The sequence below is a fragment of the Hypomesus nipponensis genome, chromosome 15 (assembly GCF_054491055.1).
Source record: "Hypomesus nipponensis isolate SF chromosome 15, ASM5449105v1, whole genome shotgun sequence".
NCBI lineage: Eukaryota > Metazoa > Chordata > Actinopteri > Osmeriformes > Osmeridae > Hypomesus > Hypomesus nipponensis.
This window is the reverse complement of record NC_140375.1, coordinates 14,140,001-14,257,658: the sequence shown is the minus strand read 5'-3', so window position 1 is coordinate 14,257,658 and position 117,658 is coordinate 14,140,001. Positions and strand designations below refer to the sequence as shown.

Below are 117,658 nucleotides of genomic sequence, written 5' to 3'. Positions count from 1 at the left end.
ATTACTGTCTCAGATCCCAATTACAGAGGAGTACAAAATTGCTAATAAAAGACTGGGATAATTAGGGTCACTTTGCAAACACAAGTCTCTTGCCGTAGCTGTGAGCTGAATTATTCAATGTGCAGATTAATAATTGTAACGAGTCCAATAGTGAGGCCCTGTCATATCTCTCATTCTGATCCTAGACCAGTTCATTTGCATTGATCCGGTGCCCGCTTCATTGCTCTCCAGAGTGATTAGGTAGATAATGTCAAAATAAGTTTTAATGTTGGCCTAATTGATTGTGGGCTCCACTGAGCCAGTAATTGTCAATGTGTTGATTGACTAGGCAGACAGGGAGGCCAAGTTTCTTCAGGCCTGATAAGTTGTTATTTCTCTCTGTGTTATAAGTCAGTTATTGGGGCATATAATGATACATTAAGGCAGTGCGAGAGTTTGATGGTTATTTCAACACGTTTCATCACTTCTGTCTGATCTGCATGTTTCTCCAAACTTATTTAGAGGTGATCATTTTCAAGTCTGTAAACGCTTGGCATCGTTTCAGCAACCTTCTATACTTACAAAGAATTATGTAGTTTGACACTTGCTTTACAATGCAATCAGCAACTTGTTGAGTTGTGATGGAACAAACATGAGAATAAAACATTTCAAAGTTCTCCTCTGTGTAGGTACTGAGAGATTTGGAGAAATGGTAGATCTATTACCGTAAGAGTAAAATACTTTCAGACGACTTTGCAGTGATCTCAGAGAGAAAGTTAGAGACAGTGTGAGAGCAAGAGGGAGATAGTGTCAGTGAGAGAGAGAGTTAGAGATTCTGTGTGTGTGTGAGAGAGAGAGAGAGAGAGAGAGAGAGTTAGAGATTCTGTGTGTGAGAGAGAGAGAGAGAGAGAGAGAGAGAGAGAGAGAGAGAGAGAGAGAGAGAGAGAGAGAGAGTTAGAGATTCTGTGTGTGTGAGAGAGAGAGAGAGAGAGAGAGAGAGAGAGAGAGAGAGAGAGAGAGAGAGAGAGAGAGAGAGAGAGAGAGAGAGAGAAAGAAAGAGAGTGATGAATAATACATACAAGACCCAATTAAGTCTGGATAAAACCACACCACTTTTCACACCTGATGAAATCCTGTCTGCTTTCAAGAAGATTCGAAGAGCTTCCATTCACTTGTTAAGAATGGGACAATTTTTCTGACTGGAACAGAGAAATAATCCTCAATGCTAAAATTGCTGTTCAGTGAGCCGTGTCTTGTATAAAAGGCATTATGAGCTGGGGACTGACTAGCACCTGTATTGGCGATGGCTTAGACCCACCCTTTTAATTGTGGAGAAGGTTGACGAGTTATTATTCCTGTGATGTGGAGGTCCTAACCTAACATGTTGCCCTTCAACAACAAGGTTGTACTTTCTTGGGGGGTCTTAGCCTATGTGACACAGTGCCAGACTGAACAGTGATTGTGTTAGTTATCAGCACCGTAGTCCTGTCCAAACATTTTAATAATTTCACTAATTATTTCATGCAAATTTAGTGGTTAAACCCTGTAGAGGATAGTAAAGTCATTGGAAGCTTCATGATTTAGAGCTAATTCTCTCATGCAAATTCAGCCAATTATTAGATGCCCAGAAAACATTTGACCTTTCAATTTATCATACTTGGACATTTCAATGAACAATTTTACTAATAACTTTCTCCCTTTGGGTAAAGTTGGAATATCCGCACTTATTTCAATTAGGTTACCCTTTGAGCTCAAGCACCTCTGAGAGGATAACAAACTGAATCTAGTGACACGCACATTTATATACCTAGTCACCTGTTCAAATCTTGAGTGATGATGCACTTGTCAGGTTTGGGGACTGGACTCGGGCACAGAAACTTGAGTTTTTTAATAAACAAAAAAGCAGACCGAGCTAGCATATGAGAAAAACAAACAATCCAGCAGGGAGAGGAAGGTCGGGTTGGGTTTTGTAGGTGGTTGATGAGCTGATTGTTGACAGGTGCGCTGATGAGTGACTGGTGTCAGGTGTGGGGAGATAAGAGGAGGGTGTGTCCACAACTAAGGAAAGTGAGGGTGACAAACAAAGAAAGAAAAACAAAACAAGATCACACCCACCTAACGATAGGTGAGAGTGACACTATTTGCAAATTCCTAACATTAAACCTTAACTTGTTGATTATGAGAAAGGTTTGCTATTATGAAAAATTATTTCCTTGAGGAGGATTCTCACTGTATTCTCCTCTGTACAATACTACTGTTGGTCTCTGACAAACATCCATTATTCCTTCTTTCACAACAGTAGGAGAATTTTTCCATAGTAAACGGTTTGCCTGATCTGATTACAACGTCAGTTCATTCTATTTCTGTTAATTTGATTGATTTCCTACCACAACACCAAAAACGTCATTACAAATGAATTGCATTTCTAGTCTTAGGTTAAGGAGCGAGGGACAGTCTGCTCTTTCTTCACTCTTTTTTAAAATTATTTTTGCTCCAGTATTAAAAAACTGTCCTTTGACTGCTTGCTTTTAGCCTTTGTAGACACAATCAACTTCTGGGGAAAGGTCAGCTATCTTGTCTGGTCTGAGGCTGGGATAGACATGAATACACAAATGATTGTAAGCTAACAACAATGATTGTGAACTAAGAAACAGAGACAACTTATCTAAATCTATTCACAAACTGTATCTATTCTCCTAGAGAAACCACTGCCAAATGGTCACCAACATGCTACCTCCCTCTCTCACACAAACACGCCCACATATAGACAGAGAGAGAGAGCACAAAGACACACATATAGTGTGCACTTCACGCATGCATTGAAACGGAGTGTACTATACATGCACACACAAGCACACATACAGTACACACATTGACTGAGGTTGGTCATTACCACAGATGACCCACATGAAGCGCCTCAGTCATCTGATCCAGTAGCATCCATTATTCATCCTGCTGGATGGAAGACAGTCGGTTCCTCAGAGAGGCCCTGGGTCCCCGTCTGTCCTCACAAGTAGAGAGGAGCTACACAGCAGCTGAGTGACTGGCTGCAGCTGCAACCAAAGTGAAAGACCACCAGGGACAGCACAAGTTTTGGACTTTGGGAGGATAAATTGGTCTCCTCCTAAAAATAGACTTTAACTACTATGTAGCGACACAGATGCTGGTCATCGTTGGCCTATCAACCCATGGTGCTAATGCACTGAAAGCTCAATCTGATTCAACCACTACCTTACAGAGGTATGTGCCCTATTTCTTACTGCAGGTATTCATGTAATACAATTCATGGAAGCTGCCAATCATTTAACTAGCTGGGAAAAAAAACAAAGCTACTCAGAGAAAAACACCTACTGTAGTGTATGTCTCCACAGTCGTATGTGAGTGACAGGCCGAGCTGGTGGGCTGCCACAGATAAGGACATCACAAATGAATTTGATGTGGGGAAATTCAATCTGTAGTGATGGAAACGGCCTTAGAGTGAAGTTCTAAATGCTATCTGCTCATCAGTGGAATGAGGAGTGACACCAATTCTGGAGAAAAAGATTGTGCAATTAGCTTTCCTGCCGTGTTTTAACACAATAAAAAAAAGGAAATGAGATTCTACATTATACACCCTTCCTTGTGACACTCCTTTAGCCAGAGTGGACAAGATGGATGCAGGAATAATGCAGGACCAGTTATCGCACACAGACTGTCTTCGTGTGGGGGCTAAGGATCCAATTTACCCAGCTTCCCATGAAAATTACAATCTTTTCACCCTCTATTTTGATTAGTCTTATTACAGTAATAATGATTCGTCCAGAATTAAACAGGGGGCGCTCTATTATGTCTATGGTCACAACGGTGACGATCAAGAACGAACTTCAGAAATCACTGAATGTCTTTAAAACGATTGTACCTAAAACCGTAATAAAAGTGTAAACTCCAACATAATCCCATAATTGCTTCTATCAGTTTGGCTAAATTATTTAGAGGCTGCAGATGTATTGTGACACATTAAATTCAAGGAAAGACCATTAAAATACTGATTTCAATACTTCTTTTATGGAATGCACGCAGGCTGTAAAAACTAAATTTAGCTAAATCTTAAACAGAAGCTAGCTTGCCACGATAGATGGCAAATGTCACTGTCGGTTTCTCATTTGACAGCAGGCTCCCTGTTTGCTCCCTCCTTCCACTCTCATCCTATGGCCGTCTCTAGGTGATTTAGCACCGCCAGTCTCGAGCAGGTGTCCAACATGGCGATCACGGGGAACGGATCTCTCACTTTTTCTCTCTCTATATTCGTGATTTCAGCAGCGTTTCTTCTGAAAGGTATGTTTTCTTGCAATACGTTTTTACCTAAACATGTAATAAGAGATTTCAAAGTGGAAGGAAAACACTATTTAACTTGAGACGAGCTGGCACGGATGCGCATCATCTTACTGTAAATCTAAGCATCGTCACTTTTCTCCTTATTTCCTCACTCCAAATCTGTTCTGCTACTCAGTTTTTAAGAAATGTATTAGCCTATAAATACAGTACATTTCTGCCGATTTAAAATGGCTCGAATCGGCTACATTTGCACACTGTTTCTCAGTAGTGTATTGGAACATAAACTAAAAGTGCGTGTTACTGTTGCTTGGAGAAAGTCTAAACCCGACGTCCTAATTTTGCGCCGAAATACTGCCAAAACATAGATAATGAAAGGCTTTCTGTGAAACCGTGTCCACTAGCCTAACCAACCAAGCAATCCAACACCAGTCTTTAACTTCTTGCGTGACGACTCGACTTCGGAGTACAAATAAAACAGACCTAACTTTGAATCCAGTTTTTACCGGGGAAATAACCTAGTGTAATTATTTATTATAAATAAATGTGTTATGTGCGGAAACCGGTATGCGTTATGAAAAACACGCATTGCAGCGGTGCCATCGTGAGTCTGTCCTTTAGCCCGACGCGTGAACAGGTTAGGCGCATGACGTTTGGATAGACTACCCAGAATCTTGCCACTTTGCTGCGTTTCTGTCGTTTAAGAGTTCTGAATGGTTGGGATTGTGTTGGCAAACCATTCAACCTGTTCATTCCTTGTGGTAGTGTCAGACAGTTTAGTCCTTCAAGGGTCGTCAACAATGATGCGAGTTCAGAACCTGACGGACTTGTGTTTTTTCACCACACAGATGCACTGAAAGATCATTAACAAAATGTTCCCTCGTACACGAAACCCATTCCTGATCTTTTCACGACCCAAATACGTGTTTTACAATAACCCCCAAAATATAGTAAACGGCCATTCTCATTGTATGAACTAATTTAGGTCATACCATAACCGAATTGGCTGCATCCAGCTCCTTGACGTATTTTAACAATTGGAAACTACATTGTATTGGTAATATTGGTTTGATGGAGCCAAAAAGAGATTAACTTTGAAATAGATTCCGTGTTTCTTGGTTATCTGTTATCTTTATACAATAGCAACAGGTCTCAGGCTACTTCAAAAATGTTTGAATATTGCATGTCGAGATTATGCCTTTATATGCGCCCTGTGGGAAATGAGTCTTTCTCTTCTTCTCGTTCCCTCTTTCACTGTCTTTCTTTCATCCTCTCTCTCGCTCCCCCCCCCCTCTCTCTCTCTCTCTCTCTCTCTCTCTCTCTTTCTTTCTCTCTTTGGTCCCTGTATGGAATACCACTGTAGGTTGAAATTGAATTATATCTGTTGGTTTAAATTGATAAATGTTGAATTGCCTTTGAAATGCATCAGCTGTATTGTGGAGTGTATCTCCCTGTCTCTATTGATTGTTATCCACCTCAAAATTACGTATCAGAATGTCCCCACAAATGCACAATAGCTCATGCCTCAATACGCTAAGCATTGCAGCATTTAAAGATTAATGCAGTTTTTTTGTGAGCGAATAATGTTCCAAGCCAAGAAAGTCATGTGACTGCAGATCTTTTTCATTGATTTGATTGCCATTGCACCAACACATTGCCAGCAAGGAGAGGGTTGACCACTGAATTCAAAACACCTGTACAGCCAGTATGCTGTTTGACAACTCCTCTTGTTCAGGACTTTTGAATAGCTCAATATTTTGATGATGTAAGTACACTGGAGCTCTGAGTGGATGTGAAGATCTGGCCCGGCAGACCAAGGAGGGGTAGCTGTGACGTGATTGGTTGGTTTAGGTATGCTAAAGCGTAAAAGGACATTAGACGTAGAAAAGAAGTTGCTTAATTTTTCATAGTGGATGTGGAGGACTGTGCAAGTGATAGTGTAGGAAGAAGATGACTCATAACTAAAGCCGAGAGATACACTACCTTGGTTCGTCTGTTTTGCGATGAACTGCTTCGATAATACATGAAACGTAAACAATCTGAACACTGACAGCCTTTCTAATCTGTGTGTTTTTCTAGAGGCAATGTCTATTATGAGCCATATCAGCTGTGGCGTAATCATGCTGTTTCACTGGGTTGTGTAATTCCTCGTATTGTGATCCAGGGCTGATCTCATTCATCAGCAGTGAGTGACGCTGAAGTGGATCGATGCAACCTGTTGTAGAGCCTTAGGTGCTGCTGACAGACAGGGCTCCGGCACAAACACAGGAAACACATCGCCGTTACCACACGCTGTGCTGGTCGTACAGGTCGAAAACGTGGGATCCCGCCTTCTGATTGTGGATGACTGGGTTAGGGTTCATGGAGGGGTCGGTTTAGAAACAGCAAACTGGGGAGATGTTCTTTCTCTTGCTCCTGATGCTCCTTCCTTCTGCCATGGGAGGTTTGATGAACTGAAATGGGACCCACTGGGCTAGTTTTGAAAGATATCTGGCTTTACTTTGTTCACATGTCCTGCACGTCTTCTTTGTTTGTTCATCCTGTGCTTCTGAATGCTGGCTGGCACTATAGTATTGTATCATGTTGGAACTGCTGTTGGTGCACACCGCATATAGCAGTTCTCAAAAACCTCGCCATGAGAGACACTTATCCTTTTTCGAGTTAAATTTAACACCCCGGCTAATAGTCCTAATACGTGCCAGCTTGTGAAGTATTTCATGGCCTGCATTTTACGTTGGGTTCACTACATCATTTGTAACAATAATAAACTGTTCTATTTAAAGAAATTGAATTTATAGCTCATTAAAATTACATTACGCTGTGCTTAATATGCCTGTTCATAATTGCTAGATAATGTACGCCACTATTTTATGTTGTGGCAGCTGATGTTGCTTTTTCAGACAGAATAATCCACAGAACTGGCATCCCTTCTCTGAGCAGCTTGTGGAAGAGATTGTGTACTGTAGTAGCAATGACTTAGCGTATATAATAAAATCATTCAGTGTTGTGTTGCTATGATCACTGAGAGTTGACAGGAGATTGCAAAGCCTCGAGCAGTATTTTCTTCTTCTTGAGACTCTAATTCTGTGTCTCGTTCTCTTGTGTGTCTGGGTCGTGTGTGCATACAGCATGCATACTTATGTGTGTGTGTGTGTTTGTCCATTTGAGTGTGTGCCCTTGACGTGTGCGTTCACATTCCACTTTCCTTCGCTGTTGCTGTCTTTTCCTGTGTAGTTCTAACAGGAAGAAGCTCTCGCAGTTGTATCATTTTAGACTCAGAGTGAGTAGTGAGCTCCCTTCGTTGTATTTGTCTTCCCAAGCCAAACAGGTTGAAGGCAGTCACCGGGACGACCGTGTTTGTAGAGAGCCGTGCTAAACGGAGCCAGGAGAATGTCTCCCTGTCTTTGACCTTGTAGGCTTTTCTGCCTCTTGAAGACATAGTGACGCTCCCTCCAAGCAGGGAACACGCTTCAACCTTCCATGTCAGCACACAGATAGCCCCTGGCTTCAAGAGATACATGCCATGTCAGGCTCAAAGGTAATAGCTGTTGAAGTCCTTGTCCCTTTAAGCATTTGGTAGTATTTGTATAAAGAAAAATGTGATGAATAAACACTACAAACAAACTACCAAGTCTCATGGCTGGAATTTCCAGTGTAACCCGAGTTTGGGAATTTCGCTGAGGGCTGCATCAGAACAGTGGTTCTTGATCTGTAGTAAACAGTCAATTAGAAGTGAGAGACTGATGAGGGTTTCTTTCATGACTGTGAGGACAGAAGCCTCCATTCATGGTAGAGTTGTGGTAATGAGGAGAATTGATGTCTCAGTATGAATATGACATTGTTTTCCCCTGTCCTGGATTACAGGGAGCACTCTGCATTGTCCAGCCTGGCCCCTGTCAGAACATCACCGGGAGAAAATGGAATTGCTTTGTTTTTTGTTTTTGGAGGACATGGAGTGCACATTAGTTTGGTTGATGGAGCAAACACAAACACCATTAAGAAAGGATGAGTACCAGCTCAGCCTAGTTCTTCCTGCTGATGAAGATATAGGACACTTTGGCTGCTATGAAGTTTACAGAGAAATGTTTCCCAGAAACGCTAAGCCACTGGTAACTACCAGAATGTGGAATGCTTAAGGCACTATTTCAGGTCAAGAACTTGTCAAGCCATTTCATGTTAGTGTTGAGATACAACTGTAGTAGTATTACAGCTGTATTCATAACTTACGTCGTGGAATCAAAGGGAGATGCAGTACGAGGATGTCTAGAAGGTTAAATTCAAGAATGCTTCAGGGCGTCCTTCACGTCAATGACAACGCTCTCAGACGAGCTGTTGACCAGTATTGAAGGTTGAAGCTCTTCAACTTTATCATTTCTAATCCAAACACCTCGGCATGTAAGACTCAATCTGTTGTTCTTGGCAAGTGGGCACAGCATACATAGAATTGCACCATCACTTCAACACATTTGAAATACCTTCTCCTCTAGGACAGGGCCTTAGACAGTTACCTTCAAAACGGGCTCAGAGCAGTGTAAGAAACTTTCAGGGCAAAGCACATTCATTATTTGCTTTCTTTTCTGTGCTGCAGTCTCTGTAGACACGGCTCATCATGGTTAAGTGATGTTGTTATCTTAGCAGATGCCGTTATACAGAGCCATTGGAATGGCATACATATTATCCACTTACACAGCCGGATCTGACTGGACCTGGGCACGGCACCTCCACCCTCCACCTGTCAACACTGCCAGCTCGCTTCTGGAAAATTGGTATTTACCCTAAACTGCTGGAGAATTGAAAGGGGACGATATAGTTTCAGATATACTTGCAGACCCTCAAGACGTACTTCCCAAGACTTATTCTTTCATCACTCAACACAATCCCTTTCAGTCATTATCATATTCTTCAAGGTACAACAATCTACCATTTGTATTCCATTCATTCTTTTGTAAAGTCCAATAAAGCAGTTATAGGTTGTATTGCATAGGGAGTAATTGCCTTGGCAGTGGCACCATGTGTGCAAATGACAGTACGAAAAAATTTAAAAGGGGACTTCATAAAATAGTGCATACAACAGTATCAACAGTTGGCACAACTCAAACTTGATGTAATTTCTCAAGGTGAAATATAAGATAATTGAGCAGTGTTTACATGACAGAGGGCTGTGATGGAGCTGTGCAGTCTGCCTAGGGGCATTGAGTTTGTGAGTTATCAGCCTGACACTAGACCTATCTTAATTACTCTGAGACACACTACTCTAATCTGTCATTGTCAAACCCATCAGCAGCGTGCAACCCAAGCAATAATAATCAGTCCGCCTAAACCAGGAGCCTATTGATTACTTCTTAGACTTGAGCAACATTGTTGAGGGGTGACAGTAAGGCTATGCCATTAATGGGAGTGGGAAACCAAAATTCATCCTCCTAAGAGGACAGGTGGATAGTATTAAAGAGGAAAATACGGACTTTGTTCCTATAGCTGGGCTAATCCTGTTTAACCTGGAAAGCAAGTATTCTGCCAAACAACCAATCAGTGATCGTAGTGGTCCAGTACAAGCGTTGGATAACTACGTTGAACAGGATTGCTTTGAGCCGTGTAAACAGATATTTCATTGTCAGAACTCAGAAGTCATTTTGTCATAATTAATCTTTGTGGTATTTGACCCTGTCAGAGTCATTCAATTCAATTCATACAATTCATACTCCAGCTTTCCTGTGCACTTCTTCTGTTCATTTGTAGCACTGCAGCCCTGCAGAAGTCTATCCTTAACCGTCTGGTCTCAGGTAGGGAGCTCTTGTCTTCCTTGCCCCCCCTCATCTGCTCTGCTGGCATGTCCCTTAGTCATCCTGAACACTGAACCCTCTCCACAATGTTAATCTAATTCCACCGAGTCAGGCCCATTGATTTTCCTTCACTGGGATCTAAAACAGAATGAATGGGAAAGAGTTTTCACCAACAAAGCTATTTAAACTCATGTGTTGTTCCACTCATGGCAGTGTCTGTCATTTAACATTTGGAACATATGGGATTTTGCCCTCTACGACAGGGTATGGACTTAAGTATTCAGTCTGTGCGTGCACCTTCTCACTAGTGGAGCTTAACACAATTGTGGACTGTGGCTGTTTGTTTGGAATACATTTACATGGCTCTGAAAATTGTGTTCTTAGAAAAAAGACCGTCTTTGATTTGGCTTTGAATGCCTTTCCTCGGCACATAATGGTGGTGAATAAAGTTAGCATTGTTAAATAGGACTACTTTGTTATCAAACCTTTGTTTAACATGTTTAGTTTGGATACCAGTCATGAGCCAACAAAGATCCCAGAAATGTTATTAGTGGTTATTCTTTACAGTCCATCAACAAATCTATCCCAGATACCCCTCTTCCTGCCTCTCCTTCTTGGAGTCAACCTCGTCCTTCTCCAATGTGAAAATACTCTCGTCCTCTAAACCGATTGTTTGCAGATTCATGCCTCCAAGGGTAACTTTCCACTGTCTTAAACCAATATCAATAAAGCAAACAGTCCAAGCCTCAGGATGGCATTAAAAAGAATAGGATGTCTAGACCTAATAAAAACCAAACACACTGTTATTAGAAACCAGCAGGACTTATGGCCTGTGAGCAGTAAGATGACATCCATCAATTTAGAGTTTTATTGGAAAATGTAGATGGGGTGGTATGGGAGATGTAAATGATTGATTGAGCATGAAGTTGTGGTTGAGCAGGCAGGAGTATTGTGTCTTCTGTGAGAGCAAGGATGGGTCTTTGTGACAAAGGCCCTGCCAGAACTAAGGATGATTTCCCAAGCCTGAGAATACGGCCTGTCAGTAATTGGGTTGGGGCAAGGCAGTCGGATTATCTTGTTCACTTTATTAGACTTAAGACGGACTGTCAGTAACATGTTCTAGGAGTTTAGTAAAAAGGAAATCTTGTGAGATGAGAGAAGTCTAAACAAAAATGTTTTTCTGCAGATGCTGTCAGAACACATACTTGACTTTGAATATGACTTTAAATTGCAAGTTTAATTCAGATTTCCCTATAACCATACACAATTCTGGGCGTATTCATTTGGACCACTTCACATTCAAGATTTTCTGATTTGTCCTGTTTTTTGTTAGCAGTAAATGAAAGGTTTGGCGGCAAACAATGTGTGACTCAGTCTTATCACATTGTCAAATGTAGCAGGAAGTAAACACTCAGCAATCAGGACCCCTCCTCCATATTGCTAGATAATTCTAGGTCTTCGCTGATGCAGGGACTTTTATAATGTGACTTTGAAAGCAGCCTATAATGAGTATACTCAGTTACTGTAGCATAACAATAAAGGTTGTACAGTAGCATGGATCCTGAAGTACATTTTCTGGTGGATGCAATCAGAAAGTCTGTAATACCTTCGCACTGTACTTATACGTACGAAAAAATAATGTTTTCAGTTGCGAGGACAGTCAAACTGCTTAGCCAAAGTTCCACTTTGGCTTCATCAACATATACTGTATATACTTATAAAACTTACAGTATGTAGGATATCTAATCAACAATCAGCTAAATCTGGTGAGAAAATCCTTTCTATATTGAAAGATCAGTATTTTTTTTTCACATGGGTGTTTCAAGCAACAAATATACCGATTTAAAACTCAATATTTCCTTGTTAGAAAAACTAAACACAAATGTATCATAGAAAAAGTCTTTGAAGGGTCATTGTTGCTTAAATCTTAGAATTAAGAATTTGTTTTCTTACTGTGTGTCTGCCATGTGTCTGATGAAAATGATAATGTTCGAATGTGAACGAAAGGCCATGTATTTAGATTCTGATTTTGCGTGTGTGATGAAAATCAGACTGCTGATTTGACTTGACACCCTCTGGTTTAGTGTGATTGCTAGCCACATGCGGCGGCAGAGACTGCCGTTTAGCCTTTCATGTGCTCCAAATCTGACATGTTCCAGCTCACCCAGCAATGTGCTCGGTCAGATAATGAGAGTTTAAGACACAGAGTCATCCCCTGACTGGTAATTAAATCATGTCACAGTATAAGCAGTGGGCTGGGATGTTTTGCCATAGACAGGGGATGACTTTTGAAAGAGGCTTATGTTGGTCATAGATGGTAACCCAGATGCTGGCATACTCCTTTAAGCTGTACTATTGTCTTGATTCACCTACTCAGACATCTATCAACGTGTCTGATTGTTTTCATTGATCCGTGCTGGTTGTTTTACTCAACAACAACTTGATATCAATAAACAGACTTGATATCAATAAACAGACTTTCTCGCGCCAAATGTTATTAAAAAGGTAATCTCAAATGTTCTACATCTGTATATTAGGTTTTGGTTCTGCACTGCTTCGGGTTCACCGTCTTATCCTGCATGGAATGCAATTGCTAAGCAATTTTATTTGAAAACACACAGCCCTTTTACACAGCCCTTTATGGCTTTACATATGTAGGGGAAGAAGAATTGTGACAGTCCTGAGGAAAACATGACGTAGCAAAAGTGCGATCCGGCGAGCATTCAGATCTCCGCGGTGGAGCTGAAACCGAAGGGAGAGACGACCTAACAGCAAGGCTTCACGACTCAGGTGACAGCTGAGAGACGCATGCAGCAGACTGACCCGTCGGCTGTCGTCAAATTAATCAGAAGAGAAATGAAGAGCTGCTTTTTATTGTGCTTATATTAGGTGCAATGGAGCTTGCACACGTTTTAATGGGAGGCAGTTTACTCCACAACTGCTTGTTTAATGACAGCCAGCATCCCTTGAGGAAGGCACCTGCCAGTAAAACCCTTCACATTCCACTGACATTAATATGTAAATGTAGTCATGGAGTCTCATACTGTAAACTATGTAGAAATTAGAATGATGAATTATGAGTAAACAAACTATCAGGGTGATGGATGTCATGTTTCTGGTGCCAGGTATTCCTTGTACAGAGATTATACGTAATTGTGTGCAATGATTCCCCAGACTGAGCAGGACGTCAGACTGAGACGGGTGTTGTTTTTTTGTTTTTTCGCCTCCCGCCATCACTCTTTGTGTTGGTAGGTCACCTCCGAAGATTCATCACCTCTCATGTCAACAACACCGACGCAATCTACAGGAAAACACCGCCATCCTCGACCGCTAGCTATGCATTACCGGGCCCGGCCAGCCCAGCCAACTGACGTTTACAAAGGCATAATTATGGAGTATTAAGCCATCACAAAGACATATGAGTCAGAGAAGATATGCAAAAATGCATTGAAGGCCACTTGGTTTACTCTCAACACTGTCAGGATGGTATGGAAGGGGATAGGGGACAAGTGTGTGTCTGCAGATGTAATTAGAATTGGTATTTATGGGCCCAATCAAGCTTTCAGTCAGGAAGAGGCTCATTTGAAGGTGACACAAGGATGCATCACCCCATATTGCAGACGCTCTGACAGGAGCCTTTTAGATGCACCATCTCCACACACAGCCTTTTAAATCATCATCAATCCCGACATTTGCCTGCTAGTTCTCATGACATGCAGTCTTTATGGAGTGGGCTAATACAGCAGCACTCCCAAGCCCACCAACTGGAGTGACATTGAATGTGTCAGTGTGTCTGTGGTTTCAACGCTAAGGATGCCCGCGCCCACGTTTGTGCTGCTGCTCGTTCGCTGATAACCTGTCTGTGATGCGTTCGTTTGGCACTGTTCCGTGTGCCGCCTGTTAACATTCCTCTGCGCTTCCTCTTGTTCCTACGTCTGTGCTACTCCGTGTTAGCACACGGGCGATGATGTGGCTGCTTGAGTTAGTTGTCTGTGAGACCAGCCTGTCAGGCTTGTCTGGGAGAGGGAGAGGGAGCGTCTCGTTAGGCCTGGCGCTCGCTGCTGGAGCTGCTCCTCCTCCAGCTGTCAAACGCTTCCTGACACATCCTGGCTCCCATCCTGCCTCCCATCCTGCCTCCATACGGCCGTGCCCGCTGTCACAAGGGTTAGCGATGACGACGATGAGGTCGCTTTATTATTGGACGTTGATCTGATGAGCAGCGCCCTCCCCTCATCCTTCCCAATGCTCCCCTGGCCTACATACACCAGGGCCCCATAGTGCTGCCTGAGGCCGGGTGTGGGCCCAGACCCAGAAAGTCTTCTGATGCTCGGGGACAGATTGTCCTCAACCCCCCCCACACCACCCTCCCCCACCCCCTGACTGTCCTTCCCCTAGGCAGTGAGGTTACAAGACCCAATACTGCCAGGTATTCTTTAAGTCCATCCTACTAATGATAAATCCAGCTCAGTCAGATTTGGAGATGATCAAAGGCAAGGCATCAAAGCCCTTTACTGAGGTAATTAGTCTCTCATTAACCATATCTTTGACAAATATACCCTCCCTGGCATCGAAAGCACTCTATTAATCATAAACTTGGATCTGACAAACTAATATGATGCAATGATGAAACACACATGTCAGACAATCTGTGATGTTATATCAGTGATGGATGATGGTACTGGCTGTCAAGAAATAAGCACAATCTCCATGTGATGTATGGCTGCATGGGATATGTTTTGGGTCATCTTGCTGTGACACCATATTTCTTCCACAGAGCCTGTTATGGTCATCATTATCAATCTATAACCTGTTATGGGAATATTCTTTTCTCTGAAACTCCCTGGTGTCAACACCTCCAGCTTGTTACCACCTAAACATGATATCCTCCCCACATTAGGAAGACGTGAAGACACCCCCCCCCCCTGCTCTCTCCTCCTCCTCCTCCTCAAGCCCCAGTATTCCTGCTGGATCTCCCCAGGCAGGGAGGACAAGACAGGACAGAGGAGGATAAATTACACCCATGGAGCCCTGGCTCTCTCTCCAGCTTTCATTTGCACCAGCAATTAATCAGCCATCACTGGAGAGCTCCTACACGTCAGGCCTGGGATTTTATTAGGGATGTCCTTTATAGGCTTTAATGAGACTTATGTCTTCCTTGAGTATTTCATTTGCGGCACACAGACTGGCTGTGTTGTAACCTTGAGGTGGCAAAGGCCTCTCCACTCACAGGGTAGCTCTGCCTGGTTTGTGCTGCTCGCCTTTCAAGACTCCTCGCTAGATTCTCTCATTCCCTTCCTTGCTTTCCTCTAGCTGCTCTAATTAGTCAAAGCTTTGTGTCTCTGAGGTGTCTAATTATAGATGCAATTAGACCCCTATTAATTCTGTTTATTTTGTGCATTCTTCTTCGTTTAACTTAAAAGCAAAACTTTACCCCCCCCCCCTGCTTTTTTTTAACTTTAATTATTTTTGTATTAATGTTTTGTAGTTGAATGCCACTTATGTTTAATTTAGAAGTTAATTTTGAATGGATTCTTTCAAAGCTAACAGCCTAGACAGCTAGCCTGTCAGACCTGGAGCTCTGTGAGGTGCCCCTAGGCTCCAAATGGACCTAAATCAGAGCCTGTCCACTCAGTCGGGTCACAGGAGAGCAGGTAGTGCAGCACAACTTTTCTCTCCCGAGAATACTTGGTAGGACAGGATCAACTTCTGTAATTACTTTGACTTTCAAGATTAACATTACCTAACATAATGGTTACGTGTTAGTATGTTAATAGTATGTTAATGAAAATGGCATATTTTGGCTATTTTTCTTTGTTTATGAACTGCTGTATATGATAGTACAGTTCTGGAGTCAGGAGTGTATGGCATCCCTTTTTCCCTGTTTACTTCTGGACAGCAAAAGCAATAAAAATACATTTAAAGGGAGTGGTCCCTAACCAGTTAGCCTCAAAGACCAGGGTAGTGGTTTGTGGGTCTTCTGTTAGCATTTTTAGAGGGCCTGGTGCCTCAGTGTGCCCATGTGCTCTGCAGACTGGGTCATATTATGGTAACTGAGAAACTCTGGTCAAAGTGTAGTTAAAGAAAAGAAATACAGAGCGGTTCAACAGGTTGAAGTGATGCATTGTATGTTAACTCAAATAATGTGGAAGTCTAAAAACGTCTTACCATACCCATAATCTACCCCAGCAAGGTGCAAATTGGGGGTTAGTTTTCAGAAAATAATAAGGCTGTATTGTTAAAATACAGCTGTATTGTCCATCAGACTCAGGATCAGTAGGTAAGTAACAGTTATGAACACCACACAAGGGTTCATTCTCCTCATTCAAGACATCCGTATTCCATGTCCTTCTCCCAGAGTGAGGTATCTAATGGTGAGTTGATATGTGCATGCCCTCTGCTCCCATGGTCATCAGCCATGTGCTCCAGCACTGCTGGAGGAGATAGTACACTTCCTGTCGAACAGACTGGATGTAATTCCGTTCTAGAAATTCCGGGCTCTGTGGAGATCTTTTCATTCACAACCTTGAGAGTTCTGGTCAACAATTGTAGAAGCATTTTACAACAAAGAATTACCGAGACTTGCTTGTAAAATGTTGCCCTACCATCAGCGTACAAGATTTTAAGGGGGGGGGGGGGGTCAAATAAAGAAGTGTGCAGTTAGTAGAGCTGTACTCCTCCAGATGCTGGGCAGAAATAGCAGTGTGTCATTATGGTTGCGCTGGGGGGAAACACCCTGTGTTTAGTCTGCTGTGGGGGTTGTGTGGCGATCAGGGGGGGGAGTTCTGGCAGATATGCGTACGAAAAACAGTTTAAATTAGACCTTTATGATCCAGCCTTACTCTACCTCTGAATCACACAGCTTCAGGCTTTGAGATTTTTCGTCTTTTCAAGTGATAGGGTAAATTGAGGGGGGGAAAAGAAACTTGCGCGTAACACGGATGTCAGATTATGATGAAATTCTCAACAAAAAGACTCAGATTCTTGTAGGACTTTGTTAAATTGTGTCCAATGAATTTACAGTTGAGGTTTTTCCAAGGTGATGTATAAATTCATGAACAAGATCAATGGAGTTTGAGTCTTTGTTGTGTCTCGGTGAACGCTCGGCTGCAGGTTGGGCTGTAGTGGCCTTGGCAGCAGATGACTCAGGGTGCCCCTCATATGATGCAATGCAACCGCAATTCCATATTCCTTTGAACTTGGCCTTTCAAGTCAGTCTAGCAAATGTTCCTATTTCTGTTATTGTTTCTGTCTTTGTTGTCCTTTTGGTTCTTTGCTCGAGTGTCGTCATCGGCAGTTACAGAGATATATATCATTTGCTCGGATTTGTGTCAGTTCTCACTGGGTGAACCAAATCTCTATGGGATCGAGTGATGCGTCTGATGAGGGGTTACCGGTTTAGCAAAGAGTTGAGACAGTAGCTGTGTCCAGAGGGCTCTCTCATCTTAATGGTGCCGTGTATCACATACTGCAGAGGCCCGAGTTCTATTCCAGCCTGGGCCATTTCCTGCATGCTATCCCCTTTCTCTTTCCCTGCCTTTCTTGTCACTCTTTCACTGTCTCTACCAAATAATACAAGCCAAACAAAATTCATGTTAGAGGAGGATGGGGATGATGTTCATGAAGAACGATGGGTTCTAACAGAGGACAGCGAGGGCTAGTGCATGTGATAGGTTACGGTTCATCTTTGACAAAATGTCTTCAGTGTTGCTATGGAGTTCTTTCTCCTCAGTTTTAGGTCTTATTGCCCACCCCTCGTTTCAGACTCTTAGATTAAGGCACTCCTGGTAAGTGAGAATTTATTCTTCACAGAGGGATATTTGGCCGCCGTATTACCTGGCACAGAGCTGATGAATTTCTGGAATGAAAACACTCCCATTCCTCTGTGAGGGAGCCACTGTGAAATATTTTTTCAGTATGATGACAAAACATTTCAGATTCAGAATATACCATCCCTGCTCGTTTGGAGCTGTTGAGAGGCCCCACGTATGGAGTTGTTCTCTTAATAAGACTCCAAATGTCTCTCGAGTGCTCCTTCCTTGAGTGCCTTCAAAGATGTGCTCTGTCTGACAGTGACTCCATGAACCCTCAGTCAGACCTGAGTTGTGTGATTTACCCCTGATTCTACCTTGCATTCCACTTTAACAACCTGCCCTGGACCCTTAATAGCCTGTAGGGCCATTCTCAACAAGCCTTTCAATCTGACCGCTGTCCACCACGGTCTCATATCGACCCCCTCAGACGAGGAGGCCCCTTTCATCCATCTTTAGCTTTATGCTTAAACCAATACCAGTCCCTATGCTCAGCTGATTATATCTCTGGCTTTTCCTCTGTGTATACCTCATGCTAGTCCTAACACAGCTATTGCTGTCCTGAGCCGTCAAAGGCTGCTGGAGAACTGCGATGCTCACGTTGACATTCAGACGCGCTGTAATTTGATTAGCAGACTATTTGAAAGGGAGAGGTGTTGGTTGATGAGTGCTGGGAAGTGAGGTGAAGCAGGATTTTATAAACACCAGATGGTTTGTGAACAGTACTGTGCAGTCCACCTGGATACCACAGTGCTGCTCTGCAGCCTATTTTTCCATCCGACTTCAAGTCTGTTGAATGTGCTACTGTGCTGTGTTCTCGTCTTCAGTACCATTGTACAATTGTCTCTTCAAATATTGAATTTGTCTCACACTTGCCACCATCAAATCATTCATTTAGAATATTTTTGCCACCATCCAATGGTCACTTCTGGAGCCATGGCGATGTAAGCATGCGTAGGCAAAGCTGTAACATTTTAACCTTGGCCTTCCTCTCGTCATTCACCACAGTGGAGACCGTCAGGCACAGCTGAACGACCAAGGCTTCTGTCACTATACAAAGATGTGACAAATGTCAGTCCTCAGTCCATTCACTGCTCTTTGGCTGTATTACGACACAGGACAGAGCTATGAAGACTACAGCTCCCCAGTATTCCCTTAAAATTCTCTAATTCTGAGCCAACTAATCAGATATTCAGCCTACGCTTCTACTTTGGATTATAAATAAAATAATCATTTGCACAATGACATTTCTCTATCACTCCCCCTACCTATGATTACCGCGTTTAAAGTATATCATCTGGAAAATACACTCAGCTTTGAATTACAATGAGTCAATCTGATACGTGTGGCTGGGGCATAATTTTGTATACTTATAGTGCTTTTTTGTCTTTTGGAATGCAATTTCCAACTATGGGTACTAAACAGTTTGAAATGAGTTATCACTACATCTGTGAACATGACCTCAAAATGAATTATTGGCACACAGCACGACTGTACATGCCTCAAAAGTGTTCAATGTAAATACAATGTGATGAGATGGTACATTAGTGTCTGTTTGTGAGTACTGTATGTGTGTTGGTTTGGCAGCCTTCCTGATACATGCGTCGCTGCACCTCTGCATGCTTTCTGCGGGCTCTGAGGGACATGGCCAAGCGAGGGTCAGTCACCCCTCTCTTCAGCGCAAACAAAAACCTTTCGATAGCCATTATGTGTCTCGGGAGCTCTGTTTCCTAAAAGGCATCCAGCTACAGTATTATGTGTGTGTTTACGCCTGTGATATTTGACTATGTCACCATACAGTAGGTTTGAACCTAGCCCAGAGACAACACAGTTGGTCATGGTATTATCTTCACCCCCAACTAGCCGCAGACTCTTCCTTTCTCTTTCATGTGTACCTAGTCAAGGGAGGATGGTAAAGGTACTAGTAGTTAGCAGTGGACGTGTTCCACTAGCAGCAGTGTTGACTGATATCTTCTCTGACAGGGTAATTAGGCGATATTAATATGCAATTAAGATAACTTTGCAGTCTGAAGGCTGCTTCAGTGCTGCACAGATAAGTGTTACTGCCACAGTCTTCATCTAGGAGTTGTATAAATAATATATTCCATTTCTGTTCCTGGCTCTGCTGGCTCGATTCGCTAGAGCGAGTCACACAGATGGTTATCTCTCGGTTTTCAAAGTAAAGAGGAAAACTAACTCTCCCTTTTGCCAAACGCAGTTCTTTTGTCCCTGTGAATTGTGCCCACTGAAGGCAGTCCCTTGTTAATTTCCTTAATGAAAGCACACAACTAAAAGTCTGTGCTCAGGCTGCCAGGGTGCCATGAAGAACCATCCAGCTTTCTGCACTCGGCTGCTTCTGTCTTCAGACTGCTGGAGCCCAGAGTGTTGTGAAGTGGATGAATGAATGGGAGCTTTATGGAAATGTGGAAGTGTAATGGCACACTCTACTCAGCCTGGTTGCTGGAACTGTAGCTCTTTCTGTCTTTTATCAAGAGACATGAAAGGAAAACAATAAGCCTCTTCGCTATCAACAATATGGTGTCATCCGTAGAAGATTATCCCTCTGTTTAAGTGGGAAAAACAAAAGCCAAGGAGACAAAAGATGGAGAGCTGAGAGCCAAGGTCTCTTCTCCCTCAATGACTTCGCCCATGTTGCTTTATCCTTTTTCCAACTCTAATCTGCCAGAGTGGCCACTCATATCAGTCTGGGAGGATAACTGCGGTGATCATCTCAATACCTAATTAGAGTTATTTTAGAGGTTTCTCTGGAGTACCTGAATATCCAATGCTGTCTACCCACCCTCTTATGTATGGTAGTTAGTGTGTCCAATAACAGATGAAGCCCTGCTGACACACCGTACAGAAGGGTGAAGACGTCTCTTCCATAGCCAGACTGTGTGTTCCACTGGTTGAGCATTTAGTACAGAGTGTACTGATGCAGTCATCTTGTGTAAAATGTGGTTCCGTGGTACAGTGGACATATGTACCACATGGGGCCAACGTGACAGGGTGAGGAACGTTCTGGCTACTGACACAAAGGGATGCACTAAAGAGGACAATTGAACGGATCCCCCCCCCACATACACACACAAAAAGACCCATTGTATGAAAGAATGATGTGGCGTTTGTGGAGTGGTGCCAGTATTGATGATTGTCGTGGTAATTATCGATTGAGCGCTGTTGAAGTGTGTGTGTATGTGCGTGTGAGAAAAAGCGGGAAAGCGATGAGGGAAGGATAGCCTGAAAGAGAGATACACTATGAGGAAGACTGAGAGGACTGACGTCTGAGAGACAGAAAGAGAGAGAGAGAACCAATGGGATTGAGCCAGATGCTTCAGGTCTCCATAGTAACTCCCCCACACCTCTTCCCTATTTGCCTGTATTTCTTTATTTATTTTGTTGTCAGCGGTTCCAGAATAAGTTAATTAAAGCTGAGCCAGCCGTGCTGTGTGACATGACAGGAAGCCTGAGCTGATTTGAGATGGATTACCGCATTTTATCTTTTCTTTATTTACTTTGTTACAGCGCACTCGAGCTTGCTTTTATGCTTAAATGAATATTTGGCAAACATTGTTTTTTCAGTCGTGTACTAATGATCTTCGAGTTTCCTCCTTTTAAAACAAGCTTTTAACTTTAACATTTTTTTTTTTTTTTTACGGCAACCTGCTGCCGTTGTGGCTGGAAGTGGTCTCAGCCTTGTCAGTGGTAAAAGGCCCACCGCAGTGTCGTGCTGACAAGCTCAACTCTTAATTGGACTTCACGGAGCGAGGGAAAACACATTAGCGAAACATAAACTTGTTTTACTTCATATTTGATCCCTGGTCTCAAATCAGGGCATAAATACGAGGAACTTCTGGCTGGTGCTCTGGGGTACGCCTCTTTGGCCCGTTGTGATTTGGCACGTAAGCACAGGGTGAAAAGTATGCATCTTACAGCTTTGATTCTGTATTGCAGTGCGTTGTTGCCGAGCATCCAGCTTGTATTCTGAAGTATTTTGTGGCTAGGTGAGTAATGGATCATAGTGTGTATTGGATATGAACTGCCTACATCAAGCTGGAGACTCAGAGACTGAGTTGTGGCATCAGTATAACTAACAGGGATTGTAATGATGTGTTTTTTTAGCTGTCCTCGAAATGTAGTGCACTGCCCGTCCAGTGTTGAAGACAGTGAAGCCAGTGCATGGCTGTGTGGGTCTCTCTGCCTGTTAGTGGAACCCCGTCAGACCGGCTTGCTGTCTGGAAGGGCTCCACCTGAGGTCATGTGCCTCCATAAAGATTAGGACTGTTAAGAGAAGATGGATGGCCATCCCCAAATGCCTTAAATTGAATCCAAAGAACCTCGCGGGGGTTTGACATTACCGCAGTAATCACAGCCACATGGCGGTGCTTGGTTCAGTTCAAACATCATTAGTGAGGGATCATACTCTTGAAATATTTAAACCTCAGCTGTCGACTGACGGAGGTTTCATTTTGAGTCCTTCCTTTTTGGACAGGGACAGACGCAACAGGAGATAGTCTCACCTCGATTAAACATCGGGCTTGTGACTCAACGTTTCCATCAATAGTGTTCCACACTTGAGAAGTGAAGATTGGTGACCCGACTTTGGAGAATTGAGACAGCAATTGTTAAAGGAGTCCATATTTGGTTGAACTTTGTTTCTCAGCGTACCTTTCTTTTTTTTCTTTTTTTAAAAGGTCTATTTCCTGTGGCCTTTTAAAGCTGCTAGCTATGGATTCGTTCCCCTTGTTGACACAGTCAGACCCAGGAAGGTGAAGATCATGAGCTTTCTGCTCACTGTTGGAAGCCATTCATGAATGACAAGTCATTGTGCTTTGCTGAATAGCATGCTCGTTTCTCAGTTTCCATGTAGGCTTGAATCCTTTCTGCTCCAGCCATTCTCTAGGGTTTGTTTGTGCTTTTCATCAAGGCATATTGGCAGTGTATATGGCATTGACCCACTGGTTCTTGCTAATAGCAGCACATAATCATCACAGCATAAAAACAGCTCCCCAAGGACAACTCCATCACCATCATGTATTACCATTGCTACATTTACTCAAGAAATCCTTAAACCCTTTCCCTAGACAAATAGTAACAAACATTGCAGCACTGTTAGACTGTCACAACTCTTTTTGACGTTGGGATCAGGGCTAAGGTCGTAGAGTGGACTACTCCGGTCTAGTAGCTTTGACATCTGAGGCTAGTTAGGCTTCTGTCTGTCTCTCAGTCTATTATACATCAACTCCTTTTTGTGTTCTTTATTCAACCCAGGGGAGAGATCTTGTCAGTCACTCAGGCTGAGGTTTAAAGAGCGCTGCACTGCCATCTAGCAACTTCTATAACGTTCAGATCTAACATTCAGATCTAACATCAAGGATGCCGTGCTGTGTGTGCAATGCACGGTTAGTTTCTTCCTTCATGTTACACAACATTAATGTCATCTTTAAAGGTTGTCGTGGTTCCATCTCCTCCGGCTGTGTGACCCATAGCGTTTACTGTCTGGGTGGTGCTGGTGGCTCTGTATGTGACTGTTTGGTAACTGAAGCCCACCTGCCCAGTGACTCAAGTTAGGGGACTAGACTAGACCATGAGACATTCTGCCCTTTGACCTGTCGTCATGAGGGATGTGTGTAGCTGGCGCTGCGGGTGTCTGAAACAGCCGTCTTACACGATACCACAAAACACTGCATAAAGACGCATGTCTAATGATTTCTATCTCCATCTGGGCTGAACGCTTGCTATTTTTAGAATGCCTAATGCATCCTGATCATTTGCCGTCAGTGACTATCTAGGGACCAGAGATTATGGCTAGCCTGACAGGCTAACTACCTAGCGCACCTGTTTTCCCGGCCATAGGCAAGAAGCTAGGTTGCACCAGTGTAGGTGGGCTATGCCAGTGGGAGGTAACAGGCCAAGCCGTGTCAGAGGAGCAGATTGTTATTATCTCTGATAAAAATCCATGCGATCCTGACGGCTACAATTAGTGTCAGTTGGGGTATTGAGTCTTTAAAAAGGACTCCTGGCCTTTTGGCACCCAGCCTGTCTGGCTGTAGAAGTCTCTAATGAGTCATTAGCCGCATGGCCTGCCCTGTCGTGAGCCCACCCCTTAATGGCACACCTTTCATCTATTTTACAGAGAGCCTGTCGTCTGTCATTAGCCAAGCTCTGAAGTCCTATTACCTTAACGTCAATGATAAATGGATGGAATACGGTTGCCAAATGCACTGTCTTAATATCCTTTGGTCAGCCTTTTTTCATCCCTAACATTAAAGTGTAATTGGTAATTGATGTGCTTTTACTTCATTGTTTGATAGTTTCGTTGTTCGATAGTGTCTCAAGTGGCTGTTTTAGCTGTCTTCAATTAATGGGCCAACACTGATTAATGAAAGTGTCATTAATTGGCTTGGTATTCACCAAAAGTCTTAGATGTTGGCACACGCCTATGTATGTTTTGAGAAGAAAAAAAAAGTTAAGTGCTCCGATGAAGCAGTAGCTGTAATGGCTTCCAGTTGGAAGTGCTGCACTTTGTCAGCCACCTTTTTAGCTTTTGATGCTTTTCATTCCTCTCTCTACCCTTGTTTTGGGCTGAAAGTACTCAGCATCTTATTTCCTTTGCCTCTCTGTCTCTTTGTATTTGTCACAGGTAGTACTATAACGGTATGCGGCAGAGTGACGACCCCTGGCAAGTTGAGACGCCCCATTCAAAGCTGGGGGCAGGCTCTATTGAAAGGGTTCAGAGTCATGCTTTGCATACAGGCTGTATGCAACAGCCTGAGGAAAAACAAGCAAACAAGCCTTCTTCAAGGCAGCTTAGCTAGCTAGCACTGCGGTCGTTCTTCATGGATTATTGTATACGTCTCTGAGTCTTGACATGGCCAATACAGTCTATCAGGGTATCCTGCAGAAAATGTGTTAGTCAAGTTGGTAGGGTGGGGTTTGCCGTCAGACCAGGAAGGGGGGCGCGCCTTAACTGAAAAGTGCTGCGGAAAACCCTGGTCTATGGAAAACCCCAACAATGAAGCTGCCGTGTTTGATAAACTGTGTGATAGGCTTCAATACTTCACTATTTATGTGCACTACTTTCTGACACAACTTGCAGTCATTGCTTGGTAAAGGACATGTGAGGTGCAACAGTGGGATCAAACAACGGAGGTAAAGTGACTGTTCCGATCATGTTCCGTTCTGTCCCAGACAAAGTCACCATGTCTGTTGTGTGAGATGTTGTAGCTTACTTGATCAGTACCCTACTCTAACTACCCAAAGCTCTACAAACATAATAATACTAACTACTACCCATCTTCCCAGAGCAAACAGTGGTTCCCAAGCGCTCTGCCCCAGCACTCTGCCCCAACACTGTGCCCCAGCACTCTGCCCCAGTACTCTGCCCCAACACTGTGCCCCAGCACTCTACCCCAACACTCTGCCCCAGCGCTCTGCCCCAACACTCTACCCCAACACTCTGCCCCAGCACTCTGCCCCAACACTGTGCCCCAACACTCTGCCCCAGCGCTCTACCCCAACACTGTGCCCCAGCACTCTACCCCAACACTCTGCCCCAGCGCTCTACCCCAACACTGTGCCCCAGCACTCTACCCCAGCATTCTACCCCAGCACTCTACCCCAGCATTCTGCCCCAGCATTCTGCCCCAGCATTCTGCCCCAGCACTCTACCCCAGCACTCTACCCCAGCATTCTGCCCCAGCATTCTGCCCCAGCACTCTACCCCAGCATTCTACCCCAGCACTCTACCCCAGCATTCTGCCCCAGCACTCTGCCCCAGCATTCTGCCCCAGCACTCTACCCCAGCACTCTACCCCAGCACTCTACCCGGGCATTCTGCCCCAGCATTCTGCCCCAGCACTCTACCCCAGCATTCTGCCCCAGCACTCTGCCCCAGCACTCTGCCCCAGCACTCTACCCCAGCACTCTACCCCAGCACTCTTCCCCAGCACTCTACCCCAGCACTCTGCCCCAGCACTCTGCCCCAGCACTCTGCCCCAGCATTCTGCCCCAGCACTCTGCCCCAGCACTCTGCCCCAGCACTCTGCCCCAGCACTCTACCCCAGCACTCTGCCCCAGAACTCTACCCCAGCACTCTGCCCCAGCACTCTGCCCCAGCACTCTGCCCCAGCACTCTGCCCCAGCACTCTACCCCAGCACTCTACCCCAGCATTCTGCCCCAGCACTCTGCCCCAGCACTCTGCCCCAGCTCTCCCAGGGTTTGTGTGGGCCTGTCTGTCTCTGTCTCGCCCACTCCCCTTCCTTGACGGTCACAGCTCGGCTCGTTTTTGATTAAACAGCCTGCAGCGCTGCTGGGGTTCCTGAGAGTAATAACAGAAAGGGTAGAGGAGCTTCGGTGATGAACCTGGATGTGCAGACAGGGAGACACAACAGGATATCCCTCTTGACCCTCCCCTTACTCACTTCCTTGCTCACAGCTAGCTTTTTACTCATTCAGTCTCAATGTCAGAGTTTTGGTAAGAATATGTGCCCTGCCCTTTACTCATTATGATTGTGATGAATTCTCTCCATTCCTATCAAGTTTGGCTTGGTTGATGGCTCCTTGATTCACCCTTGAATATGGCCATTTCTCTGCTTGGGCAACCCTTAGTGGCAATGTGTTGAATAATGGATGAAATCAGATGGGTAAATCTTTTCCCACACCATCAGTTTGCTGTTCAGCGTCACAGTCTCACGAGAGCCTTTTTCTTCTGGCCTTTGAACGCCATTGAAATGTTGATTTCTTGTTATTTTGCTTTTGCATGTTACAGTAAAGTACCATTACCTTTGGGTGAATCTTTCATTTCTGACACCTTGACCTTTCTTTTCTTTTCTGCTTTCATGGCGTTCTGAGTTTGCATGGCTGATGGGCATGGAAAATGGAGAGAATGGCCTTAGAGATGTCAGAGTCCAAGTAGTCAAGCTTGGTTGTTGTGATGTGCTGTCTCTGAAACATCCTTGTTTATTGTATGGAACTACTCTCATTGAACAGAACACCAAACGCGTTCCACACATGACAGGTGTCGCACGAGGACTGAACCCCTCTTCACCTCTCCTCCCTGGAAGAATTGATTTACCCCCAAACCAGCTGAATCGTGTTTTCCCAGCCCCCGTCTTTAGACCCCACTGGAATAACGAGCAGTGCAGCTTTCTTGCCGCATGCAGTCTGCTCAGCTGCATCCCCTCATCTATTGACCACAAACTCATAAACAGATATAAATACAGAACAGCTTTTGTTTTCTTTTTTTTTTTTTTTTTTTTACAGATGTCACAATGAATCCATCTTCCTTCAGTCATTATATTTCCTGAACATAATTTGTTCACCATCTCTGCTTCTCTTGTTACACTGCTCCATTCCCAGACAGTGCCGTGTACTGGCCTGCCTCCCTGGACGTACTGAGGCACATTAGAAACTGCTGAGCCCGAGAGTGTATAGAATAATCTCCTGTCTCTCTATTTCAATTCAAGCTCGGGAAGAGAAAAAGCTCTTTCTGACAGTATGCTGCGCTGAGGAGAGATTGGCTAATCTGTGAAAGCGAGTCTGCTGCTCACTAGAATATTATGCTCGCTGATTTAATGTCCACTCTGTCTTTTTCTCCTAGGTAAGCACTTTCTGTTTGCTGTCGGGAAGGGGGGCTGGTGCTTGGTTGCAGTGGGCTACCTGTGAGGGCCTGGACGACTGATGGAGGTGATTTAGTATGGCATGGATCTCTCCAGTCACGATATATACTGCGTAGCTGCCAGTGGTCCAGCTACTGCTACGCAGAGATGAAGAAGTTGACCTTTGACATATTGATGGTTAACACTTTATACTATGTTGCCTCTCTTAGTACAATGCCCACACATATTTACATATTTTTTATTCAAATTTGGATACTGTATTTAGCTTTTTCCCCACGTCAGTAATAGGTAAAAGCTCCTGCCTGGAGTCCATTACTGTACTTCTGTAATGTCCTGGTAACCTTGCAGTACTGATACGCTGATGGGGCTGCCTCAGCAGTCGAAACAAGTGTACTCGTGAGGGCTGCTGACTCTGCCTCCATTATGCATGAGGCCTGACCACCCTCCACCAGCTGTCACTGAGCTGACCACTGAATCACATCTGGAGTCTGGGGAGGGCAGAGCCGACCCGAGCTCTCCATCAGGGAGACTGAGATTAGACACCCAACAACCCCCCCCCCCCCCCCCCCGGATGGTCCAGAGACCCCCCACCCTACCTCCTGGGTATACACCCCAGCCCACACCCCCCTCTACCCGGAGGATCAAAGTAGTCTCTCATCTAGTTGGACACTCCTATTATTGTCTCGCCTTTGACATGGTTAAATCCCTGGTTGACACTGTTGATCAGCAGTGAGAGTTCCTGGTAAGGTGGTAGGTGTGTGAGGATGGTCACCCACACTTCAGGGACTGATTGTCGCCGAATAGGTTAACTTTCCACCCCGCTCATGTCAGTACAGGTGATGTAGGAGTGCTGATATTTATGGGCTGAGTTGGCATTAGTGTCTATTCAGCATGTCTAAAAGCAGACCCAAAGAGCAGATGGTGCTGGAGGCAGGAGACTCAACCCTTCCCTCACCCCAATCTGGATAGTAGGACTCAACAGTTCCTGGCTGAACGCGATGCAACGTAACTTCTGAAATGGCTCACTGTGTAGAGGAGTGCAGGCAGGTCACCCTCCTTCTCCTGACGCCGGTTTGATCAATCCTTTGTTTGCGGGGTGTTAGTGGATTTAGTTGTTTTTAATCGTAGACGAGGACTCCGGCTCTAACACAAGCCAGAATAACAGTCTGTTGTGTCATCTTCTAATGTCTTATTTAGATGAGCTGTTATCAGAAACCCAGCGTTCCAGTCTGATAAAGCGAAATTGGAGGCTTTTTTTTCTACCGCTGTTCGTTTGTATCTCACTGCAGCAGTTAATTGGTTATGTGACTCATTTTCCCATGGAAAATTGCATTTCAAACATTAAGGTCATAGAAGATCATTTTGAACACAAAATAAACCCTCCAGAATGTGTTTGGAAGGCACTACAGAACAAGTAAAAGTTACTTGAAGAAAAGAGTACATATTAAATTCACAGAATAATGTATTCTTTTACATTTCATGTAAGTAATATGACGAGGGGAATTACACTTGTGTATAAGTAAGTCCATTTGAAAAATTTAAATGTGATGTTTAAGTAGTCAGTGTTATCCATCCAGAGCAGTGTTTGTGTAGTATTGTTAAACCAGTGACACATTTATATTTTGCGGCACTAAACCAGACTGACTTCAATTAATCTACACAGAGAGAATGCTGTAGGTCTCTGTCATATGAGAGAATGTGTTTCATGCCTGCTAGCTATTGAATTCAAATCTCATTCATAATTTTGTTTCTGATATTAAAGGTCACATTAGCATTTGTGTTGATAAGCAGTTGGTATTCCGGGCATATGGCTGATGTGACTGCTGTTGCTGTAGGCAGGGTTTAATTCTTGTCATAGAAACTGTGTAACAATCTAGGAGATTCTTCAGTTTTTCTTCTGTTTTTTTGCGAGATAGAATAAAGGACACTTTATTTAGCCACAGCCAAACACGTACAACTACCAATACCAGGCAGTTGTCCCAATTTAACTTACTCTACTGGTATTTGATTTATTTGTATTGAGTTATTTCTCCATGTTTTCTTTTCTATTAAAATTTTAAAACAATATATTTTTTATTACAATACAGTATCTGTCTCACTGTTTTGTCTGAGTCCATTGTTCTATATTAATGACTGCAGCCAGTGGGTGTATCTATCCAGGTCAGATCCTGGTGTGAGTTGTCATGTACACTCACTTTGCAGATGCTGTGAAATGAACGCCTATCCTCAGTCAGACTTATAATTTATGTCTCATTCCTGCGCAATTACAGTAGTTACCCTCTGTGCGTGTGTAAGTGTGTGTGTTTGGGTGTGTACGTGTAATGCCGTGTGTAGTTGTAGTTTGTGTTTTACCCTTGCAAATACCGCTGTTTCTACTTCCACCCCATTTCCATCAGTTGTGGACGGCAGCTAACGCTACTGCCAGCAGCAGCTGATGGAGATCCACTCTGCTGTAGGACTCTCTGATCTACCGGCTGTGACGTAACTCTCTCCTCCATCACTAGGCCTGGGAAGACTAAATCACAGTGGGGCCGTACTCTGCATGTAGCTAGTGTAGCCCTCTGTCCGCCAGCACTGCACACATCTCATCTGCAGTCCAAACACTCTGAGAGCATTGGGATGATCGCTGGAGATTTTAATCAGTGCTAATGACTTCACTAATCAATACCACATTTAAAACACTTACAGTCAAGCCTAGCTAAAGCAGCGCTGAGGCAGGGAGAGGGACTCACAGAAGAACTTCAGAGAATAGCCTCCAACCCCTCAGGTTTTTACACGAACCTGTTCTTCAACCCTCTACTGTGAAGAGGAGCTGTGATTTTTCACAACACGGTCAAACTGCAGTCTTTTTCATCACATAGCATTGTGAACACAGCACATCTGGATATGTGCTCTACCATATCATTCTTTTGATGAAATGCATCTACTTTACAGTAAAGTACAGTACAGGCTATAGCCATGAATAACACCTACTGACAAGCTTCGATAAGATCAGTCCTTTATCAGCTCTGCACGGTTTGAACACAGCAGTACCTCAGGACTTCGGAGCTAGCAGTGTTCTCAGTACTCACCGTTCAGAGGACGGCCGGATTGATTTTCCATAGCCCACATAATGTGGCCGTAGCTACAGTCAACGTAAACACTGGTTCGCAACCTTTACTGACTCAGTGTGGCAAGGTCTGGGCAAGCTTATCAAAGCACAGCACGGCCCCCAAGCCAAGAAACCATTTGACGTAATCGATATTTGTACAGGGGGGGAGTTTTTGGAGACTCATACTTTATGTGACCTGCCGGGATGATATTTCTTTGTGAAGGCAGGATCGTATGCATGTACTGTACAGTACGTAGCGTTTTTCCATTCATGGAACGTATAGGCCTACATATTGACGTACAGTAATTCATGTATTCAACTACCGTGCATTTACGGGGATGTTGTTGGTTGTAAGAACATTTATTTTCTGTGGTGTCTTGACTGGTACACAAATTTGCACATCAAAGTAATACTTAAAGGGGATGTTTAATGTCTTCATTTCCTTGCCGTAGTTCCAAGAGAATATTGACAGGTGATTACTCCCCCATATGTCTGACTGCATTTGGGCTGGATTGCAACAGGTGTCTGTTGCAGATAAAATGTGGAGTGAGAAATATGATTTCAGCTGAAGGATAGACATTTGTTATCTCAGATAACCACTTTACTCTTGTCATAACCTATCTCTCCCCACCCCTGAGTTGAACTGAGGTTGTTTTTTTCAATGTGTGTGAAAACCTATGGAGTGTGTGTCTGTGTGTACGCCTCCATGCATTGACTGTTTGTTTACCCTTTAGATGTATAAGATGAATAAGCTGGTCCTGTTCAGGATAGACCCTTTCAAAGTCAAATTATTGACTGTGAAGGAAAATAGTCTGCCTTCCAGGGAGTCATGATCATGAATATTATTTTACTAATCCCAGAATTGTATTTCATGAGTCTGTTCTGTGTTGTATATGCGCTGCTGCCTCCATTAAAACAAGTTATTCTGAGAGAACACCCATGGAGGAGCAGTCCATTAGCAACTGATGTTGTCAGTTGTCTCTGTTATTTTGTCCCAACCTCCTCTAATATTCTGCTCGTTTCCTTGGCGCTAGGAGTGAGGCTAAGGTTACCGAGTGGCAGAGTGTGCAGATGAAATGGCCCCTCAGTGGGAGAGCCATAGCAGTATTGTTCTACAGGCTGTAGTCATCAACGGTTTGTTGGCTCTCCTTATTGGCTGAGTTTTGGCAGTGGCAACCTTCTGTTTCTAATACTGGCCGGACCTGGAGCAGAACAGGGAGAGGAGATCTCTGATACCGGGCCAAGTAAACAGTGCTTACAGGAGGACTCTTCATCATGCTCACCGTCACTGTCAGATACCTGAGACTCTGCCAGCTTTTCAATTTCTCCTGGTCTCAGTGTAATTGACCGAGCTGTGAAATAGCAATCCTATTACAATCTGTGATATTATTTGTTTATTGTGAAGAAGGGAGTGACCGTGGTTGGGAACGAAGGACACCAGCAGAGAAGTCACAGATGATTTGAAACTCCATCTCGCATGGGTGCTCTGGAGAAATGTCCCTGTGTCTCATTTAAGAGGTCAGCAGATGGAATGGGAGTCAGCAGCCTTTTCCCCCGCCAAAGACCGGCGCTCCCCTCAGTGGCCCTGGACGTTGTTTCCCAACTCGTATGACAGTGTCGGGTCAACCCAGCAGCTCTCACCCTGAACCCCTCATCTCTCTGACCTGACGCTACGCCCACCCTCTCATCCTGTGTATTTGAATAACGCCATACTATTACAACTGTTGTTTCAAAATGTCCTCAGGAAACACAGATATTTGACACGGTTCTCCCACATTGTGGCTCTTCGGCGGCCATCTCCGTCTGGCGGGCACACTTTGTAATTCCCTCCGCCACCCCAGGACTGCCTCAGATGGCAGTGTGTCAGGATGAGTGCAGTTCACTCGGAGCATGTCAAACGGCAGCTTTGGGCTAATGGATTTCCTGTGTAACCCTTGGGGGCCGTGGGGACGCGTGACTGTCGATAGGAGAGGCTGAAGGCCCGCCATTCACAGGCCGGGGGAGCAGATTAAACAGCAGCACGGCTCACCTGTCAGCGCCTCCCGCGCTCCCGGCGTCCGCCGTTGATCCAGCCTATTGGAGATGGGCCTGCTCACACAAATCAGAGTAAAGCCATCCCATGGAATGTGTCACAGACTCCACGCATCCGCGGAACGGGCCTCCGATGACTCCGGCATTGTGGATCTGACCTTTTCAGTGCTTGTTTAATAGCGAGTGGGTGAAAATTGGAGAAGTTGGGTGGGTGGGCTGGGAGGGAGTCTGCTGGAGCTGACTTTACTGACCATCTGCTACAGCAGGCGGACAGGGAGGGGACAGGGCTGAACCCTGCATACAGTATCATCTGGCTGCCTCTATAGTGTGCTAGTTGACTCGAGAGACCCACTACTAATGCCTCTCTCTGCATTAGTAATGGCTGTGATTTGGCTGCGTGCTGCAGCACAAGCATGGCTCTGTTCCACGTTGTTGGCTGTCCAGGGACCATGACCACCAGAGGCTTAACGAATGACTACACACCACATTAGATTCAGTGCTGGGCTTAGAACCCTGTCGTCTTAGAGGGGGCCGAAAGAGAATTGAGGTCTCCACGGTGGACACACATCCTGAGGAAGAAGCTTTTACAAAGAGCACAGACCCCAGATCCTGTGGCCCTGGCAGGCCATCTCTGCTCCATCCCCTTTAGATTACAGCAAAGGCCTGTGTCGCTCACCTAGTTAGGGCGGTTTTCACAGCCAGCAGGAGGGAGAAGAGAAATGGTTTGTTAGGAGGATGGTGTGTGCTGCTCGGTCCAGCAGAGTGACCTCCGCTAAGTGTTGCTCTCCGCTCCATCTGCCTGTTCCATTTGCCCATGGTAACCCAACATGGTCAGTGGTGTTGGTGAGTTAATGAGGACTGTGGAAAGGTTAAGTAAACAGGAGGAGAAAGCCTAACAGGAAAATGACTACTGTCATCACAGCGGAGCAGAGTGCAGCTCGGACCCTTCTCATTACTGTGACATTAATCAGCCATCGCTTTAATGATGCATGGGTAACATGAATACTGCATGGACGCCAGAACAGCGTGTCAGGGGGGAGAAGTTGAACATTGGCGCCACCAGTTAAGTAAAGTAAAAAATGTGAAAGTGGGGAAAAGTAAATGGTGATCTGTCATCCCCTTAAATACTGTTCTTCAGACTGGGAAGCTGACCAGCGGACATTTTGAACACACCCACTCTCTGTAGTGGTTTGGTGAGAGGCCATTTTGAGTCTTCCCACTCAATGTGGCGCTGAGCTCTCCTCCTGAGAGCGTCTCCTCAGGACGACCACAGCCCGCTGACTCTCCACCCACAATGATGGATGATGGAATTGTTATTCAGCATTCCCGCTCTCCGCTCCGACGCCAAGCTGCTGTCTCCTCCGATGGCTATTGTTCTCCGGTCGTCTGGAAGAGTCACCTTTAGCCGATTGAAATAAATGAGAGATAACCAAACTGAGACATTAATTACAAAGTTTATCTCCCGGCCAAAGTACACCAATAAAGGACGCTAATAAGGCATCCATCATAGAACCACTATAGACGTGGCTAAGGTCACTGGGCAGGGGTCACTGCCTGTAATGGATGACAGTCGGTTGGACTGGGAGAAGGTAAGCTGAGGTCTACTCAAAAGTTTTAGAACTAAAATTGCACATACCCAGCGACTGGTTCCACTCTCACCTTTGGTCAATTGAAACTTTTTGGAAAGGAATTTACTAGATTGACCGTCACTAGAACATCATGTTGCTTGTACGGCCAGTTAAGTTGGTTATTCTCATTCACTGTTTTGTGAAAATGTACCGTAATCTGGTACATTTCTGATCACAGCTGATGAGTTGTGTGAAAGTAAAATCAAGCTAGCACGACCCTCAAACTAGGCCTGACGAGCACAGGGGAACTCTTATTAGCTCATTACTTCTCCAAATGTATATCTATGATCCAGATCGCTATCAGATCGAGCTGCAGATAAATCACCCCTGAAGACCATCATTTACATTTCAGTCATTTAGCAGACGCTCTTATCCAGAGCGACTTACAGTAAGTACAGGGACATTCTCCCCGAGGCAAGTAGGGTGAAGTGCCTTGCCCAAAGACACAACGTCATTTTGCACGGCCGGGAATTGAACCAACAACCTTCTGATTAATAGCCCGATTCCCTAACCGCTCAGCCATCTGAACCCCCTTATGAACGTGTGATGGTCATATGGCTGCAGTGGGCTCCTCATCTGACCGCAATGCTTTACCTTAGCGTGGGCGTTGATGCGACGACTGCATTTGTAGCCGTACACTAGCTGAATAGTCTCATCAGCAACACATGCACTTCTCTGTCAACCACGAGGGGGGAAGGTGATTACATAGGCTGTATTATTCAGACGCACGACAGCAGCACTACATATCCTGTGGCGGGAGCGACGAGCCCTGAAACTCTCAGGCTGTGTCTGTACTTCCAGCTCTCTGCTTCTGCATAAACTACAGGATCCCTCCCTTGCCAGTGCGATTTCGGGTGACCATATTGTAGCTTTTGGCAAGGACTCAGAAATGACGTCTCTGACATCTCCTCTGGTGCACCAGTAGGATTGCACCAGCTGTTACCCGTTTGCTCTCTAATGTGTTTTTTGTTAACATTTTATCAATTGTCTGATAGTGGCACAACCTGGGGCCATGCTGTGATGTCAAGCCGTGGAGTCGATACTGGCCAGTAATACAGAGGACCCGGTGAATGTCTAAAGATCTGTTTGATATTCTAAGAGGATTGATGGACCCACTGTGCAAATTAGAGATCTGCTTTTATACAATAAATATATGAATTTCATGAGGAAAACAAGGAAGCTGCAACTGTGAACTATTGAACAATATGAACAATCCTGCGTATAAATGAATGTGAATGCGAAATGCATGTGAACACAATCCTATGCTCAGGTTGTTCATCATTAGGTGGGATTACAGCCATGTATTGTGCAGTGCTGCTGAATGGAAAGCTATGTACTGTGGAGAAGAAATATAAGGCAATCCCATTAGAGCTGATTAAAGCAAATGTTTCTGGGTAAAACTGTTCCTTTTAATCACAGACTGAGGGCTTTCTCCTTCACGCTGTGCATCATGGAAGCATGAAAACACATTTATCAGTTTTAGAAATGACCAGCATGCTCAGAGAAATTGCTTACATTATGCAAAGCAGCAACGTTTCTCACGCGTATGCAACCTTTTTTACTCCTAAATATCCATTATTTACTTGCTTTCTTGCATATCCAATTACAAAATGCACTTTCCTCATTCCAACAATCATAGGCCTAATAAAAAATCTCTGTGGTGGTAATTAGTTATACTAGCATTGCAAGGATGCTTATCCTTTCATATTATTTTTATGTTTGTCATCTATGACCGTCTGTGGCTTGTCATGATTTATGCCTTTGATTACTTCATGTAGACAGAGGTGTTGGATTGGAACCTTCTTGTTGTGGGACGTTTCATCTATAGCTATATAAATATATACTATATCTATATATAAATATATACATATATATACATATATATACATATATATATATATATATATATATATATATATATATATATACATACATACAGTATACACTGTGTATATTTCATTTAGCTGGATAGTTAGATATCTGCACTTTTAGAATTGCCAGATAAGTGTATCCAAAGCCATGTTGTGCATCTTATAGTAAAATGTATTTGTACTTCCTGGTGTGTGAACCATATTTGTGAGAACTTCATGGAGAGTGAGCTATGTCTGTGACTAATTCCTGCTGTGTGAGATATGTTAGAGATAATTTTCTGTGGACATTTTTCCTCCCTCTTTTCTTGGTGTTGTTTGGAGCAGTGGCTGAATACAAGGTTAATATCTATATACAGCCTTTGCATCCGTTTGATCAAACTGTAGGAGTACAATGAATATGGTGCTTTGAATCCTTGCTGTTTCTCTTGCTCAGTGCATAGATAGCTGACCCTTCAGGGTGGCCAAAGCTTCATGTTAGCCCAGGATTGCCTATCATGTTAAGGGCCTTCTCTGCTCATCAGTCATCAGCCACAGCTAAAGCCGCTGGATCTTCGCCTGGAGACATGCCAAATGCTTTGGTGAGAGGTTAGACATTGAACTACAGAACCATCAGGGGAAAATATTCTGGGTTTACAGTTACAGTCAGTATAAAATTGAGTTTTATTTCCTAAAATACTGCCTCAAGCAGTTTGCTTGTTACCCTTGACCTGGCATCTTGCAAGCGTGCGGTTTATTTTCAGGGGAACAGATATAAATACCAAATTTAAGTTCATATTTCAATGCAATCTGGTAACTGCACTATTGTACCATTCTCTGATGGAGTTTCAGAATGATTTGGCCATGACATACCACACAGTAACCTATCCACAATTAGTTCTGCTATGCTTCATTCACGTGTGTCTGTACGTGTTTTACAATCCACAGTTCCCATACCAACATTTATTTCGAACGTTTGTTTGTTAGATTGTTGTGAGATTAGACAAATGGCGTTCAGTGAAATCCAAAAAACTGCTGTCATTAGGAATACACTGATACTGGTAGACAAATGTCTGTTCATTTGGTTGTAGTTATTGTATTCAGTACACAGAATGTATATTTTGTCTGTTTTCTACACGCAATCGATTTTTATATTGGAATTTTTTATCTTACATTGCTAGATCCTAGACCTATTTTACAAATAGCTTGTATAAGCTGCAAACTGTCTACAAAGTGTTGATCTAAAATCATAAACTAAAAATTCTCAACGTAAAGTACTGCTATTTGTCTGCTAACCTGTGCAATTGCAGAAGTATCTCCTTCTAGCCCTACCTTGATGTGGATGTGTGCTGCAAGCATGGACAGGTCAGAGTTCAGCCCCCTGCCCTCACATCTCCTGCAGTGGGAGAATAGCGATTGACCAGAGGGCAACATTTTGATGTTGTAGATCAAATGGAAGCTTAGGAGGCCTCGCTATATAGACCATCCTCTCTCACAGGCTGGTCACCCTCAGGGTGAGGATAGCCAGGTGAATCACGGTTGCCATGAAAACCAGAAAGGCAGAAGCTAAGATTGGTCCAAGAATTGATTACGTCCATCAAAATGATGTTGTATAAGTATCCCGTGAGGTTAGGCCAATGTTAGTGTAGTTGTATGCTTCACAGGGTACAGCCTTTGCAAATATCTTCTGTATTGTTTTAATCAAACAGAACACCAATGCTGTGGAACACATTTACATAGTTGTATCACATGTGAGACTTGCCGGGCAATTGAATTAAATGCCAAGACGAACACATTTTTCATAATAAAGAAGTGTGTAACCCATACAGCTGTAAGACGCGGTGTCACGGCGTACTTGAACTTTCCCTGTAGTGTTGTGTTTAAAAAGAAGCAGGGTCGTCTCTGTAAGTACACCAGCTCTAGAAAGAAGAGAGTGCATTACATTAATCTGACTAATGAGCTATCACATTGAATAAATAAATCTACAAGAACAATAATGTATTTTAATAAGAAATGCTAAAGGCCACTCGGATGAAAAATTACCTCTCAAAAGTCTTTCAGTATAGAATAAATCTGATTTCCCCAAATTCTTGAAAAGAGCCATGCGAAAGTTGATTTTAATAATTGATCAGAGAAAAGTGCTGGGAAAGCTTGTTGATAAGGAGGAGAATAGGTCTAAGTGTTCGAATCACGAAATCCTATTGATCCTTTTTGAATAACGCTTAGTGGAAGAGTCCACGACTTTGGGATTATTTATGGATAGTTGTTGACCTTAGCTTTTCCCTGGAGATGGTGTTTAAAGCTATGGAATTGGCTGCCAAATCTGCACATATATAATGATAAATCTAAAGTGACACCAACATTCAGAGTCGAGAGATATAGCTGTTCTCAGCTTTATTTTTTGGACCACAGACACATACATCATCATCAGGTACTATGGCAAAACAGCTTCACCCCAAGGACAATCTCATTCACTCACTCACTCACTCACTCATTCACTCACTCACTCACTTTTGTATTCAACAAAAATGAGGTACTTGGTTATTGCATCCAACCTCCTTTTTTTATTCATCACTTTGCAATTTTACTTACTTTAAGCTGTTGTAACTTATTTTAGTCGTGTTATATGCTCACAGGGAGATTGTTTGTTCAAGCACTGAGACAAAGTGTTTGCAGTGTAGTTTGGCTAAGGGAAATCAAAACAAAAGACAGAGGTAGAGCACAACAATTACTGAGCAGCTGTGGCTATTGCACGCCGCACATGGCACCCTTAATGTTCCTCTCCACAACTGAGTCACAGGAAGATCCTCTGTCGTGGTACAACAATCCCATCATCAAGTTGTCATTTCTCCTCTGGTTTCCATGGTGTCCCCATGTGTGTCCTCTGTCCAGCCAATCTGTTGGTGGCTGGTGGGCTGAGAACTGGGAGACAGATGTCCAGGAACAGAATGGTTTAAAGATGCTTTAAGAAGTCGCTTCTCTCCGCTCCAGTGCCTAACTGACACACGACACTTTCAGAGGGCAATCAGACGGAAATGGGAAATTTGAGCAGTTTCAGATGAGGCTCGTCTTTTTTCCCCCGAAAGCTTGTTAGTACTCTGCCAAATGAGTGTCTCACATTTTCATAGCCAGTACAGCCCAGTTATCTTTGGCATGTGATTACAGGCTCCCTTCTTTATACAGTGGTGGAGTAAATGTACTTTCTCCCTCCTCAGTAAGTTCTTTGTCATTATTATTGGATCATTGGGGAGTAGCATTGTGTTTTGTCAAATAAACATGGGCAAAGTTGTTGGATCCAGAGTTGGCCCAGTCTCACCACTGTTGGTAACATCTCACATGCCTCTTTGATGCCTGATTTCAAATAAGAATTGATGGATTTGTTCATGTTAGTATGAATTTAAATGTATATAGTATTTATATCTGGGGTTGTTTGGATTTACTTGATGCGGTCCCTGTTACACTGTGTGTTGGGGGGGGGGGGGGGTACTATCCTAGCTGATTTGTAACATAGTTGTTTTTGAGGTATTTTTAGGTTTTGTTTTTAAGGTGAAGCAGAGCAAGTAGTTCACTGTCAGAGATTCATCTTTTACAACAACTGACGGAAATAATTCAAAGTTTCAGAGGCTGAACCAGAGATGAAAAGAAAGAGCTAGACATTCAGAGGAACAGCCAGAGAAACACAGATACACCTCAGGAGTCCGTTTACAGGAAAGCCGTCGCTTAAAAACAGGTCTTGATTGCTAATGACACTGATATATTCATGGGCCCAGTGAAGCAGAGTTCCTACTTTCAGTTTATATATCAACTCTGAAAGCTCCCAACCCTGAACCAGAACCTTCGTCTCCTGCAGGCTGCCTGTATGATACTGTGCAGCACAAGCTGTTAAGGCTGCCTTTCTGAAAAGCACCATGGGAGGTTATTTAGATGTATAAGTTGTATTCAGTTTGCTCAGCATCATCATGAATCAACTGAATCAACAGTACAGTCTGTTCATGGGTGTTAATCACATGTCTGTGTTTCTGTTAGCGCCCGCGTTCTCTGCTTTGTCTGGGAGTTGACTCTGATGTGGAGAGTTGGGGAAGTGGAATTAGCGATGGATTACAGGTGACTTGAGGCTCCTGAATATCCTCCTCGTGACTCTTTGGATCTGAGCTCCCCCTTTGAAGTGATGTCAGTTTTTAAATATCTCTCTACTCTCATGTCTAACCATGGGGGATTTGGGTGTATTTTGGGGGCTGATGAAAGCAACCTAGCATCAGCACCCCATTGGGAAAGCCTTACAAATAATGAACTATGACTTGTAAGGACAGGACATGCACACTGGCTCAGTCCACAGAGCTGATCTTAGTTCAGTCACTGAGTGAACCGTGTGTATGTATAGTCCCCAAGAAGCGATCCGATGGAGACTGAGGTGGGATCAGCTGTCTGCCTCACTACACTGAGAAACTGTTTGCTCTGTGGTTTTAATGAGGGTTACAGTATGTGTGTAATGTGGCGTTGTCTGATTCATATTCTCGACGAGCTGTCTAATTGTTCACATTTTCCCAATCCCTTGGCTCCTCTGATGGGAATTCATTTAGCCTTTATTTTACCTCATTATACGGTTCTGTGTTAGTGCCAAGCCGTGTGGTATTTAGCATCGTTGAAATTGAGTTTGGTAATCTCATTAGAAAATGAAGGCTGTTATTCTACACCACCTTCGCAGTGTTGCAGTAAGCCAGCGCACAGTGAACCATCATACAAAACGAACAAATTGATAAAGGATCTCGGCTTGAGTATAATCTCTGAGCGATGCGTGTAAGAAAGATTTTACACCATACATCCTAACCGTTCTTAAAACCAGCAACACATTCCACATAACAAAACAAAACGCATCGTGTCACCATAGCGACCATCCAGGCTACCAGACATTCGATACGGCTGGGCCGTGGCTCTCTCATAACCGCCTCGCAGTTCTCAGCGTTTCACCTTGTACACAGATCAGGGGCGAGGAGAGGCTTCTGGGAATATTCTTCATTTTCAGGGAGCCGTCGGACACTCATCCCACAGCAGCACGGTGGACCTCACCTCCTGCAGAAGTGGCTTTCATTTCCATTATTGGGACAAGCTGAGGCAGTGATGGATCCACGCAGCAGGACGAAGCAGTCCCACCTCTGTCCTGTGGGTGTTCACAGTGGCCAACCATTGCCAGCCTCGTCTCAGTCCAAAACCAGCGATGGCCTTGTGCTGTCCTTCACCATCCTGCAACAGGGGACACCCGTAGCACGACGTCCCTCCTTACCAAAGCTTTGCGTTAGATGTCTGAGAACACAGACGATAGAGTACGATGCCTGTGAGAGCACAGACGAGCTGTTTCACTGAGTCCCCTGTAATGAGTGGTGTCTCAGCTTAGTAAGGAAGCCCCTGACGTGGTGATTTACAGAGGCAAGAGAGTTTTCTACTGTGTTACTCCTTAGTCAACTCAGCTCACAGGCACGCTGCTGTAAAGCTTCAGCCACTCTCCCTGAAGACCCATTCTAATCCCCTTATTCTGGTCATTACTAACTGTGTGTGTGTGTTTGTGCCTGTTTGTTTGTGTGTGTGTGTGAGTGTGTGGGTGGGTGTCTTTGTCAATGTTTGCTTGTACGTGTGTTTGTGTGAGTGTGCATGTGTCTGTGACTGCAACAACTCTGTCAGTGTTGTCATGACGCCCCTGACTGAAGCCCGGGGCCAGAGAATGACAGGGAGCGACCAGACAGAGCAACTGACTAATGCTTTAAACTGGTACACACACACTTATCTGACCTGACATTAGTGATGCGATGCCACAAGGGTTCAGCCGGAGGGAAAATAACATTGTTGTTCGCTAAGTCAGCCCCTTTTGAAGTTGAAATGGTTGGTTGCTCTGGGTGAGCTAATGTCTTAATGCCCAGAGGGAGACGCTGTAGAGAGTACTGGTAGAAGCATGTAGAATACAGGCCCCCTGGAGTCCAAACCATACAGGTTAACCATGGTGTGTGGTTTGGCTGCAGCCATGTTTATATATATATATATATATATATATATATATATATATAAACATATAAACATATATATATATATATACATATTGGAGAAGCACAACAGCAGTTGTAATGGTCTGTTCCTGTGGAGGACCAACTGGCAGGCAGGTAATGATCAAAGACTACGTTTCCTGTGCTTCATGTTGGCCTTCTGTGCTTTATAATGGGCTCAGTCCACAGGCAGTGCTAACTCATCACATGCACACAGAGCTTCAAACACACACACACAAAGCAGACTACACTCACACACACTGGAATAGCACACACTCACATACATACTGTTCAATCTGGTGTCTCTATCTTGAAGACACTCTGTACTGTCGCAGCTGAGCCGTTGACAAGCTAATGCTGTCATTTGATATTTTTCAAGGCACTTCAGTAGCTTTTTGCCTCCATGAAGTTCGACAGTTATGACACAGTTATGACAGTTATGACACAGTTATGACAGTTATGACACAGTTATGACACAGTTATGACACAGTTATGACACAGTTATGACACCGTTTCTTACATTATTGAAGTGTTAGGGGGAGATATCATTGCAATAATGTTTTAATAAACATATTTAAATAGCATCGAATTTTAGGTACAAGCAAGTAGAATCATCATTTACTTTGATATATGACATACTGTACATAGTGTAGGCCTAGGAAAACACACACTCACTCGCTTGTTTATTTTTTGAAATTGTGATTGGGCAGGGAAACAGCACGATGAGTCGTTACAGTTTGAATTAACTGCATGAAGACCAACATCATAATTAAACATACTCACTTGACACACACCACCCACAAACATCCCACATCTTCTCTTACTGAGCCCCATGTTGGACACACGCTCAATAAACCACAGTGCTCTTACCACAGGCCTGCTTTTTTCGCTCCATCTCAACCTCTCTCGTGTCATTTGTAGCACATCCCACACCATAAAATATCAATCTGGGCATGGGACTGAAGAGTTATAGTCACCCAATTTCTCTTTCTCCATCTGTCTCTCTCTCTCTTTCTCTCTCCCCTCTCTCTCTCTCTCTCTCTCTCTCTCTCTCTCTCTCTCTCTCTGTGTCTCTCTCTCGGTATCTGAACACACCTATTTCTAACTCAGGTGTCAGACCAATCAGGGAAATATCACCTTCAATCTTGTCTCTGCTGTTGCAAATGGAGTCCACAGTGGAGAGTCTGGCCTGTGCTTTGCTCTGCCCTCCTCTGGGCCACACAGTATAGCACATTCTGTTTAACAAATTGAGTCCAGTCTGTACAAAGCTGAAATTGCCTAAATGTAATGTTGGTAATGGTTATGTGTGTATTGGAAATTAGTTTTGATGTTGATGATTGTACTGTGTTACAAATTCTCTTCACCGGGAAGATTATACACTGCAGGGCCGCAGGAAGGTTGTCTTAGTGAACTGTATTTCTACGCTCTGTTCCAAATAAACTAGTTGTGTGTGTGTGTGTGTGTATGTATGTGTGTATGTATGTGTGTGTGTGTGTTTGTGTGTGTGCCTCTCTAGGCTAGTCCCCACATGCGCTGTGGGTAAATTGCTGATTGGCAGACGACTCGTGAGCTAGATGTAGTCAACATCAGGACCAAATTAACAAGCAATTAACCATCGTTCAGGTGATTACCCGGCCAATCAAATGAAACCTACTCAATGCAGGTAGTGGGAGCATAAAAAGCTGATTTAATCGCTCAACAGCAATACTCCTCGAATGACTGACTCCTTACACTCGGATTTAACCTGGTGTTTTAATTTAATGCTTACAGAAATAAAAAATAAAAAAACCAATTCCATCTTAAAAACCTTTGTTTCGTTATTTCAGGATCACATCTAAACATATTCAAACAACATTTATATCCACTGCAACTAATTCCAGTCTTCATTATAAAATGTGTTTTTAAACTGTAGGGGGTACAACTACATCATGAAAGCCAGCGTTTTAGCTGGTTTCCATTCCAAGTTGATAAATCCTGATATTGTTTTATCAGTAAAGCCATTCACAACAGGAAATACAGCATACGTTAATTTTGATGTGTGGTCTTTGTTTGTCTGGATAACATAAAGTGTCCAGTATCATAAGCTCAGCTCAGCCCTCAGATTCAGGGAGGGCCTGTCTGTCAGGGAACCTCTGGCTGACCCTGTGCTGCCGATCCCCGGCTCTGGCACAGGAGAAACACGGAAATGAGGAGTGAGGCCGCCGTAGTTGTTTCCACGTCAACGTCAAATGATTGATAGTCATTTGTTTTGGCCTTTTAATACAACATAAACTAGGCGGCCGTTTATCACCAGGGCGAGGGGGTTTCCAGGGTGTCTCTGCAAAGCTCACTAAAAATAATTCATTTTCACAGAAGCAGGGGACGAGCCAGGCACTAATATTAAATATTCATGTGGTCCAGTCTAAATGATGTGGCCATTGGCACACAGTTAGTGAAGCCTCTGTATGGAAGGAAGGAAATGTCAAGCTGTGAATAAATGAAGGCAGTGAAGTCGTATATTACCCTGCCATTGGGAATTTACTGGAGTTGCTATTCGGTGTGGTCACTTTGAATAGATCTCATTTATAATCAATAGACAGTAAAACACCATAATCCATAATGCCACGTCTGCATGAACCAGACATGGGCAGCCTTCATCAGCTCTCCTTGTAACTCTTATTCATACAGCATACCACATGACCAGGTCTGAAGACCACATACGGTCCACTTCATAATCTCTTCCTCAATATAGTCAAGGGCTGCTTACCTCCTTCCTGTCAATACTGCCACATTGTGATTGGCTGTGCCCACATCAGGTCAATATGAAATCACATTCCAACGTGCCTACCTCATGTGTGTTATAATAGATAATGTGTTTACCGTGAGGGAACCTGGCTACGCATCAACTCAGAGTGCACTATAGTCTGCTGGATTGGACATTGTAAGTACCTGACTGTGCAGTGTGTGTATATTCTATGTATTGTAAATGCAGCCCTAGTATGTACACAGCAGGGTTGAGGCAAACAACGTAGCCATCAACATAATTCACAAATATAAATCCATTGGACATAAAATACTATTTTAGTGAGGAACACTGTGTCTCATGTAAATGACGAGCTGGAAGATAGCCTGGTATTGACTGCTGCTTGTAATGGTATGCATTTTTAGGCACACACACCCACACCCACATAGACACACATACTCTCTCTCTCTCTCTCTCTCTTTCTCTCTCTCTCTCTCTCTCTCTCTCTCTCTCTCTCTCTCTCTCTCTCTCTCTCTCTCAATATCTGACTAATGGGGCCGAGGGGTGGAAATGGTTCCATCAAGGAACACATGCTCACTTGTCGATGTACGCACACGCACATGCGAGCGCGCCCACACACACACACACACACCTGATTGATAGCTGTGATTTGACTGAGGAAAGGGAATAGGAAATTGAAAAATGGTGAGGGAAGATTGGAAACAGTGCGCTGATTATAAACTCTGGAAGGAAACAAAAGGCCCTTCCACTTCTCGCACAGCGCCACACAAGCTGGCAGCAGGTGTGTGGGACAGGTGTCTGATTGAGGCCCACAAAAGACATTACAACTACAAACAAATGGATGTATTTAGCGTCCCTCGATGCAGTTAGCATTTTTAGGCTGATGGATGTGATTATGAGAAAAATGAGAAGCAGACAGGCGAACGGGAGAGGGGGGGACTTGGAGAGAGAGAGAGAGAGAGAGAGAGAGAGAGAGAGAGAGAGAGAGAGAGAGAGAGAGAGAGGGAGAGAGAGACAGAGAGACAGAGAGACAGAGAGACAGAGAGAAGAGGAGGGGCACAGGTGCTGGAGAGAGTGGGGGCAGGGAAGCAGTTATGTTATTGTTGTGATAAAAAGAATCCATCTGTAGAATTAATGATATGCCTTCAACAAGGTCACCATTCAGGGCCCTCCTGTAGGGGGGCGGTATTTATGTATCTGTCATTTTGTAATAGAGATTCTATGCTGGAGGCGGGTGCTAGCGTGAGCTTAGGAGAGGACCAGACAATTGGAGACATCATAGTGCCATAAAAGAGTGTATTGCAAAAACGGCTATTTTGAATAATTACCCCAAATTCATCGCTTCTGACATGGCCGCAAACTTTCTCCAACTGTTGTGCTGGTGTTTTGTACAGAGGCATGTGGTTGTTTTTCATAAACATCCACATGCATCATGCCTGAAGCAGAGCTTTTGTATTCTTGGAGAGTCCAGACAGTGAGTGGTGGTGCAGCAGCTGGTTCTTGACCCCTTCGGCAGCCTCTCTTACCCCCTGACCTGCTCCTCTCGTCTAGGCTGGCGGTAAGGATGACAGGCCTGGAACCAGCTCCTCGCCATGTCCTAATTATCCCCAACCACACACACACGGGCGCGCACACACTGGCACGTATATGCACACAAACACTGACACACACACGGACAAGCTGTCACACACACACATCCAATACACACACACGTACAGACACACACTTTGTTATACACACACGCACAAACATACACACACACACACACAGTCTTGCCGTTCCCCTCGGTGGCGCTTGTGTGTGTCCTGGCGAGCCATCACAGCGCAGGTGAAAGAGAACAATCTTCCCCCGAATGAACAAAGAGAGCCCCTGATCACTGGGTAAGAATGTGGAACCCTTGATTTGAAAGGAGGGTAATATGATCAGAGCCGTGCAGCATATAGACTCTGGGGTATGAGAGCGCTCCCGTGACATTAGCGCCGGAGACGGCTTGATGTACTTAGAGCCAAACGGTGCTCAGTGTTGGGCTCTGTGTGGCGTAAGCAGAGGTTGTAGTGGAACAGACCCCCAGGGTCAAATGTGAAGACTCTATGGAAGAAATTTAGATTTCCTGTGTGCTTACATTATTCACTAATCAAGAGAACTAGTCATTGGATACTAGTTAGTATGTTCTCATGTAAGCTTGCTATTAATATGAGTAGATTGTGTCTGTGTCAGGGTTAATAGATGTTCGAGATCAGGAGAAAGTACTGGCTAAATGTTCCTTGTCATGACTACAAGGAGAGCTCCAACTATGAACTCTCTAGTCTGAGTGGTCATGTGTTGGGAGCTGTGAATCTCTTTCTCTGAGACTGTTGTAACGTCATTTCTTCCTGACTGTCACTATCTATGTTTACATTCTTGTGCCCTATAAAAGATGGTCCTCCGGCTTTCAGAGCGGAGATAGACATGATTGAGACCTAAACCTGGTGTTGTGTTGTCATTTATTGTCAGAGGTCTGGTTTTCTCTGCCAATCTGCAGATTGATAAATACGTATTAAAATCCAGAACTCAACTGAACTTAGTCAGTCCGTTTATGAAGAGACGGACAAAACACTTTCTTCATCAACTCCCAAGAGGCAAAGGTTTTCTGCGAATCTCCAGTTTCTGCAGGGTTTGGTATGGATTTGTTACGGCGTCATATCTGACGTAGGGGAAGTATTTTTGTTTGTTGACCTTACCTTCATTTCATCACAGATGGAGTGGCTAGTCTTAATACATCAAGTTCATTGCAAAAAGCCTTGAATAACTCATTGCTTTGATTTCTTAGATGAAATAATGTTGATTCATGAGTTACCATTTGAATGTGTCAAATACTGCACTGGCAAGAGTGTTAACTGGAGTGTCACAACAAGATGTTCTTTGTGTTTTAATTCATCAATACGTGACTCGGGGAGAAAACTGTCTTTAAGAGCTTTTCTGTTTATCTAAAGATGACGTACTTGCGCTTCTCATAAAATCAGAGAACGTGACATGTCTGCAGAGCACAGAATATACCTCGCATTTTTTGGTGTACTTACCGGCTTCGAGTCACGAGGCCCCCTCGCTAATTGGTCCTTGATTTCTCGGAACTTGCTGCGTGGAACCGTGGGAGTGAAGGAGCACTGGGGTTAGGGACCATCGGAGACAGGGAGGGAGGAAGAGCTGTTGACCCCCTGTCGTTGACTCCTCAGCACCACTAAGACGTGAGCAGCGCAAAACACACTCACAACCTGAATCACTGCGATAACCCTCTGGTTGCCAGAAGTGTCTGGTATTTCGATACGTTTGCACCCAGGGGTGTTGAGAAGTCACGTGTTATTATTCAAAGCCATGCAGGCAAGCCTAGACATGGTGTGTGCTTGTGTTTCCATCAATACAGTGCAGATAAACCCCCTCTTTCCATCGGAAAACTGTTTAAGAAGGGATATGACCAAATCTCGGTCTTTAGAACAGTGTATTGGGCAAACAGCCCGTGGATGTATTCCAATGGTATTCCTGGGTAAGACTACTTGATTAACATTTTTCTGTCTGCCAGGGGGAGGAATTAGACAGAGCACTCCCTGGAGTGATACAGGTAATGGTTTTCAGAGATAATCCTGAGAAAAGCAGATACGTGGATTACTCTGTCTGGGAAACTGGGGAGGGGTCAGGGCAGGTTTGATGGGGGGGTGTAAGTGGGGGGATCACTGTTGAACTGGAGGAGCTCTCTCGTGTGACGGCCATGTTAAGGTGCTGCGCCATTGTGCTGCGCCATGGTATCCTGTGAAATCTGAGAGAGGAGGAGATGGAGGATATAGTGTCTGTATGATCTTTATTCTGCTGGAGTTTGTTCAAGATATAAATGTGATCATTCCTTGAATCCATCCGCTTAAATCTATTACCGAATAACGGAAATATAAGCACATACTGAAAGATGAACTATAACAGGTTCACGCAAGTGCCTCTTAATATCGAGTACCTTCATTCTGTGTGGTTGCCTGTTGGTGAACGGGGCTTAAACCATTTGATCGCTTCCTGTTCAGAATGGAGTCTACAGTGGCCGCTCTCTGTTTCTGGGGCCCACACAGCAAGCCACAACTTTACCATCAGATTTTCTTGAAGAAAAACGTCTGCTTCCCTCTCCACAATCTTTTAATTAAATGAAGGCACAGTGGGTTACACACACGCACGCACACACCCGTACACTCACACACACACATACTCACACTCTCTCTCACACACACACACATGCACACTCACACACACACACTGGCCAACCTGCCACTGAGAGTCCCTGGGTCCCCCAGCATGCCAGCATCCTCCTCTGCTGGGTCCTCACACACAGAGACAGCCGCACTTGGCTGACACGAGATAAGCTCCCGATCACGGCTAGAAGGATGGAGGAAAATGTTTCTCCTCAAAGGAAAACGGCAAATTTAAAAGACACCATGCCGGCTGAGAGAGGATATGTTACCTTTTCCCCCACTGTTTTGACTCTGCGGCAGAGGGAGGCAGCCCCACAGATTCTGTCTCCAGAGATCTGCGTCTGACTTGCCGACTGGAGCGTTTTGGAGTGGGTCCAACAGCCAGAGCGTCAACACATGAGCTGGGAGATAGTTAGCAAATTCTTACGCCAATTACACTCTCCGTCATTCATTTTTCCACAACTTATCAGACGTTTGCATTGACTGCCTGCCGCGCCTTTGCTCACCATGAGGCTGGGGGGGGGGGGGGGTGATCAGATCACAGGGGGGAGGAGTGGCGGAGGACAGAGAGGAGGTGAAGCCTGGATGGGAGAGGAAAACTGGAGGCCAGGGGGGAGTATGAGGCTGGGGTGTGAGAGGAGAGGGTGAGGCAAGGACAGGCTTTGTTTGGAGGACGTTTGCCTTGCCTGGCCTCCGCCCGCGTGATTGACAGATCGGCACGACAACCACACTCGCACGGATGGCATCACGCGCGTCCCCCCCAGAAATCTGTCCATCAGTGCTGTCTAAGCAGAGCGACAGCCATGACATGTAATCACAGACGCAGTAGCACCTCATAACTCCTGCCTAATGGGCTGCAGGTACAGGGCAGAGCCGGGCAGAGCCAGGGACCAGAGACTCGACCAGCTGCTATTTATAGACCTGTCTGAGGCCCCCAGCAGCAGGGAGAGAACAGTGCCATGGGGTTAGAAAAGACACGGGGCTGTATATCACTGTTCCCTCTGATACAGCCCTGACATGGTCACAGGGACACCCCCTTCTTATGGATTCCTATGAATCTGAACTGGGGGTTCCTTAACGAGTGGGGTGGACTGTGGAGATGACACTGACGGTAATAAATGGTCGGTAGACCGCATTCTGTGTGATTATTTATTGTAGTATTTTACAGGTGGCTTTATCTTTAGTATGTGTGTTTTGTCCCCTGTGGCAGCTGCTGACATGTTGAGAGTGTTAACAGGGAGATAACAAGGGCATGTATCATTGCCTCTGTCCCTTATTAAGACAACCACAAATAATCCAATGCTCAGAGCACTGTGTAACGGCATGTTGTTTTTTTCTGTGATGCAACCCTGTGGTAATTTGCACTGGAATTAGAATGCAGTTCTTGCTCATGTGAATGACAGGGTGTAGGTAGTTGTAGACTCCCCAGGGGCAGGGTTCTGGGCAGTGCTGTCGGGGTCTTGGGAACATGCCAGTCTCCCATGCCTGGTGGATGAGATGCCAGTCTCGGATGGGTACTTCTGTGAACCAGGGGCCTCCCAGGGGGGCTGCGGGGCAGTGGCCCCCCTGACCAAGAGCAGCCTGGAATCTCAAACAGAGTCGAGGACAGAAAGCAAACTGCAAATGGGGCTGCCTCGCCTGCTGGACTGTCAATATCTCCAACTTTGAGCGGTGTTGGTGTCACAGTCGGGGCTTGTCTTTTCCTTTTGTGACAAGGTTTTAAAGCGACACATTTCCAAACACTGTGTTCTTAGAGAACTTAGTGAACATTTAACATGGATACAATGTCTAACGTTGGTCAAAGTCCTTTATGTTCCCCTGATTGCAAATATTTTTCACTGTCATTTGACCAAAGATATGTTGACGTTATGCTTACAATTTCTTGTTTTCTCCTTTTTCTCTCCACATTTCCTTAGTCACCGGTGCAACAGGATCTGCTGAAATCATGTCAGGTACATTTTCCTGTCCTTTCTTTGGTCACTATTTCTGTTATTGTTGATTACTGTCAAATGATGTTTGTGTTGGCATGCTGTGAAATGTGTTCAGGGTGTTTCCTTTACTGTAGTGCAGTGGACACAACGCCACACCACTCGTACAGTAACAGGGTAAAGCACCTTGAACCAGCTTTACTGTGGGGAAACAATTCGAGACATTTTTCAGAGCTGGGTCTTGTCACGAGAACTCATCTATGGAGATGACAAAACATATGAGATGAATGTGACTGCAACATGTAATTCCTGCGCCCCCCCTTAGGCATCCAGACCTTGAAAACAGTGTAGTGCAGATTAAACCCAGTGACACTGGCTTCTTACTCACACAGAAGTGTCCTTGAAACAGCTTCCCCTCATAGTGAAAACCCCATAATGAGTGAACAGCCAACAGGGAGGGCTGCTCGATGCCCAGTGAATGGGAGAGAGTTAGACAGAGACAGTTTCATTGTTAATGACTGTCTACTTGTCCTGGTGCCTGGTTGAAAGGACAGGGCTGCTCTAGACAGCTGTGACTCAGGGAAGGGGAACGATCGCCGGCTCGTCGGGCTGTCCTGCTTTCGCTGGTTCTTTCATGTCTTTTGATGTGAAAACAAGAGGGAGAAGTTCAAAGAGTTGAGGAATTTGATTCAAAAGGTGCCCTTCCAAAGTTGAACAGAGGAACTAAAGAATTAGCTGAAATGTTTCTCAATATCAACTCTTTTTTTGCCGCCGCTGCCGCCGCCGTACCGGCAGCATGCGTCGCTGATGAGGGTCTCATGTCCAACACATGCCTCTACACCCCCTTAGAAAGCACACCGACCTTTGAAGGCCTGTAATTAATTCCCTTTGACGGTGTCATTCAGTATGTTCTGATGCAGGAACAGGAGGGCAGCCATGTGTGGAAATCCTGGCACTTAGCTGTCTCAGACAGCTGCTAGGATGAGTGTGAATCTATCAACCAGTCATCTGTGCCCTGCTCTGCCCACTCTCAGTGCCCCACCCACCCACCCCAACACCCACCACCCGGAATTAATGACTCCTCATTTGCACCCAATCATGACCAGGATGCTCAGGCAATTGAAATGTTTACTACAATCGTACAAACCCTCCATGTACCACAAAGTGGTCTGTTTTTGCTTTGATGGGATTGCTAATCACAGCGACGTTATTTATGTGTGTTTTGAATTGGAGATGAGCCTAGCTGGGGAGGTTGGAAGGGGTCCAACCCGGCTTGGGGCAGCCGAAACCTTATGGAGAGGCACCCTCCTTTCCTCTCTGTCCAAGTGCTTGAGAGCTCAGTAACCTTGCTTTGAGGATCCTCTGGCGTTGGCGTTTGGACTGCCAAATATGTTCGTTTAAAACCAATTAAATAAAGCAGACATAAAAACATTGCCGCAATTCCTGGCTCCTCTCCTGTGTTGGACTGAGATTCCTCAGTCCAACACTCTCCATTTGTAACATTACACGTGCCAGTTGAGCACACTTAATAAAAATACTTTTGATTGGGGGCTAATGACCCAAGTCATGTACCAATGTTTCTTCCTATACTTCTGAATATTTAATCACATAGTACGCTATCCTTCTTTCCTTTGCTTTACCTTCAAATAGACGCCTTACCAGAGATAAAACAATATGTTCTTTCGTCATAAATGGCCTATTTAGTAAAGTGTGGACACTGGCAAATACCAGGGTCCATTTTCACCTATTACCCCCTGTGTTTGATGTCTCAATATCTATGGCCAGCTGCAGTGCACAGTGAAATGAAGTGTTCATCGCTGCAGACAGGTCTGCGATGTGTTTTCTCCTCAGGAGGTTAATTTCCTATTGCTCGCTGCTTTCACCCAGCTCATTTGAATCATGTTAGTTTGGCTGTCTGTTCCCATTATCACTATCGGAAAATGCAGGTGCTCTTTTCCCACTTTGTAAATGTCAGAACGGTGTCTGACAACTCAGGCATGCAAATGTGCTTTTGATGTTTCCTTCGGAGTGTGGATGCGTCTTGTTTCTCTGCAGGTGCGAGTCCAAGGCATTTAAAAGCATCCTCCATTCTTCATACCTTTTTGGACAGGCATATATAGCACAAGGTGACTTTTGCTCCCCCTCCCCCTCCTTCACCCAGAAATACACAAGAAAACCTTTTTTTCCACTGAAAACCAAATGGATGAACTGTCCAGTGTGTAATAATGAGGACTGCTACATAGAACAACATTGCAGAGACTCTGGACACCGGTGTGACCGTCCTAGGCCACTGGCTTTCTCTGTTCCTGACACACCTTTGCTTTCTTTCTAAAAAAGGGTAGAAAAACACAGCTCACAGAGCTTTCTCTATCTGCCTGTCACTCGACCCCAGCACACACACAGACACACACCGAAAGTTAAACAGTGTTGCCAAAGCAATTTACAGCTAAGGGAGAAAAAATACAATTATAAATATATTGACATGAAAGAGAGACTAGATGCTCTCCATCTCTCTCTCTCTCTCTCTCTCTCTCTCTCTCTCTCTCTCTCTCTCTCTCTCTCTCTCTCTGTCTGTGAGCAGTAGTGCTTACAGGCCATCTGGCACAGACTCCAAGGGCCAGTCTAAGCTGGGGGATCGATACTGCCAAACAGAGCACAGGCCCCTTATATTAGAGGGATTAGAGATGTGTCCTCAGCAACAGTCAACCTAGCTATGTCTTTAGGGGTGATCTCATTGGTGGGATTGCTGTGGCCTCATGTCTTGTGTCTTTGTATGGGGACGACTTAATTTGTGTTTGTTCTCTTGGAACGATGTGTCACTCTGTACGGGTAGCGGAATCGCTCAGCTCACTGCGAGGTCACAGGTAATGTCCTGTAATGCCGACCCTCCCATTTGTCTTTTTCCCCTCTGCAGTTGAAGGGCAGAATCTCGGTACAGACAACGTGTCCGTGGTCGAGGGAGAGACGGCGACCATCAGCTGCAGAGTGAAGAACAACGACGACTCGGTCATCCAGCTCCTCAACCCCAACCGACAGACCATCTACTTCCGCGATGTCAGACGTAAGGACGGCCGCACTGGACTCGCTGCATTCCTTCGCCACATCCTCAACCACCTCAGGACACACCTAGAGTATCTCACAGACAGCAGCCAGCTCGGCCACGGCTCCCTACCATGTAGCCGTCACATGACAGGGTCTCCTACAGTAAAGAAATTGCTCTGGTTTTGACAGTGATGATGGCACATTACAAGGAGCCCTTGAGGATGGGGGTTCGTGTGTCAAGGTTGAGATTTTGTGCCTGTGTGTGTGTGTGTGAATAGGATACCTTGAATCCTGAATTGTTGAGAGGTTTGTATGGGTCGGTGTGACGTCTGGATGGTATGCAGTGGATGGATGAAAAACATTTTCACTGTCCTTGGTTTAGATTAGAAATATGTTGAGAGTATGGCTTCTCATACAGAAGTTTCCACTACAAATTTTCATATGCAATTCAAGCCAGGATTCAAGGTGAGCACTACATTGTATAAACTACTACTTTCCAAATCTCTTTTCAAGAGTTGAGAGTGTAAACTCTATTTTCTTCTTGGCAGACAGTGTTATAAAAGGCTGGGCGCACATCTTAGTCGTGTTTGTGTTCCTAATGTAATGTGTGTGTTTACCAGTAATGTACAGAATGTCCCAGAAGAGACATTTCGAAATCACGGAAGTCTCCTAGCTACTGACCTGAATAGAAAAACAACAAATGAGTCAGTAACAGCTAACTTCTTAAGGCCTCCATCACCATTGCTGGATGTGCATGTGGCCTGAGTGTTACCACAGCCCTGAAGCCATAACTCAACAAGATCAGCGAGGCCTCCACTCTCCGTCACGTTCCTCCTCACGTTCCGTTTAAACATTCAGCTTCTTTCTGCCCTTCCACAGAGATCAGCGTCGGTGCACAGGGCAGGCGGTGATGAAGGGCTGGAGCTTTACAGCCTGGTGGGGTTGTGGTGGTTGTTGGGTTGGGCCAGAGCCGGTTTCAGATTTATGTCTTGGCTCCCTGATCATATCTGGTGACTCCTGCAGATGCCTGCTGGCTGATAATTGCCCCTGCAGAGTGGCCTGGTAGACCCCACAGCATTGCTATTCTGGGCTCAGTTCCAGGAGGGTTGCTGCTGCAAGCAGCCCCCACCACTTCCCCCACCACACACACAACCACCCCCCCCCCCCCAGTCTGGTGTCATCGTTACCTTTTACCAGGACCTTGTTCAGCACTGTAAAGGACTCATCTGTGGAGAATAACGACAGTTAGCGGCACACAGCCAAAAATGTTTACATTTAGCAGACGCACTTATCCAGAGCAACTTACAGCAAGTAAGGACATTCTCCCCGAGGCAAGTGTCTTGCCTAAGGACACAACATCATGTGCATGTGCGTCATATGCCCGGCCGGGAATCGAACTGGCAACCTTCAGATTACTAGCCCGATGCTCTACCCGCTCAGCCACCTGACTCCCACCTGTAAAACACGACGACACATCCAGGAAACAGCACTCATGTTTACCGCGTCTCAGTGTGTGCTGTAAAGTCGCTCTCACGACACACCAAACTGCACTGTCATCCTCCATTGCATTTGTAGTGTATTCATGTCATAAATCCAATGTTAAGACCTCATTAATCGCACATTACTTATTCACTGTAGTTCTTCACTTTGACAGTGCAGGAATGCAAACTGTATATTTTCTAGCTCAGTACCTTGCTGCCATAGACTGATGTAAGCGCCTGTCTCTGTATAAACTGATTCATGTCAACGAGATTTAATGCCTGCGGAACGAGAGGTTTCCCTTCCTCCTAAGCCCTTTGACTCTCCGAACATGCCAGTCTCATCATAGCTCTTTGAGGAGGGACCTCCAAAGGGCTCGTCACGTCACAAGGCAGGATTGGGAATGAGGACTCATATTGACGAGGCTCACAGGCCTCAGTAATGATCAAGATGCTGAGTTGAGCCTTGGCAGGAGAACATCCCATGTTTTAAAGATGGGTTGAGTTCAGTTCCTGAGCCATCTCTACCATTAAGGCAGACCTGGTACTGTACACAACTAGCATTCGTTTCCATCTTGGGGCTATCTATGTAAAACACGGCTTGTTCTTTGAAAACTACTCAGAAACGAGTTTGTTAGAAACTGTAGCCTGACCACAGCCAGACTGAACCCATGCAGTCCCTTTTTTCTATTCGGGTACCTTTGATGGAATATAGCACTTATTTTCTTTGCTCCACTTCAGGGTTGTGATTTAATTTATTATGTATGTTTCAGCCTTTTTTCCTGGAAGCTTGATGCGTTCATCCATGACCAGGAGACTTCCTAGCTTGTTAGCAGTCCTCATGAACAGTCCTCACACTTTGCAGTACAGCTCTGTGGACTGTAAAGCTGTTTTATACGTCATCCTGGATGTACTATATTGAAACTCACTTCTCTTTACTTTCACTTCAGATGAAATTCCTTCTAGCGTCAGTCGCTCTCCCAGTCGCTCGTTCTCTCTCTGACTATTCATCACTCTCACCTTCTCTCTTTCAATCTCACTCACTGACACACACGCTTTTGCCTCTTTCCCCCTTTTATTTCAATTCTGGTTCCGTCCCTCTCTCATCCTCTTTGACCCTCTCAGGGTCTCATGTTTGCATGTCTCTATTCCATATCCTGACTGTCTCCTGTGTACCTCCCCAGCCCTGAAGGACAGCCGGTTCCAGTTGGTCAACTTCTCAGACAATGAGTTGCGGGTGTCTCTGTCCAACGTGTCACTCTCAGACGAAGGACGCTACGTTTGCCAGCTTTACACAGATCCACCCCAAGAAGCCTACGCTGACATCACTGTGCTGGGTATATATCACACACACACACACCATATTATAGTATCGAAGTTTCCTATAAGGTATTCTATCCATGTTGAATGGTATACTTTCTGTTCCCATGTTCCACGGTCCTCCAGTCAAATGTTCAGTCATAAACCGTGGATATCAAATGTACATTTATTTTGCTTGATTGATTTGCTTGATTGCTCTTTGATCCTGTTATATTTAGCCTGAAACAAAACAAAATGTCAACCAATTAGGCTCTCTCGGAGCTCAGCATCTTAATAAAAAGGAACAGATGCATGTAGGGATAGCAGCGAGTGTCTTAGACTGGGTGGTTGTTGGCAGCTGTGTTGACTCTTGGTGACTGTTAACTTGGCTGCTCCAATTGGTTCCCTATAGAGACTCAGCTGTGATCCGCAGTGGTGCTTTGGTGTGAAATTACTGTCATAGAGTAGCTTTATTGTACATGCAGACATCCTGCAGGATTAAAAGGGGTTTGAGTACATATTAAAGTGAGCACTCCAGATACAGAATTGAAATCTAGCACCAGAATATCTGGTATTTAAAAGCTCTTCAAAAAATATCCAACTGAGTTTCTCTTCGAGTGTCTCAAGTTCAGCCATTCACAGCTTAATGATTGATTCAACTGAATAGATTGGGTCTGGTGCAGGACCTGTTATTGTTGGGTTGTGTAACGTGTGTGTGTGTATGGGGGGGATGTGTGTGTGTGTTCTTGTATCTGTGTGTGGGTGTGTGTGCGTGTCTGTGGCCGGGTGCCAGTTCCACCAGGCCTCCCTATGATCGAGTCCAGGGAGGAGGTGGTCAGTGAGGGAAACGAGACGGAGCTCACCTGCACAGCCATGGACGGCAAGCCGGCGCCCACCATCAGATGGATGAAGGGGGAGCAGGACTTGACAGGTCAGTGGAATAACAACCTCCACCCCGCTCCCTCACACTCCTCGGCCCCCCAGACCGGCTCATGCAGCCCTCTGTCCCTGTGAAGCCTGTCGATGTGTCTCCTACCCGCAGCACATCCACCCCGAGGCCCTCCATGCAGGATTTCACTTCATTAGGATGTGAGACCGCAGGACATGCCAGGAACAGCGTCACCCACCCACATGGCTGTAATCATTTGTTTCATTTCTCGGTGACAGAGCAGTAATACCGAAGACAGTTGCAGTGCAGGGAGGATAATACAGGGGGCTCTTTTGGTATTAACTGCTACCTACCCACTCAGTAAAGACGGCTGCGGTTGAGATGCACCTAGAGCATCCCAGAGTGTGTGTACATGTGCGTGTGTGTAGGGTACTTTGTGAGTGCTGTGCAGGGCACTGTGTGTTCTGCACATGGAGCATATTGATATGTGTATGCGCTGTGTGGTGTGTGTATGCTGTACAATTTGCAATATCGTCTCAGCAATGATATCTGATGTACATCCAGTGACTCTCTCAGTCGGTTATCCTTCATTCAACAGACAGTTAACCAGTGCCCCTGGAGAGTATAGTTATATATGTCAATGTCAGCTAGATTCCAGCACATTTTTTGCCTTTTATCAAAGGTGTTCATCAAAGTGGAGAGCATGCTTAAGCTGTCCATCAATTTGAGCTAGGAAGTAATCAAATGATGTGCTCCTCATGCTTAGTGCTAATGCGATATTTTCTTTAGGCCTGCAATAAATGTTTGAATGCATTTATTGACTTTTGTCTCTGCGTTGGAGTGCCTGAGGCCAGCTCTGGGCTGTACGGGAGGGGAAGGCAGTGTTGTGTGGTACACCCCCTCACCGCCTGCCTGTCCTCACACAAACTCATCATTTATTCAACTTGTGCTTATTGTACAGCAAGAGGCAAATTTATTTCACTCGTTTCATATTTACACAAGGGTGGATTTCTTTCTGGCCTGTTGTCAAATTATATAGGCGTTAGAATGGAGGGGATTCAGTTGGCTTGTTGGGCAGCTAAAATATTTAGACTGAGGGAATCTAAGCTGATACCTTCTGCGGCTCCGGCGTTGCCGAAGTGGAAGTCAATTTCAGTTTATGAGATGTTGAGTTGGGGGGGGGGGGGGAGGGGGGGGGGAGGGAGGTGGGGCAGATGGGTTGAGTGCTGGCTGGTTAGATCAGGGACAGGCCACCAAGTTGAGCCGGGCTAATCTGGGCTGGCAGGAGAGACACAGGCTCAGACACACAGTCACGTCCTCCAGCACCTCTGGACACACTGCTCTCTCCTCATGATTGCAGGAGATAAGGTATTAATTAGCTCAGAAGCACATGGTCACATAACAGCATGTGCGCTGGAAAAATTATGAATAATGACTTAAAAAACAACAACATTAGAACACCCAGAGGATGGAGATCTTGGCCAGATGCCTGGATTCATGCTGACCCGACATGGGGTGTCGGATGTTGAAGGAAGCACGTACGTGTTTGTGTGTGTAGACGTGTGTGGGCAAACAGTATTTGTGTACCGGTGTGTCCTGGGGTTAATAACTATACATTGGGCTGTGTGTGTGTGTGTGTGTGTGTGTGTGTGTGTGTGTGTGGTGGTCAGTGTGTGTAGAGGCATCATAGTATTGCCCTCCCTGTGCCCTGCCTGTCTCCCCTGTGACTTGCAGAGATGGAAGTGTGCTGTGGGTCAGAGAGGGCTTGTAATTATTTCCTCACTTCATTAACTGCAAGTAAACCATCACACTCAGCACTGCGCCTAACGCGCTGCCCCTGTGGCATTGTAATGCTCTCTAAATGAATGCCCCTCTGACAGCCAGAAGCCTGGCGGGCAGCAGATTACTGCAGGGTTAGCCCAAATGCCGCTCAGCCCCCGGCTGTACAACACAGGCTCATCCTGGATCTGCCATAACCAACCCGCATACTCTGCGCTGCTCAGCGTCCAGGATTGAATGCTAATATGACTATGTATTCATATGGATATGAATGAGTCAGGCCAAAGCACGACGTCTTGCTAATATGTATTGTATGCGGTCCGGCATGATTATGTTATTGGATAAGGCTACATAAATAATGTATGTACTCTCTGTCCGTCTTTCGGTCTGTCTGTCCGTCTTTTTCTGTCCACCTCTGTCCATCTTTCTCTGTCTGTCCGTCTGTCTGTCTGTGCACCTGTCTGTCTGTCTGTCTGTCTGTCTGTGCACCTGTCTGTCTGTCTGTCTGTCTGTCTGTGCACCTGTCTGTCTGTTCATCTGTCTGTCTGTGCACCAGGCGAGGCCGAGGTGGAAGAGACCTATAACAAGATGTTCACCGTCAGCAGTCGTGTGAGCTTTACCGTGGCCAAGGAGGATGACGGGGAGCCGGTGAGCTGCATCATAGAGCACCCGGCCGTGAAGGACCTCAGAGCTCAGAGACACCTGGAAGTCATGTGTGAGTTACCCGGCCAGAAGCAAAACACACCTGGCCAGGAAGTGGATTGTCGCTAACTCGTCTGACAGAAGGGACCTATGAATGAGCCCCAAGAGAGCAGTCATCCTCTAATTAGACAGCGTGCTGTCTGTGGTCTTACAAACGCTGGAGAATAACTCCAATGAGATACTGTACCATCACCTCAAGGGAACAAGTACATTATGCTCTTGTGTCAGATATGATTTGCTGTCCTTCAAATGGTGTATTGATTAAAGAAGTGAAACGAGAAGACTTACACTGTGTTGAACGCCACAGAAAAGGTTGAAGTACCATTTTTCTGTCTAGAATACTAATTTATTCAGAAAGCTGAGTGCCTTTGTCTGACCTTTCTTGGTAAAAGACAGAAGAAGCTCAACTGGAACCGCTTGACATTTTGGCAGTCTTTGGCTAACATTGATAAAAGAAAAAAAATCTACTGAAGTTAGATAGACCAGGGTGCCGGGGAACCTGAGTCTTGTCCCATGCATGTGTCAGAAATACCCACCCTGCTTAAGTAACTAGACTGAAATGCCCTGGTCTCATTCATGCTTTACTGTAAAATAATGCCACAAACAATGAAGCACTGGCACCAGACAGTAGCATTGTATCTCCAGAGCTTGTCTGGCTTTATTACAGTAAGTCACATCAAAACTGGAAGGAAGTTCCATTCCTAGCAGTCTTGAGTCATTTTTGTATCTTTTTGCAGTCGTAATAATTACAGTAACAGCATTTAGCATAACTTTTCAAACTTCTGTCTCTTCATTGCTTTCAGATAAACCGGAAGTCAAGATAGTTGTGGAATTTCCGGAGGGTTTAACGCGAGAGGGAGACAATCTAGAACTGTCATGCATAGCAGAGGGCAAACCACAGTGAGTATTCCTTCAGGTGCTTCATTTGGATTCCAGTTCCGCCCTATCCTTGGCTCCAACTGTCAGAAGACAGAAACATGGCGGCTTCAGCCCACCCTATATCCCCTTTCTGCCAGTCCCAGCACTCCCATAACCTTTCCATTTCGGTGTAGCATTTAAATGTTAGCAGTTGTTAGCGTGTTGTGTTTAAAGTGCATCATTAGGCCTGGACCTGCCAATGGCTGTCCTGAACAGATCTGCCAGCTCTGACCTTTAAACCCATATTCCTGCTATTGACGGACACGCGTGACTGATGCGTCTGGTATTTGTCGCCCCCCCCCCCCCACCCGCTCCTAGCCCTCATCAGATCAGCTGGCTGAGAGTAGACGATGATGTGCCTTCGCACGCCGTCATCACAGGCTCTGACCTCTTCATCGAAAACCTCAATAAATCCTACAACGGCACATACCGCTGTGTGGCCGCCAACACTGTGGGGGAGGCCTACGATGACTACATCCTCTTTGTATACGGTAGGTACTGGCACCACAAGAATTTCCTTGTACGGACGAACTTTGTTAAACCGTATACAGACAATAAATATCTTGAATCTTGAACCATGGCAACTGTCACTAAGCCATCCAACGGAAGGTTGGACTGTGCGTTCATGTAGAACGTTACAGTAAGACATGCATATGCATGCATGACACGTGATGATAATGGAGTGCTAAAAGTAAAGGTCCTAAGAGAAAAGGTTAGCCGCAAGAGCTGAGCTCAGACAAACATCCATGTCTGTCTGCTGACTAACAGACTTCTGGGGTTCCACTTCTGGCTACCTTGACACTGTAGTACGTGATAGATAACTCTGACTAACGTTGATCTCCAACCAGATCAAGCTGCCTTACATCTGATGTGTGTGACTGTCTATGTGACGTATATCTATGTAAGTGTGTGACTGGGATAGTGCTGACACTGCCACTATGAGGGTGGCCATCATCGTGGCCTGCCAGACTGCTAGGCGGATGGTGGCATTAGTTTGCCCCTCATGGGATTCCAAAACAAATGACACGGCTGTGGGACAGCACTGTTCAGACTCTTCAGCCTGTCATTCCTTTACTAAAACTCTTAACTGGGGTAACTTGCGCTGTCATCCATCAAGCGGATGTTTCTCTCGTTTTCTCTCACCTTTCTTTACAGTAATCTCTCTCTCTCCCTTTCTCTCTCTCTCCTGTCAAAGCATCAGAAGGGCGTGATGATTATGATACATTATACTACATGATCGTTGTATGAAATAATGGTGTGACTCACTGTGTCTTATAAAGTGATGAGCTATGTTGGGTTGTTGTCTGTCATGGCTATGTTACTTGAATGAACCAATTCTCTTGTGAATTGCATAATGAAATGTTTGACTAAACAGCTTCATAATGTTCACTTGCGCATTAAGTCTTATCTTAGCGTGAACAAGGGGTACTGGTAAAGGAGTGTCTGCCATTTTGCACCTTGTCTACACACAACTCTTTATTTCGAATACAGTGCAAGATGTTTACCACCTCCTAAATATATCTCTGGTGTTAACAGAGAAAGCTTTCGTATGTTGCTGGGCTCTATAATGAGACACAGGAGATTAGTAAAAGGTGCTAATAACAGTGTAATTATGTCTGAGATTCCTCCTGTTATTCTAAGGATTAAATGCCAGACAAAATCAGTTTTTTTCCTACTCAAGAGAATAGTTTTCCCAGCTTAATCAGGGCAGCTATGTTAGCTTAATGAGTTTGTATTTATGAACATATGTACATGTAAGCTGCACACCTAATGAGTGTCGGCCAAGCAGGGACATTACAAGACAGCCTTTTCCAACCAAGTTGAAATATACATCTTCCATCTGACATATTAAACCCAGTTATTTTCTGTGTTGTTAGCGTTTAGGATACTTAGGATACGTCTTAACCTTCGTACTGAACACAGGACTATTATTAGAGCCAGCCTTGATACAGTATGGAGTTAGCCTTTTAATGGCTGTTAATGATGTTGTTAATGTTGTAGGCATGTGGTTCATGAACCGTCTGCTTACGAGGAAATCGGAGCATGATGTGGCCCAACCACTGAATCAAGTTTGTCCAGCTCGTATTTGTTTCCGGAGGTGCTTCTGTGTGACCTTTCCTCAGTGCCCAACCCAAGGCTGGTGCCAAGCCAGGCTAAGAGAGGGGAGAGAGGGATGTGATAGTGGAAGTCTCTGGCCAGAAGGAAGGGCTCAGTAACTTCCTCCACAGGCTCCATGTTGGGGGTTCCTCAGTGGGCTGTGAGCACAGGGTCCTTGGCTGGTGTCAGGTGTTAGTCGGCCACATAAGAGTCTCACCATGGTCCTGGTATGAAAGGGTGTGGGTGCTATAACTCACACATACTGGCTGATGGCAGGGGAACAAAGCTGTCCTTTGCTCAGTGGTTTGAACTGATGTTGACTGTTTGACCTAGAGCTTGCCGACACAGCCATGAAGTCAAAGATTCCAAGCAGCCATCTGGAGTGGGTAGCCACCAGAGCTAGTGCTAGCTAGTACTACTGGAACACTTGTCATTGTTGATCTTTTTAATATGAAAGGATGTTCAGTCATAGATATTGATAAACAGTATGTAATGTATATATATACAGATTTGTTATTTATTTTTTACAGTTGTGAGGAATTACGTTTGAAACTTAAACAGGAATTAATTAACCCTGAGTTCACAAGTTCAGTAATCACACCATAGATTGAATTGATAGCTTTTATTGAAGCAGAGCTGTTAGCAGGTCCAAGCCCGATTGTGGGGGAGGCTGGTAGCAGAGCTGAGCCTGGAGCGGTTGGTGGAGGCCGGTAGCAGAGGCCTGGGGTCCAGGCATGGACTCGGGGTGTGGCGGAGAGTCCTAATGGGTCAAGGCCAAGCAGCAGCTCAAGCCGATCCCCTGGGAAGCCCGGATAGATGACAGGGAGAAGCAGAGAAGAAAGGGAAGGGTGGGAGGGTGACAACAACATGCTCGCACAGGGACCAGAGGAACAGAAGATACTTTATACAGAACTCTTAATTAACAAAGGGAAGTTTGGTCACATTCTTCCATGCTTAACTGGGCTGATGCGTATTAGTTTATTGGAGAAGGAGGAGTCTTGGTGTGCCAGCTTCCTCCCGAACTTTAGTTAACCCTTTCAGGCCTAACTCCATGTTGTGTCCACTTCTCTGAGTCAATAGTTTTATGGAGTTTCAGTAGACTGATTTCATACAGTAAGCAAAACAATGGCATGTGAATGGGGTGTTGTGAAGCAAATCCCCATAGAATCCTATAATATAGTTAACCAGCAGAAAAAGAAGAAACAATGACAAAAAAAGAGCAGAAAACCAACTTGTTCAGGTTACTGGTTGCCAGCTTTATTTAAGCAGGCATAGCTGAACAATTACAGTCACATTGTTTAAATTTGTTGGTGGAATTTCTCATATCAAACTCTTCACCAATACAAATGCTTCCTGAAAATATGGCACCTCCAAATACATTCATATTTCAGCCTTCATAATGTTGAGGCCGGAGTCATCCAGCCTGGAAATTGCCTGTGGAGAATTCTTGTTTGCCAGTTTATTACATGTGCCACATCCCATTCAGGCTTGTGTGAAAACCCTCTCCTCTGAATGCCCAATTTCCTCTCCCAGAATCTGACATTTCAGCTATCAGGTCTTCGGTCACCAGGAAAGACAACTCCCAAATATTGTTAGCAAAGAATTTGTACCCAATACCCCCCCCCACACACACACACACACACACACACAAACACACAACCTTCACTATCACACCCCATCCCTTCTCATCCTTCCTACCCCAGCAGCGACATTATGCTGTCCTTGATGTTTTATCATTAGTTTGAAAGTGGGTGATCTCCCACTGAGGTCTTTTGATGGAGCACAGACAGTAAAGGCACGGAGACAGCCAGCCAATTTCCCCCGCTGTGTCTCCTTCTCAGCAGGGGCTTCTCTATCTCTGCTAGCGCCAGAGTCGGCCATGTTCCTGTGGTGGAGACGCTTTCAAACCTCTTAGGTTCAGTACATACCTGGCTCCTATTTTGTCATTCTCATTATTTTGTTTGCGGGTTTGTGAAAGGACTAATCAGTACTTCTTAGGTGTCTGTGGCAGGCCTGGGTCTCTGGTAGAACAGCGAGGGGGAGCGGGATGGTCTGATGTCCTGAGTTGACTTGATTACTGGAGGAAATCAAGTTATACTGTATGTCCGTATCGGATTTCATTTTCTCTTAATGAAATATTCATGAAAAATGTTGGCTGCGATGTAACAGTTCAGTCATCTCAGTTAAGTCATGTCTGTTTGGCACATCCTCTATATTTCACCAACAGGATGGCGGTGTTAGAGGTCTGAGTAGGTGCTGACTTGGTGTAATTTTCCAAATTCACCTTGTTACCTTCAAGAATACATGTAGAAAGCAACATCCTCTTACTTAAATACCCCCTATTATTTTCCTACTACCACACAAACGCTAACTCATTATTTGTAATTAAGGAAGACTGCTTTCCTGTTCTGTCACTAACGCCACATCAGTGACCTCTGTCACTTCCTCTACTTTCTATATTTCTTATACATGTCTTTATTTTTTATTTTTCCATCTAGATTCTCCCACTTCTATCCCCACACCTACCACCATCAACCCAGACTACACCCAAGGTATTGTATCTGTCTTCACTGTCACTCTCACCCCTGTGTGTGTGTGTGTGTGTGTGTGTGTGTGTGTGTGTGTGTGTGCGTGCGTGCGCGTGTGTGTGTGTGTGTGCGTGCGTGTGTGTGTGTGCGTGCGTGTGTGCGTGCGTGTGCCTTTGTCTGTATGTATGCACAGTCGAGCAGTACAATGAAAGAGAGATTTGGTGAGGAATGGCAAGAAAAAATCCAGAGAGAAAGAGCGAAGGAGAGAGTAAGAGACAGAGAGAGGTAAAGAGAAGGAGTGAAAGGCCGTGAGAGGCTGCAGGCGGCCAGTTTAAATCAGATAGTCATGCTGATCGCTGCCATCCTGCATGGACAGTGCTGGGCTGTCACTGACACCTGTCACACCTCTCCCCTGCCACATGTTTGATCGGGGGAAACGGAAGCGACTTTTGGATGCCCTTCTATCTTATCAGCATCTCCAGCTATATCTCCTGCTACCTGTGCCACCATACAATGCCCTTTACGTCTTTCCACCAATGACAGTCACCTCACGTCTGTGTGGGGCTCCGAACATCAATAACAACTATTTTCTCTGAACCGTACTGTATGAGAAGGATGGAAATCGGTTTGTATACAAAAGAAGCTGCAGGATCCTCTTCTTGAGAAAAGTTCTTATCTACATTGTGTCTTGATAAATGTTTCATTCTTTAGAAAGAAGAATGTTACATTTTATATTAACCATCCTTCAAACTGTTTTGTAAACCAGTCAGTGTAAGAGTCAGATTTACATAGTGACATACTATACTAGCCACTATGAACTGCTAGTGCTGCTAGTCCAAGCTGAGGCTCAAACAAAGAGTATAATTTTAACTTGTTCATCATAGATGAAATAGTAAATGTTAATAAATATTTAATACAAAATGATAAACATATTATGGCTGCAGGCTGCAAAAAAAGAATTCTGAGAAGGTGGTTTAGAAAAACTGAAATGTGTGTCCCAATTTGACCATTATGATGTCCCAGTTTTTACTTTCTTCAAGTGCTCACCCAGACAGACCAAACGTTACGGCTGCCAAATGCATGCATCACAGAGAAAGTGGTTGGCCCACTTAGGAGATAATATATTTCTGATGAGCTGGCAATGAAAGTAATAGATTGGGAGAGAAGGGTTGGTGCTTTAAAAATCTCTTGAAGCCTAATGTTGGGCAGGAGTTCTTGGCTGTTCAGGGAGGTGACATTTACAGTAATTGTGACAGAATGTGGCATTTATACAGCATAAAAGCAATCTAAATAGACTTGCCCAGTTCACCAGTAGCAGCACTGACAGATGTACTAATCATTTGTTCTCTGGTTCTTCATTTGGGAATACTATTTGCCAGCTAAATTTAATCCTCCTAATTCATTTGTGCATCAGTATGACTACTGCACTGTGCAAGCAGGCCTGTCTCATAGAAACCTAGTGTAATCTCATCTAGCTCCTTCTCTAAAGGAGCTTCACAGATCTGGCTTTGATCTTCTGTGTAGGTCAGAGAGCCCTTGTGGCCAGGGAACATATTTGGGGCCACTACAGTTTACGTCCCTGAGACAGGCCAGCCCAGGACATCCTCAGGGAGAAGGACAGAGGAGTACAGTAGAGGCTCTTTGATATATCCCAACAGAGAACTAATCAGAACCCTTTCATGCCCCTGATAGAGAGCTGCAGTGGCCATTTTGTGTGCGAGTGGACGGAATAGGGACCAGGAGAGTGTCATCAGCCGTACAATCAGAACTACAAAGCGGGTGGCGGGAACATGAAGCAGCTCCAGCCGGCGTTTTAGGTTATTTTAGGTCCGTTATTTTGAATATTCCACCCCCCAGGATGACGGTGTACTCTTTCCAAGAACTTCCTGGATCAATGGCTGGTTTGTGTGTGGACTGATCACCATTGCACTCACATTTCCCTGTGGACAGTCTTCTGTATACTGACAAAGAATGATGAAATTAGCAATGGGATCTTTGGATCTTTTCACTGACTCAGCTACTTGTATCACGTTCAAATACAATTAGAACAACAATTCCCCTTTTTATAGATTACATTTTCTTTTGAGGACTATGGCTTATCTAATAATGTCCTCCCATCGTGCTTCCCAGTGCAATCCTGAGGTCTTTTTGAGGGCTATTATCCCAATGAAGGAGTCTGCATGGCTCTCGGCCTGCCATCATCATCCCCTCGAGGAGCAGGCTCTCCATGCGGTCCTCTCACATCCCTCTCAGATGTGAAGGGAAATATTCGATGGGATTTCCGAGCCTGTTGTTACCACATTGCCTTCTCTTTGTGTGGCTCATCGTTAAATGTAGAACGTAGCTTTTCATTTCCACAGTGTTATGTTTTCACACCCTACTACATTTTTCTCTTTTCTCATGAGTGCTTTATTTTTGTTCTCGCTTGGTGTAGCCTAGCAACAGGGCTTAAGGCAGTGGTTCAAGGCCTATAGGGTTTTGTGTTAGAGGACCAAATGTCATAGTAAAGCAAAAAAATTAAATAATATGATTAAGGCTTGTACATCTTTACTACCCAGCTACCCCAAAACAATTATTTGTGTTGTTGTAGAAGAGGAAGCAGAGAGGAAGAAACAAACTGCTTCTGTCAGAGTTCACACTATCAAGCTTTTTTATTTTCCACATAAAATTTGTAAATCGAGCATTACACTATCAAGAGAAGTGAGTCACTCTTCATCTATCAAAAACATTTACATCATGTGTTACATTTCTGACCTTGATTCAGTACTTTCCACCAGGCTTCATAATGGACCAACAATAACTTGGCACAAAGTTGTTATACAATGCACGACGAGGTAGTGCTGTAGAGGTTTACAATCATCTGTATTGAGCATTCAAAAAATATTCCCATGTTTTCCAGAAACAAGGTAATGAACATATTGTAGACTGACAGAGTCTGAAAAGCTTTGATCCCTCACTCTAAAGGGTTCACACATTGAACAAAGTGCCAAGTGCTAATATTTACTGTATCACACTTTAGGGAATCTGACAAATTTGATGCAAATACTTAATACTGTAGCATTTGAGAACATAAACATGCCTTAATTTAGCAATGTTACAGTGTAAAGAACTTCTGTTCACATTAAAACATATATATATTCAAGGACATGGTGTAAACAACAACAACAATATAATTATTTACTGTTTTAATTAGTCCCGGGAGAGTAGAATAATTTATCACTCAAGAGAATTGAGAATCAACATAGCTATTTTCCATGGTCTCATCCTAGTCTTTTGTCTACATGTGTGGTGTACAAACCTACTGCTCCAGTAATATAATAATAAGATGTATTTATATAGCACATTTCATACAAGAATTGCAGCTCAAAGTGCTTTACATATAATCAATACAACAATATTACAAGTGATTAAAGTAATAATTACAAATAGCAAACAATAATATAACTAATTGAAGTAGTAAAACCCTTCTGAGATAAAATTAGTTAAATGCTTTGGTAAAAAGGTAGGTTTTAATCTGTCTAGCATGACATCTAAAATGTCTAGCATGTTTGCTTCCCTAATATTTATGGGTAATTTGTTCAAAAGGCTGCTTCACCAATCTTCTTATGACTGCTTCTGGTGACCTCTAATAGGCCTGCATTTGATGATCGCAGTGTTCTAGCTGGTGTGTAGTTTATAAGAGAGTTAGCAATGTAGCTAGGTCCTTGTCCGTGTAGAGCTTTGTATGTGAGGAAAAGGACCTTAAAGTCATTTCTGAAGGTAACAGGGAGCCAGTGTAGAGTAGTTAGGACAGGACTAATGTGTTCTCTCCTTTTAGTTTTGGTTAATAATCTAGCTGCAGTAGCCATGTTGAGAGCAAAAGGATGTGTTCTTTTTCCATTTTCTCTGCCGCCTTAATTTGCTTTTTGCCTTGACCTCGGACAGAATAACACGTTAGAAGAAGAAGGGTTTGAACAGTTTTCCTTCACTTTGCTCTTTTGTACAAGGAGAAGTATTTGAAAAGATTTCATAAAAAACAGCATGGCTAAAGTTCACTATCAACTTTCCATTCACCGTTTTTTATTTGTCGTTTTTTCCACTCGTACTACACTATCACTTCTATCAAATGTCAGGCTTGAGTTGTTTGTCTTCACCTTTTTGCTCAGTTGGATAAGGAACTCGATATTGCTATTGTAGGCTAGATAACAGTAGCATTAGGGTTGGGACGTGGACAATACAATTCCTTCTGCTGTATTTTCTTTGGTCGGGTAAAGGATGCTAAGATGACCCGTTTTGTTGGTACAATAATAAAAAGGAGAAAACAATGCTAGAATGTGTTCCATGTAGGCTATCACATTTCGATAACAAATATTGAAGCGAAAACTGAACCCAAATGTATCGTACTGTAAATAAATTACTACTGACAATTTTAGGAAATGAACTGGGCCTGCCATGTAATATAAGCTTGGACTTAAGTTATTTTACTATTATATAGATTGTGGTTTTACTCTGTCTATGCAGGAGAGTCATTCCTGTGATTACAGCCATGTAATTACATCCGTAAATCAGACAGTGTTTGTATGTGCCCTCACCACAGTTTGTTGCAGTATGACTAATGAAATGTAAAGACATCGATATTCGATGTAATCAGACACTAGACAGACACACGCAGTCTGTCAGGAAGCCTGTTGAGCTTCACTGTCAGTGACCCGCAGTGTAATTCATAATTCCAGTGCAGGGGGGGGTCCGTCCAGTGGAAAAGACTCCAATGCTGCGCCGACATGGACATCAGCAACAAATCCAGTTTATTTGCCCATAAATTCCTGTCCGGGTGCACTTCCTGTCACAGCTGAGGTGGAAGGGGGGTCAGTGGTCCCCAAGCAACAAGCGGGACCTCATAGAAAGAGACACTGAGACGCACATTCATCATTGAATAAAGTCTAAAGCTATATTTTATTCTGTACACTGGTGGAAGCCGTGTGGGATGAATGATATTCCTTATCTAAGAGGCAGACATGTTGAATGATAGCAAGCAAAGAAACATGAAATGATGTAACATGCCATTTACCAACCTCTTGCCCTCTAAAAGGTGCCTTATGCCCTTTTGGATATTATGACCTCATAGTGATATTCTCTGATTATTTTTAAACACCCTCAATACAGGCACACACATCTGTGTGTTGAAATAAACAATTCCCTCAGAGAGCTGCAATGGCAGCCTCCTTCCTCACTGGTTCCTGGAGTTGTCAAATGGAAAACAGCGGGGGTGACGTGAAGGTAGCCAAGGCCGGGTGAAGTGATGGGGGTAGGGGGGGGAGTGGGGTAACAGTGGAGGTAACAGTGGAGGGTGTTAAGAATAGGGGAGAGGGGTGAGGTAATGATGGGGGGAGGAGGTGGTGAGGGGAAGTTGGAGAAGCGGGAATGAGGTGAGGGCAGAGGAGGCAGGGTGATGTAACAGCGGAGAGCGGTAATGACGGAAGAGAGGGGGAGGGGGGGGGCAAAGTAATGAGGGTGCTGGGGGGTTGAGGGAGGCGGTGCGACAGGCCCCCTCTGCACAGTCCATTTAGCAGTTTTATGTTCATCACCGTGGAGTGTGGCTCGCCCCCTCTTCTCCCTCTGCTGCGTTCTCCCACACAGGCGTGGTGGGAGACAGACTGTGCCTGAGACACAGCGACCGGCAGCAGAGAGACGAGGCTCAAGCCCACTGTATGGGCTGAATGGCTCCTGGCATAGCTCTCCTTGTTCAACGCACAGTAAAGTAGATCTGGACACTCAATCACGAGTTTGACTGCATCATCTACACAGTGTACGATACTAGTGCTACTGTAGTAGGCACACGTGTTAAATAATATAGCAAAGTAGCAGCTGTCAAATTACTATTATTAATTCATGAAGGTGTCGGAAGCAATTTACATTATTATCGATGTTCTCACACCGTTACAGGATTCTATTCTAGTATATTTTGTTTAGTTTACTGTATGATACTCTGAGGTGCAGTATCCCTCAGAATCCTTCCCAGTATTCCATCATTTCCCACGGAACACAGATACCCCTTAACTTGAAACTCTAGGAGAAATTGAAAAATGAAAAGTCTTTGAATTGTGTCTTGCTCCCTTATGGGACACAGTAAATCTGGATAAGTGGTGGAAGACTTTGCCATTTCTGACTTGTGAGCAGGGTGTATTTCACAGTGAGGGGACATGTAGCTTAGATTGATCCCCAGGATTCTGTCTCTGCCTGATGATTGAGTTCCATAACTTCCAGCTACTGCTCCTTAAATCTGAGTAGATTTTACACTTCTCTGAACTTTCTCTGTTTAAACGGTGGAACTGCTCTAGTATATCATTGTAATGCACATTGGGCTGGAACTGTGTGACATTTAGCAAAGCCACTTTTTTGACAGACTGCATTCTATTTTTACGCATTTAGAACTTCAACATGCAGGAGTGTGATTATGTGGGAGTTTGATCGTATATTTCAGTGGAATTGTAACAGGAAAAACAACACATTTGCACGCAATTCCGATGAGTCATTTCCATGTAATTAAACATACAGTGACTGTTGTTGTTGAGGGTCACATACTGTATTGCATTGTACAGAATCTGAACCCTCTGACTGCTGACTTACAGTTTGAATAGAACCTTCTCTACTATCAACTATTTATAACGACAACGACTATTGTACAGGAGGCAATTGGATGGAAGACTTGTGATTCTTGGGGTGAGTGTGTAAATAGCTGTCTGTGTCTCCAGACTCCAGAGCAGGCGAGGGGAAACAACAGAAACTGGACCATGCTGTCATTGGAGGGGTGGTTGCCGTGGTGATGTTTGCCATCCTCTGTGCACTTATTGTCTTGGGACGATACTTTGCCAGACACAAAGGTAAAAGCTTGGTTCAGACTGTCAGTGGTCATATACACCAGCGTCACAAACACAATATGATAATAGCACATTCATGGATAAAACAAAGTACAACAACAGCTCGTATGTACGCCTGTTCCTTGCTCCCTGACTGGAATTTTCAGTAACTCCAGATTCATTACATTAAGTCATTTAGCAGACGCTCTTAGCGACTTACAGTAAGTACAGGGACATTCCCCCCGAGACAAATAGGGTGAAGTGCCTTGCCCAAGGACACAACATCATTTGGCTCGGCGTGGAATCAAACTGGCGACCTTCAGATTACTAACCCGATTCCCTCACCGCTCAGCCATCTGACTCCCCCAGATCCATGTGTAATGTTGTAATTTGTGGTATATATTTTAATTTATATTTTGTTGTATATATTATTTAAATTCTAAATCCACTTAGTATTGCTAGTTTATGTACCCTTAGTATAGTTAGACCTCATATTAAATTTGTTAAGAGATCCTATATGTTAAATGTATGCACCTTCCTGCCACAGCAAATTCCTGAGTCTGTGCAAACGTTCATGGCGATTAAAACCCATTCTGATTCTGATTCGAACGCAGGCACCTACTTCACGCACGAAGCCAAAGGCGCAGACGACGCAGCGGACGCCGACACGGCCATCATCAACGCTGAGGGGGGCCACAACAACACAGACGAAAAGAAGGAGTACTATATCTAAACTGAACAGGCCGGGGGGGGGGGGGGGGGGATCATGGGGGGCGGGGGGTCCTGTAGGAGCACTATATTTAACTGAGTAGGCCTGAGGGTGTGTGTGGGGGGGGAGGAGGCAGGGGGGGGGGATATAGGTATGTGGCGTTTGCGAGGAAGAGGTAGAGACTAAAGGGAGAGAGAAAAAAGCAGAAGAAGAGTGGAGGTCTTGAGGAGGTAGAATGGGAGGGTCTTGTCGGGGTCTCTCGCCCCTCCCCCTCCCAAACCACTGGGGCCTGTTCTGTACAGTTCAGTTATTTTACAGACAATTTTGTGCCTTGTTCAATTTTTTTTTTCTTTATGTTTGTTTTCTTATCCCCTAAGCTTATCATCTGTGTCCAAGTCCTCCAGCATATCCCTTCTCTGAAGATGGCTTTCGGAGAAGAATGAATGACAGTGGTATTTGTCTTTGGTGTCCTGTAGCTCATAGCTTGTGCTCCAGGTTCTCAGAAATGGACGTGTCACTCTCTCTCTCTCTACATGCTCTGTGCTACAGTAGCATAGTGTGTCATGTAAACACAGGCTGCATTATTGTGAAAGGTTTACAGTATGTCTTGTTGAATATATCTCCTGATTTTAGCCCACATACTAGATCTACACTTTGTGCTTGTGTTGTTGATCTAAATTGCTTTCATACGGTACCCATCGATATATTTTACGGTCAACCAAGGAACAAATATAATACTTACAGTAAACGCACACTGTACACCTGGGCCAATGTAATCTGCTATTGTATTTTTCCAAACAATTTAGTTGTGACCAATTGCCCCATCATTAAAGAAAAGGGAACAACTTACACGTGTTGTAGACTTAAAAATCTGTTTAAGTAAGTAACATAGGTAGCACATTTCTGTTTTGTTCTGGATAAATATCCTAAACAATGGAGGAAGGGGAAATCAGTATTATGAGATAATGATATTGTCCTCATTGTTGATGTAAATTATATCAGGAAGAGCTTTAGACTGGCCATTTGGTTAACCAAATTCAATGCCCTTGATATTGAGATTCCTATTGTATTTGACGTTACAGAGAAACAGTGTTCTTTCAAGACCACACAAAGTACAATAGTATCAAGATATGTAATCCAACTGCCTAAACAACTTGTCTTTGTAAATAGGCTTGGCAAACAAAATGTAACACTATATACATTTCTACAGTGGATGGCATTATTTCTCAATCAAAAATGTTTTCGCTTTTAATTTGTGTTTAAGCTTCAGATAAACATGCATAGGGAATACAGTTTTAAAGTTAATGGAGCTATTAAACAGACAGATAATGTAGACAACCCAACATTATCTAAAGATGTACAAGGACAGCCACTGCCTTAAACTGTATACTTTTTTGCTCTTGACTATATTGTTATTTTAAAGAAGAAAAAAAAACTGCCTTTTTATTTTGAGGCCATCGTATGGTGTTGGTGTCATAATTGTATATCTTAGTACATGAATCTCTAAAGTGTGTAACTTAAATAGGAATGACCTGGCTGGTTATATGGATTCACAACCACTGCAACACATCATGTAACTCTTTTAATATTGAAAACTGGAATGAGAAACTGTTGGCTTGGAAATTGATAGAATTCAGTGTCTACCTGATTGATATGGTAACTACTGTTGACATATTTTCAATGAGGCCAAGTATGTGACTTTAATTTATTTGCTTTGTTTATTTGGTTGTTTTAAGTTATGTTGTTGTGTTCAAGGCTCAATTATTTTAAACTGTATTCAAATTCACCGATACAACATATTCTGATTGGCTGATTGCTATATATAAGCTGTATCATCAAGAAACATGATTCAAAAAGCTATTTTCTCTGGCGTTTCAGAATGGATTGCTGGAATAATTATAATGATATTAAACGTTTGTTTTACAGTACGATTTTATATATACGGTACATGTTTTCACTCTCTCAGGTTCATGAGTGTTGATCAGTGTTTTGCATCTCAGGTAGAATGCAAATGAAAGGCCCTCGTTGATACAGCCCACAATTATAAAGTAAAAAAAAAAAAAAATTGAGATGTAACATTTTCTTCTCAGTTGTACATGTTTATGTGTTCTGAATATATGGTGCACAGTTAAATGTTGAATATCATTTTGTATAGATCTAGTTCACAAAGAAAGATACCTAGATTTGTTAATCAGATATCAATGTGCACAGACATTGTCCACAAAATGACAGTGTATTTATTCATTAGACTTTACTTCATGATGTATTAACCAGCATCACTTTTAACAGCAGGCAATGATGACTAAATCTAAAATACATTAAATCTTATACTGAATGTCCTGTTCATATATAAGGGATGATGCTTGAGTCGGTCATTTTTTAAATCAGTTTTTCAAAGTATGACTGATTAATTAATTTGGCAGTGAAGTTTTATGAATCACCTGCAACCTGTACAGTGTGTCTGTCTGGAAAACTTGTTTGATGCCTGGGAATTCTGGTTATTCATTGGCCCAGTTGTTTTAAAGTCAAATGACAGTAAGTCTCTCTGTACCTGGGCAACATTTCTTGTGTTGTGAAGAAAGATTTCCTCATGGTCCCATACATATTTTGTATTGGTTCATAAAACATTTTTACAAAAGAGATCAGAAGAGTACTTGTCTTAATAAAAATATGTTAATGTTCAAACTGTTGTATGTTGTTGATCATATTTGCCACCTTTAGTAAAGACACTGGGTTGTAATCACCATTTGGGATGTAATGATTACTGTCTTTTCCCCCACGCTTTCAGCTCTGCTGTGAATGAAACTTAATCTCATCTTCATAGTGTCTGTGCAGTAGAGTTTTGACTCTAACTTGAATTGGAATGGATCTGAGGGCTCCAGTTCCAAATGCTACAAAGCAGGACATTTTGACGCAACACAATGTGCAAAAATCATGTGACATAACATGCCACAATATTATGGTGATGGGGCAGTGAGTGAGGAAGGCACTTATCATGCCCCTGCCCCTTCTGCCTTTTACAGAGCTGGTGTCCATTCGGATATCTACAATAATAGGGTATGTGGATGTTAACATTGATTTGACAAATTGACAGACATTTTCAAGAACAAGACCTCATTTATAACCATGGCCCACCATCATCGTCATTCTGTCATCACAGCCATTTTCCATTATTTTAAGTGATCCCAGTTAAAGGTCAGTGGTGTTATTCATGTTCTGAAATGTTTAAACTAGACTTTTATCTTGGAGATTATGAAAATATAATACACCTTCTCAGTCAAATGTCAGTTTTTGTTTCAAACTGTCATCAGTTTTCACTAGCGTACATAGACGTTAAACAAAAAAAACAATAACACATTCTTAAAACCTCAGCTATGTGTGTGTGTGTGTGTGTGTGTGTGTGTGTGTGTGTGTGTGTGTGTGTGTGTGAGGGCCTACAGTGTTCTGTGATGTTTCAGTTAAATGCTGTTAATTCTATTTAAATGATCCATTTTAATTTGAAATGCCATGTTTAAGTGTAATTAGCACAGTGGGCCAATTGAGAGTGAATGCGTGTCGGAGCATGGCTTGTTTAGTTGAGTAATTGATTGATTAAGATTGATGGCATGTATCACTCGGCTTGGCAAGGTCTAATTAATGACTGGATATAAATAGATGGGTGTAAGACAACAAGTTCAGTCTTCACTGTTGGTTTCTTTAACAGCAGTGCCACAGATCACACAATCAGCGATACAAACTTTGCTTAAACCCCTTGTTCCAAATGATGCATTCATACTGCAGAACAGTGAAACAATTTGTGCATACTGTACCGCACAGTTACAGGAAACACTATGAATAAAAGTAGAGTGTATGTTTGGGAAAGGGGGAGAGGGGGAATGCGAGTGCAGTAACATGCAGAGGATTATTTTGAAAAAATCTCCTAAGAATGGCCAATAAAAAAATCAAAACCTTTTTGCAGATATTATACCTTCGTCAAGCTTTCCATTTAATTTCAAACTTCAACTTTTAAAATTCACATATCGATAGATATGTAGATATAGAAAATGGTCCTTATAATGACAAACACTTGGATCCTTTTTGATAAGCATTTCACGCTATCTCCCCCTCCTATGAAGATGAGAGATGTGGGTTAATTAAAACATAGCCAAGCCCTGCTAATCCTGAACTAGAGTGACAGAGTGGAGTCTTGTGTTTGTGAGGTGATTAAGTCTAAGCCTGAAAGATGCTGCGTACAGCACTAAAGGATTGGTGTTTAGAGACGTGTTTACCTCAGGGAAATGTGCTTGCTGCACTGTTAAGTTTCATTTCTTGATAATGCATAAAAAAGCACAAAACAACTCCTTATATAAAGTACATCTCTGTAAAATAATAAGAATGTTCCTGAACCATCTGAAAATGTTCCTCTTAGACTGAGCCTTTAGAATATTGCATGGTTTTTTGAACTAAATCTCAAGGTGACTTTGATGATTGCGTAAAACTGGATTCACCTTCGTGCTCTTCCTAATGCTTTCTTAAGAGGTAACTCAAAATCCCAAGGTAAAATGCTGTTAAGTCCTGTGCAACTTTCTTTACACACTTAGATATTTGCCAAGTCTCATCTGCTGTTTCTTCGGTGGTGTTGTTTCTGTCATTTGTTGACAGAACTATTAAACTTTTATTTTGCACTTACTCATCTCAATTGTTTCAATTACCATGGGATGTATGAAAGGACATTTGGGTCGTTTTCTCTGGAGAAGGTACTTACCACAGGTGACTATAGGTTTACGGTAGCTGCTGATCTCCCATGACTAAAGGCACGATGAGTTTAATTTCCACACAAAAGGACAGGTGGAATGAGTAGTCATCACAGAGAACAGAAATCATCTGCTATCACAGGGCAATCAGTTAACAATAGCATGAAAGTCTGAGGCGAGCTGCATATTTGAAGTTAGAAGTACTCTGCTATCTCTCCTGGCAGATTACCAATAGCCCTGTCCATCAGTAAAACTAGTGATGTGAATCGAAGAAGTAGGAATGAAAGAAAAGAAAATGTCACCTATCAAAGGGAACCAAAAGATCCATTCAACCAAGGCAGGAGGGCCAGAGTTACTTCTTTTTCAAAAAGCAGTTCATCAATTCAGCGTGACATCCCTTTCTTTACAATAAAAACATGTCTTTCTCATTGAATACATTACTTATGTTGTCACTTGCATTTCACATGTTAAATAATTACAGCAAATCCTCATCTTGTCCACCCAGCTGTGGCAAAAGGGAGCAATAATTGCTCCTCACGTTGTTTACTTCCTTATTTGTGTTTCTATTTGTTATATCCGATTGAAGGACGTGTCAATCAGCTCAGTATAATCAAACATCCTAAACTCCTTTGAAGAATGGAAGAATGAAAAATAAATGGAAATCCGATCAAATTATTCAGATGGAAAATAACGAGGGTTTCCTCAAGGAATGTGACATTATTTATCCTGCACTAATTTGTGAGGACTGCTTGCCATAGGCATGTAGATTGCATGACATTGTATGTAAATACTACTACGAAGTCCACTGTACAGTCTATAGTAGGATCACAGGGTATCATATATCTCAGTCTTCATGTTAATTAAATCTGAAGCACAAGTCAGTTGGATGTCATTTATTTTCCGTGTCTGCATCAGGATCACTGGCTTGTTACTGACCTAACCATAAAGATGTGGTTCCCCACAGTGAGACCTTATTTTACAGCCATCAAGTGTAAATGCAGTGAAAGAATGAACTTTCACAAGCTCACTTCAGGGATTACACTGGGATCCAGTGAATGTTGGCCTGATAGTGAGTCAGAGATTGCATTTGTTTTGGTCTTTTATTTTATAGGGAACAAGTGACTCAAGCACTTAACCTTTGTGGATCCGACATAAATGTTAAGAGATCCTGGGGGAGGCGTAAAACAAACATTAATTATAGGTGAAACCTTTTAATCCACCTCTCCATTTTTTAAACCCCACACCAGCTAACACCAAATCATTGGGGCCATAGCCAAGCGCTTAGACTGCAGTCACAGGTGTCAAATGAATCTCAAAGTAATTAATTACCCTCTGATCCAACATCATTTCTATTTATTTATCTGGTTGTTTCTACAAGGATGTGTCACCTTACGGTTAAGAGCAGTGATGGCCAAGGACAGTAACAGTGAAACCTATGATGGTCATTGTATTGTAGTTCTGAAGAACACACATTCAAATATCAAAATAGAAGAAAGACAAATAAAAAAACATTTCATTTGCGAAGGTTCTTGGTCTGGTGTAATAGGTCCTTACTGTATAAGGGCTGATATTCAGTGAAGAGGTTTCTTTGTAAATCAGGCCTAATCATTCCATCTTTTAATCACCAAGCATTGTTTCTGTCCTACCGCCCACCCTCACCTCCACCCACTCTACACCCAGGGAGAAAGCAGCTGATTGCCTCTTCTAAAACCAAGGTCGCTTCTTGAAAGGATGACAGACATTTTTTCTGATTCCTCTGTCCACGACCAAAACTCTTATTTCCCACCTCAAGCAAATGCTGTAGAAGGTTGCTCTTCCCAAGCTAAATCACTTAGCCTTTATTGTTGGTGAAGTGATTGCCAGATGGGCATTGAATTCTATAGTAGAAGAAGGGAAAAAGCCCCATACACTAACTCAGTAGAAGAAAATTGTCAAAGACAATAGACAATCGAATACAATACAAATTCACTTGTCCTCCCAATTCTCTTCAAGGCCAAGACAGAGTGTGTATGAGCTGGAGTCTCTTTTAGAGCAGAACAGGATGCCGAGCCACTAAGCAGTTGTCTGTCCCAGACAACAGTCAGAGCCATGGGACAAACATTACAGATCACCTGGCTGCTGAACGGGTCCTACTGCCTGGCACCTTCTGTTGCTACCAAGCAAGCACAGCCTGGCACCAAAATTCTTACAACGCAGCACATTTCTGCATCTGGAAAGGGCCAGCTGCTCCTGAATAATCCTCCAGGTAGGTGAGACTTTCTACCCTTTCTCATCCTTTTATTTCAGCCAAAGCCTTTTTCTTCAATGGGGAACTTGGGGGGGAAAAAAAGGACAATTCAACATCAATGTAGCAATTTTCTCCCCATTTAATTTGTCCCCTCTGAAAAGTGAGACTTTAACCTCAACCTGAAAGGTAGCATGTCCCAAATGCATCGCAGTGTCCAAAGGGCAGATGGCTGTCTGGCAGGGGCCACAATTTCCCTCCAGAAAAACTGAATAATAAATGCATATCTTGCTCTGATCCAGCACCTTCAATAGAGAAAAAGATTGCTCTCGTTGCAAAACACTTTGCTAAAAGCCCTTCTCTTTCTCAGGTCCAGTCTCCCATAAATAATTTGCCTTCAACCTTCACATGCATAAAAATTGCAACTTGTTGGTTATGAGAGAGAACAGTGAAGGCACGCCTTGAATGTCAATGGGGCGATGAATAAACAATGGCTGGCTGCTCCGGGAGCGATACTTAGCTGACAGGAGACATTTCTACAGCCCGTCAAGTCCCTGTAATTGTTTCTGCTAGAGTGCAAGGCTCCCAGTCAGCTGTGAATGGAGACCAATCAGATGGAGACATCTTTACATAATTTTCCTACATTCTCAATATACGGAGGAAAGTTATTGGTTGTTGGGAGTTCCATAGCCAGCTTATTTGTAATAGGATGACAATGGATGCTGAATTGGGACATAGGAAATGTCCCACAATGCACCCTGACATGAGTCAGGAGAAAGTGTACATTTGGATATTCTGACTGCTTTGTGTATGTCATCACAAAAAAAAGTATAGCATCTGTATACATTAGCGGATATAATAAGAAGTCCTTTGATACCTTAAATTGTTGTGTTGTTGCTGAAAAAACATGATTGACCACTTCACTGTGATACTACAGTGCCCTCCACTGGTCACTATTAACAGGACTATGGGTGTCACTTTGAAGTGACATCTTTGTTCAGATCTCCAAGACTTTAAAAGCCAATCGAGAAAACATTTAAAAATAAATAACCACTGTTATAGGATAAGATTTTATTTTCCAATCCCCTACAAAATATAAAGTAACATTAAAATGTCTTAGCAGTAATTACATTAACATTACCTTGTGTCTTTAAACAACACAATAAGACAAAGCATATAATCAAGATTTGATGTTATTAAAACTAAAACAAAGAAATGCATTGTAGGACACACCACACAAGCTGTAAAGAAAGGGTTTCCTTTTAATGGAAAGAGCACTTAATATTATCTGTTCTTTCACATTGAAAGCGTATACAGTACAACAATACAACAATCTTCAGTAGTCATGGTTCTCCTTGGTTCATTATCTATTCATAATATGAGTGTTTGTTGCGTGACTGAAAGGTGTGAGTAGATGTTTTTTTAGTATTCCCTATTGAACTTAGTAAAGAAAACCTAAGTGCTAACTAAACCAGCGCCGTCTTTAGTGGATTTGTTAGAAAAACGCAACAAAAAAGGAGCTCTATGAAGGTCTAAATTAAATATCCATCTTCGATACTGTAACCCCTTAGAAAGTGCATGTTTTAAAAGAAACCTTTAAAAATAATCGAAATCAACTACATGAGCAATAATAAATATTGGTAGACACTCTGGCTAAGAATATTATTGCTTTAACATTAACAATAAGGTACATTAAAAGGGCATTTGCTCTGGGTTAGATCATGTTAACTCATTGTTAAATGACAAAACCACCATCCGGTCCCTGTACCCCCAAACCTTTGGAGACATACTCACAAAACATGACAGCCATCCATCCATACTCAATATAAATAACACCAGCTGAGCAAATCACTAATCACTGCCACTTATCTGTGGTCTTTTTAACAGCTTATGAGAGTTTCATTTCACCCTCATATATATATATATATATATATATATATATATATATATATATATATATATATATATATATATATATATATATATATATATATATATATATATATATATATATCTAGTGAGGCAATCTAGTGAGGTATGAAAACAAAGCGGTCTGCTCTGGCACAAACAGAGTGAGGATGAGATGAGACAGGACAATCACTCAGCATAGACCCCCGCTTCTGGCCTCAGGCCCGAGTGTGGAAAAGCTCCATGGCCCAAGGCTTTCGACAGCAGTCTGTGGCTGTGAGGAGACATGCAACCATGGGCAGGGAATGGGCCAGCCAGGACTTTACCAGGCCTGGGGGCTTTGGCTTGGGAAGCTGGGTAAAACCCCTCCAGGTTGTCGTAGTGTGTTGTGTGTCTAGATTTGGTGCTCTGAGTTCTTCTGTTGGGCTGGGTGGAGAACGAGCCAGGGAGGTCTGGTTCCAGAGGGGATGTGGCGTGGTGGTGGGGGACATGACGGGGTTCCTTGATGCTCTGAGAACGCCCCGGTCTCCTGTGAACGGCAGGCTTTGCCCTGGCTGAGTGGGAGTAGCTGTTGACAGCGTTGACCATCATCACCCGCTCCTGCTCCCGCCCCCGGTTCTGGCTCCTCCCTCCCGGCTCCAAGCTCCTCAGGTTGGAGCAGCTCCTCTCTTGCAGCGAGGGGACCTTGCGTAGCTGCGGCTGGCTTCTTTGGGGCTGGGAGGGGCCCTGTCTGGACTGGCTTCTCCTGGACACACTCTCCCTCCTGGGCTGGGCTGGCTCCTCACTGGGCCAGTTAGCTCTCTGGTGTCTGGTGACATCTGGATCGGCCACCTGGTGTCCTGGAGGGTTCTGGGACGCAGCCCTCGTGTCCTGCTGGCTGTCTACCCTGTCGATGGAGAGGATGCAGGCATTCCCTGGATCTGACCTGCTCCTGGTGTGCATGATCTCTCTGCCCCTGTATTCTCTCTGGGGGAGGGGAGGGTCCAGCTGCTCATAGGGGGACATGATAGGGCCCTGACACCTCTGCCTGGTTCGGTTCTCCTGTCTGATTGGCTGATAAACTAGTCTTTCAAAGCCTTCAGGTTGGCGGGCCTCGTAGATGACTGTATCTCTGCTCTCCATCAGGACCTTCCTGTCTACAGGAGAGACCAGGTGAGAAGGGTACGGATAGTACCCAGGAGGTGCACTGTCTCTAGTGGAGCGCATGGTGTAGGACTGGCTGTGTCTGATCCGATTGGTCCGGTAAGGGTCCACATAGTAGTAGGACTCCTCCGGCGGGCTGACGTCTGCGTACGGGCTGTAACGGTACTGGACACGGCCATTCTCAAAGTAGGGCTGGACCGGAGGGAGGTCTGACTGGACGAGCCACGGGTATGGCTTTTCCTGGACGTAGAACATGGTATCTGGGGGTGCGACCTCAGTCTCGGCCAGCTGGACGCGGCTGAGCTGTGGAGCGTGGAAGGAGCGCGCCCTGCGGATGACTGGGTAGCCTACAGCTCGATCCTCCGGCCTCTGCCACTGGCCCGGCGGTCGATGCAGACCACTGGGGGACAGCTCGCTCCGGGGGGGGCCTCGGTACTGAGGGGAGGAGGGGTGGTGGCGGTCTCGCAGACCCAGAGTGCTGTACACGCCCTGGGGCCCAGCCAGGTGGAGAGGCAGGTTGTCAGGTCGGGGGTAGTGAGGTACTCCTGCGTTGTGGACCCGGTAGTGTCTGTAGGCCTCGGCCTCGGCCAGCCCCAGAGCCCTCTCCTCCTCGGGGCTGTAGCGGAGGGCAGAGGGAGGCTGAGAGGGACGTGGAAGAACCTCCTCCAAGGATTTCGGCATGGAGGCCTCGGACAGAACTGAGCGGTAGTTAAAGGCTGTGACAAAGTCAGGGTGGGTGGGGCTCGGTATGGAGCAGACCGGCTGAGGGGCGGGAGCAGACCCGGAGGGACTGTGGTAGATGGGTGCCATTTGAGGCTGAACAGGCCCCACAGCCCCTAGAGGCCTCTCTCTGGCCTCTCTCTGGCCCCTCTCTGGCCCCTCCAGGCCTGCGGACGCAACTGGACTCACAGGAGAAGTGAAGTTTCTCTCAGGGCCCTGTATTGTCTCTGGGCTGAGGTGAATAGGTAAACCATGTGCAGGGATAAAGCAGCTGTGACCGTCTGTATGAACGCTAGGCGAAGCCAACAGTGGAGCAGCTGCCGAGATTGGTGGTTCGGGGAAATCCTGAGGCAGGGCATGGAGTTGGAGGACAGAGGGTCGAGGTGTTCTGTCCTGCCTGAGCGGGGGCTCCTGTCTCTGGGGAGAGTAGCTGGGTGTCTGGGTCTGGGCGCTCCGCCTGGTGGAGCTCCGGCTGCTGGCCTTCTGGGCAGACTCGGCGAGGGCCAGGGCCAGCTGGCGGGCAGCACTCGTCATCGGAGGGTGAGGAGGAAGGACAGACACTGAACTCACAAGTCTATCTCCTGGGGGGGGATAAGACAAACAACTCTACAGTATGACAGGACAAACAATGCTATGATAAAACATGATGAGACAAGACACAGAGGCTTTGATAAGAAACTAGCTTAAAGGTAGATCGATTCTTATCAACCTCTAAAAAACGTATTTAAAAGTTCAATATGTTACCACGATGCGCAAGTTTCTAGATGATGATAAAATGCATATGATGTATTATGCGACTGACCTGGTTCTGGCAGGTTCTGTGCAGCCTGGCTGTTGTCAGTGAGGGCAGAGACCTGGCTGACGGTGCTGGGGGGGCTGGGCTCTCTCCCCCCCTCCCTGCAGCATGATGCAGCTCCCGTGGGGGGGAGGTGCAAGGGACAGGTGGGGGAGAGGGGGACGCGGCACCTTGGCAGCTCCTTGGCTGTCCGACCCGCACATCTGCCTCGACCACAGGGGGGGATTTGGAGGACTTGCGTCTGAGTTTGGGGGAGAGAGGACGCGGGGCTTTCACACGGACGGGAGTCACATCAGGGGACTGGCAGCTGCTGACGGCGTTGTTGGCGGATGAGATGGGCTCCGATTCGCTGGAAGCCCCCCCCGCGATCCTTCTCCATTTGACGCTTTCCTTCCGCTGTGGGCCGGGAAACGCGGCGGGCGGGCTGCACTGGAAGGACATGGGGTCAAAGTCCAGGGAGGACATGCCGGGGTCAGGAGGGAAGAGGTCAAGCTCCTCTTCTTGATGCCGAGGAGGGGTGCATGCCGGGCCACGGACGGTGTCAGCGCTGTTCTGAGCCTCCTCGGTCTGGTTGCTATGGAGATGGCCTTTGGCCCGGGCATGCCGCAGGTCATCCTTGAAGGCGGCGGAGAGGGCGTCGCTGGTGGAGCGAGGCCGAGAGGGGTGGTAGCTCTGAGACTCACCTGGGACAAACACACAGACACAGTTGCTATCATTGAAAGTTGGGTGATCTTACTGTCGAGCAAACAGAGAAACATTTACAGCTAAATGTGTAGTCAGTCAGTACTGCTAAATAATCAGCACATTTACACAAGACAACCATTATATCTAAATACTATACAGTATATACATAGTATACACTCGCAATTATCGTACCTTCCACATTGTGCAAAGAGGTGAGAGATTCTTCACTTTTAGCAGACCTCAGTGTTCCTCCATCTCCTCTTCCACCTGAGTAAGAGCACATCATTCAATAGAAAGATTTAATGAGAACCCTAGATGCAGCGCAAAAGACACTTTAACAGACACGTTTTCATGGTTCATTTGCACGGCCCTGATTTGAGCTATTTCTGGGAGCAGGTTGAGGAGTGCTGGGGGTGGAGGTGTGAGGGGGAAGGCAGCCTGCCGGTGGTGGGGGGAAGGCAGCCTGCCGGTGGTGGGCTGACCTGGCAGAGCCATGCTCTTGATCTCATTGGGCTCGCTGGGGTGCCTCTTCAACTTGCGCTTGGTCACGGAGGACGACTTGCCCAGGTGGAAGAAGGACAGCCAATTCCCCACAGGAGACTTCTTCCCTTTCCCTGAGTGCGCTTGCTACAGACACGACATGACACATCGTCACTATCCCTACGACAGGCACAGTTGGAGCACCACCTTTACAACAGTCTGTCTGTCACTGCGAATAGGAAACCTACCTTTCCATGGGCAGGTCAATGACGGTGTGGAACCTGCCTTGCAGAGCCCCTGGCCCCTCCCCCACCTCGATATAGTCGCTGTGGGCCAGGCAGGGGGTGGTGACCGGGGAACCCAGCTGGGCCTGGGTACGAGCCTGGGCCTCCTCCAAGGACAGCAACTTGGTAGACGGTGAGCTCACCATCAAAGACTTGGGCCTGGAGAGAGTGTTGTTGCCTGGAGGTGGAAAGATGAGCGAGCATGTTTGAAATCATAGCGCACCGCCGTGCATGACCTTCCCCCTAACAACATGCCTTTCTTCTCCTCTCAGAAGTGTGAGGAGGGCTGCCCTACCCGCATTGTCCCGTATGACAGAGTTGAGTTTGGGGCTGAAGAGCGCCTCGGTGTTGTTGAGGATGAACTCCACCACCACAGACTGGATCCGCACCTCCATGAAGGCAGCTGTCCCGCTGAAACAGGCCGACTCGATCTGCCTGGACCTGGGACACAGATCCAGATACAGCATGGCCTACTTTCTCTGAAGGATGCCTGCTGGGACATGCCCCAGTTCACCACTACACCAGAACACACAGGACTCTCGAAAGGCTACATCGAAACTCTCCAGTAAGTCAGATGTGGGATACATCTTCAGATACGATGGACAACAAACTATCACTCGGAGAGACATTCACACAGGAGAATAACAACATCAATGGGTCTGAAATAACATGACACTGTTCTTAACATACCTTGCTGGTCAATTAAATGACAAACATATACTTTTGAATAGTTTTAGTTTAGTTGAAATCGTTACCTGAGCAGGTTAGGTGCCCAGACGATGGCCAGGTTTTTTGTGTGCATGTTGGTGATGGGGCTGAACGTTGCCAGGTGGGACAGATGTCTCATGAGGAACTCCAGCGTCCTGTGGAACAGACGTTACTAAGGATCAGACTGCACAGGAACAGCTCACAGGAATGACCAGCAGGTGGCATCAAACCACCACAGTCGAACACTCATCGCGTTGGATCCCATTTCATAATGCGGGACTGCAGAGGGAATTCTTATGCGGAGCAATGCCCGTTTCGTCCATTAGGGCGCGCAGTGAGTCGGCTCACTGACCTGTAGTGGGGAGGGGGGAGCTGCTGGATGACGTTGTGGATTTTGACCAGCCTCTCCTCATCGGTGGCTGCAGACACGGCTTCCTGTGGAGACGAAAAAACAAAAAGAGGTCGCTGAGCGAGACTGATAGCGAGAGAGAGAGGGGACCGCTCTCTCCTCTACTGTCGTTCCCCCTTTTAACAGCTATCTTCACTGCACCCCTGGTGTGCTGAAAACCTTCTGCCGCTTTCCGAGGGGAGGCTTTCTCACTTGTTATTAGACGGCTTATTTCGATGCCGAAATTGGGTCACCAGAGTCCCGTGTGAACACCCCTTTTCTCTCACGGTTTATCCAGAGCTAACTGGGTCATTCAGCATACAGTACATCCAGCAGCTGGTTCATGTTTATCCAGAAACCCAGCCCGCTGCGAGGGGACCTGCTGCTTACTGAGAATCTCTCGTAGAGCTGGTAGGTGAGGAGCGGATTGGGCAGCTCTCTGAAGTACAGCTTGCACAGGGAGCCCACAGAGTGGATGTCCTGCTTGAACACGTCCCTGGTCAGGTCAGGTATCTGCTCCGAGTCAAACTCATGTCTGGGAGGAAGAAAAAACAAAAGAAAGAGAGATGAAAACCTCACGTTCCGTTCCATCAGCCTTCTTTGATAGTCAAACACTTCACACATAACTTATGGACTGTATACTGGAGGTGACTGCTAGACTGGTGGAAACTCACCTCAGTTTCTGGATGTTGGAGGAGATTCCAGAGAGGCGATACATCCCATCGACCACCCCATGCTTCTCTATGAACTCTGTACAGCTCCTTATCACCTGGGGAACTGAAGGAGACCAGGCCGTCAGAGACAGCAGTGAACACCTGTCCCCCCTCCGCAGCAGTGAGGTTAACGGAGAAGAGTAGATGCACTGCAGGGTAAGAGACTGACCCTCATGACCCGAGTTGAGGAGGTGTTCCCCCAGGTCACAGCCAAACACCCTCTCCCTGAGTATCCCACGCTGCCTCAGCTTCTGAGGGGGGGGGCGAGACTTCATGAAGGTCCTCAGGAACGTGACCAGCTTCCCGTGCTTCTTGCACACTAAGGGGACACGCACACACACACACTTTGGCATTACACGCTTCAGTCGCAGAGAGAGTTGGTCATCCATTATTGACGAGGAGCAGAGCAAAGTGGAGCTCAGTGTTCAGAGATAGAGAACAGCAGCCCCCCCCTACCTGGTTTAGGCACCGAGCTGGAGACACAAGGGGGGATCTTTTCACTTATCAGCTCCACACAGTCACAGGGGAAGAATCCAACCTGCAGAAAAAGAGAGGGAAAAAGAAAGAAATGGAGAGTAATTCTATAAGATGTGCTACAGATATGATCTGAGGGCCAGTAAGTGATAGTAAGCCTGCGCTGGGGCGTGGGGATGCAAAATATAGGTCACTAGAGTGAGGGCACTGACACATTTAAGTGATACACCCATGGAAGTAGTTTTACCTGAAAACCATGTTTCCCTCGCCACCAGCCTGTGTCTTCTTTAGGAGGCATGTCGATGACAGACACAATGTCTCCGACCTAGATAACACAAAATACAGAGAAATAGCACACAATTCTGAGTAGGAGAAGAAAAATACTGGGCTTTTCACACATGTCAAAATAAGAGAAAATGAATGTTATTTTTATCCATATTCCTGGATTTTTATTTGGGATTTCAGCAGCCGATCATAAGATTGGGATAGATAAAGAGATGAAATTGATCTTAAAGCATTCCCTAATGCCCATAATCCGCTGTGCAATAATCCCCAGATTCCTAGAGAGGTCACCTCAAAGGTCAGCTCGTCTGTGGCCTGGGCAGTGTAGCGCTTGGTGACGTGGGCGGCAGCGATGGCCGGGACGTTGATGGAGGCCTCTTCAGCCACCAGCAGATGATTCCCCTTGTTGTCGATCTGGGGCAGAAGACACAGTTTGGTAGCAGCGAAAACAGCACAGCAGGGTTAGAGAGTGGTACTGTGGTCTCTGTAAGAGTGACCACCGGGTTAAGAGAGCCGGGTAGAGGCAAGTGGAAGAACGAGAGGACAGGATAATGTACCTCCATCCATGTGAGAACCGGCCCACAGTTGATCTTGTTGTCGGCAATGACAGAGAGACGGGACAGGTATGCTGACAGCATCTGGGTCTCTGTCTGAGAGTCACACAGCCAGTCCAGATAGAAACAACCTCATCACAGAGCCAGATAAGGGACTGATGATAGTACTATATGAGGATGTTTTGATCATAACAGTGGCGGGATATCCGATGCGGTACCTCTCCTGCGTCCCTCAGTGAGTCCAGGCGAGGCAGTTCGGAGAGCTGGGAGAAACGCCGATCATAGATGCACAGGTGAAGATGTTTATCCAAAACACGGAAGTCCTCATAAGAACGCTTCACCAACCAACTCCGGCTCTGAGAAACAGAAAAAAAAAAAAAAAAAGAAGAGAGAAGGGAAAGAGGGAGAGAGGCCCTTTAGACTGGATTTAAGAAAACAGTAGCAAAATCTATTTCAAATGCTCCAGAAGCTTCCATGGCGTTAGGTATCCTGTACTGTCCTATACTGTACCTGGCAGCCTATTTGGACCAGGAAGTGCAGCTCCTTGGAGTCAAGACCACTCTTCTGCCCCTCACTCTGCTCTTCTGCAAAGGACAGCTACAGAGGAGGAGGTACAACAGGAAGAGATTAGGCTCGTCTTCAATAATGGATGAGTACAACACACAGCAACCTCTCTCTGCGTTGAACCTACTGTAGCGTACACAGAGAACATGATGTACACCTCGCCTGTCCATGCAATCGTAAAAACCTTCTCTGTGTTCAGAATGTTCTTTTTCACATCTGCAATTCCTTCTTAAGCTCAGCTCGGTTCCAGAGGGCTAAAAAGTTGTGGACACCTGCCATGAGATGGACCTGATGGGGAGGGAAGGTGGGTGGTAGGAGTCACATTCCACACTGTGACTCTGCAAGTTGGCGTGATGGAGATTCTGTTTTTACCCCCTGAAAATCCTGCAGTGGAAAATGTATAATAGATAAGGTACTGGGATAAACCCCCTGGCGGCTGGGTTGTTTTAGGTACCTCCTCCTTTCCATATCCCCCATCCCTGGACACTGTAAACTTCAACATAAGGGATGAGATCAAAGCCTCCAAAATGTTGGGGAATAAACTGACATGGAAACATCAGACTTCAAAAGGCCTGCAAGTCAAGGGAGGCTCATGCTATTTATAACTATTAACCGCTAATCTAGATACAGATGCAACGAAAGTGACCCAATTCATCCACCGGCGCTTACTAGCACTGCAAACCCAAGAGCTCTTCCATAGACATGCATGGAGTTAAGAGCTGAGTGGTGAGTTCCTGCAGACATGATGTTTAGGAGATCCCAGCATCCTGCCTGTTATTACGATAAGAGAGAAAGAATCTCTGGACAACAAGATTAGTCTGAGGAGTGATGGAGACCATGTCGCTTGAGGGTGGACTGTTAGGGGGGAAAAAACAAGACCAGAACTAATATAGTCTGGTGGTTTGAACAACGGAGAATAGTGACTTGGCTCCTGGTTAAGCTTCACAGCACTGTCAGTAGTGCAGATTCCCTCGGCCGTTTCCATCTGTCTCAAAGTCTCCATCTGTCTGCATTAAACCATATGGTACCCAACAACTCTTATTACATCTCCCCAGAACAGCTCCAACTGAAAAACATCCCCACACAGAGCAACAACTCAACCAGATAAAAACATGCTGGCGCCCATAAACTACTCAATACACACGAGAACTTAAAAAGACCAAATGAACACAGAACAGCATCACTACACACTGCAGATACCTGCCGGTCCTCACGCCCTCGATCCTGTGCTATCCCTTCCAGAGGATCTCAGCTGGAGAGGGGGAGCAGTCCTGGCTCTCCAGGCACAGCTCACTAAGCAGATCCCTGCCCACCTCTGGTAGCTGGGCTTAGCGTCGAGGAGAGAGAGTTGCCCCTACATGTGCCTTCTGCAGCAGTTGAACAGGCTCTGCTTGCCTTCCATTGAGCTTCAGGTAATAAAACGCTGTTTCGGGTGTTTGCAGCAGCTATAGACTCCACATTATGCATCCTCTGGTCTGTTATTACGTTGAGGAAGCAGAACAAATATAAATAGAAGCTTCCCGCTGATTCTATTTCCCTCCATTGCCCCTCCTTCTCTCTCTCTCTCTCTCTCTCTCTCTCTCTCTCTCTCTCTCCCTCTCCCTCTCCCTCTGTCTCTCCCTCTCTCTCTGTCTCTCTCTCATCTCCATCTCGTCCTCCTTCACTGCCCAACTCCCCCTCCCTCCCTCTCTCTACCTTCCTTCATTCTCGGGTGACTAAAGCAGCTTGTCGGTATAAGGGACAAAGCTGCACAGGCACACACTCACAGAAGCCTAACTGAAGGAGACAGACCACCATTTGAAATAGTGCCCTTTAAGAGAATGTAGGTAATCTGCAGCAAGATCAGAGTCTGTGTGTGGTGTGTGTGTATGTATGTGTGTGTGTGTGTGTATGTGTATGAGAGAGAAGGGAGGTTGCAAGAGACATGATATTCTCTCTATGCCTTTGTGTGTGTACTTTGAGGAGCATGTGAGTCATGATGAGAGGAACAACAATGACAAGGACACACACACACACAGGCACACACACACACACACACACACACACACACACACACACAGTGGGCCTATTTCCTCTCTGGGACAGGTCAAGTGATGACATCACAAAACTATCCAGTGACTGATCCTAATGTATACTGAATTTCAGAAGATACTGGAAAGCTCTCTATAATTGTGTGTGTGTGTGTGTGTGTGTGTGAGTGTCAGTGTGTGTGAACACTATGTTCTATAAGTGTGTAATGTCAGGCATGGAGGGCTTCTCCCTGGAGTGATATTTTTCTCTCAGGTCTAGCTCACCTTCCCTCTCAAGGTCACAGAGACAGCTGTGCTGTTGCAGACACACGGCCAAAGAAGCTTATGCTGTAGAGGCTAGGCCACATATTCTATAGAAGCAATGGAACACTGCCCATCAGCTCTAACACATACTACACGGAAATATACATGTACAAGCATGCAGCAGTGTATGTCATGGCATGTGAAACTCCCCTGACTGGATGGACCAATGAGCAGGGGGTGAGGTATAGATTTACTGCTGCTCTCTGCTGGCTTGCAAACAGAATTACATTGAAGTTAACCAGGCGGCAAAAAGCCACTTTCACAAATGACTGAGTCAAGTCTTCCGCTTGACTGCATCTCATTATCTCCACGGCAAACAAACTCTTACTCTTAGTCAAACTCCTGTGCTGATGGACCATCATTAGCTGAGGGAAGACTGCATTTACACAAACGCAACCTTTTAGGCCTCAAATAACCTTAGGTCAAGCTTTTATTCCTTAAACCAAAATTACAAATCCTTGGCTTTGTATCACAGCATCACTGGAGGGCATAAAGCATCTGTTGAGTTAAATTTGTCCCTTTCAGTAAGGTACTAAGAATTCTCTCCTGCCCCCTTCTGGTTCCTACAAACATCTACAGTCCAAATGTCTGGAAAGAGCACTTGGCCAGTTATGGAGGCTCCTGGGGGTGGACTGTCCAGGAACATCAGTGAAAGCTCTTTCCCTGGTGGCCAGGATGCTAATCCAACTAAGACTGTGGATCCAGGTTTAATCTGACAGGATTAGGGTGGATAGCATGGATGCTATTTAGTGGATTAGCACAAACACAGGATGAGGCCAAATAATTAAAGAGGAAAATATAATTCTAAACAGCATTTAGAATTCTGTGAAATATCCACTGGGTAGGATTTTATAATAGCGCAGTGTTACATATCAATTGGTGTTTGAGTGCTCGACTCAAATGTCAGATAAAAACGTGATTGTTTACGAGCAGTAGGTCAGGCCAGGACAAAGGGCCATCAGAATGCATCGCAACATACTGCTCATTCTATTCCTGCGTTCCATTAATAAACTCAGTAATTTGAGCAACAAATCTACTAAGTAATACATGAACGTAAGCCAAAGACAATTACCCAAACATAGCTCAGCCAGGAACAATAAGTCCTGTTCTCCATAAAATGTCTAGATGAATGGATGACTGAATGCATGAGTGTCCTCACCTGCACACTGCCAAAGTCAACAGTTTCATAGTGAAAGTGGGCACACTCTGCCAGCCTGGGAAAGTGCCCTCTGGGAAACGTCAGCCTGAACATAAATACAAAAAGTCAGTAAGCTAGCTGCTTCATCAGTATTCTAATGGCTAATATACTAAGAAAGGGAGAGCAGGGGAGAGAGCACAGAGAGAGAGAGCACACAGAGAGAGAGCACAGAGAGAGAGAGAGAACAGAGAGAGAGAGAGAGAGAGAGAGAGAGAGAGAGAGAACAGAAATAAAGGGAGAGAAACCTGGTTAAGAGTCTGAGATGAATGGAAGGTCCACAAAGAGAGATGTAGAGCAAAAGCAGCGATACACGGAGAGAACACAGACTGGTAGGAAAAACATAGAGGCATACACGGAAGAGATAGCACTAAATGACTAGTCTGCCTTTGCCTCGCCCATCATTCATTTTACAGTCCTTTCATTTTATTGCCCTGGTTTACAGCCCTGGTTTACAGCCCATAATAGCACGTTGCCGTGGGAACACCTACTTCTTCATGTTCTTGACCTTCATGCTGGCCGTGCTGACGCAAGAACGCAGGGGGGGCTCGGCAGGACGCTCCGTGACCTCATCACTCCTCGCCTGTGCCGCGTGGGTCAGACGCTATTCGATAAAAACGGAATCAGACCTGAACCACACTTGGCAGAAGTAGAACCACAAACCATGTCGATACTCAAATCAACCCCCAGACATTAAGGACCGTGTTCATTAGTACCGTGGATGGGGCTGCCTCTGAAGGCTGCTTCTCTTCTGGAACATCCGAGTCTCTGTTCCCCTCCAGGGGGGACGTGTCTTCAGCCAGGCTAGCACAGGGTACCACAGTCCTGGGAGGAGAGAGGAACGAAGGAGGGAAGAGACAGAGGGGAAGTGAACACGCATCCACACAGGGCTTTCAAAGACCTCCACCAGGGGGAGCACATGACAGGCAGTCCTATTCCCGTCATGTTTCAGGGTCTCCCATCAGGACATTGCACCACCACTGTGCCCTGACAACATTTGGTCCAAGTAACAGTGTTATGTAGACGATTGTGTAGTCAGTGTTATTAACAAATTATTGATCTAAGTAGTTAGTGTCTAATACACGAAGGAATGCACAAAGTCTATACTCAGCAAAGACAGCAGCATATCTCACAGGGTGAGAGCAAAACTACACTTACAGCCTTTGTGTGTGTTCATGTAAGCAAAGACTTCCCTTTGAGAGATTCACCAATGCAGGCCTCCCACAGGGGATAACCTGACTAAACCTGCAGCTGAAATATGAGTCAGGGCTGGGGGGAGAGAGGTATATAGAAAGAGTGAGAGAGAGAGAGAGAAAGAGAAAGCGAGAGAGACAGGGAGACAGAGAGAGGGCGGGTGGGGGTGGCAGACAGAGAGAGCGATCCATTCAGTCTAACTTATATCAGGGACAATGAGGAGGAGAGGTGGCCTCAGATTTGTCCTCCTGGTCACAGTCACAAAGGCCAAGTGATGCAGTGATTCAGCCTCATAGTTGTCCTCTGAGATCACCAGATAAGGATGGCAATATTGCCACACTAGAGAAGGGATCCTGTAGATCTAGGTGGGACAGCTCAATCTCCCTGGAGCCTGAATACAGTCTAAATTTGATGAGGACTATCATTCTCACCCGTTCAATTTGATCTTCCTGCTTTACGCTAACATTCGCCCACATCATTCCCACTCACAGATGACCTCACACAATCACATACGCACACACACACACACACACACACACAACAGACCCTGCATATGCAAGTACAGTATAATCATGAGCATCTGCAATGTCCTGATCAGCTGACGCGCTAGCTGTAAGAGACTAACTCACCCTTCAAGGACGTCACCACTTCCTGGTTCTCCCTGGAGTCCTGAGACAGCATTCCCGATCACCGCGGCAACCCCACAGCCAGCCTCCATGACACTGCCTTGCTGCAACAGCCGACTGACGAGGGAGAGGAAGAGAGAGGGAGGGAGAGGGAGGGAGGGAGGGAGGGGGCGAGAAGAGGAGAGTCAACCGTTAGAAAGAAGCATTCAGGCATTAACCCACTCTTAGCTGAAGCTCACTCTCAGTCCATTCCATTGTAATGACCTGGGGGAGTAATCGCCGGAAGAAAGAATTGGCTGAATCCTTCACCCCCGGTAGTAAATGGTATCAGAAACTCACGTCCATCAACATCACCATATACTGTAAATTAACTGAAGAAATGCAGACAGTTGACTCACATGCCTCCCTTACACACTTGTCGTGCGGCCCGCCTCCCTTCCCACATGCAGCGTTTACCCCTGCTTCTGGCACATCCTCACAACCCTGACATTCAGTGTGGAAGGCCGAACGGGACTTGCTATTTCCACATTTTCTCGTCTTGCACCGCCAAGCAGAAGCTCTTAGCCATTGATACTGGGGTAGTTTTGTCTCTTCCTTTAGAGTTTCCCACTAATCACCATGGAAATGTCTGGCATCGAGAGCGGTAGTAGATACATCAGCTCAGCCATTAGCTACTAGCATCGCCGCTCCCCTGTAAATCACTGGCCCACGGCCACGGAGCGGTGCTGACTGGGTTCTACACAGCTGCCTGACTCAGCAGAATGTGAGCCACCAGATACACAGGCCGAACCAGCCCAACTCCACTCAGGGACATTTCATCTCTCCAAAGGCTGCCGTGATCCCACGACAGGATACCCTGGGCCGACACAATCACAACAACTCGTACTGCTGGCGGGTGAAGAGTAAGGCTGTGGAGAAAGACATCATGTTACATCAGGATTGATTTTACATAGTCATTTTCAATAATGACTGGTGGGTGCAGTCATTCCCAGAAAAGCTAAAGAGGAGTTGAGAAAAAGTGTGCATTCTTATTTAGTACTAAACAGCTTCATTATGCCCCTGACATACTTCTTCACAAAGTCATCTTATATGGTAAAGCACAGGTTGGAACCTGTGAATACAGAATAATACCAATACATAAGACAAAAAACTGTAGTTATTAGCTCCTAGGAGTTGGTAGACATAAATGTTATCCTAAGTAGTGTTACTGTAGCATGTGAATCTAAAGCCTTATCACAATGTATCACAATCTTCAACATAGCCTGCATTCTTTTCCTGATAACATTTTGCATGGTACAGTGTAACATCTGACCTTGGTAATCACACTGAATAAAAAAAAAACTAAAAAACATTACATTTCAAAATGCACTACATGCTTGTCATCGTGTTCTGCATACAAAATAGTTAGGCTAGTTACTGCCAGTGTAAGGAATCAAAGTCCATTGTTTGAAACTCAAGATTACTTACTGAGTAACACTCCATTAAGAAACTTTGAATTTGAGAAGAAATGTCTGTTCCCAGCCACCAAAGAAACTCCCAAATCCTAAAGCATAAATCATCCTTATTTGAAAAGTGTTTGTCTAACAGGTCAAATCTTTCAAATAGAAAATGTGAACATCAAGTTTCGACGGCACAAATCTCCCTCCTGAACATTTCATTCATAAATGTATTTAGGCTACTTGTGATGTTAAATGACATGTGTCTTACTGTAGCTGTAAGAAATCACACATTATATGGATTTAAAAGCCAAGAATAAGTATCTGATTGTGATGACTTATCGGTTATATTTTAACTGGTTGTGTATGTACATACTGAGCTGCACAAAACATTTGTTGGCTTGACAGGGAGGATGTGTGTCTGATGTCAAGAGACAGAAGCTGCAGAGCTCTGGCTTTGACGTCTGATAGCCTACATAGTATTCCAGGAAAAGTAGGGCAGCCTACGCAATTCTGTATGCTGTTTATGAAACCTATATTAGCAGTCAAGGATTGCTGTTTAAAACCTATGCCTGCATGTTGTTATGTAAAGCAGCAATTCAACGGACCAAGCCTGTGCAGCTACCAGCACACCTCAACTAATGCATTTTGTACAGCAAATACAAGTAGGCCACAGGCGCAGATAACAAATCTGTCACAAATGGAAACCTAAAAACGGGGCCATGGTGGAGGAGGAACACTGAAATGTCTGCTGGGTGAGTCAGAGTCCAGGTGTTAACTCCTGGTGTTGCTGTGTGTTGTTCTGAAGTCGGGAGTATGGCAAGCGGACTCCACCCTTACAGTGGATCTCACCTCCCAGCAGTGGCCAGCATGGGGGAGGGGTACAAAGGGAGTGCAGGTTCTCATCAACAACAACAACAACCATGACTCCATGGGTTCAGTGAGACACACCTCCTCCTCTGAGTATCTGACTGATCCATATCGAGCTGAAGGAAACTTATTTCTCTCTCTCCGCTCTGGAATGCTGTCAATACAGCTCGGCGCGAACGGAGGAGGCCGGGGGTTGCCACGGCAACCTCCCCACATACGTCGTGACTGCGCCTCCGTTCCGAAGGGGAGCCGAGGCAGGAAGAGGAAATTAAAACCTTTAGCCGTAAACCTTTGACCATCCACCCAGACGACTGCATGCTTGTCCGCAGCTGGAGATATCTCCCCAGCTCATCCCTCTGGTGTGTGTTCACCTTGTCTTTGTCTGTGTGCGTGTACCACAGTGGACACAGCTCACGGGATTTTGTGGTTGAAGGCTAGCCTTCTACTATTTTCTTTCTCAGAGGAAAGAATCATCTGATGCTGTAATCTGCTTTAAACCTTACAGTACCAGACAGAGATTAATTTTGTTTCATCTGAATGAGGTTGTGTACATCAGTCTGTGTCCCGCTCCAGACTGTCAAGGACTAACGCAGTACCCCACACTCTCAACACAGGCCACAGACATACCGAACACACTGTGTTTCTAGTCATTGAGATAAGACACGTTCAAACGGGACCATGATCCAAAAAAAAATCAAAGATGAGTGTAAATTGTCATGATGTTTCCTCATCATGGGTTAATAGACTGCCATGGACTCACCTTTGACCTAAAAATGGAGTAAACAAGATCATCCTTGGCAAAACGAGGCTATTGGTACATTAAAAGCTATGTTGAACTAGGAGTGTTAAGAACAAACATCCGCAAATTAGTTGCTGTTTATTGAATTTAATAGCTAGAGCCTAAATTGAGTACAGGCAAACTAAGTGAACCAAAGACAAGAAATGCATGTGGACAATCGATAGCAACTCAAAATTTGTAGTGTTCCTGACATCGTAGGATGCGGCAGAGACCCCATCATAACTTATCAGGGACGTGTTGAAAATCCATGCGTTAGAGTGCATTAAATGATACTTGCGAAGATGAATGCCTACTTAAAAAACATATACACTATATATTTCGATTGTGTTACCATTCAGATATCACCGCCAATGTCTCTGAGATTATACAGAACCCAATAGTGAGGACGATGTAAAACAACGCTACGCAGCCATCGGTAGCCTTTTAAACTAGACCTTACACACGGGATGACAAAACATACCTTTAACTGCAGGAGGGATAACACGCTTCTCCCCTCTCTTTTAGAGTGATTCCTTCAGCTCACCAAGATGTGGAACTGCAAAGAAAACAGTTCTGTTCTCTCTACCATCGCACAGCGAAGTTAACTTCACGGTTGCACGAAAGTCGGAGGTATCCAGGATAGGAAAGCATGTTCACATGAGCTCCACACAGCTGATAGATCTCGTGTGCTCTGTGACTCTGCATCCGACACCGCGTGAACGAAATAATCCACGCGTGCACGCGGAAAATATAATTAATTATATTTTGGTTAAGATAATGCCACACTGTCGTTATATATCTACCAAGCCCTAGCGTTATCCACAGTAGAATAGATGGAATTGATTCTCAACAATGTTGTCTCTTGTCTTACAGTTAACTGCTTTAGCAAACATAGCTGTTTACTGTGGAAATCAGCAGATGAAACTTGCTGCAGATAATGACATCATTCCCGTGTCCATAAAAATAGCTAAGATGTCATAAGAGTTTATCAAGTTTCAGGTGTCTGTAGGCCTACTGCTTATGCATCATCTGTTTTGTTTGGTTATAGAAGGAATTTGAACATGGGTACAACGGTCGTTCTGTTGTGATTACATGCCTCATTCAAAGCAGATCGTCAGTCTCTAGTGTACCAGGTTAAGCTAGTCACCGAGTCTTCGAATGTTTTTGGTTTGAGTTAAGAGAGGGCATATTCGACTTTGTAGTTGGTCAAACCTCTAATTAACGTGTTATATTGTTGTTTACATAAAATGTTGTCCATAAGTAGGTACTTCAAAGCCGCTAACCCAAAGCAACTCCTTTCACCATTTAACATGGTCTATCTACCCTACACTTACACCTTGTGTCTAAGAGATGAAACTGCACCTCCCTTATTCACAGTTACAAAGAAAGACGTGACACTTATTTCCACTTTTCATGTTTTTATTATATCAAAATACAAAAATTTGAGAGGAAAATTGTACATGGGACTAAGCGTTGAAAATGATATGATGATATGAACACAACATTTCTGCCAAACTCTCACAGATTCCATAGAAAGGTCATAGATCATGCGATGGATCCCAGCCTCCAGAATGTATGCCACCAAACCTTTCTCTCTTAACCGGGCCACTGTCTCAAAACTACGGTAAACCTCAGACTCATCAGTCTCCACCCACGCCACAGACGGCATTCGGCCAGCGTGTTTTCCGAAGATCGAAGTTCTATGGCAGTTGGACATGGAGTGAGTAATACATGATTCCAAAGAATACGGAATTCTATTAACAGTGACTAACGGAAAACATACAGACTAGTATTTTACATAAGGCTTTGGTACAGCACCATACAGTATGAGTTAATTGCAACAAAATTTTAAAAAAAGAATCTGATCATGAAATAATTGACAACTCAAATTTATCTGCGGGTTATCATTCTAAAATAGACAAACAAGAAAAAGGTGTTATGTGTTTTCACTTTGAAGTATTTACATATGAACAGTTTTCCATGTTTCAATTAAAAAAGGCATATTGAAACTGATTATGCGCAAAACACGACATAGAATGCAGAATGTAAACGTGATACAGCACAAAGTTCAATGGGTGAAAATATGCGATGAAATGTTACATTTTCTTCCTTTAAGCACAACTGGTTTGCTTGAATATGAGCATTTGCTAAAACAGTCAAATATGTAGCGCTTATTGTAGCCTACAGTAATAATACATTCTAGTTTTTCAGTGCTGGGACACATGGAAAAACAGAGAACACATAAAATCCTACATATTCAATTTTCTGATCAATCTCAACCAGGTTGAATGTTAATGACTGATTGTGTATTGTCTCTACATGCAAGATAAGAATACAATAAAAATAAATTGGCTCTAAGTATCATCCTATTTTCACCTACTGATGCACTAAAAGCTTGTAAGCAGAAAACAAAAACTAGATCAAACAGTACCTCCAAAGCAGCCCTCTTGTACACTACATGTTTTAGTTGAAGAAGCAAAAGAGCCCGGAAGACAACAGTACTTCGAGTTGTGAAATCCTACATGGACAATGTATCAGAAACAGTTTTTCAAACCATGTGTGAGGAATTAGCTTAGAGAGCAAATGCTGTTTGATGAATACTCATGTGGGGTGTAAAGTACATGGCACCCAGAATTACTGTGCTTTAAACAGTGTAGTCCATAAAAGAGTTTAGACCTGTAGAAAGTGAGCGGAAATATCTTACTGTGACCTGGTTGTGCACTTTGATTTCTTCCTCTTGTCTCAATAGTGAGAACTGTTGTAATTGTATGTACAATAATCATTATGAAGACGGCTGGGTATTTATTGTGGGGGATACTCTTGTCACCAACATTAAAACAACACTTTGGAGAGGCTACCTTGGAAGCACAGACAGAAGTTTTCTTTGCAAATATAGTATAGAAATTAGAAATAGTTTGATTTCAGAATCCTATGAAGTCTGTTAGACATCCTATTTTTTATGTCTGATCAGATTTCTCACTGAATACTGTCTTTTTACTGTCAATTGCACCACATCAACAACTGCAACATCAACAATAGGACTTAAAGTACATACTGTATAATGGAGCTAATTTAGTTAGTAAAGCACAAAGGACTTACAGTTTGCATGTAGCAAGACATGAGACCTCTGTTCTATTGTACAGCACCACAGAGTTAAATGTAGCACCAAGTCATAATGTTCAAAGCAGCTACCCCCTAACACAACATTCCTAACTAATGTACATGTAAACACGACTCCTGTTGCAGCACACACTCTATAACATTGCTTGTGGCTTCAAGAGAAACTTTCTTTTTTTTTTTTCTCCATCTCATTCACTTTGGACATCTGCAAGTGATGATGAGTGAATCTGTGTGCTCGTGAGGGGGAGTTTAAAGTTCTTTGTTTCAAAAAAGTTTTGGGGGTCACACATACTTTATATGCTTCTAAAGCCTTTCAGATTAGCATTCACATTTACACACATGGGAGGAAATACTGTACTGCTTGTGCAATAGGCCAGATGGCAATAATACATTTTACTGTGCTAACATTACGTTTTCTTTTAGTGTAAAATAATGTCTGCTAAAATATGACAAATGAGGCACCGTAAAAAATATTTTATAAATATTGTTCACTTAAAGCCATGACGCAAATAGATTTATATAATTTGAATTAATTTCCTATTCTGTCTTTGTTGTGCATCATTTATGCACACCTCCCTGTAAAACATGGTTTGTTTCATCTTTACAAATACAATACACACCATGTACATTATAAATATAGATTATTCCCCCTATCTTACATGTAATTAATTCATACAGTAGAATTGATCACTTTGATGTATTCCTTTCAAACAACTTCCAGTCAATATTTACTACTTCACTAGATTTGAAAACAGACAAGAATGTAAATGGCAAGAGAAACTTATGAATGCAATGTGGGCTATTTCATGTTAGGTATAGATATCCAAAAAGCCTCAATTTCTAATGAATAAACTTGCTATTCAAATGAACATACTGTGGATGATCCTGTCCCGTTCAATCCCCTGGATTGGTTTCAAAGTACTTCTGTCAGTGTATGTGAAAAGCTCTCTTAATCGAAGGTTTAGTCTAACATTAATTATTGTGGTGACCACAGTAGTGGAAATAGCCAATAGTATCATGAAACCTAAACTGAGCAAAATAAAAAAAAGCTTAGAGATTCACACCACAAGAAAATGGTAAAAAAAAATAAGAAAATAATTGGTGTATTGTCCAAGTAGCCAGCTAACCAATGACAAGTGCACTGCACAGCATGGGTCAGTTCAGTTAATGTACTATGACATCAACATCAGGACATTCTTTCCTGTACAGCAAAACATACATTCATTATCGGTTAGTGTTAAAACCAAGAAACAAACAGAGATATAGCAAGCAGGTAATATACAGTTGTTGGAGAGATAAGCAGTCTAGATGGCCACCTTGTAATAAAGCAACAGAAACAACCTCCAGTTCTCAAAATGTTTCACTCATTTTTCAATATACACGTTCTTTTTTTAATATATTAACATCAGTGGCAAGTTTCACATTTCTGCATGATAACTACAGTACTTGAGTACTTTTCGATTGACACTATACAGTACAGTACATACCGATTTACTTGAGTTATCAAATCTATGTTTCAACATTACATAGTGAAACCTGGAAAGAACAACATTATCATCACTAATTGTTATCATATTTCTGTTCTATTACTGGAATATACACAGTCAACGCAGGAATCCATTCAAGAGATATATATATTTTTTTAAATCAAGAAGAGTAGCACGCCTTCAGGTCCATTTCCTCTCAGTTGTCCTTGGCAGAGAGTATTAACTGCGCACACAGGAAATATTGGAACTTCTAACTTGCCACATAGACATAGTGAGAAGGCGAAGGAAAAGGCAGTTAATTCAGAAAAGTTTTCCAAAACAAGACAGAAAAGGCAAACAAGGCATCAAGAGATGTGCTGCATTTCACAACTCAAGTTTTCCTTTATATTCATGTAAAACACTGCAATACAAATCTCAATTCATCACCCTGTTAAACCCCTCCAAGTAGTGGACCATTGAGACCATGTCTTAATAAAATGGCCACAATCTCAATCTCAACATTACGTGATGACCAGTTCCAACACAATCTGCAAATCATGCAGAAACGTTCAGTGCCTTGTTATGGTTTGCATTATATGAATATTATTCTATGCTTTGCATTGGATAATGTCAACATGAATAAAAATAACAAGATTACGACCAATATTAAATTACTTTTGACCATAGTCAGGTCATTTAATTTATTTAATGTGTGAATTGAGTAATGTGATTTATCCTTTCCCCCCCGCATACACCACTTCACTTGAAAGAAGATTTCAGACGTAGTATATCACAAGCTTTACAGCAACTTTGTGTTTACTGAGGTATATTTGGTGATTACAACCCTGTAGATACTGACACTATTTGAATTGTTGGAAAGGTAGACAGGCGTCCTTGTGCCAGGACAAACCAGATAACAGTACACTGTGTAACTGAAACACCTCAAAGGATTAACACCTCAGCAACCAGTGAGTGTGACCCAACAAGGTGTTGTGACTTAATCCAGCCAACACGCTATTACCGCCGGAAGGGTTTCACGACTCCCTTTACTAAATTATGTACAGTATGTTCTCAGAGCAATGTTTTGTTTGTACTGGTGACTCCTGAAAGCCAGGCGATGATGATGATCCCTAAGAAAAATGACTACTTTTGTTTTTTCAAATGACTATAAAAGAGCCCGCTCCCTTGCTGTCCAGTACTGGAAGGAGATTACCACTTGTGTTATTGGTGTTACACAGGAACTCAGGTTTGATGGAGTCACGTGGCTTGGCCTGATAGTGACAGCGATGGCCTTACTGGTCAGTGTAGGCTGCCGTAGTTGTGTCCCTCGGAGTCAGTGCTGGCCAGGATGCCCGTCTGGTCGTCGTCGGGGCGCCTGCGTCGCAGCAGGCAGGTCAGATAGACATACGGGTTCCTCTTGCTCTGCCTTTTCCGTTTCCTGTGGAGGTAGAGATCTTCTCCGGCCGGAGCGGTCTGGGATGGCTGTCGGGTCTGAGAGGGAGACGCACCTACGGAACAGGAGCACAACCACGTTGCTCGAGGGAGAGCGAGCCATGCAACGGCATGCTGTTGTTTTGTGTTTAGCTCGGCGCTCTACTCTTCAGACCGACCTGTTCTTCTCTTGGAGGTGGAGTTGTTATTGGTGTTGGCTGCCACTCTCTTGGCTTTTGTAATACATTGTTGCAGCAGTGCTTGTAAGCTCTCAGACCCGGCAGCGTCGCTAGACGCACCTAGAGGCTCCCTGAGAAGAAAATAGGAGCAAAGAGACAACACACAGCGCTTTACTATAAACCTACAGTGGCGAGCTCTACCCACCTGACGGCGAGGAGTCAGAAGAAACGTTCCAAAATGGCGACGTGATTTTGAAACGTCAGCTGACTGGAGCTGAAGGAGATCACTTCATTGTCTTGTTATCTGTTAATTTTCAATGTCAAATGGAACAGATTGTACCAATGTTTTTTTTCTTTTTTCTGTCAATTGTGAGTCAGTTCAAAAGCCCATAAAATGAAAATAATGTATTTTTTTCGTTCTTGTTTCTATGGTGATTGAGTGGGTCCTCTTGCAGCACAGTATCCTATGCGTTTAGATATGTATCCTCTCTTCCACTGTTGATGGCTGGATTTGCTTCCTTCTTAAGGAAACCAAATCCTTATTTGAAAGCCATGCCAGAACTATTTTCATTTTATGAGATCACATTTGAATGGAACTTCCCCGAAACTGTGAGTGAAGAATAAGCAGGCCCATTGATCTGTGTAATTATTCTTTTTTTTGTGATAATTAAGTTCTGATTTGATATAGATTATCTTTACAAATCTGCTCTTTAAAACACACAAAAATCATTTTGTGTCCTTTTGCAGCCTTTTTCTTACAGAAAGATATGTAATCAAATACTGAATTATGAACGTTCTTGTTCTGAATGTTTTTGTTTAGTTTTGGTCTTTCAAAGAACAGAATACACCTGCTTCAAAACCTGACTTAGCCATATGTTAAGTCAGGTTATTGTGCCAAAACATATTGTTTTGCAGGGAATGGAAACACAAAGCTTTAGAGATGCTGTCCTTGATTTGTCACTGTGGAAAGAGAGATTGAGATCGATTAGCAGATGGGGGAGACAGATCTGAAAATCACAGCAGTCCTTGTTAAATACAGTCATTTTCAATTATCACAAATACAGTTTTGTGTATGCAGTGGCCCACAGAGTGTTAGGTAAAGTACATTTCCATAGACATGAACACTGTACAGCACACTTCCATAAACATGAACACTGCGTACAGAGGCTTCACCATGCTGACGGGAGGAGATGGCAGGAAGAGGAAATGGCCGTTAAAAAACAGTCACATGACAGGAAGAGGAAATGGCCATTTAAACAGTCACATGACAGAAAACGAAAGCACTTAAGACGACGAATGCGACGAAGATTTTAGTCAGAGATTCATTGTTATTTGTTTGAGTCAAAGAGAGATATTTAGAGAAGGCATGCATGGCATTTTGCACATGGAACAAAACTTTAAAGGGGAATACTCTAGTCCATCAGTAATCTGGGTCCTCTGTTGATTCAAGGCTTTAAGTGCTGGGAAACGTGCCTGTATTTTTAAATATTTGTCATTCCAAAACAGCTCCTGATATCTCTGACCAGCCTACTCACTGTGCACGACAGCAGGCATGCGCCATTGAACTGTATGGTAAATGTGACCCTTAAAGGTAACATTGAAGCTACAGCATTATATACTTGAATCCAGTAAAGAGGCACAACCCAAAGTCAGCAATTCCCCTTTAAAGGAGAGAGTGAATAGAGCCCTCCCCCTGCTGACCCCTCCCCTCTCAGACATGGGTCCGACCCTTACCTATTGTGGCGTAGGGGACCTGGTCACAACAACGCTGCCCAGATAGCTGAGATCAATCAAAAACAGATGACATCAGACCCCCCCGAGTCCTCACACGGTACAGCAGCCCTAGAACTATGTTACCCATAATGACCTTGCCAGGGGAGTCCTGGTTTTCCGCCTGCCCTTTACATTTACATTGAGTCATTTAGCAGACGCTCTTATCCAGAGCGACTTACAGTAAGTACAGGGACATTCCCCCCGAGGCAAGTAGGGTGAAGTGCCTGGCCCAAGGACACAACGTCATTTGGCACGGCCGGGAATCGAACTGGCAACCTTCGGATTACTAGCCCGATTCCCTAACCACTCAGCCACCTGACTCCCTTTAGCGCTACCCTGGGTGTCTGGGTTAAGAGGTAGGTGAGGTGGTGTGAGGGGGAGGAGGGAGTGTACAGGTACAGTGGAAAACTACACAGAGGGAATTCATATGCGCCTCAGGTACTGTATATTGCTCTGAACTTCAGGGTATTTAGGGAACTTCTAGATCTTTCTAGAGAGTATGCATGATGTGGGGCCTCGAGTTACAATGTAAGAGCATAATGTAGGAAGCATCCACTGCTCCAGATATTCCCTATTCTTCTCGGTTTCAATCCTTTAAATTTATCTCAGATAAATGCAGGGAGTACTATACAGGGAAATTGACTTCATTCTATCAGTCGGCAAAATAGGGAATGGCTAAATATACATGTTACTTTATACATTTTATATTTTCCTTTAAACAGCGGATTAAGACACAATACAAAAAATGTACAATCGATCACATCAATCCAATTACGTAGTTAATGAAACTATGCTCGGTATATTGTGCCTTTATCTTAGCAACTGCTGCCACGAAAGCCTCTGCTGAACAGCAGTCATGTTTAATATGAGGACAACACAAGTCATGGCATGGCCAAATCCTCATCATGCTACAATTTGTGAGATACTATAATATTGACAGTTTATGTTATTGAATATTTTTCAATTAAGTGACTATTGAAATAAATATATTGTATATAGTTATATAAATTGATTAGTATTTTCGTATAATCTTTTTCTAGTGCACTGTCAATTGGCAAATTTGGTGAGACAATTTCTCATTTGCTATAATTTAGATGGTTATATAAAAAGTACAGAATACATGTTGTTACGTCTTTGAACTTAGCCGATTAAGTGCCAAATGCAAATACATGCTTTCTGCATATTACAATAAAATATGCACTATTTTGCAACGTGGAAAGAAAACTTGAATTGAGTGCCCATAAGGAGAAGGCTCCTGTGTGAATGAGTGTGTTTCTGTTCCCTGGTAGAGAGCATCACCTACCCTGAGGCGGATATCTGAAGCTGGGAGGGCTCTGAGGGCAGCATCTCCTCCTCTGTCCTCCTCTGGGACGGCCTCTGCCCGAACACGTCCCTGCCCTCCAGGGGAGGAGATGGGGACTGGGAGGGGTAACTGGCTGCAGTGGAGGCATAGGACATGTGAGGGTGATAACTGGGGCTGGGCCGTCTGCTGCCCTGGCCGTGGGTGGGGGAGATGGCCAGGGAGGACCTCCGGGAGAAGCTGGCGGTGGCGGAGGGGTGCAGGGCGATCTCTGGCATCTCCAGGGAACGGGAGGTGCGCAGGATGCTGGGGTGGGGAGGGGGCCGGACTAGGATATCTGGAGAGCCTGGCTGGGTACTGAGGGGACTCTGGGAAAGAGGAGAGAGACGGGAGGGCTGGAGGACCAGCGGGGGGAGGCCGGGGTCTGCCCGACGTCGTGCCCGCGGGCTGAGCCAGGACTGGGGACTGCTGCTGGGCGCTGTGCTAGGGCTCCCTGCACGGACTGCCGGGTCAGGGTAAGGCAACACTGGTACGCCCATACCGTGGGTCGTGTGTCTGAGCTGGCCGAGACTCTGGGCCTGTTGCATAGCTAAGCGCCTAGCCGGAGGCCCCAGGGGCCGTTCTCTGCCTGGTGGAGCCATAGGGACCTCCAGCTGCAGGAGCCGAGGGCTGATCGGATCCTTCAGGGGTGGGAGGTGCAGGCGACTTGGAGGGAGAAAGTGAGGAGGGTAGGGGGGAGGGTCAGGGAGGTCCTGCTGATGATGTAAAGGGTGGTGAGGTGGGTAAATGAAACGGGTCCCTTCCAGACCCAGGAAGGGGAACTCGTGAGGCTGCCAGCTCTCGGGCGAGCGAGGTTGCGGGCTGTGTGAGTGCGGGAGAGAATGGCCGGAGGCCGTGTACTGATGGTGCTCCATCTCCCCGCTCTCCTCCGGGATGGAGGGGTAACCGAAGGGCCCCTCGCCCGTGCCCGGTGGGGAGGACAGAGCGGAGCTACGTGGGCTCATGTCGGGCATGTAGAAAGGTGGGGGGATCCCCGATTCCCCGCGGCTGCCTAGATACCCATAGAAAGGGCCCTGGGGGAACCCCCGATAGCGGGAGGTGGGGGCCTGCCCCGAGGCATGAAGCCCACTGCCCTCCACAAAGCTCATACCTTCCATGGCCCTGTGGAGGCGGGGGCTGTAGTTGGGGGGCTGCGTGGACTCCAGGCTGGAGGACGTTGGGGAGAGCTGGGGCCGGAGCGTGGGCATGATCGGGGGCAGGGGCCCGGGGTCAAAATCATTCTCCTCGTCGGACTGCCGGAACTCAGGGTACATGTCGGACTCCTCTGCGAACGGAAAGCCCTGGATGCGTCGGGGCGGGGGGCTGATCTCCATGACGAAGCGTCCGTCTGGCCCGCGACTGATCAGCTCGATGGGCGTGGTCACCTCCGCCTCGTGTTTGGACACACTGTACTTCTTACTGGTTATGGCACGCTTGGTTTTCTTGTAGAAAGAAAGCTCCTGGCCCCTGTCTCTCTGGGGGCTGGACAGCCGCCGGACATACAGGCCTGGACCATGGGCCTCCTCGGACGACAGAGACCTGGGCCGCGATGGAGGAGAACTCTCTGGACTGATCTTCCCAGAGGACAGCCTGCCAGGACACACAGACACAGACAGGCTCAACTAGGGGAACGTTCCAGAGCAAACTTCTCAATTTTAGTCAATATACAACGTTGTTGCTTAGCGCTACACGCAATGAGCATGTAAACTACATGGACCTGCTAATGCTAAGCTAGTCAGAAGACAGAATTCACAGCCATGGCAGTATGCCTTTGGCCACTGCAGTATGATATAACACAATGCCCAGCAGATGCCTTCTCCTTGCACTGCGGCTAATAAACCTACTGTAGCAGAGAGGGAGAGGATGAAAAAGCAGCCATGATAACAATCTCAGAAATGTCTTTTTAGTCCTTTTTTTTACTAAACCGAGGCCTGTCTGCTTATTTAAGGGAGGGGAAGGGGACATATGCTGCACCAAATGCCTTATCAGCCTGGGAGAAAGGCATCTAAAAATGACATTCACAGGCCTCTGTAATCATGTACCCACACCAGGAGCAGCATTGTAAAGGCACCAGAAACACACGCTCTCCAGTTCTCCAGAGTGCACAGCCGGCACTGTACACAGCCCAGCACTGTACACAGCCCGGCACTGTACACAGCCGGCACTGTACACACATTAGAGCCGCCGCGAGCACACATCACTGTACGAGGGCGTTTTCTGTGCATGCGGGTTCAGCCAGCGGAGCACTGAAGCACACACTTTATTATTTTATTTCTTTAATGCAATGCGTTTGCCATGCAGCCGAGCCAGCGCGGGGCGGCGCAGCGCTGCGTTATGGTGCAGGGTAGGCACTCACAGGGGGCTGGCAGGAGGGGGCATGTAGCTGCTCCTGGCTGGCTCGTCCCAGCAGGGCTCTACCCCAGGCAAGGGGGTAAGAGGAGGCCTGGGATGGGAGACAAACGACATGGGCCAGGGTCATCTGTCAGTGGCTGGACACCTACGCCTCCACACAGTGAGGACCAGCGTGGACTCCCTGACCTCACACTTCAGTCAAACTAATCTCACACGAAGACGGGGTTATCATATTGATGTGCAGTCATCATTTGGCCAGTTAAGAGTCGAAACTAGTGCTAGCTTTTTCCTAGAAACACATCATCCTGTTCACACGAACCCACACACAAACCACACAAACTGTGGTGAAACAATCTTGCCTTTGAGGAAATGACTGCACTGAAGTTGGATTTAAAATCACACAGCAAATGTTGCATCTGGACTCTGGATATACCCACACAATGGCGGCTTTACATTTAATTTGGAGGGAGATTATGTTAGTCTTGGGTCATGTACTTACGGTGATTCAATGCTTTTCCTGAAGTGTGTCACAGACAAGGGAGGGTCTGAGAATGGTAAAAAAAAAACAACAACATTTGGATGAGCTTTGACCGCCAGAGGTGGTCCAACACACAGCAGCTTGGATCAGGATCTGTGTATCCAACCCACCTGGTTTGCGTTTGAGCTTGCGTCTGTGCTGCTTGTTGACGAAGCAGGCCGCCAGAGTACTGAACAGGACCGCCGCCGCCAGGAAGCAGATGGTCGCCACGACGCCCGCCACCACCGGCCTCGCTAGCCCCTCATCAGCCACCTCCGCGGGTGGGAAGGGGTCTGGGGAGGAGGTTAAAGGTCACACAATTATTGGAATGGACCGTGCAAACATGACAACCGTCAATCAAGCTTTAACAAAGGTTTGTTCGATATATTTGACAGCAACTTTTGTATTTGCATCAAGTTGCATGTTTTAAAAAGCTGGAAAACTGACCCGTGCTGGATACCCCTACCACGTTACTGCTCTCACTGATGAGGTCATCCATGACCGCCATCACTTTGAACTCATACCAAGACTCCTGCCAGAGACACAAACACACAAACACATTACACTGCAACAGTCCCAGTAACCAACCCTCCATGTAAGCAACCTGCCCTATCCAGCACATGCTTCCCACACAGTGGGAGTTACATTTACATTTAGTCTTTTAGCAGACGCTCTTATCCAGAGCGACTTACAGTAAGTACAGGGACATTCCCCCGAGGCAAGTAGGGTGAAGTGACTGACTCATGAAGGTATTGAGGTATTGTACCTGTACGAGGTCCCGGGCAATCAGCTCAGTCTCTGTGGCAGGGATCAGGTCGTCCAGAACCTCCCATCTTTCCCCAAGACGGAACTCCATGATGTAGCGATCAACGGGTGACGAGTGATTGGCTGGAGGGAGCCAGGTGAGCAGGACGCCGTGTTGCGTGCGATTGGCTGTGAGGCACCGTGGTGGCGTAAGAAGCACCTGTGGTTCTGGAGTGCTCATGGGAGACACTGAGGGGGAAGAGGGACACCAAAGCACACTTGATAAACAGAAGAACATCTCATTTGTGCTGTGTCATGAGGATGAGGTGTTGACGCTGCAGCCAGAGGCTGTCATAGGAACTTGAGTCAAACTTGTCACTAGAGGGCAGTAACATCCACATTAGGCAATGTGACGATGAGTAGGCGAACAGACGAAAACAAGATGACTGTTCAGCAATGAGCTCCGACTAGCGGATAACAATTAAGTATTTCATACAAAAACACGTATTCAGTACACTCAGTTCCAGTCGTTTCCATCTACAGAACAACGTGTAGAATTTATATTTAAAACACATTATCAAATCAAACATATAAAGGAGAGAGGGATGAGCGTGTCTGGATGAGGGTGTCTGGATGGGGGTGTCTGGATGAGGGTGTCTGGATGGGGGTGTCTGGATGAGGGTGTCTGGATGAGGGTGTCTGGATGAGGGTGTCTGGATGAGGATGTCTGGATGGGGATGTCTGGATGAGGGTGTCTGGATGGCAGTGGTGGCGTCACACACCTGCAGTGTTGACCGTCACCACCTCACTGAAGGGCCCTGTGCCCAGCTTGTTCTGAGCCAGCACGCTGAACTGGTACTCTGTCCTGGGCTCCAGGCCTGGCACCACCAGCCACATCTGAGCACCGGACACTGGCATAGAGTGCCAGTTATGAGGCCCAAAGTCCACCCTCTTCAGCCTGTGGACAGGGGGAGAGAGAGAGAGAGAGAGAGAGAGAGAGAGAGAGAGAGGGAGAGAGAGAGAGAGAGGGGGGGGAGAGAGAGAGAGAGGGGTGGAGGGAGAGAGAGAGAGAGAGATAGAGAGAAGGGGGGAGAGAGAGAGAGAGGGGGGGAAGGAGAGAGAGAGAGAGAGAGAGAGAGAGAGAGAGAGAGAGAGAGAGAGAGAGAAAGAGAGAGGGAGAGAGAGAGGGAGAGATAGAGAGAGGGGGGAGAGAGAGAGAGAGGGGGGGAAGGAGAGAGAGAGAGAGAGAGAGAGAGAGAGAGAGAGAGAGAGAGAGAGAGAGAGAGAGAGAAAGAGAGAGAGGGGGGGGAGAGAGAGAGAGAGGGGTGGAGGGAGAGAGAGAGAGAGAGAGAGAGAGAGAGAGATAGAGAGAGAGAGAGAGAGAGAGAGAGAGAGAGAGGGGGAGAGAGAGAGAGTCCAGAGTCCAGGCATAAACAGAGGGCTCAGGTAACTAATCCTATTTTGCGTAAAACAGTGTGAAGTCACAAAAAGGTCCTTGCATTGCAGTAGATTACAATAACTGTTTAAAATATTCCTTTACTGCTATCGCCTTTGATTTGCAGATGTATAGTACTCTGTACTAAGTAATACATTATTTACGCACATAGGAGACACATCTGCACATATTGAATGATGACAAGCCATAGTTTAATATTATACTTTACTCATTTCCATTGGTTGCTACAAGGCCATGACAGAGAAAGTGATGAGAAGGACTGTTAACCATATTACTCTGATGACAGCAACACTTCTATAAAATGATTAATCTATACGCATCTAGTCATCTAACCTGCAAAGTCTCCTACAACTGCTGACATCAATTCAACGGTAATAACAATCTTCCCGCAAGTCGTAGACACCGCATGGACTATGACTGTGATGTCTTCCCATTACAAGCCATTACATTTTCAATGAAGCACTTTATGAATTTTCCATCTGTAATATACATACAGCCTTCAGAGGTATACTTGTAAGGAAAATAGTACAAATAAAAGAACCAAATTCTTTTGAACAATGATTCAAATACTGGCTCCGAAACTATGAGAATCTTCCCAAGTCAAAATATTTCTGTGCGGAAATTGGTTTAGCATAGTAGTATTTCACTGCACTGCCTCAGTATCTTACCCCAAACCACAGACAAAGCTCACATTTCAAATCCAAATCCTGGCACAACAGTGGCATCAGTTAAGACCTGAAGAAGGAAGAGTACTCACACTGGACCATACCACACTGAGAACGTCTGCTCATAGCCCCCGTCATAACCCGGCTCCCAGGAAACGTTGGCTGAGGATGTGGAGGGCAGCACACGGATATTGCCCGGAGCGTGCGGGCTGGTGCCTGAGAACGGAATATAGGGGAACACATTATGGAAGACACTGCAGGGGGAAAACGTCATTATTGAACAGCAAAAGGTTATAATGGCCTGTCACTATCACTCGATAACACTGCAACGAGACTCTCTTGAGTGCTTGCTATTCTCGTCACAGCTGTTTAGAATGAATAACTGGTACACAGTTCAATAACAATATATCTATTGAGTAAAACAACTCGATATTCTGGTTTAGACCCATTTGCCTACGCAGACTGAGACTAGCTGGTCAGATGGTCTCATAGACCATGTGATGAACGAGTGATGACCAGGGTGGTGTGAAGGTGAGGTGTAAGGCTCCAGTCTGTGTCCGTGATACACCCTACCCCCTAACCAGCTGTGCGGCATGGCCCAGAGCCAGGCCCTTCTCTCTGGGTGTAGAGTCAGATCCGCCCCAGCTGTCCACTACACAACCTTGGTGACATGGCACCTGTCACCTGAGGGGGCTGTCTGTCACTGAGTACACCTGAAACAATGTCCCACATAGGCGTGCTTGTTGGCTTTCTACCCATAACACTTACACACAGAAACACACGCACATGTACACACACACACACACAAGGTCAGCCTTCCGAGAGCGCTCACCTAAAGATCACCATAGTAACAGCCAGTGTGTCGGCTAATGATCCATTCTATTTCTGTCCGGTCATGTCGGGAGCAGTCTAAATATCACCTTAGGAACGGAATTCTGGAAGTGACACGAGTGAATGATCGTGGCGTGAAAGAGAGAGGAGAGGGTGTGCGCGTCGTACCGATGACGAGGAGCCGTGTGCTGGCAGTAATGCTCGTCACCACGTTGGTGGCCACACACTCCCACTCCCCGTGGTCCTCTTTGCTGAGGGACAGGAACTGTAAGCTGCCGCTGGGTAGAATGTTGTGCTTGCTCTTGCTGGGCTTTCCCACCTAGCAAACACACACACACAAACACACACGAACACACACACAAACAGAGCATGAGAATATTGAGAATATTGACAAGTGACGGAGTAGGTTCAACACAATTCACCTGAGTTCTGTAGCATGCTCTTCCCTCCGGCTGTGTGTGTGTGTGTTTATACGTCGGTGTGAGTGTGTACCTTCCTCCAGGAGATGGTAGGAATCTCAGGGTCACCAGAAGCAGCACAGGGGATGACCAGCTCTCTTCCAGCTTCCTGACGGTACTCCCCCCCAGGCCTCACGTTAAAGTAAGGGGGATCCTGCAACACACACACACACACAAAAACCCTCCTCGGTGAGGAGGTTCTCTCTAGAGAGAACCGTGGCACTGTTGGTGCTCTTCTGCTTAAGGGAGAAGTGTGGCACTGTTGGGTCTCTTCTGCTTAAGGGAGAAGTGTGGCACTGTTGGTGCTCTTCTGCTTAAGGGAGAAGTGTGGCACTGTTGGGTCTCTTCTGCTTAAGGGAGAAGTGTGGCAGGTGTCTGTTACCTTTAGCACCAGAGTGGCAGGGGGGGACTGTCCCATGGTACCGAGGGCGTTGTAAGGCACGCAGGTGTAGGTGCCCAGGGAGTCTTCTGTGGCCTCTGCCACCCGGATGCTTCCGTCTGCCGTCTGGCTCCACCCGGGGTACTACATTAGGGGAGGTCAGATGGTGGAGCGGTTAGGGAGTCGGACTATTAATCAGAAGGTTGTTGGTTCGATTCCCGGCGTGCCGATTGACGGTGTGTCCTTGGGCAAGGCACTTCACCCTACTTGCCTTCGGGGGGAATGTCCCTGTACTTATTGTAATTCGCTCTGGATAAGAGCGTCTGCTAAATGACTAAATGTAAATGTACATTAGGGTCAGGCAGGTCAGGTAGAGGAGAATTGATGTTTGAAGTACAGTTAGACCATCATACTGTGGCTACAGTGGTGTAACTGAGGTCAAAGCTGTGTGAGTGAGGGTCGTTTGATCAGACTTTTACCAAAAGCCCCACCCACTACAAACAGACAGAACAGCACAGGGATACTGAATAATATTCGTCCTAGCATCCCAAACCTCGACTGAGTTTGGGGCCGGTGGCCAGCAATGGCGGACTGACCTTCTCCACTCTGAGCGGGTAGCCATCTTTCTCCCACTTCACTAACGTCACGGGCGGGTTGGCATCCACAGGGCAGCGGATGACCCCAGGCAGTTTCCGAGGGACGTAGATGATGGCGGGCATGTTGATCACCCGGGCGGGGTCTGGGGTTGCAGGGCAGAGTGGGCACAGAAGGAGGTGTGAGGCGTGGCTTTGCACAGCAGAAAAACAGAGCTTATGTTATAATGTATATATATATATATATATATACATATATAATATATGTTATGGTTTCTTTGGCTAAATAGAAGCAGAGTCCAAACTACTGGCATAGTGACATTGAAGCTACAGCTGCAGTGTTCTCCCCGGAATCAGAGTACAATGAAGGGGATCATTGTAGATAGGCACTATATTATCCAATATAAAGGTAGTATTAATCTCTGATCACCAATTGCCTTTCATGCCGCTATAGTGACCAAAGATACTGGGAAGGAAATAATCACTTCATTATCAGCTGTACTGAGATTCGAATGTAAAAAATAATCCAGCAGCACTGAAGCGTACTAATCATCCTCTAATTCATCTTTGAGGTCAGAGGAGCTCCGGTGAGACGTGGACCAGCCTCACTAACCACAGTGTGAGACAGCAGGCAGGCTTCTCTACCGCCACTCCACTCTCAACGCCCTCCTCCCCGCCCCCACCCCCGGCCCCGCTGCCACGTTGCCACGGTAACACTCACACTGAACAGTCAGGTGTGCTGAGGCGGACGGTGAGACTCCCAGACTGTTGCTCGGGCTGCAGGTGTATTTCCCAGCATCCTCCGGCTTCACCCGGAAGATGATGAGCGTGCCGTCAATGAGGATGCGTACCCGGAGCTTCAGGTCACTGCCAATAGGAAGGAGACATTTGTCAAACGGGTCATTGTGACACGCACGCACACGGGAGGGGAGGAGGAGGGGCACGTCTGCGCAGTTCTGCTGCGCGGCCAGCAGAGAGCAGCACAGAGTCAGACGGCATGCCAGCTTCAGATAGGCTCCAGAAAGTGGAGCAGTTGTCAGACAAATCCCCTTGTTACCAAAATCACCTCGTGTTTTCTCTCTCACTGCCACATGAAATGAGGCACCACAAACAGAGGCTGATATTCCCATTGTGTTTTAAACAAATGACCAGCCAATTAAACACTGCGTGGGCACATTCTGAAGATGCCATTTGATGGGAAGTGTGGATTAATTCAAAGCTTATGATTCTCTTATATTCTAATGTTCTCTAGCATATTGTATTTTTTTAAAGACATAATATTTTCACTGACAAAGAGAATGCATATTTTAAAAAAAGCTAACAACTGTTAAATAGACTGTTAAATAGAACATGGTCCCTTGCATGTAATGTCTGTATTTGCTCCTCCTGATAAAAAAAGGCTCTGTCCTTCATTTTTTTTCTATTTGTCTTCTTCTTCACCTACTAAGCTGGTTCTGACTGTGTACCAGTGTGAATCTGAATGTGTGTCTGAGTGTGTGTCTGAGTGTGCAGCGTCTCAGTCTGAGGGCTGCTACAGGGAGGCTGGCAGAGCTGCTGGCTACGCTTCAGATCAGCCCTGTACGAGAGCCATGTGATGATGACACAAGCACTGAGTCATGTGATGCTGTCATCAGAGCACGCTAACCCGCCTGGCCCACGCCAGACGGCCCCCTGCTGGGACAACTCCAACTGTTTCTGGGGCACCAAGACGCACACACGCACACACAAACACACACACACACAAACACAAGCACGCACACGCACAGGATGACATGAAAGCATGCACACAAATCCGATGAAAGAGAGTATCCGCAAAGACACATGCGCACACACCACACACACACCACACACACACACCACACACACACACACACATTCAATTACATTACAGGAAAGCTGAGGGTGAGAAAAGAAAAGAAACTGACAAAAGACAGTGGAACACCTAATCTGCGACTTTAACTATTCATTACTTAGACCTTTGGACAGT

At 44.9% G+C, this 117,658-nt stretch overlaps 3 protein-coding genes across 3 annotated transcripts in view; 1 reads left to right on the top strand and 2 right to left on the bottom strand.

The window, feature by feature from the left end:
* Positions 1-4,216: 4,216 nt before the first annotated feature.
* Positions 4,217-73,316, top strand: cadm1b (cell adhesion molecule 1b). Its single transcript, XM_084674564.1, has 10 exons — positions 4,217-4,293; positions 50,993-51,028; positions 53,919-54,065; positions 56,709-56,861; positions 57,617-57,754; positions 60,048-60,206; positions 60,997-61,093; positions 61,430-61,602; positions 72,468-72,596; positions 73,187-73,316. The coding sequence occupies exons 1-10, from the start codon at positions 4,218-4,220 to the stop codon at positions 73,303-73,305; spliced, it is 1,227 nt and encodes a 408-aa protein (XP_084530690.1). The 5' UTR covers position 4,217; the 3' UTR covers positions 73,306-73,316.
* An 8,009-nt stretch (positions 73,317-81,325) lies between these two features.
* On the bottom strand, positions 81,326-98,979 carry arhgap32a (Rho GTPase activating protein 32a). The gene is given in 23 exon segments (XM_084675151.1): positions 81,326-84,590; positions 84,812-84,889; positions 84,892-85,488; positions 85,682-85,756; positions 85,972-86,116; positions 86,214-86,431; positions 86,549-86,694; positions 87,009-87,116; positions 87,314-87,396; positions 87,740-87,884; positions 88,024-88,126; positions 88,232-88,381; positions 88,519-88,600; positions 88,784-88,861; positions 89,110-89,232; positions 89,376-89,468; positions 89,591-89,728; positions 89,883-89,969; positions 93,429-93,513; positions 93,956-94,068; positions 94,181-94,289; positions 95,288-95,401; positions 98,850-98,979. Coding segments are annotated over 22 exon segments (5,100 nt in total). The 5' UTR covers positions 95,377-95,401; positions 98,850-98,979; the 3' UTR covers positions 81,326-82,335.
* Positions 98,980-99,789: 810 nt separating this feature from the next.
* Positions 99,790-117,658, bottom strand: part of igsf9ba (immunoglobulin superfamily, member 9Ba) — a 40,855-nt gene continuing 22,986 nt past the window's right edge. Inside the window, exons 7-21 of the mRNA XM_084675174.1 lie at positions 116,393-116,538; positions 115,675-115,817; positions 115,082-115,222; positions 114,734-114,853; positions 114,410-114,560; positions 113,503-113,626; positions 112,072-112,247; positions 111,312-111,538; positions 110,993-111,077; positions 110,677-110,838; positions 110,528-110,573; positions 110,033-110,119; positions 107,641-109,266; positions 104,565-104,695; positions 99,790-104,462 (exon numbers count right to left, since the gene is read on the bottom strand). Coding sequence (XP_084531300.1) covers positions 104,254-104,462; positions 104,565-104,695; positions 107,641-109,266; positions 110,033-110,119; positions 110,528-110,573; positions 110,677-110,838; positions 110,993-111,077; positions 111,312-111,538; positions 112,072-112,247; positions 113,503-113,626; positions 114,410-114,560; positions 114,734-114,853; positions 115,082-115,222; positions 115,675-115,817; positions 116,393-116,538 — 3,574 coding nt within the window. The 3' untranslated portion in view covers positions 99,790-104,253. The remainder of the gene's footprint in view (positions 104,463-104,564; positions 104,696-107,640; positions 109,267-110,032; positions 110,120-110,527; positions 110,574-110,676; positions 110,839-110,992; positions 111,078-111,311; positions 111,539-112,071; positions 112,248-113,502; positions 113,627-114,409; positions 114,561-114,733; positions 114,854-115,081; positions 115,223-115,674; positions 115,818-116,392; positions 116,539-117,658) is intronic.

Bases quoted from the DNA above. Each gene is read 5' to 3' on its own strand.
- cadm1b (XM_084674564.1), top strand. From the start codon at position 4,218: ATGGCGATCACGGGGAACGGATCTCTCACTTTTTCTCTCTCTATATTC. The intron at 57,755-60,047 runs GTCAGTGGAATA...TCTGTGCACCAG, and splicing joins GGGGGAGCAGGACTTGACAG to GCGAGGCCGAGGTGGAAGAG. The intron at 61,603-72,467 runs GTAGGTACTGGC...CTGTGTCTCCAG, and splicing joins CTACATCCTCTTTGTATACG to ACTCCAGAGCAGGCGAGGGG.